At 43.7% G+C, this 144,179-nt stretch overlaps 1 protein-coding gene across 1 annotated transcript; it reads right to left on the bottom strand.

The window, feature by feature from the left end:
* Positions 1–88,337: 88,337 nt before the first annotated feature.
* On the bottom strand, positions 88,338–132,169 carry CPZ (carboxypeptidase Z). Its single transcript, XM_054999469.1, has 11 exons — positions 131,799–132,169; positions 118,092–118,121; positions 114,378–114,752; positions 109,767–109,976; positions 107,232–107,428; positions 104,860–105,021; positions 103,989–104,147; positions 95,819–95,954; positions 94,178–94,317; positions 89,254–89,353; positions 88,338–88,864 (listed from the first exon to the last, which is right to left on the bottom strand). Exons 1-11 carry the CDS (start codon positions 131,893–131,895, stop codon positions 88,518–88,520), a joined length of 1,953 nt encoding a protein of 650 aa, XP_054855444.1. The 5' UTR covers positions 131,896–132,169; the 3' UTR covers positions 88,338–88,517.
* Between the last annotated feature and the right edge of the window lie 12,010 nt (positions 132,170–144,179).

Below are 144,179 nucleotides of genomic sequence, written 5' to 3'. Positions count from 1 at the left end.
GCCCAACGCCTGCTAGCCAGATGTCTGCTGCCTCTGAATATGGAGGCTGCATTTCATGGCAACTTTTCAGTGACAGACCTGTCCGGCTCACATAGCGCAGAGGAAGGGGCACAGAGGCCATTTCCACACACATTGAATAATGCACTTTCAATGCACTTTTGCAATCCTTTTGAAGTGGATTTTTTGTTCCACACATGGAAAATCAGTTTCAAATGTTCACTAATGAGTATTGAAAGTGGATTATCCAATGTGTGTGGAAGCAGCCAAAGTTACGTATCAGGGAAGTATTATCTCCCCTCTCCAAAAGTGATGTCCTTGGTCTGTGCAGCCCATTCTTCTGGCTCCCACTGCAATGAAACCATTGGATGGGTCCCATTATAAATAAAGTGCTTTCCATGGTCATAGATCCAGAGGCGTTAGCTGTGTTAGCCTGTAGTAGCAAAGTAGAAAAGAGTCCAGTAGTACCTTTAAGACTAACCAACTTTACTGTAGCATAACTAAAGTTGGTTAGTCTTAAAGGTGCTACTGGACTCTTTTCTATTATAAATAAATACATTTATAAAATAATTTCTGCAGCTTTCCGAGTGGTCTCACATTGAGCCACGATAATCAGCTTGCGGTTGATTGAAAGAGCCACAGGGGAAATTTGATGATCTGTTGACTGCTGCGGTAGTGGGCATAGAGGCAGAGACGGGTCTGGTTCTGCAGTGTGAGTCCTGCCTCTTCTTTTCTTGGGGACATGGGTGGTGGCAGAGCTATGTTGGGCAAGAGAAGCTCAGCAAACAGGACTTGAGGTAGTCCTAGCAACTTCCCAAGACAGTGGACTGCACATGAACACATGAAATTATCTTATTCTGAAGCAGATCTTTGGTTCCTCACGGTCAGTCTTGTCTTCTCAGACAGGCGGCAGCTCTCCAGGGTCTCAGGCAGGGGTCTTGCACATCACTTACTGCCTGATCCTTTTTTAAAACCTGGAGATGCTGGGGGTTGAACTGGAACTTTTTCTGTGCCAAGCAGATGCTCTGCTATTGAGTTTCTGGAGCCTCATGAAGTCCACAAATGTTAAGCTGTTTCCGCATGTCCTTAAAGGGACAGCCCACTCACTGAATGTGGGTGGCTTTTCCACGTTTTTAGTTTTTGTGGTGCTTTTTCTGACACTGCGCTTTTCCTCAGTGCCAGAAAAGGCATCAAAAATATGGAAGCCAAATAGTCTGCAGCCGTTTTGAAAACGTAGACGTCTGGAGTGAAATGGAAAAGCCACCTGCATTCGGTGAGTGGGCCGTCCCTTTAAGGACATGTGGATATGGCCTTAGTTTGGAGCCTGAAGATTAGAAATGAGCTCACAAAGACTGCAACAAAAATGATTATTCATAACAAAACCATTTTCACCATAAATAAAAGACTTCTCATACAGCAATATAATTTTAGAGTGTTTAAAGGTTCTTCCATAATCAGTTTAAAGAGCACGGAGTGAGAACCATGTTTGAATGGGGTTCGTAGGCATCAAGGGTTAATGGAGGCATTTAGTGTAAGGAACTATGTTCAACACAGAATAATTAAATCCAATTCTGGGATAAAAATGTTGCTTATTGATTTACAACCCCTTCTGGTTAGACAGCCCTTTGGTGGAAACCTGACTCTTAATGACTGTCACGGGGACCCTTGGCTTGTCAGGAAGTGACTTCCATCGGTCTGATGAGCTCTTTCTCTGCTGGGGGCAGCATTTGGGATGTGCTGTTCAGCAGCTGGTTCATTGCAGATTACCCTTTCCATTCAACAGGGTGCTCCTGCATTGCCCAGAGGAGAAACACACACTGAACTGCCACTAACAAGCAACAAATATGCAGCTTCTATTTCTCTTGAGTTTTTTAAAAGGTATACAAAATATCCTCTATAATTACCAATATATAAATAGTTTTCTCAGAGTATTTATTTTTATGCCAAAGCAATACTGTATTTACTAAAAAGGAAGGCAACCCTAAATGTAAGACAACCCCCTTAAAAATGTTATATATGAAAAAAAACCCCAATTTTACTGGACATAAAACTGTAGTTTGTATTAAGGGTGCGCAAAATGAAACAAATGAGCTGAAAATACACGTGGGAATCAGAGTTTTGTTTCATTAAAGTGGCTTCTGGAACAGTGAACCAAATCCAGGAAACCAAGTTATAAGAGCACCCTTCCACCAAAAAGCTCATGTGTTTCGTTTAGGTTCTTATGGCACAGCTGCGGCAGTAGGCAGGCAGACACTGAGGGGGGCATCTTGTTTTGCTTATTGGCATTCTACCAATCAGATCCCAAGGGGAAAGAGCCCTTATGTAATGCCCTTATGGAGGGAAGAGGGAAGAGGCATATTAGTGTATGTTGTTTTGGGGTGGGTGGGGCTACCTGGACACTAGTCTGTCTCCCCTACCCCCATCAGGGTACTTGGACAGTTGGTCACTGTGAGGAAATCTACTTTTCTCTTCAGGTTTCCAAACTACTGCAAGCTTTCTCCCCAGTCCAGCATTCATCAAGACACTTCTATGGGAGTAAGCTCTATTGAATAACATGACCGTTATGTCTGAGTAGACCTGTTTAGGATTGCTTCCATAGTCTTTTGGGGATGTGTCTTTTTCTAATGGCAAATGTGTACCCCAATGAAACTTCAGCTCCTTCACAGTTCCTACCTACACATCAACCAACAGTTTTCTCTTCAGACTGTTCATCGTATTGCAATGCCTCCACCCATTTAGCATCTGCCAAAACATTTTTTTAAAACCCCCCCACAAATTCTCAATATCAAGCTTAAGTCAAGCCCCATGTGAGCCACTGGCCTACTCCGCTCTTTCAAAAACAATTTTACCTGCCTCCACAGCCAAAGGAAAACTTATGGAAAGAATATTGGTCTGTTTGGAGGTGCAATTCAAACAACCATTCTGCCTGCCTGCACTTGGTCAATGGAGAAGATCGGTGGCAAGTAATGTGAGAACACTCCACTTGGCAGTGGAAAGCTGAGCATCAAAAGAAGGATTTTGATCTGCCCCTTATTGTGGGAACAAAACCACAAAGCGCAAGGAAACTGCATCAACAGGCAATAGCTAAGGTAATAATTTATTGGAACTATGGAAAAAGAAGAAAGTGAACATGAAGCAGGGTTGTTTTTAATGCCTCTGCACTGGTTGGAGCGCTCATCTGCTTGGGAGCCACCCCACCGCCCCACTACTGCTTTGCCAGCCATTTTCCCACCTTTGTATATGCCCACCAACACTCTCCTTCTTCGAGGTCCATTGTTGTGCATGCTTGTGTTATTGTGCTAGAGGACAAATTTGGTGGATTCACAGGTTAGACTAGGAGCGGGACTAATGCTCTGAGCCCATTTGTGGGGAGGGCAGGGTATAAATCAAATCAAATAAATAAATAACGGTTGATGTGGTTTTTGGTTAAGAGTGAAAACAGATGGCCCAGAGACTCGTTTCCCCACCTCCCTTGAAAAGAACAGTTTGTGCTTGTGCAACTGCCCAACACTCTCCACTGCCTTCCCTAAGTAATTCTTTGGGGTCCATAAACACCAAACACTGTTGTTGTGTGTGCTCAAAAGTGGTGGGTTGATGGTGTAGAGACAGGGCTATGTTCTGTGCAATTTTGGTGTTGTTAACTGTAAAACCGGTTGCCCCAGAGAGCCTGGAAGCCATCATTGCATCGAATTAGTCCGAAATGTGTGCTAACAAACCCCTCCCAAACAGAATAGATCTGAACCCACAACACTCCATCCAGAAAAAAAACAGTAACAGTAGATAGTTGATTTGGGAAAACCTCAGATTCAAAACAGAGATTTTCTGAGTGCACACAAACAGTTTGTATGTGAATATAAAATGACTCCCCTTTTTTGATGCCATACCTGGGGGGAAAATGGTCTTGCATTAAACTAAATATTGTACTTTAGTACTCTGCTTTGGGATAACCTCCAGTCTGTTGCTAATGATGGAATGGTAATTGATGATGAAGATATTTTTCACTATTAATAAGTTTCATATTTAGCAGAAAGGAATTTCAAATGGTCACAGCAGTGGACTACACTCCAGGGTCGTTGCAAGCCGTTCCATCCAGTTTTAGTCTCCCACCCAGCTTAGCATACAACTTGAATTGGAAAAACTGTAAATAATGCAAGGATAACATTACAAGGATAAAAATTAAGCTGCTCTGCAAGCTTCATGTAAATGTTACTAGGCTAACATATGTCAATTTGCCCTAAATGTCTTAAATCGCCAAAGAGCTACACACAGTTAAATTTTGTTGCAACTTCTTCTCCAAAGCTGCTTCCACACAGATGTTTTCTTCCACCTTTGCTTGCTAACTGGAACTCTGCTTTGGGCGGTATCCCTGCAATTATGTCCTCTCACTGACCCCTTTCCAGGTTTTCCCATGACTGGTTTGCTGTTTTTCAAACCTGCTGATCTTTTGGGAAAGAACCCAATCCAAGCAAGTTAGAATGCTACCTAGCTGGGAAAGGTCACATTTTCAAAAGTCCCACCAGGTCAGCACCATTTCCCTTTGATCAGCATCTCCTACTTGCCATTTTCCCTGCTGTGTAGCCCAATGGCTTTTTGAGGGTTTAAAAATGGTAATTGAAACACTTTGGTATTATTGCAAGTACTGATTTTTAAAAAAAACATTCAAAAAGTCATCTTGTGGCATGGAAAGGAAAATGCATGGAAAATGGCACCTGGTGGAGGAAAGTCCACAGAAAACACAACCTTGAATGCTCCACAGACAAAGCAAATGTATCTGTATGTCTGTATTTATCATGACAATGAATGTGAAATGGAGAATGCTTATAGCTTCAGGAGATGCAGCACCACCATAAAAGTTCTTTTTTAAAAGATCTGACTTGCATCTGACAAAGAGAACGGTGGTTCTCGAAAGCTGACGATGCATCTGACAAAGAGAGCTGTGGTTCTCGAAAGCTTATGCTACAGTAAAGTTGGTTAGTCTTAAAGGTGCTATTGGGCTCTTTACTATTTTTAAAAGATAAAAGCATTCTAGGATCAAATCAAATGTATTATTACGGTCATAGACCAGCAAGCAAGATACAATACATAGTGGGGACTTCCGGTTTGGGATCATGGTGGTCTGACACAGCTCAGGGAGCGGAGCTGTCTGAGCCACTGTTTGTGAGGGCTAGTGGGGTGCTAGATCACCCATGGCCCCCTGTTCTCAGGTGGAGAACAGGCGTGAACGCTCAGGATCCAGAGGGTGCATTGATCTCGGCTGTGGGGGGAGATCTGCGCAACGATCGCCCACCCAGCCTTGAAGGATGGCAAAGATCTCTGCAGCGGCTTTGGCGTCATTGAATTGTGGAATTTATTGCAGAAGAACAAGCAGGTTTCCAAATAGACAAATCAAAGACAATTTGAGAACTGTTTTAAATGCGATAGAATATTATGACAAACACTGTGAAAAAGAAGTTGGTTTCTTTTTTGTGGACGCAGAGAAAGCTTTTGATAATCTAAACTGGAGTTTTATGTTTGCCACAATGGAAAAACTGCAAATGGGAAAATATTTTATTTAAGCGGTAAGAGCGATTTACAAAGACCAATGTGCAGCAATTGTAGTCAACAATGATTTAACTAAAAAACTGGAAATCAAAAGGGTACAAGGCAAGGTTGCCCTTTATCTCCATTGTTGTTTATCCTGATTTTGGAAATGCTATTGATTCAGATTTGAGAGGATGATGCTATAAGAGGCATAAAGATTAAAGACTTTACCTACAAAGTTAGAGCTTTTGTGGATGATGTGATGGTTATTGTTGAGGATCCAATACAAAATATGCCAAAGCTGCTAGATAAAATAAAGGCATTCGGAGATCTGGCTGGATTTTATGTTAACAAGAGAAAGTCAAAGATATTATGAAGAATATGATCAAACAAAAGCAACAAGAATTGGTGGAAATTACAAATTGTGAAGTAACGCATAAAGTAAAATATTTAAGAATTGAGCTTACAGCCAAGAATATTGACTTGTTCAAGAATAATTATGAAAAGCTATGGCAGCAGATTGATAGAGACTTGATTAAATGGAACAAACTAAATCTGTCATGGCTGGGAAGAATAGCGGTAGTCAAGATGAATGTGTTACCACGGATCATGTTTTTATTACAAACAATTCCAATTATCAGAGACAGTAAGCGATTTGAAAAGTGGCAGAGGAAGATTTCCGATTTTGTATGGGCAGGCAAGAAACCTCGAGTAAAAATGAAAGTATTGTGCAATGCCAAAGAGAGAGGTGGACTGCAATTGCCGAACATCAGACTATATTATGAAGCAGTTTGTTTGGTTTGGCTTAAAGATTGGATGTCACTGGAGAATTGTAAGCTTCTAACTTTGGAAGGCTATAAAAAATTGTTTGGGTGGCATGCCTACTTGTGGCACAATAAATTGAAAGCTGATTCTATGTTTCTGCATCATTATGTTAGAAGAAGTCTCTTCACAATCTGGAAAAAATATAAAAGTCATTTGGGTGAGAGTATCCCCTCGTGGGTGGTACCATTCGAAACTATAGATCCGAGAGCTATTTATAATAGAGACCAATGCCTGTCCTATAAAAAGATTCTTATCCAGGAACAAAATATGTTAAGAATTAAAACAGAAGAAGAGCTAGCTTTTTGTTATGGATGGTTTCAATATAGGCAGATAAAGGACTTATACAACTTGGATCGTTCAAAAGATGGAATTAAATGGAAAGATTCAGAATTGGAAGAAGTTATACTACAAGAAAGTAAGAAGAAAATTTCAAAAATTTATAAAATACTTTTGAAGTGGTATACAGAGGATGAAACTGTTAAAGTCCAGATGGTGAAGTGGGCTATAAATTGTCAAAGAGACATAACAATGGAGGCATGGGAGTATCTGTGGAAAAATACATAGAAGATTTCAACCTGTACCAGTATTAAGGAAAATGTTTTCAAGATGATATATAGGTGGTATTTGACGTCAAAAAAAATAGCTTATGGAAATGCTAAGATGTCTGACAAGTGTTGGAAATGTAAAAGTAATGAAGGATCATTGTATCACATGTGGTGGACTTGTGAGCTTGCTAGGCAGTACTGGGGAGATATTTTAGAAACGATAAATGAGATTTATCGTTTTTGCAGATTTCAATAATAAAGAACCCAGAACTCCTGCTACTGAACTTAAATATGGAAAATGTTCCTATGCAACACAGAACACTGTTATTTTATATGACAACAGCGGCAAGAATATTATATGCACAGAAATGGAAAGTGCAAGAAACACCATCTATTGGAGAGTGGATACAAAAGTTGCTGTACATGGCAGAAATGGACAAAATGACAAGAAGGTTGAGACCAGAATTCTGAAGAATTTTTCAATGACTGGGGGAGTTTGAAGGAATATTTGGAGAAAAAGTGGGACGTGAAGAGGAAATTATGGCAATTTGAAAGTTATTAACTGGGAGAATTATTAGAGATAGGGATCTTTACCGTTTAAAGTGAAGTTTTAATTATTGTTAAGTTTAAGTCTTGAATAGATCTGATTTTAATGGATATTATTAGTTTATTAAGGAAATATGGGATAATAACATATAGAGGGAATAGATAAGTAAGTAATAGAATAAGATATGGGTTGGAAAGCTGTTGCAAGTCCGAGAAAAAGGGGGGAGGGAAAGGGTGGGGGAAAATTGATATTTAGGTTTTTAAATAAAAACTCTATTTGTAACCTGTACTCACCTAATAAAAAATTTTTCAAAAAAAAAAAGATACAATGCATAGTAAAACTTATGGGTAAGTAAAACAGCAGGATATTAAAACAGTATAGTAAAATGACACATTAAAATTATTTTATAACCCAATACTACGTAAAACCTAATCCAGCATAAATACAAAATTAGGAGAACTCCCTTTAGTTAGTAATATAATGTATCTTGCTCTTCGTTGCCAACCATCTGAATTGAGCAACCTTGTATGTTACCTCTGATTTTTTATCAAACAGCATTTTCGAGAGAAGAAGAGCTCTTTGTCTTCCTGGGTACAGTACAAGTAAAGGCATTATACAGACTAGGATCAAAAATTCTTTGGCTTCAGAAAAGAGTTTAGGCTCTGACCTGAAAATAGTAAGTGAAGTTACTCCACTTACCTTCTGTATTATGGAAGAAGTGAACACGTATTAGAAGCAATGTGCTTGCTTACCTCTTAGCCTCTACATAAAGTCCTATTCAACAACGAATAATAGTTGCAACCAATTAAACAAATCAATTTTACTCTTTCCCTGTAAGTTTATGTATGCCTTTGAGCTAAAATCTCAGCTCACCATTTAGTTTGGTATGAGTTCTGTTGAAAGAAATGGGAGCATGGAGAAATTCCCAAAAACACCTATTTGTTTTCCTTCGGGGTTAAAATTAATTTAAATATGAGTCTACAGGAATTCTTGCCTATGAAATTCAAGATGCTAAAAGAATGATGAGCCCCTGTCCCTTCCCATTTGCCTTATGGTAGTACTTGAGCACTGGCCAGTGAGTAATTTGACTTCACTTGTTTAGTTAACCATTATTTCATTGAATAAAAGCATTCATGCAGATAATCCCGTCGTTCATACACATACCCTTCAACATTTGTCAGGAAAAAATAGTCACACTTCTCTATGCATCAGAGCTTTGAAGGGTTAACCCACACTGTGGTAATGTACTTCTGTATGGTCTAGTGAGGGGGTCATGCACTGTTAAATTTTAAAATATTTACTTTAAAATCTATATCTCTCTAGAATACTAAATTCATATTTTAATACTTGGAAATCAGTAAACTAGGATATTTTTATGGTTGGGACTTGAAGTTGTAGAGGTTGATGAAAATGTCAACTCAGCATGTGGCAACTGTGAAAAAGGCAAACTCCAAATTGGGGGTTATTAGAAAAGGAAATAATAGTAAAAATAACAACAACATTCAATTTATATAAGAGTTTATATTGTCATGAGGCTAGCACTCTCTATGGTGTCAAATCTAATTCTAAGTTTTTAGGGTTTAAGAGGAAAACGTGAGTTTTACAAACTCACAATGCCAAGACTATGGCCATACAGCCCGGAAAACCTACAACAACTAACGTTCTCTGGCTGTGAAAGCCTTTGACAACATATATTGTCATGACTTTGTAGAGATATATGGGGGTGCAGCCTCATTTGGAATACTATATATAGTTCTGGTCACCATCTCAAAAATATATTGCAGCTCTGCAAAAGGAGAGAAGAGGGCAACCAAGATGGTGAAAAGGTTGGAGCACTTTTCCTTTGAGGAAAGGCTGAAAAGTCTGGGACTTCTCAGTTTAGAAAAAAGACAGCTGGGGGACAGGTATGATAGGGGTTTATGAAATTATGCATGGGGTAGAGGAAGCGGATAGAGAACATTTTTCTACCTCTGCACCCACACTTCCTGGGGTCTTTCGGCCTCAAACGCTTCCTCTGCAGGCTGTGGGTCCTGCTCATCTATCTCTCCCCATCCCTGCTTACCATTTAAGGGGGAGTAGAGAAGATGACAAGTTTTGATAATGACAGGTTACACCTGTGAGGAATAAGGATGATGCAGGAAGCTTGTCAAAAGGGACACAAGCCTGGAGGACAGGGAGGCATTGGGCAATTGTCTGTACCATCATGAGACAGCGCGTGACTCAGCAAGAAGAAGGGAGGAGATCAGAAAGTCTCAGATATGAGTGTGTACATGGGTCTGGCCTTTGGAAAAGGTGGGCTCCATTTAAAATGACTTGACTGAATGTTTGCGGAAAGAACAGGCCAAGCCTGGAGTCCTGATAGTGCTCACATGGTCACATTGCTGATCTAACTTTTGGTTCAGGATGCAGAAGAGAGCGCTCGATAACTTAAGCTTTGCAGGTGGTTGGCTATCAGATGAGATTTAGAACTCACAACCACAGCAGACTGAAGTCTTCACAAGTTTCACATTATCTTTGAATAGGATAAAGCTTTGCATAAAGATAAGCTCTGGGATAAGATGGTTATTAAAATTAAAAGTTTTAAAACACAGACCAGATTAAAATTAGGCATATCCCTGACCCCTGACTTCACTGTAGTCCTAGCCTGGATAGGAGTGGAGCTAAAAGACCAAAGGAAAGGGTGGGTGTAGAGTGGTTAAGCTGCAATCAAGCACAAGAATAGGGGAGATGATGGAATGTGTCTGCTGCTGGTATGGCACAGAAGTCAATGCCTTGACTTACATTTCCCAAGCTTTTGGAATCACAAGTAAATTATAATATAAATGGTCTACCCTATACGGTTGAGCACTGAAATTGTTATGTAGCTATGAGCTATCCTTAAGCTATCCTTAATAATATTTCCACGTTTATCATGGTATTTACCTTTTCCTCCTATGACTGTGTAATTATACTCCTACGGAGTCTCTCAACATCCAGCTATGGGGCTGCTTCTATTCTCCATAATGATGCGGACAAAACAGGCAGAAGGAGCAGTACGCACCATTCATAAAGTCGGACAGTTGGAGTCTGACTTTGCACATGCACATAAAGCTGACACTAATATTTCATTAATCAGGTGCAATTGCGGTCTCCCTGGGCAAAAACTCAACAAGATTGACTAAACTGTAAATCCAAAAACATCAGTTTTTTTTATAAGATGTATTCTTATACATGAAAAATTAAGAAAACACACAAAATCTTTAGAACAAACCATTCAATTGATTAATCATTCTGCCACCAGCATTACCATAAGGGTGTGGAATAAGGGCCAGTGAATATTACTCACATAGGTTCATGCTACATAATTTAAAGCTGGTTGTATTGCAGATTCCAACCAGCCAATGCTGTTCCTCCAACGAATGTAGTACAAAGCCTGCTATGGCAGTCCTGGTTTCTCCATTTAAAAGTGACAGCCAAAGCTACAACACAGATCTGTCCTTCTCTGCAGTTATAGGCTAGCAGCTAGCATAGGCATAGCAGCCTATGCTAGCCTGCTGCAGAGTCCATCTGTGAAACCCACCATTGGTACAATCCAAAGGTTTGAGTTCTCAGAAAAGTATTAAAATCAAAAAGAGTCCAGTAGCACCTTTAAGACTAACCAACTTTATTGTAGCATAAGCTTTCGAGAATCACAGTTCTCTTCGTCAGATGCATTTTTTGATGCATCTGACGAAGAGAACTGTGATTCTCAAAAGCTTATGCTACAATAAAGTTGGTTAGTCTTAAAGGTGCTACTGGACTCTTTTTGATTTTGCTACTACAGACTAACACGGCTAACTCCTCTGGATAAGGAAAGTATTGTTTCACACCATTCATTAGGGCTAATGAAGGGCAACACACACACCCATACCCACGTTCAGTTCGTAACTGATCTACTAAAATTGATTAATAAGGTATCTAGCCATATGAAATCCACCAATTTTAAATGCATCCATATCCATTACAAATCAGGGTCATGAGGGCATCACAAGGATTATGCAGGGGCCTCCCAGAACATGAAGATTTTCTGACCTGGATGAGGGTCTCCTTGTCACCTGATGTTCCCCACTATTTACAGGACTGGGGCATGCTGGAAAGGTTCCCGCACAGGCTGGGAGGGCTGCTGGATGACAAAATGGCTTGGGTGTTGTTTCAACAGACCAGGTCTGCCGAGCTTGGGAAGAGACTTCCTAGCTCAAATCTCTGAATCTCGCACTGATTCCAAATGTATCCACACTAGAGGTGGGCATGAACTGAATTGCGAACGAAAGTTCATTACAAACCAGGCCAGTTTGTGGTTTGTGAACCGACAGTTCGTGGGAGCCCATTTCTCATGAACCATGTCAAATTTTAGCCTGGCTCATTTGGTTCGTATTTTGGTTTATCACTGTAGACAGCCTGGTGCTGATCAATTAGTTTCCTAGGTAATGGGGGTGGGCTCTCTGCAGACCTTCTGCTGACCTGGAATTGACTTTTCCCCGAACCGAACAAACTGGTTCTCAAACTGGGGCAAGTTCGTGAAAGTTCTGTTCACCAGAGAATTTTTGCAAGATCCAAGAAGTTCCTAGACCTTCAAAATATGAAATATCTTACAGACTTAGACATTCAGCACACACATGCACTCACACACTTATCCTCTTCTTTATTATTTGTACTACAGTGTTTGGTTCATGGTGGTGGACATTCCAAAGGTCTTTTTCCTTACCCAGGTTCATGCACTTCTTGGGCTAGCATTCCAGTCTGTGAACTGGGAAATCCCTTTCCCACACACACGACATTTGGTAAAAGGCCAGTACTTTGCTTCACATACTCTTCTTTTTTCTGAAGGGAAGCAATTGTGCCATTTAATTCCTGCACATACAGTCTTGTATATGAAGGGTCCATATAAGGATGCTCTATAAAGCAATTCCCTTTGAGAAACTGGGGGAAAGTCTGGGGGAAAGTCCTGGCATGTTGGCTTTGTGCCTGTGTGCTGACATCACTTATGGTTTAAACTGAAAGTGACAAAGGGCATTCTAGCACTCTGCAAAGACTGTGATAAAATAATAGTTTTTTTTTTTTTTTTTGCAAAATACTAGAGGATCTGTGATGACATGCTAATGTCACTTCTGGGTGCATAGAGAGCATAGTGTGTCACTGGCAATGTCATGACATCAATAACGAGGCCACCCCAAAGGTGAGTCTCCCACTGATTGCCGTGGGGGATCTGGCAACCCTAGGCCGGTATCACTTGTCCACAGCTTATGAAAAAGCATAACCTTCAAGCAGTATTCAGACCCACCCGAAAAATACAACAGATGCTACAATCAGCAAAAGACAGTAGAGACCCCCTCACCTCTGCAGGAGTATACCGTATACCCTGCAGCTGTGGACAAGTGTACATCAGGACCACAAAGCGTAGCATCCAGACAAGAATAAAAGAACATGAAAGACACTGCAGACTTGGACAACCTGAAAAATCAGCAGTGGCTGAACATAGCCTAACTCAAACAGGGCACAGTATCTTATTCCAGGACACCAAAATACTGGACAACACTTCCAACTACTTTGTCAGACTGCACAGGGAAGCCATTGAAATTCACAAGCATAAGCAAAACTTCAACAGGAAAGAAGAAACCTTAGGAATGAACAGAGCATGGTTTCCAGTTCTGAAAAACACCAGGCTAACAAAACACTCTATACCCGACAATAGCCCTGCAGAGAAGATTAGCACATCAAGCACCAATCCATATGCAAAAGAACCTCCTCAGAATACAGTGAAGCCTCCCGCCATTAGCATTCCACACCCTGGGAAACTCTTACACGATGACTCAGCTCAACCCCACCCCTCCTGAGTAGATATAAATGACCTGCCAACATCTTTTCCACACTGTGACACTGAGAGATCTCTGTCTTTTGGTGCTACACCTCTGAAGATGCCAGCCAGAGCTGCTGGCGAAACGTCAGGAACTACAATGCCAAGACCACGGCAATACAGCCCGGAAAACCCACAACAACCAAAGGACATAATTGACAAGTTACTATCCCTTATTAACAGGGGTCATTTTGTAGAAAAAGAGCTGGAGGAACTCATTAGCATAACTCATTAGCACAACTCATTAGCATGTGCCACACCCTCTGAAATCACCTATCCTGGCTGGTTTGGACCCAGTCCTGACCATTCAGGGCCGAAATTGGGGCAAAAATGGCAAAAGGGGGCTGAAAATGGCCGAAAAGGGGCCCAAAATGGTCAGGATCGGGCTGCTGCTGAGTGGGAGAGTGATTCACCACCTGTCAGAGGCCCGATCTGGGCCGTTTTGGCCCCAATCCAGGCCGAAACAGGCCCAAAATGGCCGAGAGTCAGGTGGGCGGGGCCACCTGTCATGTGACCTCTTTAGGGAACTGTCGGAACTGCATTCCTGCGTGTTCCCCCTCAAAATGAGCCCTGCTTATTAATATCTATAAATCTGCTATCTGAACAAGGCAGTCTTTAAGGAGTGCTCACAGATAGGTTCTAATATGATGCCATGATGCAATATTTTTCAAATACACAATGTTATTCTTTTAAAAATTGATACATCAGTTTTGCACACATCTTTTGAAAGCTTTGTGTGTGCAATGATTCTCACATTCTAAAATTACAAAAATTATGTATGTGTTTGTGTGCATGTGTGTATAGTAGACAGTAGAATCCAATGTAGAGAGAGAGAAACAGATTTCAAACATATGTTTTGGCAGTATTCAGTTGTGAAAGAGTTTTGCATCCAAGTTATAAGGAACAGTCAGGAAATAACAGGATTCACAATGCCAAATGACCCCAAAAATGTTCTGTTGGGACAAGTAAATGACTATTTTCCAAAAGCCATATAAGTATAGTACTTGACACTGTTACTGCTTCTAAAATATTGGTAGCGAAAAGTCGAGAAAATGCTATATATCTAAATATAAAATCTTGGATACAAAATAGCAGAAGATAGCAAAGTTATCCAAATTTGTCAGAGCCAGGGCTTTTTTTCGGGGGGAACACGGTGGAACGGAGTTCCGGAACCTCTTGAAAATGGTCACATGGCTGGTGGCCCCGCCCCCTGATCTCTAGACAGAGGGGAGTTGAGATTGCCCTCCGCGCCGCTCTGTCTGGAGATCAGGGGGCGGGGCCACCAGCCATGTGACCATTTTCTCTGAGGGCAACCCACTGAGTTCCACCACCTCTTTTCCCAGAAAAAAAGCCCTGGTCAGAGCTAATTCAGCTAAAGATGGAGGGACTTTGAAAGGCTTAGTTTTTAGATATTTGGGGATCTTTTTATGAGTTCTGGAAGAAAGCACTGCCCTTAACGGTAGAATTATTTAATTGCACATTCTTTTTATAATTTTACAATGGGAAGATCTGATATTTTTTTTAAGATCATGATTAAGTTTTGGTGAAGACAAAGGGATGATTTACATAATTTTGGTGGTATTTATTTGTTCTTTCTTCCCTGGCATGGATAGGGCAGGCAACCCTGGAGCTTTTCCACACATCCTTATCAGAACGGTACACCTTTGGAATTCTGCCATCTTATTCTCATTGATCCACACATCGCTGTTAGCCAGCTGTGTGCATCGTGTGAACAGTTTTGTCACGCTTCTTCTGAGAACACAATTGTACCAGTTTTTCTTTTGGGATGCTGTTTTTTCATGTGTTTCTTGAAATGCATGCAAACACTTGGAAGTGCTTGGGAAGAGACCTCCCACACATAATCAACCATCTCTCACGCTTTCCCCTCCTTCAGAACTGCAATCCACCCTGCATTTGGTGAGTAAGTTAACGGCTACCCAGGATTTCCCCCCTTTAAATCTACTTTTCTTGCACTATTACAATGAGAAACAGATAAGGCACCGCTGTACTCAAATCCTGACCTTGTTAATGGAGACAGCATGGCAAACCGTACTCCATAATTTCTAGATGAATTATCAGTGATTTCTATGCTCCATTTTGGTGAGCAGAATGCTATCTCCAATCATTTTTTTAAAAAATTGAGAATGGCGCCACAGCTCTATTCTATCACTTATTTTCACATACATTAATGGATACAGTCAGTTTTGAGCGGGAACATAATTGTCGAGTAGGTTTTGTTGAGCATGTGCAGCCACTCACAAACCTGACAGCATGCAAATCCCGCCTCTCCACTCACTGGCCAATCTGTGCCCCTTGCAGTCCCCATTGCCCAATGCGCTTGTGTCAATTGTGACGAAAGCACAGGAGAACCCCTTCAAAGAAAGGGGTGTTTTCTGTAGCATATGGACTTCTGGAAGCAAGATGAGAACGAACAAATCATGCTTATGGGCACTGCATGTGTATGGTATGTTCTCAAAGTGAGTTGGCAAGACACGGCTTTGAGGCGTGAGAAATGCATTAAAATAGGGCAGTGTGGAAAAGGCCTTGATCTTGTTAGATCTCAGAAGCTATGCAGGGTCGGCCTTGGTTAGTAATTGGATGGGAGACCTCCAACGAAGACCAGGGTTGCAGAGTCAGGCAATGGCAAACCACCTCTGTTAAGCCCCTTCTGCACTGGAAACATAGCTCTTCACTATCCCAGAAGTCAAGCTGAAAGGTATGGAACTGGCTTGTATGTGGCCATTTGCACCTCTCATTTTTAGTCAGATGGTGCTGGTTTCTTTTTAGTCTGCACTGTGTCAAAATGAGTTGGGACCATGAGGGTCTGGGGCTGTTATCACTGATGCCATCATTTGTGGTGTCACAGCACCTGCCCTTTCTGCACCAGCCCTTCCTTCCTTCCTTTTTGCACATGTGCTGAATTGACACTTCGCTGGAGCACTGGATCAACCCATTTCCTAGCTTTCAGTCTCTTTGTTGATCTCTGTTAGAAGTGACTTTAAGAAACAAAAATACCCTCTTAACGTTTTGCCCCACCCCTGTCCCTGTCACATAGGTACAGATTGCCCAATTCTGAACGGAGGGGGGAAGTTTAAAGCAAGATTTGTGGAGCGGGGGGGGGGGCGGGCTTAGAAAGAAACTTCCGAGCTCGACAACCCAAGTTTTCACCTTGCATTTGGGAAGCACAAATGAGCCTTTGCAAATTGGGCAAGAAAAGCCTAGGTGTGTGGCAAAGTCTCTTCCCCTCCTTTATTTATGTGTTTGATTGATCTGGTTGCATTATTTAGCAACTGGAGTTGCCATTGTATGGACTTTGGCTCTTGCAAAATTGGTGGCATTGTTAGTGCTTCTGTTCACACAGGTTTTGGGTGGAAGGGGCTTGCTTTCTCTCCACCGTGTAATATCTGCAGAAAAATAAAGAACGGGGGAAGGGAGAAGAGTCCAAGTAGCCCCCCATTTAAAACAAGCTGATTATCTCAAGGTGGGAACAACCTCCTTGGGCAATAACTTTCTGGGGGTTGTTTTTTATGCAAAAAGGAAGGAAGGAATATACAATATACAATATTCCTTCCTGTGCCAGAAGCAGAAGGGATAAAAAGGGGACAGCCGCTTACGTGCTTTCAAACCAGCGATTTATAGATCCTGCACTGGACTTAAAAAAAGAAGTTTAAAAAAAAACTAGAGAGGAAAGAGGGGAGGGGGGATGGAGAGGGAGTGGCTGGGTGGACGAGAGTAGCCAATCACAATGAAGTGAGATGGCTGGGGGTGAGAGAGAGGGCAGAAGAGGGTAGAACACTAAAAGATGTGATAAAGAGTGTGCATGGGGAAACAGCAGACTGGAACATGGATTTTTTTAAAAAATTGCACTATAAGTGCTCCCAGGAAAGCCATAGAAACCTGCATAGTAGCCAGAGTGACTACTCATGGTGGAAAATCTGTTGCACATGGTCATGAAAAACAAAACATTGCAGTATGAATCAGTGAAATTGACCACTCTAGAAGGGGTTTTAGTCTGTTGCCATGAAAACCCCACCAGGGGTCACCATAAGTTAGCTATGACCTGACGGAACTCTCCATCACTACCATACATTCTATCTACTTTCTGCTTTTAATTTTTTCTTTTCTCTCTTTTTTCTTTGTTTTTCCTCTTTAAAGTGGGATGAATGCATGAAGAAGAAAAAATGTAATCATCATAACAAGTAAGTTCGAAATGGAGTAATTTGAATGAAATTAATAAAGGTTTTTTAAGGTAGTCCCTGGCTTTTCTGAACTGTGAACTGTCTCAATGCCATTTTCTGGGAGTGGGCTATTCTAGACCTTTCAACCTTCATCATTCCTTTTCCTCTTCATTCTCTATGAAGTTGATAGTCTTGCTTAAGATGTCAATTTTTTCAGTCTAGATGGTTAACCCCTCCCCTCCCGACAATTGCTATAAAGCCACAGTATTCAAGGCATGATTTCTACCTCTAGTTCTTTTACTGGGGCCGTTTCCACACTACTTACCTTCTTCCAGAACGGGGCACGTCACAAAAAACCTGCAGAAGATAGCGTCTTTTCGCACCTGTTTTGTGCAATGTCGTGCAAAACTCACGCGAGAAGACACTATCTTCTGCGGCGGGGTTTTCGTGATGTTGCACCCCGTTCCGGAAGAAGGTGAGTAGTTTGGAAATGGCCCAGATTAATATGTTCCTCATTTTCTGAAGGTAAGTTGTACCAGAGGGTTGCCTGATGTCTGACAGATTCATTTGTCCTGAGTTCTGCTATACATCTATGAGCAGAATTTGACCTATTTTGCAAGAACATAATTGTTTTTTTTTAAAAAAAAACAAACCTATAGAATATTTAAAAACACCTATGGAGTAACATTCAAAGCTCTAACGCCCAGAAAATAAAAATACCAAGGCTTTTTAGAAAGATCAATAATTGCTATAGTACTATAACATTATGGTGGTGGAGAATCTCATCAAGTCATAGCTGACTTATGGTGACCTCTGGTGGGGTTTTCATGGCAAGAAGCTATCAGAGGTGGTTTGCTGTTGCCTATCTCTGCAACCTTGGTCTTTGTTGGAGGTCTCCCATCCAATTATTAACCAAGGCCAACCCTGCTTAGATTCTGACATCTGACGAGATCAGGCTTGACTGAGCTATCCAGGTCAGGGCACTATTACACTTTAGTGCTACAGCAATTAGCATTTTTTAAAATGTTGTCAAAAAGCTCTTTGGTAGCAAGTTAGTAGGAAAACACAAAGGAAATGGTGCTTCACTGAAGAAAGGGTGTAAAAATCTCCCATATGGATGCACCATTGCCAATCCAAAAGTCTCTGCATACTCAGCCACAATGAATGCAAAGCATAGAATCTTTGCCATGGCAGTGCAGCCATGGTTTAGTATTCTAATATTGTGCAATATTTGTGCTATATCACTAGGTGTCACTAAAGGGAAGCAACAAGGGGCATTAGCTCATACTTGAAGAACCAACAGTGCAATCTCATCTGAAGCCATTGATTTCAGTGGGCTTAGACGGGAATAATACTTCTTAGGATTGCACTGCAAGTGGCCTCCCTCAACCACGCTCTTCTTTATTGCTGGGTACGGCAAATCCTTCCAGTTCTTTAGAACAGGCAAAACCCAACTTGCTCAAACAACCACGAGGAACACAAAAATAAAAAACACAAACAAGCATTGAGTCACAAAAGCACATAAGCAAACTATTCTCAGTTGTAAGAATATTTCTCAGCCACCTGGGCTCACTACAGCATGCAAAGCTGTAGTGCCTATAATATCGCCCAGTGTTTCCCTACCTGCGGATTTTGACCTGGAAGTGGATCATGAAGCATGTGAAAGTGGGTCCCAGGCTTTTGTCATTTTATTGGTTTGTAAATGCTCTGTTATCTGTTTTTAAGTGGGCCATTAAACCAAGTAAATTTGAACTTGTGCATCCCCATTCCAAAAAGGTTAGGAACCACTGATACAGTTAACTGAACAAAGCCCATGTGAGTCATGGATTGTGTAATGCCCTCACTGCTTTGTTCCTTTGGTATGCAACTCAGTAAAAATCTTGGGACATGGGCACGAACCGAAATACAAACCAAAACTAAGCATGAACCAGGCTGGTTCATGGCTCGCGAACCAGCGGTTCGTCAGATCCCATTTCTGACGAACCACCACGAACTTTAAGCTGGTTCGTTTGGTTCATTTTTTGGTTCGTCACTGCAGACAGCCTGGTGCCAATCAATCAGTTCCCTAGGCAACAGGGGATGGACTTCCTGCTGACCTTCTGCTAACCCGGAAGTGACCTTCTGCTGACCTGGACATGATGATTTTCTGACCTGGATGTGATGTTTTCATGAACCAAACGAACATGTTCGCGAACCAGAGGCAGGTTCATGAAAGTTCATGGTTCATGGTTTGTGAAATTTGACGAACCATGAACTACATGGTTAGGTTTTTTCCTGATTCATGCCCATTTCTACTTGGGACTATGTCCCAAGTACTTAGACTGGCAATTGTGGGTCAAAACTGTTCACATTTGCACTTTCTTGCTTTTCTTCATTTCAGTTTTTAAAATTTTATGTTTTAACCCTGCAATTTAGATGTGACCATAAAATACACATTACTTTGGACGAAGAGTCAAATACAGTCCTTCTAAGGCTGCAGAAGTGCTGAGGTCGATTTCAGTGTCTTCATCAGGCGTTATGCATTAGGAGCTCTAACTGCAGCTAAAGTGAACAGTTCCAGGGCTATCCATAGTATATGAAGAAGCATTTTCTGCTCAACATAGTCTTTTGAATTCTTCCCTGGTGGAAGCAACATAAATGCTCCCCAGCTCAAACAAGTGCTGACTGGTAGAATGTGGCATATACACGAATGTCTTTTTAATATTTGTTGTCGTCCACATGTTTCAAATGCTAGAAAATAAAAACATGTTTGAGTTCTTAAGATACAGAGTCGTAGGATCATACTGTTTATTTAAAAAGGAAGGGGGGTGATTAATGCCAAAGTAGCTTTATTAGTTGGCTTGCTATTTTCTGATTCTACAACCATCACGAAGCATCCTTAAAGTGGTATTTCTCTTGCATTTTACATGACTTCAGGGCTTGCTGTTCTCGCCTGTCAGGTCTTTTCAAATCACTTTGCATTCACAGGAACAATTCTGTACTGTAGGATTTGCTGCTCATCCAGCGTGGTGTTTGGATCACAGCTGCTGCACTTTCATCGGCATCCCAGCAAGAGAAAACATTTTGCAGCGCTTCATCAAGCCAGAGCTTTATTTTCTGAATTAAAAAATCATTTTGAGAAAACAAACCAATAATGCGCTATATAACACAGAAAAAGAAGGATATAAAATACAATTTGGACATTTGTTTCAGAGTAGATTTGTCCAATAGAAATCAGTACATAAGAAAAATGTGAAGAACTTCAGGAAGTTAAAGTTGATTACTAAAACAAGGCTCAGCGGAAGTACCACCTTCTTCAAAGAAGGCTGACTCATGCAGAGTTCTAGAGCAGGAAGACTCAACATGACTAATACTGCTTTAGCTCGAATCTTCACTTGACGCATATGTGCTGGTGCAGAAGATGCTAAGAGATCGAGTGCATTGTCCCTAACCTGGGTGACAAATAGTGGTGCCACCAGGGCTGGAAGTCCAGGGCCCTGGCTCACAGGCTCAGCAGGAAAAGCTGGCTGTAGTTTGCTTCTGAAGTACACATTGCTATTTAAAGCAGGGGGGAGCAGAATGATAGAATAGGCGACTCTGCATGCCTTGGACATGGGGGGGGCACTGTATGTCTCTCTGTGCATATGTGTATCTCTCTTGATAGTAAGGTGCTTCTCTTTGACTAAGGCAGGAATGCCTCCTGACTTCTTCTCTGTCTCTGTGAGCCAAGCAACAAGTGACGAATTACACTTACCTGGCAAGTGAACAGACTCATGTGTATTCCTCCCTGTTTGCTTGCCCTCCACTTGCGCTCCGCTTGATCACTTTTCTTTTTCTTGTCTCATGGCCTTCCAAAAGGGAAGGATGTATTTCTCCGAGCTCCTGCCACGAAGGTCTCCTCCACAGACCCACTTGCAGCCTCACTGGTGGACTATCTGGCCATGGTATTTATAGGGAAAGTGACTTTAGACTAGGACTCTTTCTTTCTACTCCAAGATATTGCCATGAATGGATGGAATCTACCGCAATAAACTATAGGTTCTATCTTTTTTACAGTTTGATTGCCTGAGTATTAATTATTGCACATTGGGGGAAACACTTCTGATTGGGTAACTCTGCTATCAAATGAAATATAACTATTTCTAATAGAGAATATGACTATAAAAACACAGTTTAATACTATGTAACTCTACCAGTGACTGGTGGCCTCTCCATTTATCCCTGTTCAACCAACCAGGCTCAAGCAACACTTTCCACAGGTTTTTCCTCCTCCTCTTTTCTGTGTGATTTTTAAAAGCAGGCTGTGAGTTGGAGTAAAGAAAGAGAGGACGACCAGAAGTTCTTTAACCTTTCCCTCTCAAGTCATTTTCCACAGAGCATCATATCTTGAGTATATCAATTATGTAGAAATACAAATGCAATCAAAAGGTCTGGCCCTGCTAGCAACATTTACATTTATGAGAATATAAGTTTTTGCTGAATTACTGATCGACGTCTTTTGGTATGACAGTATTCCTCTAAGTAGATCTGATGGTTTTATTTTCAGCAGAAGCAAAAAACAGCCTTTTGTAGAATTAATAAAGCTGGATTTTTAGCCAATGGTTAAAAATGACGGCCTGTAGTTTGGATTATGTGCATTATTGCTTATTAATGAGATTAATTGCTACTTGTACTCAAATACAAAATGTGTGTTTCTTGCCAAAACTGCGGCTGCAAATGTTTAATTAGAAGAAAAATGTACCGATATTTCAGAGAGCTCCCATTTTTTTGTTGTTATTTTTGGTCATAAATAGTAAGCAGTACTAGCTTTATTGAGCCCCTGAAAAGAAAGACTGAATGGGAGCACTGGCAGCAAATTTACTCTGTGGCACAACCAATTAAACTGTCAGTCTCATATTAAAGCCTACAACAATTATTGAAAGTAAGAATATGTCAGTGTAATTACATTTAAAGCTGACAACTGATTAGCAATGCACCAATTCAGCCAGGGGGCATCTGCACATTGAAGCAGGCCCTGGCTGGACTGGGAATCGGGAACGCAAATGAATTCTGGGAAGGAGTTCAGGCACAAGCGGAGGCAAGAAGTTGCTAAAGGATGGCTGATGGTGGAGGAACTGAAAGAGTGAAAGACAAGGCTATATCAGGATATGGTAGTAAAAAGATCCAAGAGCAAGGCCTTGAAGGGCTTTGAATATAAGGATGAAGGGCTGGTGCTAGACATGACAGTGCACAAGAAACCAGTATAATGATTTCAAGAAGGGTGGTTTATGGCCTGAATTATGGTTTTGTACTAGAGGTGATTTTGGTACTAGAGTCTGAGTAAGGGACAAAAGGATTAAGGTGAGAGAACAGAAGATGAGAGAAGAAAAGGATGCAACAATCAAGGCTGAAGATGCCCAGAGCAATAGCTTGAGTTTTAGGTGAGACTATGGAAAGCAGAGCTTGGAAAGCATGAGGGAAGGCCAGTGAGTATAGTGGTTAGAGCATCAGATTAGGATATGGGAGACACGGCTTCAAATCTCTGCTCTGCTATGGAAGCTTGCCAGGTGGCTCACATGCACTCAGCCTAACCTACTTTACAGGGTTGTTGTGAGGATAAAATGGAGGAGAAGAGAATTATGTGAGCCATCTTGGGTCCCCATTAAGGAAAAAGGTGGGTTATAAAGGAAGGGAGGGAGGGAGGGAGGGAAGGAAGGAAGGAAGGAGGAAATAAAAAAAGAGTCTGATTTTTGCAATGCAATTGTATAGGAGAAGCAAAATGATATGGTAACAGAGTAATACAAGAAGCAAAGGAGAACTGATAGTAAAACTTTGGGCTGGCGTCTGCAATATGGTATTACTGACCCAATAAAATGTCTGATATTTTCTTGATTCCAATATTCTCACGCCTGATAAGATCAGAAAATATCAGAAATTGTGTTAGGAGTTCTGTGGCCTACTTGCGATTTCTATTTTGTTTGTTTTACAGGCTCCCAGGAAACAGGAGGGAGGGAAAGATAGGCAGCTCTCATAGCCAATTGGATCCCATGAAAGGATCAGGAAAACTGCCCATGGCCAGTCAGGTAATCCCCTTGGGCCATGCGGAGAGGGCAGAGAGAGGTCCATGAACAAATTCTGCCTGCCTTGACCCGTTTGCCATCCTTCTGGGAAAGGCAATCATTTTCACCCAATTTCACCCAACTTCATAAATTGCTGTGGAGAAAAGTTTTGTTTTTCATTAATATTGGATAATACACCCCATTATTTTGTACAGGGGAATAAAGTCAAGTTTCTTGAGCAGGTTTCAGTGAATTGGACAAAGGCGTCCCATTTTACAACCCCTGAAGAAGTCATCCTGGTCTCCATTGTTCAGATGATTTTTTTCCTCCCAGGGCCAAGAGCAGATCTTATAGAGGAGAAGGGAGAGAGGAAGAGCTGTGAAAATGAAGAATGAGACAGAGAAACAAGAGAACCAACAGAGTTGCAGAGGCTTAGAAGAAAGAGATGGGGAAAGTATCAGTAGTGTCATGAAGCAGGGCTCATTTTGAGGGGGAATGTGCAGGAACGCAGTTCCGGCAGTTCCCCAAAGAGGTCACATGTCAAGTGGCCCCGCCCACCTGACTCTCAGCCATTTTGGGCCCATTTCCGTCTGGATTGGGGCCGAAACGGTCCAGATCGGGCCTCTGATGGGTGGTGGATTCTCTCCCACTCAGCAGCGGCCCAATCCTGACCATTTTGGGCCCCTTTTCGGCCATTTTCATTTATTTTATTTATTTTTGATTTTTATTCCGCCTTCCCCACATTTCCAGCAGGCTCAGGGCTGATTACAAAATACATAAAGGTTAAAATATATAAAACAGTTGTTATAATTAACAATTCTAAAAAACATCCAATTTACACAGCTAAAATACAAATATATATATATCAACATAGTGGCACAGAAATCCACGGATCAAATTTAAAACAACTTCAAAGCACCTCTGCATTCAAGAGGTTTTTTTTAAAAAATTGGGGTATTGGTGGTGGGGAGGGCCCAATCCCTCATCAACAGGCCAGGGGGGCTCCACCCTTTTCCAGCCCTTTTTTTCCATTTTGGGCCTAATTTCGGCACTGAATGGCCAGGATTAGGCCTAAAACAGCCAGGATAGGTCATGTCAGGGGGTGTGGCATATGCAAATCAGTTATGCTAATGACACACTTCCAGTGATGGCAAGGGGCATGGCATAGGCTAATGAGTTATGCTAATGAGTTCCTCCAGCTCTTTTTCTATGAAATGACCCCTGTCATGAAGTACCAAACATAACAAAAATATTGAGCAGAATGACAGGATACAGTCCTAGGGGTGCAGTCAGGGACGTTCTTATGGAGTGAAGATGATAGCCAGATTTTAGGGGGTCAAGAAGAGTTGGCGTTATAAGGCATAGGAAGACCTTCTATCTGGAACTAGCAGGCCAGTGAGGCTCTTATCAGAATAAAACTGACTCTACCACTGTTATTCATGCTTTAGCAACATCCAGTTAGATCATTTTAACATGTGGGGGCTGCCTTTGAAGAGTGCAGCAGCCAGAGTATTAACTGGAGCTAGTCTTATGGAATGTATAATTCCAATTTTAAAACAACTTCATTGGCTCCCAGTGGGTTTCCTGACCCAGTTCAAAGTGCTTGTTTTAACCTTTAAAGCCTTAAATGACCAGGAGCCAAAACATTTTAAAGGGCCACTTCCTCCCACATGAACTTATGTGAAGGGCGAGAGCAACTGCAGAGTCTCTGTTTTGTGTTCTTCCTCTTTCAGAGGTACGAAGGGTGAGCACAAACGCCAGGAGCCTCTGGTTCATTGTGTACTAGTTATGGGATGCCCTCCATAAGACCCTTGGCTGCTCCCATCATGGCAGGTAATCAAGATTGAAAGGTGGGGCCTAAATATACTTTGCCACCAGGTACTTGGTGGCAAACAGTAGAGGGGAAATGAATGGGATCTGGAAGTGTTAGATGGGTCAAGGCAAAAGATTTTTTTTTAAATGGAGAAAATGTTAAACCAAATGGAGAGAGGTTTAGTGAGAGGGAGAAATCAAAGATGTGGTCATGAGAATGGTGGAGGGGAACAACAGCTAGAAGTCCACCTGGGCCATTTACACACATCCTTAAAGGGATGGCCCACTGACCGAATGCTGGTAGCTTTTCTCCTTCACTCCACATATCTCTGATTTCAAAGTGGTAGCAGGCAGTTTGGATTCCATTTTTTCGGCGCCTTTTCAAAGTCACACAAAAGTGCAGGAAATTGCATGCCCATAAAAGGCACTGAAAAAAATGGAAGACAAACTACCTGCTGTCGCTTTGATATTGGAGACATGTGAAGGAGAAAAACAGCCAGTGTTCGGTGAGTGGGCCGTCCCTTTAAGGACATGTGGAAACGGCCCTGTTCATGGGCAGACTTAGGACTGTGCATACAGTCTATCTGGGGGAATTTTCCCTCTCTTTTGGAAGGGGGGGGAGTATGGGGAAATCATATTTTTAGCATACCTGCATATTACAAGAACTGATCATGAGATTAATACACCTAGGTTCATGGACAGACACCAAACAATAGTGTCAGAAAGCAAAGAAAGACATTAAAGTTGCAAGTCTCAATTCAAAACATATTTTCTCCCTTTTATCTAATTATTGGGTGTGACAGGTATGGTTTACAAGTGGTGGTAAGGAACAGCAATGACAAGAAATTAGGCTGCAAATAGACACATCCAGACTTTTCAGATATAGGGCCAAGCTACAAGTAACGAACGACACAGGTTGGACACTTGTCAGCTTCCCTCAAGTTTTGATGGGAAATGTAGGCATCCTGGTCTTGCAGCTTGGCTTTCCAACTGCTGTCCAATGGACTTTTCAACTGTCACTTGTCCAACATTCCACCAAGCTGCCTACATTTCCCATCAAAACTTGAGGGAAGCTGACAAGTGTCCAACCTGTGTCATTCGTTACCTGTAGTTTGGCCCAGAGACTAATAACCTATTGAATGATCTGCTCAGTAATTGTGACTGCTGAGCAGGACAGGTGTCAAACTGCAGGTAACTGAACATCCCTGGTTCATAAGGATTTAGGCCCCAAGTCATGCAGGGGTGTTAAATGTAAAAACCAGCAACTTAACTGAGCCAAGAAGAGATTAGGTAGCCAATGTAACTTTTCCAAACTGCTTTTACGTTTTTAAAGCAGAATGCTCCAGTTAACAAATAGGCTGCCATATTCTTTACTAACTGAAGATTTACAAGTTAACTTTAAGGGCAGAGACAATAACACCTGGTGATGTGAAGTTAGGATGTTCTCTGTGGATAAAAGCAAGCTTGGTTGTTCTTTCAGTGAAACTGCTGGGACTGTGTAATGCTAAACTGAAGTTGCACCAGGCTAAGTGGCCACGAATGCAACCAGGACTGCAGGATCGCTCTGTTAATGTTAGAAAGCAATCCCACTTCCAGTTAAAAGTTTTCAGCTACAGTCCTAGAACCTGGCCGATCCAGCATTTTGTTAAAGAGCATTTTTATGTCTGGAGAGATTGTGTTCCAGTATATATTTGAGGCAAACAGTAATTATTTGTACCTAAACAATGGGATAAAATCTCCCTTCAGGGTGACTAATATTACCCTGATCAGAATTTTTTGCCGTGAACATTCATAATTTTTCTGCTTTCCCCTGTCTGTTTGGAGGTGTACAAATTCCAGAAAAACAAACACATCCTATCTAGAATGTTAAGAAAGTGCACTTTGATTTTTTTAAAAAAAAATTGCTTTCAGTCAGATGAAAGAGAGGGTCTGAAGTGAAGGCAGTGGCTAGGGGCCCAATGATTATCCATAAACAGAATCCAAAAAGGGTGCTGGTAACATTTAGACTATTTTATCAGTGATCAAAGCACAGGAGGTGCTGTCTAGACAGCCTAGGTGTGGACTTACAAGTGGCTTTCATTATGCTCTGGTGCCATTCCATTGTTTTGGAGCTGCTCCGGAGCTCTGCTCTTCTTCACTCCAGTCTGTGATTGATTTCAAGGGAGTTGCCCAAGTGCCTGTGGCCATGGGATAAAGCTTGCGGGACTTTGCTTGTTCTGACAGAGCAAACTAGCTGCCTATCACATTAGCTTAAAGTGACACATTCATTTACTTCCACCCTGCTTTGAAACAAATACTTTCAGCCTCAACAATTGCCCCTTTGCAGCTTACGTTCCTTACTTGAATTCTTGTGTTCCAAAGAATAAAACCATATGAAATTGTCTGCATTATCATTTGGTTAGGAAGCACATATTCTTATTTTCTTGACAGGAGTTTCAATTTATTCATTAGGTAGCATAGTGACATAATAAGGTCAATCCTATGTTATTCCCTCATTCCGCTTATGTTGATATGGTATCTAAAGAATCAAAGAACAGTTTGACATTTCACCCATAAATCTCGCCCAAAGCATTGAATGTATGCTCTGTAAAACCTAGACGGTATTCATAAACTGGTATAATAAAAGATAGCATAAGGTAATGTGCCAGTTTGTTACTCTGATAGATATGTATTTTTCATCATGCAGAAATGACTAAACCTGCAAACCTAATTCCGCCTTCCATTTCCCTCCCTACATGGCAAAGGAAGCTTGCAGACTCACCACAGGCAAGGTTGCAACTGAGGGCGAGGCTGAGGGGGAGGAGGGGTCCAGCACCAGAAGAGGAGGAGCAAGCTTAGAGACCCTCTTCCGTGGGCTGTAACGTGGTTGGCACCATTCCAACAGCACCTCGGCAGGAGCAGGATGCTTTCCTGCCCACCCACCGCTCAACTGGGCAGCCAGTGGGCCAGTCACAACTTTAGAGGTTAGGTGGTTTTGAGGCATTGGGCCAGATCCCTAGGGGGTGAGCAGGGCATATGATTCACCCCTGGGGTCAAAAAAGGAGACAAGGGCTGGCCAGCAGCTGGTGGCGGCGGAACACCACTTGCCATCCCGCGGTAACCAGCATCAGGGCTGAGGAACAGCACATCGAACAGCAATGGGCCTTTCAATGCCAAGGTATCCGCTGCCCATATGCGTTGTCATTGCTCCAAAAAGCTGTAATCAATAACGTTGTGGCCATTCCAACCAACCAGAAGTGTCTGGTGTCTCATTCCACGGAACCCAGCTGGCACATAGCACAGGGGTTGCAATACTAGGCTCTCCTCCTCTAAATTCCTTCTTGAAACTTACCTCCAGTAGCAGGGCCACTGCCCCAAGGAGTCTAACATGGGCTATTAAAGTTGCTTTTTTAGGACCTTTCCTTGGAGCCAGCTGTAGCAGGAAGACACATACTTGTGCAGGCTCTTTAGCCGAGCAAGCCTTGATGGGGTGTGTGTGTGGAAATGAGCCTATGTGGAGGACGTTAAGCCTTGGCATGGACCAGTGGCATTATTAGTGCACAACACTAATAATCATCTGATGAAGAGAACTGTGATTCTCGAAAGCTTATGCTACAGTAAAGTTGGTTAGTCTTAAAGGTGCTCCTGGACTCCTCGATTTTGCTACTACAGACTAACATGGCTAACTCCTCTGGATCTAGGACTCTAATCTGGAGAACTGGGTTTGATTCCTCACTCCTCCACTTGAAGCCAGCCGGGTGACCTTGGGTCAGTCACAGCTCTCTCAGAGCTCTCTCAGCCCCACCCACCCCACAGGGTGTTTAGTTGTGGGGATAATAATAACATACTTTGTAAACCGCTCTGAGTAGGTGTTAAGTCATCCTGAAGGACGGTATATAAATCGAATATTGTTGTTGTTATCAGATTGCTCTGTTAGTGTTGGAAAGCAATCCCACTTACATTTCAAAGTTTTCAGCTAAAGTCCTAGAACCTGGCCTATTCAGTGTTTTGTTAAAGAGTATTTTTATGTCAGGAGAGATAGTGTCCCAACATATATTTGAGGCAAATGGTAATTATTCATGCCTAAACAATGGGATAAAATCTCCCATTAGGGTAACTAATATTACCCTGATCAGAAATTTTAACCATGAACATTCACAATTTTCAGCTTCCACACTGAGCTGGCGGTTCTTGGAGGACAGGATCTTGGAGTACGGAATAATGTCCTGGGCCTTTGTGGGTGGGTGGGTGGGTGCAGGTCCTGGGGCAAGCTCCTCTCCCCTCTCTTCAGCCTTACAAGATTTCCAGGCCTCATTAGACTTCCACCACCAATCACCTGGGCAGCAGACCAGATCTTGCCATGTAGGCCAGGTGCCAAGCCGCCATCTGCCTCCTGGTCAATAGATTTGTTCAGCGTGAGTGTCTGTGATGTCTTCCACTGGAAATGCGCACAACTGAGCTTGCTTGGAACCACTTGAGCTTGCTTGGAACCCACCGGCCAGGTGATTGGTGGGCGGCTTCATAAGGGAAGTGCAGGACTTCTCAATATGCAGGCTGCACGACAGTTGGCCCAGTTGGCCCCACCCTAGGGAGGACTTTGGTGAAGTCACAAGTCAAGCAATGTGTGCAACGGAGAATATTTGCTGGAGATGCCCAGACTTCGGAGGTGTATATGACTCGTATGTCTTCCTCGATGAGTCTTGTCATGTGGGAACACAAAATAAAGAGATCCTGAAGCATCTCCCTCTCGGTGCCTCCTTTGCGCTTGTGGTGGACCAGTCCCAGTGACCCATGGGCCCTGCTCCATCATACCCTCCAAGGGGTCAGGGCACCGGCAGCTGTCCAAGCCACCACCTGAAAATGTGCTAATATGCTGTTCCCCCGGCTTTCCGCGACCCTCTTCCACTCTCTCTTTCGGTACATCATTGCCACCGCCTGGCCTTGGTAGGAATTATCTGCTGAGAGGACCAGGGCTCCCAGCTCTCCTTCCCCACTGCATTTCTGTCTCCCGCTACCCAGTGTCTGATTACCATGGGAACTGCTTACCGCACTTGTGCATCACTGAGGGATTATTAATTTGACAATAGAGCCTCCCTTCTCCTGGTGCCTGTTTTAAACAGTGTGTTCAAACGGTAGAGGTCTATGCGGTACAGAGAACAACCAGCATTAAAAATTATAAAGCATTTATTATAAAGAAAATGTCCACACATATACTTTCAGCACAGCAGAGAGACTGAGCAAGGGATTCTAAAAGAAATGTGTAAAAACACGGTTCTTCTGCCCATCACTCTCAACATGTCCTAGCTGATCTTATCCTAAGGGAGGTGTAAGCTTCTAGCAGGAGATGTGAGCTTACCAGCCAGGGAAGCCATTAGAATTTCTAAAGCATTGGTTGGGTGAGGCTGGAGAGCAATTGACCTGACTTCCCCCTCCTTGTTCTCTGCTAAGAGAGAAAAACTTTTTAAAACTAAAGGCGAAGGTTTTTGATACAGTCCAGACTTCCAAAGTAAAATGCATTTCTCCACAGTGCCATCAAAAGCACTCCGTCCTATCAGGTCAGTGTTTTGTCTGGTTAGGAATGATTTTGACATGCTTAACTTCCAAAAGAAAGATAAATTCATTTTCATGATGAATTCATCGGCATGGTGAAGTTCACATTAAGATACAAAAACAGCACAGTTTTTGGCAACTTTTGCTGCAGAAGGACAAATTCTACAGGGCACTTGCTTTCATCTGGTGAAACAAAATAATAAAATAGTCTTGTGAGAACTTGAACAGTAATTGATATATTATTTTTCATATTATTTATTTTAGAAAAAAAAATTCAAGCTGCTCCTTCGCAATAGGCTCTGGTGGTGCCAAACAATAAATATAAAACTTCAGAAATATGACAGCAGGATTTGAGTCCAGTGGCACCTTAGAGACCAACAAGAGTTTCAGGGTATAAACTTTCTAGAGTCAAAGTTCCTGTCTTCCGATATAAATATGCATAAAGCTATCTAAAATAATTTAACATACCCAAAAACTATGGGCAGTGAAACAAATTAAAATATATTTTCAGGTAGTTAGCCATGTTAGTCAATAGTGGTAGATGAAAATTCCAGTTCAGTATCACATTAAAGACTGACAGAATTTTCCAGGGTCCTCCTGAGTCAAAGCTCATTCATGAGATACAAATAGAATGAAATTCTATCAACGCTTCTATCAAGGCTAGAAAGAGGGAAGTGCGTTACAAGGAAGGACCAGTTGGAGTCAGGAATCAGGATGCAGAGATACAATGCAAAATGTAATCAGTTTGAACAGAGCTAGGAGATGTACATAGAACTGGGAAGTGCAGAAGATCAGCATACGTGGTGAGAAAAGCAGAATTTGAGTCTGTCAGAAGAAGGGAGCTCTGACTCTCGAAAGCTTACACTCTGAAAATGTTGCTGGTCTCTAGGTTGCCACGGGGCTCAAATCTTGCTGTTCTACTGCAGACCAACGTGGCTACCCACCTAAACTATCCTCATGTAGTGAGATAAGAATCCTATGTCCCTAATGGGCCCTTGGGGGTGGGGGGTGGGGTCCATTGTCTTGAACTTCTTCACGAGTTCTAGTTTGACAATCTCCTATTGTAATCTCCCTTTGAATCTTCTTTGTAGGACTGCCACTCTTAGTTTAGCAATGGTGTGACCTCTACAGAGCCAGGGAGATGGCTACTCAGAGGGTTTGTTAATTTCCTCTTGGCCTCTTAGAAGGGGAGGTGAAACTGACACAGCCTTGGGGAGGCAAAGAGAAATTAACAAACCCTCTGAGCAGGGATCTCCCTGGCTCTGTAGAGAGGGGAAATTGACAAAGCCTTCCAATCTCTTTTAAAACTCAGCTTCCCGTGCTCCTCCTCATGTAATTCGTCTCTTGTAGCTCAGCTCTTAGTAGCTACTTGTCTTTCTTTCACATGGGTTGGGTGGATAGCGGAGGGGGAGGTGATGAGAGTCAGTCACAGGGAATTAGTGTGCAAATGCGCATATGTCAAATATTTGCAACAGAGTTTGTAACAATTTGAATTGTTTGATAGAAAATAAGCATGTTTTGAGGCTTCAGGAATGCAGCTCGCAATTTGCAACCATCTGCACAAATGACTCAATATAAAACATCTATCTATCAATACGGATGCCTCCTCGAGCTCCAGCCATCTTAGAAGGGAAAGAGAAGAGAGTCTTCCACAAGCACAGAACATGTCAACAAATTTAAACGTAACATTCCATTTGCCTTTCTGTTCTTTGAATGCAGTCCTAGAAATGTAACATGTTTACAGATTACAAAGCAAATTTCTGTGCTTAAAATTTATCCTGGTCAATAGGGAACAACTGATTGCGTCACATTTTACTTGTGTTTAATTTTTTGCTTTTCTCTTATATGGAAACCCAGAGCTTGCATAACCATCAGATTGCAAGAAAATGGCATTAGGGAAGAGAAGCCACGTTTCCTAGTCTATAGCCTCGAGTAACTATTAGTTCTAATTGCTGAAAGGTTGAATGCTTTGAAGGACAAATGTGTGTCCTAAGGCAATGGCCCAGATGAATGCAAGAATTTCTTTCACTTGTCATTAGTAATTGAGGGTAAATTAATATTTACTAAGCAGAGACTCAAAAGAAAAGCTTGCACATGAAAAATTGAAGCAAAATGCCACCAGAGAAAAAATAGATTCTTCCTAGTACTTGGAAATCAGGGATAGCAATTAGAAGATGGCTAGTGGAAATCCAAGCTAGACATATCTACCAATTATCATTTACTGCACATAATTTTCTGCAGATGGTTGAACTTTTTCTGTTGCTTAGTTCCTACATGCTACACAAGTTGTAGACACATTTCCTATGTAATTTTTAAAAAAAATTAACCAAAGCTAATGGAATGGAGGCGCTTTTAGGATAAGGGGAGATTCTGGCTCACATCTGGCCCACTGTGAACTCAGGAGTTGGCCTTAGAGGAGATGCTGTTCAAGCTCAGAACACACACACCTCCCCCCCCCCCTGGCAATATGGGGATAAGAACAGGAGTTGCCATGCAGGTAGGGCTGCCGTGCAGGTAGAATTGCCAGCTCTGAGTTGGGAAATACCTGAAGATTTTGGAAATGGAGCCTAGGAATGGTAGGGTTTGAGGAGGGGGTGGAGCTCAGCAGGTTATAATATTGAATTATCCACCCTCCCAATCAGCCATTTTCTCCAGGGGAATTTACCTCTGTTTTCTGGAGATCCGTTGTAATCCCCAGAGATCTCCAGGCTACACCTGGGGGTTAGCAACCTTACATGGAGGACTGTTCTACAAATCCCTGGAAGGGTGGACATGAGGAATATGCTTTGAACACTTTAAAAGGCAACATAATTGCTAACTATAGTTATTCTTGTAACCATGCCCATTCCAGGAAACGATATCCAAAAGTGAACAAATAATGGGTAAAGTACAAAATAAAACAGGGGAATGGGTTCTGCAAGTAGGTTTTGCAATGCAAATGTTTAAAATTCACATTTTTCAAAATCTGGGATTAGATGCTGATGGAGGAACGGATACTGCTTTTTGATTCAGGCCCCACTGGCATGTGTTTTTCTCTGAGTTGGTTCCCGCTTGCACATTTTGCCTTGGTTAATGCAGCATCCAGTTGGGACGATGAGGTGTGGATGAGCTTCTACAGATTCCCGTGTTCAGCTGCCTGTCATGAAGTGCTGATGCATCACCACCAAGTTCTGAGAAGGCCAGTGTGGTGCAGTAGTTAAAGGGTTGGACTAGGGCCTGTGAGACCCAGGTGTGAATCTCTATTCTGTCTTCTAAGCTTGCTACGTGACCTTGGGACAGTTTCTCTCTCTCTCTCTCTCTCAGCCTAATCTACCTCATGGGCTTGTTATGAGCATAAAATGGGGAAAGTGTCATAAACTGCTTTGGGTCTCCATGGGAGAGAAAAGTGGGGTATAAACCAAATAAGCAAATTATATCCCTACATGTCTGAACTGCCTCCTGCCCCTCTTGGTGTCCGTAGCACTCTGCCTTGGGCTTTTATTTTTTTTCTGTTGTGCATTGAATTTCCTTGTTTACTCTTATTTCAAATGGAGAACAATGTCTGCTGTCCTGAGCTCCCTGAAGAATGGGCAGGATGTAAAAAATGCCCTAAATGTCAGCCTTTTTGTTTCACTTTTGGATGTCTCAGATCTCATAGAGAAGATATCCCCCTTTAGATCTCATCAAACCAACACTAATCCTGTACAAACTGCTTTCCATAAATGCTTTCAGTAACTAGCTATCTTCACAGGACCTTCTGCTAGGGATGTACAATCCTGAATTGTTTAATGTTGCAGATGTTCTCTCCATACTGTTGAATCATCTACTCAAAATGGCTTTTGTGTTTTGGAGACAGCACTAAGGCGTCTTAACCTTTAGGAGCTTACTTTCTTAGTAAAAATTTAACCCCTCAGCGCCAAAAGCCACAGGTGCCTTGGCATTCTTCCGCTCATCTTCTTGTTCCAGTCAGAGCTAGGGATGTGCATGCAGATGACCAGGGCTTTTTTTCTGAGAAAAGAGGTGGTAGAACTCAGTGGGTTGCCCTTGGAGAAAATAGTCACATGGCCATGGCGCGGAGGGCAATCTAAACTCCCCTCTGTCTGGAAATCAGGGGGCGGGGCCACCAGCCATGTGACCATTTTCAAGAGGTTCTGGAACGCCATTCCACCTCATTCCAGCTGAAAAAAAGCCCTGCAGATAACTAATCAAAGCCCCAACTGAAAACTCATATGCACTGAGAAATTATTGCCAGTCATTAATATTCAGAAATCTTTGGATCTCGCTGTTATTCTAATTCCTGGGTGTCTGGCATAGAATTTACAGAATTCAGAGAGAGACAGACTCAGCAGATCAGCAAATAACAGAGACACTTAGCAGCCTGCAAAGTTACGCAAACAATTCTTGTCCATTTCACCCAAGAGGATGGCACTGATAAATCTGATTTTCCAAAATGCCAGTCTCATGTTAGGCTCACTATTTTCCTTGCTCCTAGGAAACATGCATTTTGTTTAAATCAGTGGCCTTCAACTCATGGACAGCAACTCTCAGGTAGGCCAACCTGCTGATTCGTGAATTCCTGTAGAGTTGTAGTTCTTGGTGCTGCATTTTGAAAGAACCTGGTGCTACTGTGCATGTACAGAGAGCAGCTGTATGCCTCCTGCCTCTTTTTGAACTCATGCTGAAAGAAAAAGCAGGAAGGTGAGTCCACTCAGTGGTGGAAAAGATTTCTCTTTAGCTCCGGCAGGTTCAAAGGTGCTCCCCATCTTCACCTTTGCCCTCTTCCATGCACCTGGCAAGGCCTTGTCCACCCTCCCCTGCCAATAAAGTAAATGGATTCAGAACTGGAGAGCCAGCATGGGATGATTGACAAGGATCTGGGCAACCCAAGTTCAATTCCCCCCTCCGCCATGGAAGCTTGCAGGATGACTGTGGGGGGGCCAATCACAGTTTCTCAGCCTAACCTACCTCACAGGGTTGTTGTGCATAAAAAATGGAGGAGAGAAGAATGATGTAAGCCTCTTTGGGTCTCCATTGGAGAGAAAGGAGGGACATAAACAAAGTAAAAAAGAACTCAGTTCAGGGTTGCAGTGGAAAGGAGGAGATCCAATCACTTCCAGAGGGAATTTCTTCCATGGGCAACTTGCTGCTCAATTAAATTAATAAGTAAATAAATCAATGACTTCTCTCTTCGCAGTCACACAATCACAAAATCTATTTCCTGTTTCAAGAGGAAAAGATTACTGTTAATGGCAAACACTCATTCGCAGGCATATTTGGTAATTACAATATCTCAACAGATGCTTCTGTTTAATTTTGCCAACCTTCAAACATCTGAGAGAGATCATTAGGGCAAGGACTTGGACTAAGTTGCCTCTCCACCTATGCCAATATTTACAGCTGCTGATAGTCTTTTGAAAACGTTCTGCTTCCTTAATCCTGCAGGGAAATGCAATTGTTGAAAAACACATTATTTTAGTACAAGTTAAATACTTGAGTTGGCTGTGAGAATCTGTATCCCAGGCCTGGAGGCTGTTTGATTGGTGCCTGTACATGAAAGCATATTTGTTCACAGAAAACGTATACATGACACACCATTGTCTTTACTCCATCAATCATAAATGATTACAAATTCTCCACCTTGAATCAATTTTTTCTCACCGGTTCAAAAGGAAATAGATATGCCCAAGGTGCTAGAAACAGTCCTTGTGCATGTGGATATTATTACAACTTTATTGAGTTCTCTCAGTGATATTGATTATTTTCTTTCTGAAGATTATTTTTTGCACACAACATTCAAACGCTGAAAGCAGCAGGTGGCATTGCTGTGTAATTTTTTTTTTTAGCCAAGTATGTATCTCATCGGAATTAAAAACGTAAACAAAATTTTGTCACAGTGATGGAAAACATCTACTGGGAACATCCAAATTACCTAGGCTGGCTCCAGAGCTTTCATGAGTAGAGCAAGTTCATGGAAGGAAACATTATCAGCTTTTCCTTCCACCAGCCATCCCTCAGGCCCACGAAAAATGACTGCTTAGCGGTAGGGGACCTTGCTACATGCAGGCAGAAGAGAGTCACACAATGGAAACCACCTTCCTCACTTTTCCATGAGTGAAAAGCTCAATCCTCTTTCTCAAGTGTGTGTGTGTGGGGGGGGATTTCTGCATAACAATAACAACTTCATTTGATTTATACACCACCCTTCAGGACAACTTAACACCCACTAAGACGGCTTACAAAATATGTTATTATTATCCCTACAACAATCTCCCTGTGAGGTGGGTGGAGCTGAGAGAGCTCTGGAAGAGCTGTGACTGACTCAAGGTCACCCAGCTGGCTTCAAGCAGAGGAGCGGGGAATCAAACCCGTCTCTCCAGATTAGAGTCCTGCTGCTCTTAACCACTTCACCAAATTGGCTCTCTTGTTCTCTTTTCCATTGCTGCCCCCCTGTGCTGTCTGGCAGACGGTGTGAGAGGGATCTCCCACCGCCGACAGTGGTTTTTTAAGGCAGGCACTGGTGAAGCAGAAGCCAATAAATGTTTATGAATGTTCTCCATTCACAGACACATCCATCCCAGACTATTCCAGTTGTTCTTCCTACCTTATTGCCTTTCTATTAGTGACCCTAACACAAATCATCCTTCTCTTTATTATCATCCTCATAGTTGATCTATTGATTAAAGATTTGTGTTAGGCAGGCTGAAGAGGAAGCCCTCAAGATGAGACAGAAGGAAAGAAAGACAAACAGAAACCTTGGGTCTTGGTTGCCAGTCAGCACAATATTTGAGTTTGTGGGAATTGCTTCCAGTTTACATAGCAGAGACGTTAAAGCAGGTCTTGCAAATTTCAGGTTTTTGGTGCAGGCAATGAATGTATGAGAACCTCCAACCAACTATGGTTTTTTAATCATAAGAGGTACAGAGGTCTCCCTCTCTATACTGTCAGCCTCTGGCTTGGCAGCACTCCAGGAATACTGACCTGGCATTTCCTGCAAACCTATACAGTGTTGCCTGGTAGGAATGCCAACTCTGGCTTGGGAAATTCCTGGAGAATTGGTTTTTGGTGACAAGCAGCTATAATCCTTTAAAGGAATCTTCTAGGGTTACCAAGTCCCCATGATGGAGTAGTTGAGGTGGGGGAATGAGAACTTAATTTGTCTTAGCAATGCACACATGTGCGAGTGTGCACACATGCTCATTTCTCCCGCTGATGACATCACTTCCAGTGCAACCCAGAAACAACATCGTCACTCCAGGACTGACTCTTTAACACTTGGCTAAAACATAGCAAAAGCACAATGTTTTATATATTTATTTGTGTTATTTATTTTGGGCCAGGTGTTAAAGAATTGACTGGCCCTAGTACAACACTGTCATTTCTGGGTTGCACCAGAAGTGATGTCATTGGCCAGGGACACAAGCTCATGCATGTCTGTTTCCCAGCCTGCCTCCTTCCATGCATATTCATCTCCCTGCTTCCTCCTGCTGATCAGCTCACGATCGGCGCGCAGATGCATATATTGCCAGGAGTTTGACCAACACAAGCGGGCACCTGGTAAGGCTAGAATCATTTCACCACCTGCTGCTGCCATCTAAAATCTTGAAGGCCACACATGGCTGAGATCCCTCTCCAACAAAGTGGCTTAGAATCTTAGAAAGAGATAAGCGATAAAAAAAACAAACACAGGAACAGGAATGTTCAAATAAGGAGATACTCAGACTTCTTATTCTTTTTTAACATTTTTTTAATTAAGAATAAAAATTGTGACTGAAGTACAAACACATAAATGTGTAGATTACAATTATTATCATGACAGAGTGATTTTAACAACTTGTGGTGTACGTTTGGAAACATTATATTATCTGCAGTAACTATAATAACATTATTTACTTACTGTTCAATAATATAACAATAAATTTGTTTTAGATATTGCAACTCTTCATTATTGATATATTCAAGAAAGGACCACCATTTTTCATAAAACATAGTTGACCTTGAAGCTATAGTGTCTTTGTGTAGGCTGTCTGTGATTTTTTCTATAATGAGTTGGTCCCATACTTTTGTTAACCATTGTTCTATTGTGGGTTTTTTGGGATTTTTCCATTGTGAAGCAGTAAGTGTCTTTGCTACTACTAGTAGACTTCTTATTCTAACAACAACATTCAGATCAGGTGTGAATGTGGACTGTGCATAGATTGTCTGTACTTCCTTTGTATGGAAATAGATTTCCTGCTGGACTGAGCACATGTTCAAAATCTCCTGCATTTCTCAATTAGCACGTAGGGCAATTGCCAGCACTCATGGGTCATCTGTGTGCACACCACAATATATAAATAGAACACATAAAGGACCGAATCCTGAGGGACAACTATGGACAGAGGAAACTAAGATGAGAAAGAACAGCTAGAGAAATGAATAAGAGGAGAGAGCATGACCGGGTAAAAAAATATGAACTGGAGTGATGTGGCAATACCAGATAATAGAACAGAAATCAAGTGAACAAATTAGAAAAGGCAGATGAGACTGGAGATGCAGGAGGAAAGTAACCTTCAAAAGGAAGAACTGGGTGGTGGCAGATACTCAAGACTTAACGGATCAAACCACCATTTTGAGTAGGGAGAGACAAGAGTGCATAAAGCCTTTCCATCCATTTGAGACCATGACATTTACATGAACATGCTCAGTTTTGGAAAACAGGCAGGCAACATGGGCAAGAGAGACAAACCAGACCATACCCTGTTGCCAGGGACCCCCCTCCTCCTGTTATGAGGCCTGTCATGGACTATGTCAGTTTCCTGCGTTGTTACTTTAAGATCTACCAAAGACTCTGTTTCAGGGCAGCATTGCCCATGCCTATTTCCTGTTCTCACTGCTGCAATGGACTGTACAATCTATGTCTGTATCCTGCCTCCATGGGCACCTATCTCACCTGGGCTCAGCTGCTAGCAGCACAGTGCCAGCCAGAGGGAACCTCCACAAGCCTTGCCAGGCACCCCCTGGCTAGTTCCCACAGAGGGCCCCTCGCAGGATGGTCACTGAGCCTGTCCTCACCATCGGGCAGCCTGCTAGCAAGCCCAAACCGTGCCAAGGAAGAAGCCATGTTCCCAAGCAGTAAAGAGCCAGCCTGGACAGTTACTTCAAGGCTGCCATTTTGTGAAAGTAAGCCGGTCAGATCTGCAGAGGCCAGCCTCGCCCTGCTACGCATATCTTGGAAGCCACCCCAGAATGGAAGCTAAGTGCCGACTGTCCAGAACAGCTAATGGACGCATCTCAATACAGCCACTGCATTCCAGGACTGATGACATCAAGACAACACCAGCTTCCTGGCCAATCCAATCAACCCGCCCAGCACTCCCCTCCCCTCCTCTGTCCCCACTTCCCAAGGTGTCACAACCTTACAATCAGATACTAAGCCTTTGTTCCCCTTTGAGAACCACAGGGAAAGGCACCTGCCCAGGGTACGTTTTGGGGGTATTTAAGACGGCCTCCCCTGCCATGAGGTTGCTCGTGCCATTCCTCTCCTGATCCCAGCCCGGCACGTGCCATCCTATCCCAAACCTCTGCTGCCTCTCTCTGGATTTAGTGCAGGCACTAGATACCATCACGCTTCGCTGCTGCATCTTTCTTCCACGCCATGACCAGGTGAGTATACCCAGTTCCGTCGCTCTCAAGTGGACTCTCCTGCTAAAGCAACCAGCTCTATTTTCCAGCTCTTTATTTCTTATCTTCTTGTGTGTATCTTGTATGTGTGTGCTAACTTAGGCATACGCAACATTATTAGTAAAAACACGTTTATCTTTACTAGTCTCACCTCTTTATTGCACGGGTGTTCTAAAAGAAAGACTCTGGTATAGCTGGCTAAAGATCCACACTATTAAAATCCAGACTGCAAGCTAATTTCCCCATTAAAATAGCAGTTCTGGTAACAACCCACCACCCCAGAGGCTTGTGACATCCATGCACCTTCCCCATCTGAGCAGAACCGAGACAACCAAAGGAAACACAGATCTTGTAAATAGATATTTTCCCCACAAGGTTCTGTACTTGCTTCGTTTCTGTTTAATATCTTTTTAGCAACCTGAGTCCCGTTCTTTAAAAAGCTGTTTCCCATCCTCCAAAATCTGCTGACATTAATGGATGGTGATAATGCAGTCATTTTTTTAAAAAACCAGATTGGGTCGCTCATGCGCACGTAAGGAATTTGCAAAGTCTTGCAGAAATCAGCCTTGTAAATTAACGATGACAAAACTAAAGGTGCAGGGGTGATGGAGACTGCATCCATGTGCTGCTGTTTTGTGATTGCTATAAAGAAGATGGGGATGATGTAACTGATCCACTTTTGGCTAGAGCCCTCAGCCGTTCAGCAGAACAGATAGTTACCCGTTTTCTTACTGGGATTGAAGTAAAATTGCTATGTTTTGTTAAAATGATTGCATTACTGAAAAGTCTTTTGGCCTTATTGTAAACTTTGCTGGTGTTGTTGCTGGATATATTTTTCATGCCGGGTGGGTCTATTTAATAGATGAGGACTGGAAGAGCAGTAGGAAAGCACTGGCGGGACGCGAATATCCAAAACATTTCCAGCACTATTCAGAACAATTTCAAACATTCAAACAAAAGATACCCCTCCCGCCCCGTGGTCAATTGCTGAACTTATCTGCCATCAAACTGTAACTCAAGCAGATGAGATTTTTGAAACATCTTTGTTGTAATAAGACATAAGGGATATTTACTAACCAGTGAAGGGGAGTATTGCCTATTAACCCTCAGTTATTGACATAACTGACAGCGTATTTTGGGCAAACACAGAAATGGTCAGCGACAGAAGGCCCCTGTACCTAGAGGCAGGTTTATAAGCTGCTGTAAAGCATTGCTCATACACCTGCTCAGAGGCTGCTACACAAGTGACAGCTTGACTATGTGGGGTGATTGTCCACCAAATGAACATCGGCATTCTTTGTCTTAAGTACGACTGATACACAAAGAGGAACCCTCCCTCTTTTCCTAATGTTTAGTGACACTCATTTGCCTTTACCAGCACAGAATTCAATTAAGAAATTAGATTTATCTTTTCCCTCCCATTATAAAGCCTTAAGACAATCTGCAAGACAGAATATAAAAATACATATTTTAAAATAAAAAGACAATAAAATCAAAAAACACATATGAGACTAGCAACCACAGAAAGGTCTTGGTACTATAGACCACTGTCAAACGCTATACCTACTGGCTTCCTGTGGAATAAATGGGCCAACAAAGGCACTTTATGTCACATTTGTTGACTTGGCTGCTGCATTCAATTCAATCAACTCGCTTATGGTCCAAGCTTGCCAACCTTAACATCGATAAGCGACTGCAGTTTCTGCTCCGTGAGCTGCTCAGAGATACTTTTGCTCAAATCAGGGTGGGACCCTCTGGATCATTAACTAACAGAATCCCTATTAGTAGAGGCATGAAACAGGGTTGTGTGCTGGCCTCTCTACTATTTAACCTGTACATCAATGATATCAATGAGACTGTCAGTTCCCCAATTTATGCCGCCTTCTCTAGGACAACAGAAGATTTCAGTTCCCCTTTACGCAGATGACATGGTCCTAACCTCCCTGACCAAGATCGGCTTGAGGGGACTCTTAGACCAGTTAGGCCATTATTGTAACGAAGAAGCTCTCAATGTCAACTACACAAAGACAAAAGTAATGGTTTTCAGGAGAAGGCCAAAAATCTCCCGCTGGAGCATCCTTGGCAACCCAATCCAACAATGCAGCTCCTTTAAATATCTTGGGGTAACCTTTAAAGAGACTCTGAATTGGAAGATCTTGCTTCAGTTAAAGCCTCAGCATCAAAGATTGTAGGGACAATCATACATTTCTTTTATACAAAGGGGGGTCGACTGATAGATCCAGCACTGAAATTATTTAAGAGTAAGGTAGTCCCTCACCTCCTATATGGAGCAGAAGTGTGGGATTGGAAAGAAGACATTCTAACCAGCCTAGAGATAATCCAAAACTAGTTCTTGAGACAGATTTTGGCTTTACCCAAAGGTGCTCCTGCTGCCCTGATGAGGGCCGAAACAGGAGTTAAAAAAAACCCTGCATAAAAGATTAAAATTGTTTTTAAATGCTATTAAAAGCATAAAAGAACAGGTTGCTATTTTCCTGACATCTAACTGTTAACCAAGATGCCTAAATGAAGTCTGTGGGAACACTCCCATGGATGAGGGTCTTGAGCAACCCACCTCATCAAGGGAAGGTGATCCTTTAGAGACTCAGAGCCAAGCTACAAGTGATGAATGACACTTGCCTTGATCAAGTGGAGTGCAAGTGAACGGCAAGTGAACAGGGAGGAATACACCTGAGTCTGTTCACTTGCCAGGCAAGCATCATTCGTCACTTGTAGCTTGGCCCTCAGACCCAGGCTGTAGAAAGCTTTAAAGTTTAACAACAGAACTCTGCACTGCACATGATGCAAAATGGAAGATTTACCACTTAACTGTAAAAAGTGAAGGAATATTACTCCATCTCTTGTCTTGGGTTTCAGAGGGGGTCTATGAGAGAGTCAGAGAGATAGAGAGGTCAAGGCTCTGTCTATCCTTCCTTTCTTCTTTCCTGGACTTATCCTTTTGAAGTGCAGATTGTTTTCTCAGGGATTTCCTTCCTTCTTGCACCACGCCTTCCTCTCTTTGTCTTGTTCTCCATCTTGCTACCACAGGTGCAGGACATGCTATCTCTTGGAGTCTCTCTACACGTTACTAAATACCTAGGGACGCTCTAGTGAACCTCATTTCACGTGTCCCCCCTCCAACTTTCCATGCACTTGATTGCACAGTCACACTTCAATTTGCTCTGCATCTCATGTTTGATATCAGTTCCTCCTCAACTGCTAAAAGAATCCCAGTTTCCCCCACATGAAATGCAGATCTTGATACTTTTTCACACCTTAAAGGAATGCAAATTGGCAAGTCCAAGGAGCCTGCAGTACTTGTTCTCACAGCAAAAACACAGTGGAACTGGCGCTTTGCCCTCCAGAATCACTTGCAGATGCAGTCACACAAAGGGCGCTCCTGTGAAATCAGCATTCACATGCACTGAGCAAAAAAAAGCCTGCATGTGAATTGAGGACATGCAATCCTGCACTTGAGCATCCCTAGGTACTTAGTAACATGTAGAGAGACTCTTGGCATCCTGGGCTTGATAGATAGAACAGGATGCTATCTCTACTCTTTCCTATCCTCAATGGCGTTCTTGCAATAAAAAACTCATATATCTTCTCTAAAGCTTAGAGGATCCATGCGTGAGTTTGTTCCTCTGCATACACTCTGCACCTCATATGTTCTTTGGCTGCACATATGATGCTGCTCTGCTAACTAAGAATGGTATGTTCACAGCAGTCAATACTGTGAAGAAATAGGGGAAATATTCCTGTCATATCACACTGTCATATTCATGGAGTGAAAGACAATTTAAGGGATTTGCTCGTTACTGCAGGGAGACGGGTGTAAAATGAAATTAGGAAATCTCCTAAGACTCAGTTGGGGTCTTGGTGGAAATAGGATAGCTAAATCCATAGAGTTCTGATTGGGTAAACAAAGACCCTCCTAAGCTGGAACCAAAGGGTTAAAACTGACTTGGCAATATGCACCGAAGGGTAAGTGCTAAGGACTCATGCTTAAAGCACATTTGGAGGAATGCTGAGGTAAACTAATAGTTAGTTCAGAGTTAGCAAGATATTCTCTGTTTGGTTTCTTTTTTATAATCTGATATATCTCTAGCTGTGCTCTGGCTAATTACTATTTATCTGTTTGGTTTAAACAGAATCCATGTTTAGTTAGGGAAAAAGGTAAAGTTAGTCCCCCCCTGGGTAATCACCAAGACATTGTTGACCCATGGGGGGACGTCACATCACGACGTTTTCTTGGCAGACTTTTGTTACAGGGTGGTTTCGCATTGTCTTCCCCAGTCATCTACACTTTACCCCCAGGAAACTGGGTTCTCATTTTACTGACCTTGGAAGGATGGAAGGCTGAGTCAGCCTTGAGCCGGCTACTTGAACTCGGCTTCCGCCAGGATCGAACTCAGGTTGTGAGCAGAACTTGGGCTGCACTGCTGCAGCTTACCACTCTGTGCCACGGGGCTTCTCCGTGTTTAGTTATTAAAGCTTTTTAACTTTAAAGAAGTTAAGTGTGTGCTTATGGCTCTTAACACGTACCTACGTGCCCAGATAGGCATAGCTTGGGGAGGGCCAGGAGGCAGCCACCCTGGGTGCAAAATTTTGAGGGGGTGCCACATCCATGGCCCCTCCCTGGGAGCGCTCCCAGCCCACCTCCCCGCCCCTTCACTGGAGCCGCCTGCGCTGCCATTGCCAACTCAGTGCCTAGCAAGCCGGGCGCCCTGGTGGCGCGGCAGGTGGCCCTCCTCCCCGCCCCTCCTAGAGCACTCCCGTGGTTTGGGCCGCTTGCCTCCCCCACCCCTTACCTCTTCACCACAGCCACCCACGCCTCCGCCATCAGCTCACCGCCATCAGCTCGGAGTGGGCAGCTGCGGTGAAGAGGTAAGGGGTGGTGAGGCGATAGGCCCGAACCATGGAAGCACTCTGGAGGGCGGGGGCACACCCTGTGGTCTGCCTTCCTGCTCCTTCACCAGAGCAGCCCGCACTGCTGCTGCCAGCTCAGCGCCCAGTGAGTTGGGTGTCCCAGCGGCACACAGGCAGCGCAGCAGGCGGCCTGCCTCCCTGCTTGTCTCCCCACCCCTCCCTGCTCCTGTGCTTTTGGCCCGATTGCCTCCCCAGCCCCGCCTGTTTGCCACAGCCGTCCGCACTGCCATTATCAGCTCAGTGCCCAGCGGTGGCGCAGGCAGCTGTGGCGAAGAGGTAAGGGGCAGTGAGGTGAGCGGCCCGAACCCCAGGAGCGCTCGTGGGTGGTGACGTGCCCCTGCACAATGGCATCACGGAAGTGATGTCATCACGCAGGGGCTAGAGCGCACGCGCACAAAGCCACCTCCTGCCCCAGGTGCCCCTAACCCACTCTATGCCACTGCATATCATACATACCACAGTGATCTGTCTTCTGCATTCCTAGACCCCAGATTGTGTGGCCAGATTGTGAGTATAAGATACCTATTATTAATCACTGAGCACCAATTTGTAAAAAAAAAATGCTTAAAAAATAGTAGTCAAGAACTAAATAAAATTATGCCAAATAATATGCAACAGTTATTTCATATGCAGATTCCTTGTCGCTCAATGTATTGTCATGTTCTCACAAATGGCATTTACTCCAGAAACTTCACAGTGATTTTTCTTTTAAAAGTGCATTAAAGCCTAGTGTGTCGCTGCTTTAGTAATTTCAGCTAATATAACCCATTAGCCACCAGCTTGCAAATACCAAAACATCCACAGACCTTCTCGCTGAAACCAAATCATTTGCTAAGAAGTGGTCTCCATATATGACTGTTCCATGGTCCATTGCCTGATTTACATAAAAGAAGTGGTCATCCAAATGAAGCCGTAGAGAGACACTTGCCACACCTTCTGCACCAATCCCCACTCAGCATCTCCCAAGGGAATGATCAGGAGGCACATTTCACGCATGCTTGCACTTTGTTGCCTCCGAGCTGAGTGCTGGGATGTGCTCTGCGCCAATTTTGTATCCCGTTATCTAAGTGTGACAGGGCGAGATCTTCTGTTTGGCGGCTGTAATGCTCAGCTCCTCACTATCAGCTCCTCACAAGGAGGGTATTGTTTCCCAGCTTTGTTGTGTTTAGGGATCAAATGGTAAAGCTCAGCTACAAACAAATTGGTCGGAAGGTTTGTGTGAAGATCTTTTGAAGTTCAGAGCCTGGCTGGAATGGTACCCTTCAGTAACAAGAAATCAGGGTCTACCTGATGAAAGGACAGGTGTGTCCCATACTAGAAGAACTATCTTGGGTTATACAGAATCAAAAGCAGGCTGAGAAGGCATATGAGACTCTGGAAAGCTTAGCACCACTGAGTGTTTTCCATCTGATGGTTAAGACTCGCTTTGCTGTCAGATTGCTTAGGACCAGGGCTCATTTTGAGGGGCAACGTGCTGGAATGCAGTTCCAGCAGTTCCCCAAAGAGGTCACATGTCAGGTGGCCCCGCCCACCTGACATTCTGTCATTTAGGCCCATTTTGGCCTGGATTGGGGCCGAAACGGCCTGGATCAGGCCTCTGACAGGTGGTGGATCATTGTCCCGCTCAGCAGCGGCCAGATCCTGACCATTTGGGGCTGCTTTTTGGGCATTTTCAGCCTGAATGGCCAGGATTGGGTCCAAAACAGCCAGGACAGGTGATGTCAGGGTGTGTGGCATATGCTAATGAGTTATGCTAATGAGCTCCTCCAGCTTTTTTTCTACAAAATGACCCCTGCTTAGGACCAACAGTTGTACAAACACGCCATTGTTGAGGGTTTGCCTTTATCTGATGTCACTCATTCAGGTGTTTATGCTGCGTTTGGATTCTGTTTGTTGACCATTCTCTTCTTAACTCTCTCTTTACACTTGATGGCTGGTATTCTGTTCTTCAAGGGCTGGATCCAGACTAAATCCTCCGTTAGTGGAAGAGAATTTCCTGCCTCCTCTTTCCCACTGCCTCCCACTGGTGTCTACAAAATGCAACTCATCAGAGATAGGGGCCCCTGAAGAATATGCAGTGGGAAGGGGGAATTGGTAGCAACGCCCCCTTTCAGTTGGTGGAAAATTTAGAATGAAAGAGCCCTTGGTTTGGATCCATTCTTCTTTCTGTGGTGGTCATTTTTGTGATTCTGTTTCTTCTCTTCCATGGGTCTAGTCACCTGGGACACCAAAGATAAAACTCAAGTGCCTTATTAAGCCCCTCAGAGATTCCCAGTATGGTGCCTGGATCCTTATACACTCCATGTACACTTCAGCTTGAGAAGCTGATGTCTGCTATGACTTGCCATGGCTTTTTCTCTTCACTTCTTCTAAATAAGCAGGGCAAGATGGCAAGTGGTGGGAGGAGAGTTCAAGATCAGCTGAGTCTGACAGGAGAGAGAACTTCTGCACTTGATGTAGCTGAAAAAAGAGGCCATAGTAACCTGCTTCTCCAGTAACAGGCTTGGTTCTAAAAGAATCATCGGACTTTTCACAGAATCTGCCAAAGAAGTTGCATCATACTCCAAAATGCGAAACACAATCCCCTTTGGAACATCATCTTCCCTCCTGACCATTTTGGGCCGCTTTTCGGGCATTTTCAGCCTGAATGGCCAGGATTGGGTCCAAAACAGCCAGGATAGGTGATGTCTTTTCACAGAATCTGCCAAAGAAGTTGCATCATACTCCAAAATGCGAAACACAATCCCCTTTAGAACATCATCTTCCCTCAGTGGCGTTCCATTTTCTTAACAAAGTTTGTTTTTGCCTTTGGGAGCTAGCTTAGGAGCAAGTGAGAGCCAAGCTACAAGTGACGCCTTACACAGGTTGGACACTTGTCAGCTTCCCTCAAGTTTTGATGGGAAATGTAGGCGTCCTGGTTTTAAAGCTTGGCTCTCTATTACAGATGCAAGACCAGGATGCCTACATTTCCCATCAATATTTGAGGGAAGCTGACAAGTGTCCAACCTGTGTCAGGCGTCACTTGTAGCTTGGCTCACAGTTACTTTAGGAGGCTTGTACAAAGAAAGGTAGAGCTGAGAGACATCTGCTAAACCAGTCCAAAAACTTCAGGCAATGTCATTCATTGTTGATACATATGTATTCATACATATGTATTAAAAAGCACAGATGACAATATCAACTTCCAAAGGGACAAATCCCACAAGACATTGCATTGTTAATAACCACTTTCTGAGTAAGGTTAGACAAAGAAGACTGAAAGTTCAGCATTTTTAAGACCTACTTTGGCCTTCAACCATCTCAAAGAGATAGCATCAAAGAAAACCTGATAAGAACAAAAGGGATGCATTCTCTCTGAACATCTGGAAACATCTGTTTACAGGTAGTCCCAGTTGAAAATCTAGAGCAACCCAAGCTTTCTTGGCCCCTCTTGTCGCTACCAGTAAGCTTGGCTCCCTCTGGCTGCTGAGTGCTTTTGGGGGGGCAAGGGGAGCTGGCAGCGGCAAGAGGGAGCCGAGTAGACGAGATACCTAGAGAAAGAACCTCTGACAGGAAGAAGAGGGGGAGTCTCCCTCTTCTCCCTGGCAGAGATTCTTTCTCACTACATTTCCCATGGAACCTTGCAGGGGGGAAGGGTGTCCTCAGGGGCGGCGCAAGGGTTTTTGGTGCTCATGGCTGGCCAGCCGGGCGCCCCCCCCACGCGCTCGCACCAGCCTACGTGATGACATCACACGTGACATCATCACGGGTGCACGCGCACCGCCACCAGCCCGATCTCTGCTGTGGGCAGCTGTGACAGTGCGCGGGTGGCCTCCGAGCTTTTCCGTTCGGTTGCCTGCGCTGCTGCAGATGCCTGCCTGCGGCAGCTGCGCCCAACCGGGGCCATGTGCTGGTGGCGGCGTGGGGTGGGAGGGATACAAGGCTGCAGCTCTGTGGCATGCGCTCCCACCCCCCGTGCCTCCTCCGCAGGGCCAGATCTAGGGGGGGCAGGGGGGTAGTCTGCCCCCGGCGCCGCCAGGGAGGGGGCGCCGGAAGCAGCTCCCAGAGCGTGCAGGCGGCAGCATGGGCAGCCACGCTGCCTTTTGCTTGCCCCACGGGACAGGGGGGCGGCTGGCTTGCCGCGCACCCCCTGTCCTGCAGGGCAGGAAAAGGGCAGCGCGGCCGCCCACGCCATTCACTTGCCCTGCAGGAGAGGGGGCAGCCGGCCGCCCCCTGTCCCGCGGGACAGGTGCATGGCGTAGGCAGCCTCACAGGCTCCCACGCTGCCTTTTGCTTGCCCTGCGGGACAGGGGGCGGCTGGCTTGCAGCACACCCCCTGTCCTGCAGGGCAGGCAAAGGGCAGCACAGCCGCCCATGCCACTCGCTTGCCCCGCAGGAGAGGGGGCAGCCAGCTGCCCCCTGTCCCGCGGGGCAGGCGCATGGCGCAGGCAGCCTCGCAGCCCCCTGCACTGCCTTTTGCTTGCTCTGCAGGACAGAGGGCACGCGGCAAGCCGGTCGCCCCGTCCCACGGGGCAGGCGAAAGACAGCGTGGGGGGCTGAGAAGCCGATCGCGCCATTCGCTTCTGAAGCGAATGACGCGGGCAGCTTTTCAGCCCCCCGCACTGCCTCCAGCACGCAGCGTGATGATGTCATCAAAATGACATCATCACGCCGTGTCAGGACCGTGCGCGCGCTGTGCGTGCGCGCGACAGCTGGCAAGCACTGCCCCCGGCGCTGGTAGCGCTAGATCCAGCCCTGCTCCTCCGACGCTCCCTCCGGCACCCCGCGCCTGAGGCCACCGCCTACCTGGCCTCAATGGGCGCGCCAGCCCTGGGTGTCCTCTACACATCAGGCATCTTGTGTGTTTTGCCTCTATGTTTAGTGCTTTGAGAAGGCTCTAATCTGTCTAGACAGTGTAGTATATAAGCATGCTGCCGCTGCTGCCGCTGCCACTGTCGCCGCCGACACCACTACCGCCACTGGAGCAGCAGCAGCAGCAGCAGCAAGTCAGCCTGAGGTCTACAGCCTCTGACACTGAGGGACGTCTCCTCCATGAATCTGCTTAATCCTCTTTTCAAGCTAGTTGGCATTATCATATCCTGTGGCAGTGAGTTCCACTAGTTAATGTAATGCTGGGCAAAGTACTTCCTTTTGTCTGTTTTGAACTTACTGCTCATCAGTTTTATTGAGTGCACTTGATTTCTAGCATTTAGGGGAAGGTAGAAAATATTTTCTCTCTTCCCACTTGCGTGAAAATAAAAACTTAATTGTAGTTATAAATATGATTTCTCACCAAATGCAAACTGCTCAAGTGCCTATATTGTTAAGAGGTGGCAGGGAGTAAGGGCATGGAGTAGGGGATCCCCCATCCGCACTGGGGGACTGCTGGTAACCCTAAAAGCGCTTCATATTCTAGAATTTACGCATCTTCAAAACAGCCTCTCCCAGCATGCTCTTGGGCAATATCTGCATTGAGAGGCTTCATGCAGACAGATTAGATCAGCTCCTGCCTTCTCCAGAGCTTTCTCAGTGATGTTGTGGAATAGCCTTCCCATGGAGTTCAGGAAGGGCTCCACACAATTAGTTCTTCCAAAGCAGAGCAAGACTGAATTATTTAGATGGGCCTCCAGTAGATAACAGTTTTCTATTCATTTGAAGCTGTTTTGATGTGTGTTAAGTACAGCTTTTATTCTGGTGTGTTTGTAAGCTGTCTGAAACATGCTGAGGAGAAAGACAGGCTAAATGAAGAGCACTGGGCTCCCAGTACAGGTCCTTGAAGAATCCCAACATTTACTTTCCTCTGTTTGAAAAAAGTCCACGTATTCTTATTGAACTTACAGTTCCCATTTTCAGTTCCCTTTTTCTTTTGAGTTGAGTATCCCCAGGGCTTTTTTTCTGGGAAAAGAGGTGGTAGAACTCAGTGGTAGAATTCAAGACCACACAATGACATCACTTTGGGTCAGCTGGAACAAAGGGGGAGTTGTATTGTCGAAGGCTTTCACGGCCGGAGAACGATGGTTGTTGTGGGTTTTCCGGGCAGGAAAACCCACATCAACCAAAGGGGGAGTTTTTTAAAGTTTAAATTGCCCTTGGTGAAAATGGTCACATGGCTGGTGGCCCCACCCCCTGATCTCCAGACAGAGGGGAGTTTAGATTGCCCTCTGCACCGCTCTGCAATTTAAACTCCCCTCTGTCTGGAGATCAGGGGGCAGGGCCACTGGCCACGTGACCATTTTTAAGAGGTGCCGGAACTCCGTTCCACTGCGTTCCCGCTGAAAAAAAGCCCTGAGTATCCCATACACTCAAGCAGATGATTTGTTCACAACTAAGGAATATTTCCTCTGCATTTGAGGCATTCCTTATCACATAAAAAGCAAGTAATGATCTTTTGGGGTTATAGTCAGTGGAACAAATGGGAACTCTGGTATGTAAGATCAATCAAACATGGATGGATGAGATGTAAGTGACAGCGCCTGCCTGTGTGTTCCGTGGAAGCTTCCGGGGAACCTGAGTGGGAGCTGGTATATGAGCAGGGAGAGTGAATTTGCAATGGAGGGGGGCTACCATTCTACAAGTGTGGCCTGGTTCTTGCCATGAATGCTGAGGACACCGACATGAATACAGCTACCTAGATCTATCTTCTCGCTGGCATGTCAGTTGAGCCCCCTCTCTGGATCCCCTCGGTCTTGTAGCTTGATGTCCAGGTTGAAAGCTGTGCTGAGCACCTTCACTCCCACCCAGCGGCTGTTTATGCTATGGGGGCATACTTCTACGCAGCATTCGTGGTGCTGCTCACAGTCGCTGTCCCACTGTGAGGAAAAGGCATGTTTCCCTCAAGGTCAAGGCCAGGTCATTAGGGTGCTTCCAAAGGGAGATTTTTCTCTACTTTAACATCCAAACTGGAGGACTTCTGGGGGGAACATCCACACAACATCATGCTATAAGCATGCTCCAGTTGTCCTTTCCTCATCCTCAGCACTGCTTTGGTGCAATCTTTTTGGGAAGCATGCAGTCCAAGTATTCTAGTAAACTGCCTGGACAGGAATGTGCATATTTTTAAATATCCAACCTGTAGGCTCTGGTATATCTTAGGAATGATCTTGAGTCTGATTAAGGAGTGAATGAAGAGAGTTTATTCAGGAACTACAACTTTGACAGAAAGGAGAGAAACAGAATAGATGCTAACTACTTCAGTAAAAAGGGAGGAGGGACTTCCAGGAAGAAGCAGGAAGCAGGAAGTAGCCTAAGAGCCAAGCTACAAGTGAGGAATTACACTTGAATGGCGAGTGAACAGACTCACGTGTATTCCTCCCTCTTTCCTTGCCATTCATTTGCTCTCCACTTGACCGCATAGTGTTCAAGTGGAGCACAAGTGAATGGCAAGGGAACAGGGAGGAATACACGTGAGTCTGTTCACTTGCCATTCAAGTGTCATTCGCCACTTGTAGCTTGGCTCTAAGAATACCAATCTGGAGACGTGCAAGAAGGACAGAAGAGAGGAGGAAAGAAGGATCCCCCTCTGCCATCTATCTAACTGTCAGACCCGCTGCCCCTTGCAGGTATTCTGTGTCTTCTGCCTTCTCTGTACACAAGACATTGTATTTCCAACCCACATGGCACCATTTCCTTCTATCCATCCCTCATGGGTCCCATTTCCTCCACTGAGCCACTAGATTTTTTTTGGAGGGCTTTTAAAAAATGGTAAATTCTATGGTACTATTCACAGTTTGCTTCCAAAAGCCTTCTGGTGGCATGGTAGAAAAAAGGTGCTGGGGAAGTGAAGGGGATGTGAAGAAAATTCCTGCATGGATCTCTGCTGTCAATACACATGTTTCTGGCTTCACAGTAGCAATTAATGCAACACTGAGAGAGCTAAAGGGGGTGACTTGCTGAGCCCAGAATCACTCACACTTTACCCCCCCTTCCCACCTGCAGGGAGGGCTTTGTCACTTAAATGATCAGTACTGGATACATGACTTGCTGTTGGCACATTTTTTTCTGCAGTCAGAAACGTTTGAATTTAGACATGACTGTTACAGTTTCCATAGCTGAGCCTCCAAAATGGATGGTTGCACATCCCTAACATACTGGCACATGTTAAATCTGCTTCTGAAAGCTTTTCAAGTGTCAGGAAGCAGACAGGCAAGAAGAACAGGCGAACTGTAACATGGGCCCTCAGTAAGCACTACAAAGTTTAAACAGCTCCTGTCTGGTTTGTTTCACACCTTTCTGCATCCAAGCAGAGAAAGAAATCAGTAATAAGCATTCTGGGGTGAAGACTGTAGAATCAGAAGGGATATGACCAGGGGTCATTTCGTAGAAAAAGAGCTGGAGGAACTCATTAGCATAACTCATTAACATATGCCACGCCCCTTGACATCACCAGGAAATGTGTCATTAGCATGGCTGATTGGCATATGCCACACCCCCTGACATGACCTATCCTGGCTGTTTTGGACCCAATCCTGGCCATTCAGGGCCGAAATTGGGCCCAAAATGGCAAAAAGGGGCTGAAAATGGCTGAAAAGGGGCCCAAAATGATCAGGATCAGGCCACTGCTGAACAGGAGAGTGATCCACCACCCGTCAGAGGCCCAATCCGGGCTGTTTCAGCCCCAATCCAGGATGAAACAGGCCCCAAATGGCTGAGAGTCAGGTGGGCGGGGCCACCTGACATGTGACCTCTTTGGGGAACTGCCAGAACTGCGTTCCTGCGCATTCCCCCTCGAAATGAGCCCTGGATATGATGTACTGAGGAGGCCATTCTGAAGCTCAGAATGAACACACGAGGTAGGGGGTGGTACAGATCGGAAGGGTGAGAACAGGTTGGAATAAATGTGAGAACACGCAGAGAAGATTTCAGAGATCCAAGTGAGCATTGTGACAAAGGGATCTCTGTCAAAAGCTCATACCTTGGAAATCTAGTAGGTCCTTAAGCTGCTATTGCACCCAGATCTTGTTCGTCTACAGACATACACAGCTACCTACCCGAAATTATTTGTCCCTAGTTACTGAACTGGCTTCTTGTCTGCAAAGCAGATGACTTTCAGATTGCACAGTAGCTGCAATAGTTATGCTGATTTTTCCATTAACATAAATTTTTCATCTCATCTCTTGAAAACCACATTTAGTAGACAGAGGCAAAATGAGAGGCAGGGGGGCAGGGGGGGAGAGAGAGAGAGAGAGAGAGTGAGCAGGCTCCTCTAGAAAGCTGACCTAGTCTCACTCACCAGACTTGATTGTGTTCCTTTGTTAATTAGCTTTTGTCCTGCTTGGTCATTTTCATGAGTCTGGATTTTCTTAAATTAACCAAACAGAACAAAAGCAAGAGGCGCATCGGCAGCTCATGAGGTCACTTCTTGCAGGGCTGGATTATGGCACCCAAAGCAGCCTGAAAAGCATGTATTGATCTGTTCTGACAGTTGCTGCCACATTAAGCCACGCCACAGCTGTGATATAAAGGTGCTTTGAGCTATTATCATAAATACCATCCACTATCTTTAAAGATCATCAAAATGGCTTCACATTCTATAAGAGTGATTGTCATGTATTTTGTCCAATACATTTTAACAGCATAAATTGGTTTAACATTTTAATACTTGCTTAAAGGTCAAATGCAGATAATTTAAACTAGCATTTATCCTATGAAAGTTATCACATGAGCTCAGTTACAGAGCGTAAGGAAGGAAAAACAGATGGAGCATTTTAAAATATGCTGTATATTTACTTAAGTAGAAGTGTTTGAAAATGATCAGGTAATACATACTTACATGACAGAACATCTGTATGATTTATGAATGATTAAAATGTTCCCTTATCTTTGTAGATCACTACAGCAGCTAATAGTGCACTGCTATAGACTGTCTCAGAAAATAAATTTTTGTCATATAACTGTGAAGCTTAAAATATTTATTATGCCTACAAAGCTATAGGCAAGTAGAACCTAGAAATAGTTGCAGAAGTCTATGAAGTTCTAGTGCAGATAATCAACTTCTGATCTCTTTAATAACTTTGAACGCAATGCATTGTGTTATGATTAGAGATGGGCACAAACAGCAATACGAACTAAAAAAAGCCATGAACAGCCCAAACAAGCTGCTTGTGAGGCCCCATTCTAAACGAACAGGGGGGCGTTGCAAACCTAGTTTGTTGCTGTTCGTCAAGCTAGACAGTCTGGCACCTGTAATCAATTTCCTTGGCAACTGGAGGCAGAGACTGCTTGAACTATGTTTGAACTCCTGCTGTTGCCCTGGAAACCCCAATCTAAGCCCAATTTAGCTTGATAGGCAGGTCTTCCTTTCAAGTGTGGAGCTCCAAATTTGTTACAAGGAAGCAAAGAGCAGGGGGGAGTGGAGCTCCCTGCTCTGGTTTTGCAGACAGTGAGGGGGAGAGAGTTGCTGTTGGCATTTTGAGAGAGAGAGACAGGGAGAGTCCATTGGAGCTTGAATTTTCTTTGTGTGTGGCAGGGTAGGGATCTACCTCTTCAAGTTCCAGGGCTGCTGCCAGACTCTGGGCCAAGCTATTATTTATTACTGGTACCTTTCCTGCTGCCTGCTCAGGTAAGGTTTCTGGGAGTGGTGTGGTAGGGATCTTGATTGCTGGAGGAGAGCCTGCTGGCCCCCATGAAGAACAAACAACGAATATGTTCGTGAACAGGTCATGTTCATCAATGTTCGTTGTTCGTTATTCGTGGATGGCAATGAACAACGAACACCATGTTCGGGTTTTTCCTGTTCATGCCCATGTCTAGTTATGATTCAACCCAGAGTGTCCAGAAAAGCACATCTGCTCTTCCAATATAACACATTCCAAATTGTATTCTGTAAAAGTGGGAAGTATTCTATGCTTTTCTTTAAACACTCATAGAATTTTCAGCTATTAGGAAACTGCAAGAAATAAACTAATTCTATTTTAAAAGTTGGCCTCTGCTCAAGAGAGATGAAAACTTTCTGGGTGAAGACCTTGGAGACTGGCCAAGTAGCCAAGCAAGAAGATGGAGGAACAAAATGTCCCTGGTATGCACATACTCTCTCTCTCTTTTTTTTCTAAAAGCTAGGAACGATTCCTAATGTTGCTGCTTATTCCCTGCTGGCTTTAAAAGCCAGGGAAGGGTTAAATGGCTGCTTTCCTGTTCCTCCCTTGGGGTATGCACACACTCTTTTTTTTCAAAGGCAAGAATGGATTGTAATATTGTAACGTTGTTACTGTTTATTCCCTGCTGGCTTTAAAAGCCAGGAAAAAATTAAATGGTTGCTTTCCCTCCCTCCCAGGCATGTTCCAGACTTTGCCAAACAGGGAAAAAACCCCAAGCATTTTGCACAGCCCTTTGGAAACAAAGCGGCGGGGAAGCTGCCTGGAGAGGATGAAGCAGTGGCATTTTAACCCTTTCCTGGCATGGCTGTGAAAAAAAATGAGAATGGAACAAGCATGAAATGTACATGTTTTCCCACAGAACTCCGCCACCAATTGCCTCTCCAGTGGGCACGAGAGAGCCTAATCAGCAAATACGGGGAAATGTGTTCCAACATTGCAATGTTACTATGCCTGCGCAAAGCTTTTTTTTAAAAAGTGTGATGTGAATTGCAAAGCCCCCAAAGCCCAAAACTGTACTGAGGCTTCAAAGCCCGTCTAAAATGAAAAACAAGATGCCAAATCAAAACTGCCTCAGACAGTGTGGAACATGGGGGTGCCTTGCTGAAGCCATTGTGATCACAGCGCATGCTCATAAATGGCAGTTTAAATCATAAGTGCAAATGGGGCTGAGAAAGGCCAGATCTATTCGGAAGAGTAAGTTCAAATGAAACACAATAGGTTGGCCAACAGAAAAAAGACGCCTTCAAGTTTGGTGTAGTGGTTAAGAGTGTGGCACTCTAATCTGGAGAACAGGGTTTGATTTTCCACACAGGACCCAAGCATCATTTCTTCTGGGCCAGTACAAAGTGGCATCACAGGTCCCCCTGCTCCTACACACAAGTCACCCTATATATATATAATGTCATGTAGACTGGCGAAGAGACTTGGAAGAGCAGCTGTGAGGGAGCTAGAAAAGATCCTTAAATATAAAGATGTCTCTCTGGGAACCAAGGTCAAGATAATCCAAACTATGGTATTCCCCATTAGTATGTATGGATGTGAAACTTGGACGGTGAAAAAAGCTGACAGAAAGAAAATTGATTCATTTGAAATGTGGTGCTGGAGGAGTGTTTTATGGATACCATGGACAGCCAAAAAGACAAGTGGGTTGTAGATCAAATCAAGCCTGAATTCTCCCTAGAAGCTAATATGACAAAACTGAGGCTATCATGCTTTGGTCACATCATGAGAAGACAAGATTCTCTGGAAAAATCAATAATGCTAGGAAAAGTGGAAGGCAGTCGGAAAAGAGGAAGACCCAAAATGAGATGGCTTGACTCATTAAAAGAAGCCACTTCTTCCAGTTTGCAGGATCTGAGCAAGTCTGTTAATGGCTGCTTCCACACACGTTGGATAATCCACTTTCAATACTCTTTATGAACATTAGAAACTGATTTTCCATGTGTGGAACAAAAAATCCACTTCAAAAGGATTGCGAAAGTGCATTGAAAGTGCATTATTCAACGTGTGTGGAAATGGCCATGGTCAGGATGTTTTGCAGGTCTTTCCTTCATAGGGTCACCATAGGTCAGAAACAACTTGACGGCAAATAACACACACACATACTGAGGAAGAAGGTTTTCTCTCCTAGAGTGCTCTTTGATAGCCAGATCAAAAGCAGGGCTGGTTTAATGCTAAATTACCCACCTCTGCAGCCCAACTACAGGCCCACACAAGTAGAGGTCACTGGGCTCCACCAGGCTCCATGACAGGTTACAGAGCATCTCTGCAGTCAACTTTACTTATTTAAAACATTTTAATGCTGTCTTTCCACCCAAATAGGATCCTCAAGGTGGCAAACAACAGTTACTGAAACATTTAATTTTTTAAAAAAATTACATTTAAAATGCATGAACAAACACATACACATACAACCAGGGAGGCTGGTCAATAAGAGTCTACTGTGTGTACGCCAAATGAAGCAAAGAAGTCTTCACCTGCTGGCAAAAGGCAATGACAGAGGGAGACAGGCAAATCTCCCTGGGGAGGGAGTTCCCAAAGTTTCAGTACCACAACTGAGAAGGCCCTTTCTTGGGTTGCAGTCATCTAGCTTTATATGGAGAAGGCACCTGAGCCAAGGCCTCTGAAGATGACTAGAGTTGAGAGGTAGGTTCATATGGCAGAAGGCAGTCCTTAAGGTATGCTGGTCTCAAGCCATCTAGGGCTTTAAATGTCAATACCAACACCTTGAATTGGGCCCTGAAGCAAATTGGAAGCTAGAGTAGATGGAGCAAGACTGGAGTGATATGGTCGCTGTGACCTGCTCCAGTTAACACTCTCTGGCCTCATCGTACTGTTCCAATTGCAGCTACCAGACAGTCTTCAAAGGCAGCCCCATGCAGAGCACATTGAAGTAATCTAATCTAGATGTTTACCCAGGCATGCACCAGAGAGTCTCTCTACACAAGACATATGACACATGTTCTTCACATGTCAGGTGACACAATGCTAGCTAGGAGGCATAGTTTTGAAAGATAGAGTTGGTAAAGATCGCTCTGGAGGGGATCTCACAGCCCGCTGCCACCTCTGGCGTCTCCCCTTCTGGAGTCTGGCTCAGTTAATTCAAAGTTTTAAGCAGTGAGGGCAAAACAGTAAAAGCTCTCGAAGAGGAGACAGTCCAGCACACCAGAGGCGGTAGAGGGCTATGAGAGACTCCATCCCCTCTGGAGCTATCTTCACCGGTTCTGTCTTTCAAAACAACACTTCCCAGCTAACATTGCATCTCCCGACACTTGAGGAACACGTGCCCAGGCATCTCGTGTAGCAAGATCTTTCCCACTGTGGGAGGGCTACAACTGCCTCACTAGTTGAAGCTGGTGAAAGGTACCCCTGGCCACTATTGCTCCCTGTTTATCTAACCTGTTTATCCAGCAGCATCACTGTTGTTCACATGGGATGCATAGGAAGAGATGTAAATTTCCCCACTCCTACCACAGTTAAACTCTATGGTGGGCTGCAGATCACCTCTGAGGCCCACCATGGACCTGTTTGGTCTCCCTTGGAATATTAATTCCAGGAATCACTGTTCCTCCAGTAATTCATACAGGAGAGGATTTGGCTATACAAAGGAATTGCCATCGGCTATTTGCAGCAATTTTGGGACAAGTGTATGTTTATATATATGTAATTGTATGAATTGTATTATTGAATGAATTTTGCATACTTTTTGTATTCACATGGTGAGAATGATATTATTAACTAAATACTGTTTGATATAATTATTGTAGAATTATTGGGTTTCTGGGTGGTTTACCCATCAGTGCTTTGGTGCTCCCTTGGAGGAGATACAGGTGCCCCCACTGCTGCTCCCCCTGGGCTCTGTGGTATGGATACTGTAGGTCTGTATTGGAGGAGAGTGCTTGGGCTGATTCCGCACACGTTGGATAATGCACTTTCAATGCACTTTAGCAATCATTTGGAAGTGGATTTTTTGTTTCACACACGAAAAACTCATTTCCAAATGATCTCAAAGAGGATTGGAAGTGCATTATCCAATGTGTGCAGAATCAGCCTATGTTGAGTAGCGGGTGATCCAATGGCCTCTCCCATGTGTGGAGCAGCAGCAGCTCATCAGGAGCTACCCTAGCAAATTAAATGGTCAGTTGGTCCTTTCAGCACCCTAGCCCACCTGCCTCTCACTGGCTAAGAAAACAAAGCCAGATAGTTCAAGCTGAGTGGGGTCAGAAGTCTTCCATCTCTTTCTGAATATCGTCCTCTCTAATACTTCCAAATACAGTAAGTTTGGTCAGATTTCCATTCATGAATTTCTGACTGCACATCCCTGCGCACATCCCACATGTGTGTTCAACGCCCCACCCCTTCCTAGCACTTATTGTCCTCTCTGGATCTCAAAGATCAGTGCCCTACTGCATAGAAAGGGGAACGTATATTGGATAGAATTTGACTTCAAGGAAAAATGTATCATTAAAATTTGAAGTGGAATCCATAAGTTTAAAAAAAATCCCTCCAGGCTTTGGATCTACCAGCTTCAGCTCCCCTACTTGATTCCTGATCAGCTGTCCCTAAGCTCCAAAGCGCCTTGCCCGCTTCTTTCCTGACAATAAGGTATATCCTTTCTGCCTTTAAATATGTCAATAATATTTTGTGTAGAAATTATTTCATCATTTGATTAACTTTGCTGCCTATGCTGGTAAAGATACTGCTGTGGATAATCTTTTTTTTCAAATTCTGTTTATTGTTTTCAAAATCTCAACAATACAAATAACTTTTTACAAGAATAAGTAACTATAAGCGAATGTTACATTCGGTGTAAGTTTTCCAAATCATTGTACATGCATACTTTCAAAAACAACATATATTCACTTAAAGCAGTGATTAGATCCTACTGTATTTGGGTATCTATCTTATTATGCATTGTGATACATGAGCGTGTGAATAATTGTGAATAATAGGTGAATAATAACGTGAAAGAAAAGCTGCTGTGAATCATTTTATGCAAACTATTTTCCTTTAATTTTATTATCAAGGGGAGATAAAAGCTGTTTCCATGAAATGAACTGAAACATTAGTTGAGCTGTTTCCACACGTCCTTATAGGGACGGCCCACTCATGGAACACGTGTGGTTTCCCCCCACATCTCCAGTTGCAAAATGCTTTCGGGATGCTTGGTTTCCATTCTTTCGGTGCCTTTTCTGGGACCTGGTCTTTTCTTTTGCTGCAGGCTGATGGAGCACTTCTTATGCGTTCTTGGGCATGTGAATAGTTCTGAGGAATCATCCAATCACTGCCCAGCTCCTCCCCAAAGCTTTCAACATACAATCGCACATGTGCAGAGCAAAAAAAAAAAATTGAAAGGGACGTGGTGGGCAACGATGACAAAAGTGCCCGACCTTCCCTACCAAACCGCAAGGTAAGCGCTTTGGGGGGAGTGTGTGTGGAGGCTGCATTTTTAGAGCGACTCAGCAAAACACACACAAAAAGCAGGCAAAGGGCGGGAACGGCCAGGTCTGTGGAAGTGGCCTTGATCAGATATATTGTAGGTAAAGCCTTGATCAGACTTTACTCTCTCAAAAACAAAGGCAAAAACTGGGCCCTTAATTTTGCACCAACAATGTGAAATCAGCAGTTGTTGCTTTTTCCGGTTTTTCAAGCAATACAGAATGAATCAATGCCAAGATTAAAGGGAAGCAGTGTGAACAACTTCAGCTCCCTCCAAGTGAGATTAATATCCTGGTTTTCATATGTGATCACTTGACTAGGTAACCTAAACCTTTAAAGAAAGAAAAAAATTAGTCAGATTAAAGAGCCTTTTTACTTTTGACAAAATAGCCAACTTTTGCAACTTGACAGGTACAGTAAAGAGCGTGGATGTTCCCGCCGATGCTGTTCTTAGCTATAAGCCCTCAGGCTTTGTTCTACATGCTTAGTTAAACTGTTTTTATCTTACATAAAATTCTGGTAAGCTACTTTAAGAGCTATCAGATGACTTCTGTTGCGATTTAAGTGTTTTTTTCCTGCTCTAACTGCTTCTTGTTAAATAGTTTGACATTTATGCGTCTAGACTTGGATTGTTTTGATATTGATTTTGTACAGAATGATAATGGAACATGGGGGCAACATCACTTTGGCTGTCGTCTATAGTAATAATATATCTCCTTGAGTTTTGTTTCTTAACGCTGAAAACAAAATCTGGTAGTGGATCAGTCTACGCATAACGGTCTACCACACAAAGGTTTCTAGCTCTCATTTTTTTTTATCATAATGTTCTTCTTTTCATGTATAGCTTCTGCTGAAGCTTGGAACATTCCGAATGTTCTTTCTAGATGTTTTCGGGCATACTGCAATTAGTTTGGCTCAAAGTGGCAGCTTTGTCTAATTGCAATCCTAAAAAGAGTTACACCCTTCTAAGCGGATGGGCGCAAAGGGGCACGGTTGGTATCTGTGGAGAAACATTGGTAAGCAGAGCGCTGTTCCACCTTTCTGACTGTCCTTCACTCTTCCTGAACATCAACAAGGAGTTCAACCCTATTACTCATGCCTGGTTTGCCAGGTGATCCAGAAATAAACTCTTGGGCCATACAGCACGTGAACTCCGCTTCTGTTTTCATCTGCCACAGTTCCATCAATGTGTAAGTCACAGCCAGCTTCCTAGGCCATTATTTGAAAGGGTTGGGTGGGAAGAAGTTAATTGATTGAGTAAGGCTGATTCCGCACACGTTGGATAATACACTTTCAATGCACATTATCAATCGTTTGAGGTGGATTTTTTGTTCCGCACACAAAAAAATCCGTTCCAAATGATCTATAAAGAGGATTGGAAGTGCATTATCCAACGTGTGCGGAATCACTAAGATAACAAAGGTCATTGGGATGTTCTGAAGGTGGGAAGGGCTGACATTCACCACGTTCTACCTTCTATAAACTCTTCAGAATCTCGCGGTGGCTTCCATAGAATTGCCGCATGCCCTGGAACTATCACGTTGAAACAAAAGGGAGTCTTTTGGCTTCCAAACATGAATAGATTTATAGAAGCATAAACTTCCATGGATGAGAGTCTACTTCATCAAATGCATGAAGTCTATATATACATGTGGGTGGGGGGAACTGTATAGTTTGTGACATCTCTGCAAACTCCAGAATTTCACAAGATAAATACACGGAGCATTCACAGTGCTTAACAACACACTTGAATTAATACCTTATTTATATTTGTAGATATTTATACAGCATCTCTGCTCAACTGGGACCCAAAGTAGTTTACAATATGTTCCACTTCTCCATTTTATCCCCACAGCGGCAACCCTTTGAGGTAAAAATCAAGTCCAGTAGCACCTTAAAGACTGACAAGATTTCCAGGATGTAAGCTTTTGAGAGTCCGAGCTCCCTTCATTAGCTAAAAGTAGGATGGAGATCCCTGCACTCTTATATCTTAGTTAGAAAGTGGGAAGGGTGTTGCAAAGAAGGGATGCCAAGATACAATGATTAGAGCAGAAATTAGCTTGATTAGAGCAGAAATTAGCATCTGTAGTGGAATAAGAACCCTGTGTCCCTATTCATCTCCCCCACCCCGGCAGATGTCTATTGTTCTGAATTTGTGAATGAACTCAGTTTAAGCAATCTTGTGTTATTATAATCTCCACTTCAAGTTTCTCTTTTGGGGACTGGCACTCTTAAGTAAGCAATGGAATGTCCCCGGGCCCTTTAATAATATGTTTAATTGCTTAATAAAGAAGTATTCCAAACCAAATAGAGCTGTTCACCCTTGGATGTTCTGGGAGAGCCAGTTTGGTGTCATGGTTAAGAGCTGCAGGACTCTAATCTGGAGATCCAGGTTTGATTCCACACTCCTCCACTTGAAGCCAGTTGGGTGACCTTGGGTCAGTCACAGCTTCAAGGAGCTCTCTTAGCCCCACCCACCTCACAGGGTAATTGTTGTGGGGCAAATAACAACATACTTTGTAAATCACTCTGAGTAGGCGTTAAGTTGTCCTGAAGGGCGGTCTATAAATCAAATGTTGTTGTTGTGTTGTAAGTTTTTTTCATTTTGCTGCTATTGCTAATTTAGCAATGGTAGGCAAGCTCAAAACCAGTTCTGTATCTGAATGAGCAACAGACCCTTTTGACTAACCCATCCAAATAACTTTTACAACCCAACATTTCATTAACAAACTGAAATCAAAGATCCAAAAATGTTGAACTTTGAACATGACTGAAGTATATGTAAGAATATCTGTCATAGAGGAGCCACATTATCAACCCTAATCCTTCATGTGACTAACTAAAGCAGAATACGAAAATACTGAAATAAACTTTTAAAGACATTTCTTTTCAACTCATAGAGACAAGTTTAGATACCACACAATTCCAAATTTATTTAAATCAATATTGATCTGTAAGTTCCTATCCCATTTTCTAACGTAACTTAAAGAAACACTTTCTAGATTTACTCACTAGGAATAATTTTTCACAAATAACCCATCAGGTTGTTGATCAGGGCTAATTAAAAGCTCAAAGGCTGTTTTTGCTCTTAAATCTCTATAATCCCTCAACAGCAGGTTTGCCAAATGTCTGATTGGAAAGAAACTGGAATAATGGTGGACTGACCCAAGAGTAGGGTTGCATCCTCCAGGTAGTGGCTGGAGATCTCCCAGAATTACAACTGGTCTCCAGGCCACATAGATCAGTTCACCTGGAGAAAATGGCTACTTTTGGGGTGGACTCTCTGGAATTATGCCATGCCAAGGTCTTTTCCCTCCCCAAACCCCACTTTCTCCAGGTTTCACCCCCCAGATCTCAAGGAATTTCCCAACTTGGAGCTGGCAACCCTACCCAAGAGGGAGGAGGAATGCCCAGTGCTATCCAAAATCTGGAACTGGTCATGCCCCAAACCTTTGATCATGTGCGTGAACATATACTTGCCTCCATCTCCCGTAACAGCCATTTTGTGCTTGGTTATGCCACCTGTTTGTAGTGGCGCCTGCCATCCTGTTTCAAAATGCCAAACGTGCCTGCAGGCTCAAAAATGGCTGGGGAGTGCTGGTATAGCCAGACACCTCTACAATGATTGTGCCAACACCTAGGACAATGGGTCATCCAGGAGTGCGAAGCTTGTGTATCTTGGGTAGTGCACAGAAGGTGCCTGACCGAGATTCCTGGTGTATGTTCATATGGATTTGCTCTTGCCTGTGTGTGTGGGCAATGTGTGGTGAATGCTGGGTATCAAGGGCTATTTTCTAATATCCCAGTTGGTTATTACCGATAATAAAAGTCATTTGACTTACTCAGCATGGGATAAAATCAGCTATATCCAAGGCAGTCAAAAGCTTCCCAGAATGACTCCCAAATCTTTTAACATCGTAAATTAATTGTCAGGAATTAACAGAGCCTGCCCACTCCCCTCCCCCCTTTTCTTAATGTTTCTCCCAATTCCCTGGGGAAACTGCATTTCTCCCAGTCAAAAAAATCAGGAGAGTTGCCTTGGCCAATCACAGTCTTTCTTGATGAGGAGGAAAAATTTAAACTGGCCATTTAGTACCCCACCTGTGCTGCTCCTTACATTTTTGAAGATATGTTTTTTCTTGGATTATGCTAGACTCTGCTGATCAGATAGTCCTGGACGGAGCTTCTCAACAGATTGAGCTGATTAATTTATTATTCCTACTATCCAGACTTTCCTCCATTCTTTTCCCCTGGGAGAGGGTTAGTAAGGGGGAGAGTTCTGCAAACATACTATTTTTTTGTTGTTATTTTGTGTTTCTGTGCAGTTTAATATTTAGCTTGTTTGGATCTTTGGCCTTTTCCTTTTTGTGCTGCTGAGGAGTTTGTTGCTTGTTTTTCATTGTGGATTCTTTTTTGGCCTGGTTTGTTGGCTTTTCTGATTGCTTTCGTTTAGTGAGTTGCTTTCAGGCTAATTATTTTGGGTAATGCTGCATTTTTCATTGTAAATGTTTGGATAGATGGGCTACATTTCCTTCACAACATGATTGGCAGAGCAGGTGAGTGCCTCACTAGACAGACACGTTGGAAGAACTATTTTTAATTACAGTTACTTAGGCCTTTTTTGCATGGACAATTTTTGCCACTTTTATTTATTTATTTATTTAATTCAGTTTATACCCTGCCCTCCCCACAGATGGGCTCAGGGTGGCTTTTGGCCCGATACATCTTTGGGTTTTCTTCTGAATTCCGGATGCTTAACTCCCCCTTCTGGTATTTTTTTTTTAAAAGCTGCTCTAGAAAACCATGCCTTTTCCCACTGTACAGACAGAATGGCTGAGGGGACCTTATTCAAGGGGCTGTAAAATTGGAGGCCTTTCTCCAACATAGTAAGCAGCGGCCAGACATCCAATCTGATCTTAATGAAAATGGAAATGGAACCTGAGGAGTCCTAATATGACAACAGCATTTCCGAGAATTCTTAAAACTGATACACCTTCCCTTTCTTAAATTGCAATATGGAGTTGAAATGATACATTTTCCACTGCACACCTCTACCCACTTCCAAGAGCCTGATGCTACAAAGTCAGGGTAAGAGCTGCTGTTTAGGACCCTGAGGAAAAAGACATCTGAAATACATAAAAAATTACCACATCACTTTGGTCAAGGATACTGCTGAGGGGAAAAGATGACATAAATCTGGTAACTGGGAAATAGCAGATGTTGCCCCTTAAGGGCATACGTTGGACCATTATTATAGAGAGAAACAATATAATATTGAGCAGAGGAGCTTTAAGTGTTCCAGCTAGGTGAACACAGATAAACAGAACGAGCATAATTTTTCCTTAACATCAAGTAGTGGTAAAGAAAGACTCAAAGACAGCCCGAGGCATGTACACAAAAGACTAAGGGAAAGTGGAAAAAACATCATTAGGAGAAAATATCATTAGGAAGATACGTTGCCCCACAGCGTCTCAGTTCTGTAGCATGTTAACTATGGCCTGGTCCTATGAACCAAATAACCTGCTAAGAGATGGTCCACAGCTCAGTGACACAGCACATGCATTGCATGTAGAAGGTCCCAATTTCAATCTGTGGACTCTTCAGTTGAAAGGACCTGTAGACCTTTTCCATGACCTTGTAAGCTGAAGGAGCTGTAAGCTGAAGGAGCTGAGAGCTGGCTCCTTGCAGGCGATGGCCATTGGCCATGTGGAGGTTGGGGGCCTGAACCAGGACTGCAAAGGTATGGGAGCTCCTTCATAACCTGGAGCTTTCTAAGACAGAGACCTTGCCCTAACAGAAAATATAAGTTAGGCATGTAGGGAAAGAGGAATTGCATTGTTATACATTTTGTTATGAAAAAAGTAAGAAAATTAAACATAGTTTTTTATATATTTGAAGAAGATATTGAATATAAACAACTTTGTATGGTTTTGAAGTTATAAGTTAGCCAAGATCCAGTTTGGTGTAGCAGTTAAGAGCAGTGGGACTCTAATCTAGAAAACCGGGTTTGATTCCCCAGTCTTCTGCTTGAAGCCAGCTGGGTGACCTTGGGTCAGCCACAGCTTCCCTCAGCCCCATCCACCTCACAGGGTGATTGTTGTGGGGATAATAATAACATACATTGGCCGTCGTCACACGGGCTTTTATTTAGCGCTAAAATAGCGCTATTTCCCGGCAAACACCCACCTTATTCCAACACTGTAGCGATTTTCTCTCTTCTGCTTTGTGATTGATAGTCGCGCTATTTTGTGCCTCAGTGTGAATGCCTCACATCGATGTATTTCGCCTCGCAACGTCCTATGCCCTCCCTTCAATCCCAGAATCCATTTCTTCCTGCGACTCCCCTTTTTTTAATTTTATTATGTCCTTATAACGCCATAACGCCATAACACAATGCAAACTTTCTGCTGAAGTAAAAATGACTCAATCGCCATGGCAGAGTCTTCAACGATGGGGATCACGTCAGACAGGGAGTTTTCTGCGGGCAAAGGGCTATTTATATAATTTCAAAGTTGGAAAAACAAAAGGGTCGTAATGTTTTGCTCTAACGGAATGTTTATATGCTGTTATTCCGTTATAGCGGAATTAAATGCCAGAATAATTAAAAAAAGGGGGGGGGGAGCTGCTTCTGCGCAGTTAGAGAGAACAGAACAGAGTGCTTCGGTGTGGACAGCTGGTGGCGCGAAGAGCCGTTAGGTGACCCAAAGAAACGTTACTGTGCCGATAACAGGTAGGACGCTATATGCTGTAAATTTAACAGAAGAGATGCCCGTGTGATGATGGCCCTTGTAAACCACTCTGAGTGGGCATTAAGTTGTTCTGAAGGGCGGTATATAAATCAAACATTGTTATCGTTATCGTCATTGGTATCGGTATTGTTATTAAGAATGTGAGTCCTATCATATCGAACAGCTAGCTATTGTTGGAAGATGATTTTGAAAAATTATAAATATGGGAAACTGAATTGATCTGGAGTGTCTTCTTTGAAGATGCTCCTTGCCTGTAATTGTTTACTTTTGATAAGAAATAATTTATGGACTCAAAATTATGGCTCTCCTTAAATAGTCTATGTAATATCAATGGTTGCTATTATCATTATCATTTAACAATTATTCTCTGTTAAAAATGTAAATGACTGTTTTAATAAGAAATGTAAATGATTGTTTTAATAAAAAGATAAAATGGAGGTAAGATTCTGCAATAATATTTTTACTTGGGTATTATATCCAAATGAACCAAATCCTTTGAGGTATCTCGCTTGCCAGGAGATTACTGATCTGATATAGGAAAGCCAGCTAGATGCCTCGGGCTATTTAAATGCAGGCTTGCCCAGAGTAACCTGGAATGCTAGCTTAGCAGGAATACATTGGAAAGGATCTTGGAACTGCAGTAAATCACAGGTGGAATATGAGATGACAGCGTGATGCAGCTGTGATGAAAGCTAACATGACTTTAGGCTACATGAGTAGAAGCATCCTATCCAAGCAAGGTTGCCAAATCTAAGCTGGGAAATTCCTGGAGTAGAATTCCAGGGGTGGAGCCTGGGAAGAGTGGAGCTTGAGGAGAGAAGGGAGCTTACAGAGTGTAGCACCATTAAGTCCACACTCCACAGCAGCCATTTTCTCCAAGAGAATTGATCTCTGTAGTCTGAAGATCAGTTGTAATTAAACATGGGCATGAACAGAACCCCCCCCCCAAACATGGAGTCCATTGTTCATTGCCATCCACGAACAACAAACAACAAACATTGATGAACATGACCTGTTCATGAACATGTTCATTGTCCGTTGTTTGTGGGGGCCAGCAGGCTCCAGCCATCAAGATCCCTACCACACCACTCTTAGAAACCCTACCTGACCAGGCAGCAGGAAATGTACCAATAATAAATAATAGCTTGGCCCCAGAGCCTGGCAGCAGCCCTGGAACCTGAAGGGTTAGATCTCTACCACACCACTCCCAGAAACCTTACCTGAGCAGGCAGCAGGAAAAGTACCAGTAATAAATAATAGCTTGGCCCAGAGCCTGGCAGCAGCCCTGGAACTTGAAGAGGTAGATCCCTACCCCACCACACACAAAGAAAATTCAAGCTCCAATGGACTCTCCCTGTCTCTCTCTCAAAATGCCAACAACAACTGTCTCTCCCTCTCCACTATCTGCAAAACCAGAGCTGGGAGCCCCCCTCCCCCCTGCTCTTTGCTTCTTTGTAACAAATTTGGAGCTCCACACTTGAAAGGAAAACCTGCCTATCAAGCTAAATTGGACTTAGATTGGGATTTCCAGGCAACAGCAGAAGTTCAGACAGAGTTCAGGCAGTCCCTGCCTAAGTTGCCAAGGGAATTGATTGCAGGTGCCAGACTGTCTGGCTTGACAAACAGCAACGAATGAGGCTTGCAACGACCACCTGTACGTTTAGAGTTCATTTAGAATGGGGCCTCATGAACAGCTTGTTCGTGAACAGCTGATTGGGCTGTTCGTGGCTTTTTAAAATTCGTATTGCTGTTCGTGCCCATCTCTAGTTGTAATTCCGGGAGATCTCCAGGCCCCACGTGGATTTTGGCAACCCTATATCGAAGCGTACTTTCTGAAAGATGGAGACAAACAGAAGTGGGGAAAAGAGCAACAGAGATGGTTGGGGGTCTGGAAAACAAGTCTTGAGAAGAAAAGTTGGGGAAACTAGAGAAGAGACAGTTGAAGGGAATCATAATTGCACTCTTCAAATCCATGGACTATCCCAGGGAAGAGGGCAAAACCTTGCTCTCTGCTGCTCCCAGGGCTATTTTATCCATTACGCACTGTAGGCACAGTGCCTAGGGCCTACAAGCTTTTCAAGGGCCCACAAAAATGTTTGAGACTGGGAAAAAAACTACAGGATCCAAAATATTAAGATTGAAATTAATAAACGTTTAATGTCTACAAAACATAACTTTATATCAACCAGTCAACAGCAACTCGATTCTTACACAGTTATATATAAATATAATAATGTTTAAATAATAATTTGTGGGAACGATTTTCTCACTTTGCTCATTCCACATGTGCTATCTTTTGGAATCTGGCATACAAATTAAAAGAAGGCTTCCAATTTTCTCTGTGGCAAATATTATTTTCAAAGTTTCTCTTACTCTTAAAAATAAAAGCTTTTTTCGAATGTCCAAATTCCTTAATCCATAAATCCGTAAGTCATCAAATCATTATTATATATTTCATGTCAAAAGTCAATAAGAGGTTTCTATTCAACAACAAACAAATGTATTGCCTCCTCTCTGATCAGTGAAATAAGTTTTGCTATCATTGATAATTCCGACACCTTTATCAGTCATTACTCCATTCCAGGCAGTGTTGAACTCTTCCAATTTTTGTGTATATATTATTCTTGCTGCCGTGATTATATAAAATAGCAACATTCCATGGCAATTACATGTTGATCATTTAGATCTTAGATTGCTCGAAGTCATAGTTTAAACCTTGTCAAAATTTGCATATAAGAAAACCGTTGACAAATATTTCCCTCCATTGATAAATCTTCTCTTGATTTTATTTTCACCTTGTGAAAATTCCAACAAATCTTGATATATTAACTATTTAAATGTACTTCTACTTGTCATTTTCTGTCTAAAGTGGGCTTCTTGCTGCAATAGCCACAGGGGTATTTGAGGGTAAATCTTCAGTTTATTCCATGCCTAACAATGGTTATTAAATTCTGCATTAATCTTAACTTTCTCATACCACAAATATCCATGCCATCCAAATCTTAGTTCATATCCTTCTGAGTCAAATAAACTTCTGTTTATAAGTAAGATCCATTCTTTCATCCATACAAAACAGCTGAGCGCAAAATATAATTTCAAATCTGGTAAGCCCAGTCCTCCTTTTCCCTTTGCATCCTGCAATACCTTTAACCCTTGGTTTTTCCTCTTACCATATAAATCTAAACATATCTTTCTGCCATTGATTAAACCATGCCTCCATTGTCAAAACTGGAATTGTCTGGAATAAAAATAACATTCTGGGTAAAACATTCATTTTAATCATAGCTATTCTTGAATTCTCCCTAGAAGCTGAAATGACAAAAGTGAGGCTATTGTACTTTGGTCACATCACGAGAAGACAAGATTCTCTGGAAAAGTCAATAATGCTAGGAAAAGTGGAAGGCAACAGGAAAAGAGGAAGACCTGAGACAAGATGGCTTGACTCAATAAAAGAAGCCACCGTCCTCCATGTCTGTTAATGATAGGATGTTTTGGAGGTCTTTCCTTCATAGGGTCGCCATAGGCCAGAGGCAACGTGATGGCACATAACACACACTTTCTTCCCAAAAGGGATAATTGAATTTTATCCCATTATACCAAGTCACTTTTAATTTCATTAAAAGAGGAATACAGTGCTATATCGACTCATATGTGAAACCACTATTTGAATTATTGTTGTTGTTGTTGTTGTTGTTGTTGTTGTTGTTAATTACATTTCTAACCCGCCCTTCCCACAAGTGGGCTCAGGGCGAGGTACAACAGTTATAAAAATACAATAAAATATTAAACAACAATTCATAAAACAACAGTTCATATTATAAAATCAACAAACATAATAACTGTCCCAAGATGGGGTCAATTCCAGATTCCTGCCCATCAACATACAGGGGGAGGGAAGCAGACAGATAACATACTGCAACTCATATGTGGGTCAGCTAATGAATGGGCACTTCGTAGCCCCGTGCTGTACCTGTATGTCAGGCAGCCAGCCAGTGAACACTGTATAACCCCACACTTAGTGGGAGACCGGTGGGAGGCTCAGTAAGGATCTCATGCTGGCCTCAACCATATGCCTGGCGGTACATCTCCATCTTACAGGCCCGCTGAAATGACAGAAGATCCTCACGGGCCCAGGTGTCCTCAGACAGAGAGTTCCACCAGGTTGGGGCCAGGACTGAAAAGGCCCTGGCCCTGGTCGAGGCCAACCGAGCCCCCCTGGGACCAGGGACCACCAGCTGATGTTTTCCAGCTGATCGGAGCGTTTTCCGGGGCACATACGGGGAGAGGCGGTCCCTCAGGTACGCTGGTCCCAGTCCATTTAGGGCTTTATAGGTCAAAACCGGCACCTTGAACTGAATCCGGAATTCCAGGGGGAGCCAGTGGAGCTGCTGCAGAATTGATGTAATATGTGAGTTTTTTGCTTCCAGGAATTTTGCTTCCAGGTGACTGGAGAAAAGCAAGACTGCACAAGCAGAAGAGGTCTAGGGTGGAAGCAACCTTTTGTCCTTCAGAATAGCAAACATAGCCATATATCAATGTGTAGGAGTGGAGAATCCCTTAAAATGGGGAACATATTTTTAAAGAATTTATTTCTATCTCAGAGTTGTTTACATTTCCCTCAGCTTACTCATCCCATGCCTCTCCACATGGAATTGACAAGTTGGGGTGGGGGTGGGGTGGGGGGGAATGTCTAGCTACAAGAAAGACAAATGTAATAAAAAATAGCTTTGGGGAGAAAAAAATATCACTGCCATTCTGTCAGCTGTCAGTCATTCACTTTATTTATCTCTGTCTGGCCTCTGGGGTTTGACCTCCATGAAATATATTCTGGAACATTTTTCTCCTGTTGTTTTCTTCCTTTCAAGCCAAATTGTGTAGAATTCAATGGTCAGGCAAGAGTAATAGTCAAGTGTAATACAGAACGCACTCCTGGAGACAAACGCTCCACCACATGGACAATCGCCCTGTCCTCTCATCTGCCTGCTCACCTCCCCACACCAACATTCCCTTTCAGGCTGGCTTATAATAAACTGCCAGAAACGTTTTTATGGCCTTCTGATTGATTTAATAACCATGTCTTACAACACGGACAACTGCTCAATTAACTTTGACTAACTGCTGAACATTCTTTGAGGCACTTTTGGAGGCAAGCCTGGGCAGCGCTTTCTTCACACTTTCAGTTTTCATTACCTGGGAGTAAGTCCTGTTGAAATTAGTGGGACATTTTTGAGTAAACATGTTTAGAATTGACTTGCAATGCATGTCCTCCCTTGCCTCATCTAGAAAGCAAGCTGGGGGCCTACAAGGAATCCCACCCCTCCCACAACATCTCTACTTTAGGATTCTCTAAGTTCTCAGGCGCTGGAGCAGGCCAACTTCTTCTCCCTTTCCTTTAACTGATTTTCAGCTACTGTCCACATTACTTAACTTCTGGAGGCTTTTCAGACTGTATTAGGCCATTTTTAAAATCTCCCCTCAGTTAATTTACAAAGGCATGCTACTAATTACTGTGAATGGTTTCCATATTTTCTTGATTATTTTTGCATTTTACATAATTATGTGTAGTCCCTGCATGCTGTTTAACACTTCTTTTCCTTTATAACATTGTGTGTGTGTTCCCAGTGAGGACCCAGTACACATAGCTTGCTCTGTCCACGAAAGTTTAGCTTTAAACTTTTTAATGCCACAGGTTTCCTGCCTGTTTCTACTTCAACAGACAAACAAGGCTTCCTTTTTGGAACCATATTTTTCTGCATAACTGGGGAGATCCCCCTTCCATTTTCTGTGAGTGGCCCAGGACTTTTGCTTTCAATATCTACAGAGGAGCCAGTCACCTTTCTATTAGTGAAGCCAGGGAAAAAAATCTTGCAATTATATACAGCCATTAAAAAAAAAATCGCAGTTGTGAATGAATAAGTAGGGGTGTGTGATTCAGTATCCCCAATAGAGATGGGCACGAACAACAATACAAACAAAAAAAAAAGGCAGGAACAGCCCAATCCGCTGTTCGCAAGCAAGCTGTTCGTGAGGCCCCATTTCCCGGCTAACGTGTGTTCGTTCCAAGCCCTCTTCGTGGCGTTCATCAGCCGTTCATAAAGCCAGACGGTCTGGTGCCTTTCAATCAATTCCCCTGGCAACATAGGCATGGACCATCTGAACAGTAGACGGTCCTGTTTTTGCCACTGTGAAAAGAACATGACAGGAAAGGGGGAGACCCATGGATCATGGCTTTCCCAGGGTCCAATCTCTCTGAAACTTGGGGGGTCTTCAGAGGACAGTGAGGAGGACTATTCTGGTTCCCATGAAGCTCCAACTACCAACATGTTCGTGAACATGTCATGTCCATCGATGTTCGTGAATCCCTGTTCGTGTTCATTTTTTCCCTGTTCGTGCCCATCTCTAATCCCCAAACAGAAAATATACGTGAATAATACCAGTATTATTCAGATATATTTGGCATAGCCAGATAAATCCGGATTTATTTGGGTATACCAAATACTGGATTCCCAAATATACCCAAATTACTCAGGTTTATCCAGGAATCACTGTGCTGGCCATTTTAAAGCTGGTTGACTTCTCCTTTCTGTTCCTTTCCAGGTTTTTTTCCCCAGGCAGCAGAGGGGAGGACAGAGTGAGTGATGACCAATTGGTGGAGGAACTCTAGTTGTCTGGCCAATCACTGGGATTCCTTGATGGAAGAACCTTTTTCAAATTCAAATTCAAAGAACATAAAAACAGGCCTGGCTCAGAGTACATTCAGAGTGAGATTTCTAGAGAGTGTACTGTAAGAGCTATTAGCCTTTGGCTGTTCTGGGAGTATTGGCAAAGAATAGAAAAAGTTTATTAGAGCAAAACCCCAAATAAGCTGATGCACCATAGATCTCTCTGACAGTGCATGCCGTTCAGGGCATATCCACTAACCCTCTCACAAACAACAGAATAGGAATATCAAGTTACTTCTACAGGAATGCAAACACATCCATTCAGATATAATGAAAAGATTGACAGGCAACTAAAATCTGCTAAGTGTGACAACTGACACTCTCGTGGCACCTCTTGTTATCTTTCTGCATACCATCAGGGGTACATCCAAGAGGCAATGAGAGGAGCACTAGAAATCAAAAGCACAATACTTGGGCATTACTGAGGCCATTGCCTATTGTAAATCATAACACTTTGGAACATCCCCATCTCCCACTATCTCTGGCTGAACTGAGAATTCTGCAAGGCCATTTCATGTAGGTGAAATGAGTTTCAAAGGGAGGGAGGCAACCAAGACTCATCCCAGCATGCCGCTTGAATGAACCAAAGAGAACAAAGATTTCACTGTACATATGACATATCATGTTCTACTTAATATAAGTTGAAAACAAAAATCCCTTAACAGATATATTACTTATGTCAATCAAAAGAGTGAACTTTATGTGAACGTTTAAAAATCTAGCCAGAGCTGATCTCCTTTCAGGTATAAAAGTATTTAGAATTGAAGCTGCAAACCAGTTCAGACTCAGCACGATACCATTTTGTCTCATGAACAAAAAATACCTTCCTTGCTGAGCGCTAAAGAATTAAAGTAACACCTACCAGAATTTTGCATAAAAAGAAAGACTATGCTTTTCTACCTGAGACAGGAAAAGATTCCCTTCAGATGGGATGCCCCGGAAGGTGTGATGTTCACGTTCAGAAACCAAAGTTTCCAGCTGAATTCAGTCCATAAGGCCAGAGATTTTATAGAAAGACTAGCTTGATACCTGTGCTTCGCTACAGTATTCAATTACTTTAATTCCAGTTATAATACTTATGGTTATGTAACATTTTTTGGTTTGTGGGGTTGTTGTTTTTTTGAGTTGGCAACCCTAGTGAACTTTTAGGGGAAGACTGGGAGGTACACTTTACCTTGGGACACATTCAATTGCTCCCAATAGCAACTGCATATTGTTTAGAATGTGGGGGGTGAGGCCCAATCAGGCCGCATATGCAAATGACTTCTGGGGGATAAGGTGTGGAATGTTGTAAGCTCCAATCAGCCCACATATGCAAATGATCTTGAAAGGCTGGCCCAATCAGGGAAGAGTGGCTGAGCTGGCAGTGGGCGGGGGTGCAAGCAGGCAGCAGCCTGCCAGCCACACAGGGAAGCTGTATCCCTATGGGAAAACACATTTCACCCCTTTTTACCCCCTTAGGGGGCGAATTTCTTAAAATACCTTTTAAGTGGGTGTTTACATCATGAAAGGAATGTTCTCTCCAAATTTCATTTTTATAGGTCCAGGAGTTTGAGCTGGGCGTTGATGAGTCAATCAGGACACTTGTCTTTATATACAGATATAGATATAGGGATTGGGATGAGGTGCCACCAGAAAGTTCAACAAATCAGACAGAGCAACAACAAGATATGGATAGAGAGCAACTTGAAGCAGGAGCTTCAGGGTTCAATTAATAAAGAGAAGGTTCTTCTTTTCCTATTTTTGTATTTTTGTTTAGTCTTTATTTTTTAATTTTTATAATTTGATCTCAATATGGTTTACAAATGTATAAACATGGAATATAAATGGGGCAAACTCCCCTCAAAAGAGAAAAAAATTATTTCATTATCTAAAAAACTGAAAACAAGACATTTTTTTTTGCAAGGAATGCATATTAGAAAAAACGATTTAAAATATTTGGTCTATAAAACATTGAGACAGGAACTTCAGCCAATAATAAAAAGAATGGAGTGGTGACAAAGATGCTGGAATTGACAATGGTGGCAATGTTTTCTTCACTGATTAGAAAAAGGTCAATAAGTACATTTGTTGATGAATGGAAACCCTTCACAGATTATTTAAATGAAATAGATATTGATGATTTGATGATTTATGGACTAAAGGGATTTTGATGTTAGAAAAAAGAGAGCTGTTAATCATTATCTAGAAAAAATGTAAATTTGACATGATACAAATATTTGTTTCGAAGAAAATCGGAAACTTTTTTAGTTTAGACATTTTGTTTTTCCTTTATTGTTGTTGTTTTCTGTATTATGTATGCTTTGTTATTGTTGTTTGTTGATTTGTTTTGGTGTGTTTTATTAGTATGTGTGTAATGGTAGTGTTTTTTTAATGATATAAAACGCTTAATAAAAAAGAATTAAATTAACCCCTTCAATGTCATAGAATCACAGAAATCATTATAATGAAATTCTCTAATAAAGCTTACCATATGTTACAACAACCTGACATAGTGGAGTGATATACAAATGTCTCATGGCTGTGAATGAGCAAATAGAAGCCATCGACGGGCAAAAGCTGTACCGTTTTGCCTACCTGCCAGTGGCTCCATGCTAATTTGGCATGACAGCTGTGAACAACTGCTTAGAAGTTTCTTAGCCTCTCCAACTAATTGGTACCCTTTGACCCTCCTGCCATTTTAGTGGCTGGAGGAGGGGTACCCGTACTGGCAAGTCAGCAAGTCAGACCAAAGTCCAATTGTCTAAAGCTTCCAGCCTGGGACCCTCTTCCTCCAATTTTCTTCCTCACACCCAAAGATCAGGCCAATAGAGTTGCACTTTGATCAGGGCTCAGGATGATTTGTTTACCTAATATATTAGCCCAGTCACAAGTACTTGAACTGTGCGTTATCATTTCCCTCCATCCAGACCTTTATGTTTGCATAAAGAAATTTTAAAAAGTCTCTGAGTTATTTAACTCTGTTCTTTTGTTTATACAAAGCTGTTGGACTTTTTGCAAGTGTCCTACGCTCAGTCATGATAGAGTTAAATTGTTGTTCTGTTTGTTTATTCAGATAGCTAGTTAGCATAGGACCACTTAGGCTTCGAGAGAAGTTCCCACCAGAGAAAGTGGGAGTCTTTAGTCTTAATGAGAGAATCCTGGATTGTCTATTGGATGAGCCAGTTTATTGGGGGGCAATTAGCTAGCAACATATACTAAGGTTTTATTGCTCTTTGTTCAGCCTTCTGCTACTACAGTCCACTTCTACTACTTCACTAGACCATGCAGTCTAAGCTTCTCTCTCTCTAGTACCTAGTTGAAACTATCAAGATGTAGTCAGAAACTGTTGTTTTGCCTACCAAATGTACCCTTTTCACCCTATTATGTAGTAAAGTATTTTTATAGAGCTAGAATCACAGAAGTCTGTCTACTTATTTCCATTGCGCTATTATCAAACTCTGCAACTCTGCAAATTTATATCTAATTGCTGTGCAACTGCCAACGAAAGCAACAGCAATTACTAATATAAGGAAGCTATAATGTCCAAGCAGATGTTATTCAGCAGTCCACCCTGCTTTTTCTCTATCCAAGTTAAGGTTGCCAACTTTGGGTTGGGAAATTCCTGGAAATTTGATGGTGGACGTTGGGGAGGCCAGAGTTTGGAGAGGAGTGGGACCTCAGTTGGATATAATACCATAAGGTACAGCTTCCAAATTATTGATTTTCTTCAGGGGAACTGATTTCTGTAGTCTGGAGAGCAGTTGAATTCCAGGAGATCTCCAGGCCACACCTGGAGGCTAATAACCCTGCATGGACAGTTTTACAAACAACATCATGCATTGCAGTTTCTGTGCAGTTGTTCTAAGACCTTGTTTTCCCATGTATTGCAACTCTGGAAAACAAGCAGATCTCCCTGACAGCTAAGGAAATGCCATTTTATGCAAGTGGTTGTTGTGAAAACATGTTACAAACTACTACAAATACAGAAAGATGTCTTTGAAGTAGAGCCAGTTTATTTATTTTGGATACAAATATGGCAAAATAAGGAAATAAAACCAAGTTGGTAGATCTTAGAGGTGGTGATAGAGAGTGCCCTCAAGTCAGAATTGACTTATGGTGACCAGTGGTGGGGTATTCATGGCAAGGGACTAACAGAGGTGGTTTGTCATTGCCTGCCTCTGCAGCCTGGATCTTCCTTGGAGGTCTCCCATTCAATTTCTAACCAAGGCCGACCCTGCTTAGCTTCTGAGATATGATGAGATGGCTTACCTGGGCTATCCAGGTCAGGGCAGACCTTAGGGGAAGGGCAAGAAAATTGTATACCCACCAGGAGACAATTAGAGGCAGCAGCTCCTTATGCAGAGCCCCTCAGAGGACTAACTTAAGGGTTAATGCCATCTTTAATTTCAGGATTGCACTGTGGAATGTAAAGGTTGTGTTGCACTGATGTTGTATCTCAACAAAAGGATTCCAGGTTCATTCTATGACTGGAGTTCTGATGGAAGCCAGTGTGCCATCTCTGGAGCTTGTGCAGTTGTTCAGCAGAAATCCCGAGAGGGATAATGTCCTGGGTGCAGGCAGGGTTGGCAAGTACCACAGGTGGTTGCTGATTGGACAACAGCTGTCCACTTTAACCTTTGTACCTTGGCTGCTCTGCACACTGGGTCTTCTGTCTCTTTAAGTTGGAGGCAGGGAAAGGAGAATTTAGCTACTACAGACTGAGTTATATTGAAGGAGAATTCTTGGAAAGCAGGATTGGGGGGAGTATATATTTACTGCATTGTACAATCTCAAAGAGAGAAGGCTGCATGGTATAGCCCGATCTCGTCAGATCTTGGCAGCAAAGCAGGGTCACGCAGGACTTTTTTTCCGGAACCTCTTGAAAATGGTCACATGGCTGGTGGCCCCGCCCCCTGATCTCCAGACAGAGGGGAGTTTAGATTGCCCTCTGCATCATGAGGCACGGAGGGCAATCTAAACTCCCCTCTGTCTGGAGATCAGGGGGTGGGGCCACCAGCCATATGAGCATTTTCTCCGAGGGCAACCCACTGAGTTCCACCACCTCTTTTCCCAGAAAAAGCCCTGCTTAGATGGGTGACCACCAAAGAAGTCTCTGCAGAGGAAGGCACTGGCAAACCCCACCTCAGCTTCTCGCTTGCCTTTACAGCCCCTTGTTGGGGTCACTATAAGTCTATTGCGATTTGATGGCACACACACACACAAACACACACAATCTCATTAGATCTTGGAAGCTAAAGAAGGTTGGCCCTCGCCAGTACTTGGATGAGAGACCACCAAGAAAGTCCTGGATCACTACACTGAAGCAGGCAATGGCAAACCACCTCTGAACATCTCTTGCCTTGAAAACTTTACAGGGTTTGCCATAAGTCAGCCAAGACTAGAGGGCAAAAAAGAAAAAAAACCCTAACATTTACACTAAAAGTACATCTATCAAACTATAGCTCTAGAGTAGGTGTTTCCTTGTCTGAGAAAGAACTGAGAAAGCCCTTTCTGGTGTGCTCCCCACTCTTTGATATAGATTTGGCTTTAGACTGCCAAATTTCACTTGTACCTCAATGGCCTGCATTTGCCTGAATCCTACAGCTTTTTATAGAAAGAGCAGAATTTGTGCTTTTTGCATAAATGCACATTCCCAGGTCCTTGCTGCAAGTAGCCATGTACTCTTTCAGTTTTGGCAATCGTCTGTGTAGCAGTTCCCATCAATTATGTTGCACAAATCAATTTGTCTCCACTGATGGGAGATAATTGCAAACCAAACAAATTATCTGTGCTCCATTGAAGTCCATTCATTATGGGGAGTCTGAGCTTACAGCTTTAGAAGATTTTCCTTTGCATCTTGAAAATGATGATGGATGGTAAAAAAAACTGCAAAGTTTTCTCCAAGTCAGAGCTTTACCCTGTACATTTATGCTGTGATAAAGGCAAGCTTATTTTCAAATGCAACATACATGCTGGAATTCAGGATCCTACATTTTGCAAGCAGTAAAGCAAGGAAATCATAATCTGAAACATGAAGAGGCACCACCCACAGCCCAAGTCTGAATACGTGTGAGATTTCTGTGAAGCAGCTGTCTGGTTAAGTGTATACAGGATCTCTGCCTTTATACTAACTTTTCGCATGAATTTTCATGGAGAAACCCATTCTGGAGAAACTTCAGCATGTGACATCTATTCTTTTAGTATTAGCACTCTTGGTGTGCTGTGATTTTCTCCTGCTACTCTATCCATGTTTGCCTCTATGAAAAATCTCCTCCTAATCTTTTCAAGATGGGAAGCTTGCTTTGCCTGAGAGAGCTGGAGGCAAATACAGTGACCCCCTGCTTCTCATGGCCTTTGGCTTTCCTGGGGTGCCTCCTCCTGGCACCTTTCAGCCACATCTTGGGGCCACATGGACTTACTTCCGTCCTTGCCGTTGACTTGTCTGCTTTCAGGTCTGAGAAAAAACCCTCCATATGTGTTAGTTTCAGCAAACTGAAATCTGACGAGCCTCTCATGGTTTGTGCAAGTTTCCTTACTTAAAGAGTTCCAGAGTGACGGTGTAATATTTTACACAAGCCAGCATAACTCACTGTTTCCTAAGGCCGTTGGTTGGGGTCCAGATGTCTTTCCTCATAAGCATTTCTGCTTCAGAAAATTTGTATTTCACCAATACTCAAAATGCAATGTTTGTACCCCCCACCCGCTTTGTGGTAATTGTGGTTCTTCTGATGCTTGGAACGCAGCTGTGCAAGCAGCGACAGCAGGGCTCAGGACATTGCTGGGGAGGAGCACCACATTGGCCATGCGTTGCCTAACCAATTCCAGGAACATTTTATACTTTGTTGAATTCTTTAAAGGCCGAGCTCTGCTTTTTTGTGCCACTCAAACCAAGATCAACAAGTTTCACCCCTGCCCCATCCTTTCCCTCTTCCTACATAGCGCTTGTATTTTGAACCTGGCACATTTTTCTTTCCCAGTACTGTGGCACACGTTGCCCCAAATTCCTTTTCAAAAAGCCAAGAGTCATCCCTTCATTCGTTGAGGATGGGAGATAGGCGGGGTTTTCTTCATCACAGCCAACACTCAGGAATCCCTTCAAGTCAGAAAGCGAGGTTTCAATCCAGATAACCATTTTCAAATATTTAGCACTTTTTAAAGAAATAAAAACGAGCAGGATCCATTTCAGTGTTTGATTTAGAAGATCGAAGAGGCAAAAGTCTCCCCTGGGTGTGGGGGAGGCTGCCAGCCAATCCGGTCTCTTTACTCTGAACCTTCTGCGCGGCACATTCCTTCTCCCGGAATGCCATGTGCTCACACTCCCATCTTCATGATAAGCGGCAGTCATTCATTCCATTTGGGCTAAAAGTTTGGACCTGTGCTCTAGCAGCCAAACTATAATTCCCAGAGGACAATGCCCTAAGGTCCATGCCCGAGGAACCATCAGCACACCTTAGGAGAAAGCAGCAGTTTCTCTGAATGGGTTCCTAGAGAGCTTTGAAGTACCAAGCCACCTAGCAATTGAGATGAAGTAACCTCATTCACCTTTAACCAGGTCCCCAAATACAATTCCTTTCCATGCTGCACAAACTAGCTATACTTGCCAACCTCTTGGAGGGGCCCAGAATTACAACTGATCTCCAGACCACAGAGAACAGCTCCCCTATAAAAATGACTGCTTTGGAGGGTGGAATCTATAGGATTATATCCCACTGATGTCCCTCCCTCCCCAGGCTCCACCCCTCCAAAGCTCCTGGAGTTGGCAACACTATGACTGGCTGAGGTGGGTATAATAGACACTGTGCTCCAGTGGTTTTAATAGTATCTAGACAACCAGTATTAGACGGTGGTACTGGGGGACAAGGACACTTGCGCTGAGGGGTCCCTCAAGATCCCTTTGCTGTTTAATAGCTAAATGAGACTGCTGGGGAAGGGGATCTGGAGTGAGCTGTCATCAACATGCATGAAACAGTCAGCTCCGTTACTCTTCTTCAGCAGAGGCAAGCGAGCCTGTGGATGGTCTGACCTGGTGCTTGGAAGCAACAATCAACTGTATGAAGACCATGGGGATGGAAGTGTATTCCAGATACGACAGAAATAATAATAATAACATTCGATTTATATACCGCCCTTCAGGACAACTTAATGCCCACTCAGAGTGGTTTACAAAGTATGTCATTATTATCCCCACAACAGCAATCACCCTGGGAGGTGGGTGGGGCTGAGAGAGCTCCAGAGAACTGTGACTAGCCCAAGGTCACCCAGCTGGCTTCAAGTGGAGGAGTGGGGAATCAAACCCAGCTCTCCAGATTAGAGTCCCGCGCTCTTAACCACTACACCAAACTGGCTCTCAGCCAGGGATTAAGGAGTCAGCTTGTTTCTAACTCCCACTGAAAGAGCAGCCTCACATCTTGGGGGTGACATTAGACTTGTATTTACAGGTTGTCTTTTCGGTGGCCTGAGGTGTCTTTACCCAGTTTTAAGTAGTATGGCGCCCTGATCTGGATAGGCTGGGTGAGCCTGATCTTGACAGATCTCAGAAGCTAAGCAGTGTCTGCCTTGGTTAGTAATTGGATGGCAGACTACCAAAGAAGACCAGGGCCATTTTCACATGCGCCCCGGGAGATCGCACAAACTCACAGCATGAAGCGTCTTCCTAGCACAATCTCCCGGCATGATCCCCTTTAATGGCCTGATGACATCAGAAAAAGTGCTGAGAAATTGTGCTAGGAAGACGCTTTTATAGTGTGAGATTCACGCGATCTTCCCAGTGTCTGGCCGTGTGAAAACAGCCCAGAATTGTCATGCAGGGGTAGGCAATGGTAAATCACCTCTTGTTAGTCTCTTGCCATGAAAACCTTACCAAGGGTCACCATAAGCCAACTATGACTTGAGAGCAGGATTTCATTTTCAAGCAGTATGGCAGCTGTAGCTTTTCCTAGAACAAACAAGAGTTGGTCACAGTTACTCACACCCGGGACAACTGCAATATGCACCACATAGGGAGATGATCAATAGATCCACTCAGAAGGGACAGGGCCAAGGCAGATAACCTATGTGGAGGTTGAATAGTGGATCTTTGAGCCACTATGTTGGAGATCTTGTACCCCCTACATATGTGATGGGAATGCCATCTTGTTCAGGACTTTTGGAGAGTGGTTCATAAAGAGATATCCTACATGGTGGGTCTTTCATTGCCATATTCCCCGGAATTTTTGTTATTGGATTTTTGGGCTGAATCTTCACTGGACAGAAATACTAAATCTCTTGTTTCAATATTGTTTACCTCTGCTTGCTTCATTATTGCTAGAAACTGGAAATCCCTCATGAGATTATTGCTCAAAAAAATGGTACCAGAAAATCTGGGAGCAATATTTGATGCACAGGACTATGCATAATCCATTTTGGGGAGATTTACGTACAGCAGTTCCTTTATTTGAGTATGATAAAATATGGAAGCCAGTTCTGGATTTTCTATGTGCCAAAGGTGTAATCCCACCAATGCAATGGAATTTAGACTTTTGTTTATTGTGATTCTTGGGTTTGTAATAGATTGTTGAGTTGTTTCGATTCTGCTTTTTATGGTTCAGATTTATGATTCTTTCCTGCCTATATCTGATGGTTTTAAGAGCCCTGTGGTGCAGAGTGGTAAGATGCAGACTGCAGCCCAAGCTCTGCTCATGACCTGAGTTCGATCCTGGTGGAAGCTGGGTTCAGGTAGCCGGCTCAAGGTTGACTCAGCCTTCCATCCTTCCAAGGTCAGTAAAATGAGTACCCAGTTTCCTGGGGGGAAAGTGTAGATGACTGGGGAAGGCAATGGCAAACCACCCCGTAACAAAAAGCCTGCCAAGAAAACGTCATGATCTGACGTCTCCCCATGAGTCAGTAATGACTCAGCGATTGCACAGTACTTGCACCTTTTCCTTTACCTATCTTATGGTTTTACGTTTCTTCTAGCTTGTATTATTGTTTATATGAGTTAAATAAAGGTTTAAAAAACTCAGAGGCTGAATACTTCACTACTATGAAACTAAGACAAACACTTGCTTATCCTGAGATGCTTATCCATCAACCAAGCCAGCGCTGGAGCAAGGCAAGCACCACCCCTACCGAGTTTTCAAATGTTGGTCTCATTCCTTCTCAACCTTACCCTGGCTAGGAAACATATTTAATTGTAGACCAGCAAACCTCCATTAATATTATGAACAATCAATATAGCCAGGCTATGGCCCAGCACCCCCAGGAAATTTTAATTGGTGGGGACAGGTGCCAGCCAACATCACACCAGCATGCCATATCACTTCCTGGCAAAAAGTGGAAATAAGATTATGATATCAGGAATGCCTTATAATTTGCCCAAAACTCTGTGGTTTAACCATAGAGTTGAACAACTGAGATTTTACAAATGCTACAGCAGCCCCTCGATGTCATGACATCACTTCCAGTTTTCGTTAGAAGTGACATCAGCATGTGCGCATCACTTCCTTCTGTGTTTCTCCCACTGGCTTTTAAGGTGCTGCTGGGCAAGGGGTATATTGCTAGGAGGTTTCCCAATTACTCATTCTATTTAGTGAAAGGGTGATTTCCCCCCCTCCCCTATAACGGTATGGTAATCTGTATTTGTGGCTATAAATGTAAAATAGTGAATGCCTTTTTGGATTAAATAACTCAAACAATACCATAATTTAAGTCTGTCACTACAATTTGGTTTTGCAATTTTTTATCTTGCTTTAGACTTAACTAAAGCATATATGACATCTGAGAATAATAATTAGAACTACTCCCCACCCCCCAATAATTAGAAATTTAATTATATTTTAAACATGGTTCAAGCAATTGTTTATTATTATCGCATTTGTGGAACATCTGACACTTGGCCTCTTGTAAAAACAACTTTGCTACTGCAAGCATTATGCTTCATGTTATATGACAAATGACTTAACCTTTAAAAAAATATGTCAGTAAAATCAGTCCCAGTGCTTCTGATTCAGCACCACTATATAAACAACACCCTATTTTGCCCCTGGTTTTTGTGCTGGATAAAGGAACAAGGGTGAACTGTGATAGATTTCTCACTGATTTATGTACGAAAAATTGTGACATGAAGTTTTTGTGAACTAAAGCCCATTTCATCAGCATATCTTATATTAGTAGACATGTGTGTGTGTAAATATAAAATTACAAAATTGGACACATGGCTATAGAGAGAAATATTGAGAGGCAAGGGTTGTGCAAACGGAGTAGCTGATATATGAGGAACCATCAGGGGCTGAAACAAAAACAAAAAAACAAAAAGATTTCCAGAATCTTTACTGGATAGGAGAGCATTTTGGGGAAAATCAGCTTGGCTGGAAAAAAGCCAGGAAAGCTGTCCCTGCCTCTTTTACACAATTATGAAGGCTTCTGTAGATAGATAAGCTATATAAATATAGAGGCTTATTTACTAATGAATGATGGAAAGAAAATTAAGAGTGAGAATTTTTTTCTGTGCCTCATTGCTACAGTTCCCTCAACTTTTCACTTTTGCAGATCCCAGCCATCTCACGTCAAAGGAAAACAAAATAAAAAGTTGCTTATTTATTTCCAGTTTCAGATTGAAAGGCATATGTTCTCCAGCCAATGTTCACCGATTGGTTTAGTTAAAAACTTTATTTAAAATAAATCTAATAGTTTTCTTGAATTTATTAGATAAGCAATTGTCACCAGTATACAGATTAAACTAGTTTAGGTCATAGCAAAAACAAATGAGCATACATGACTTTCCTACTCTACCTAAACTGAATTCAGTAATGAATAGAAATTTCTAAGATTTTTTACCCAGAACTTGTAGGAGGTTGTCTTGGGAGTTTTCTGCACAAGCTTTCCCCAACAGTTCTGGCCTCATACTGCTTTGATTTACCCCCTGATCTCTGCATACATTTTTTTCCCTTTAGTTTTCACTTCAGGACTTTTGGTTTCCCCCCGTCTTCCAGTTCTTTTGAGACTGCTTTTACTCCAATTTTTTTCTGGAAACCGATTTTGAGTTTTTTCCTTGTCAGTAATGTTTCGTTCAGTTTTGTTTGTCCTGCCCATTTCCACCTGCCTCCAAACCTCTTTTTGATGATTAGACATTCATCATAATCGAACTACTATTCCCACCCTTCCTGGTTTTGTTTTCTATCTTTTTAAAATAAGTTTTCATTTTTTTAAAAAAAGTCTCTAACCCTTTCCATTGTGGTGATATGCCTTTTCCCTTATATCTCTGCAAGTGAAAGGGTTACTTTAAAAAAAGAAAGCAAGCTGGGAATTCAGAGAACTTGCTGCATGTATTGTTACAACGGTAGGTCAATGTAACATCATGAAAATGACAATTTTTTTTTTTTAAAGTGCAAAAGCCATGAAGGCTGAGAGGCCAAGAGGAAGGGGTAGTGATCATTTCTGGCACCAGAAAAAGCAGCATGAGAGGTTTGAAAAGCATGTCGCTGCTGCTTTGACACCTTCCCAACAGAAGTTGGTTTGCCCCACTGATGCTGGCGTTTGCCTTCTAACTCTGGGTCAGCACAGGCCATGCTCTCTAGCTTGATCTGTGAAGGGGGGACTTGGGTATGAGTGGCAGAGCTGCTCCCTGTTTAGGTTTTCCCATGTAAAGACTTCCCCATTTTTGATCTTCTTAATTTAAAAAAAAATCTGCCGTTATATTCATATAACATTATAAGTATGCACAAAAATATAAGGGGGTGCTGTGAAGTCACTAATTATGCCTCTGATGATGACAGCACCCGCACTTGAAAATCCTGATTATTTAAGGCATGCACAGAACAAAATAAACTGGCCCTACAACTGTAAAAATGCAAAGGGGAGGCAGATGAGTGGATGCACCGCCCCCAAACTGATTCCAATGTTTTGAGATTGACTGCTTAGAAAATCCAGAATAAGCCAAGTGTGCAGAAAAGCCCAAGTCTTTCTTGGCTGCATGGTTTATCCCTCTGGCGTACTGTACAAGCCTTGTGCATAACACCCTGCTATTTTCCTAGTGAAGACTGCCAGCTTGCCAAGTATAGGTAATAAATTGATATGGAAGTCACTGCATGTCATCCTGCCTTACCTACCAAGGACAAGTTTTGTATAAATATATTGACTTCTGAAATTTATGTAATTTTATAGTGACTTGTTTGCTGTTTTAGATCTTTGTATGCCATTAAAGGTACTTGATTGATTGATTGATTGAAGAAATCATTTTAGATGAAAAAATTAATGAAACAAGTTATGCAGAAGTAATGGGTCTAGAGGAGGGGCAGGGAGTCTTTCCCAGTTTTTCCTAAAGGGTGTTTCAGCTTCCAGTAATGAATGTGTTAAGACATTTATGAAAACACATTAAAGGATCAGAAAGATTTCTCCTCAGATACTTAAATCCTTAATAAAAGCTGATGACAAACTGCACTGGCAGGAGGAAAACACAAAACAAAGAAACAGTCTCAGTCTCACATGCAGCTTTAAGAACAAGCTAATTTTAATAGGCATCATTTACATGTGCGGATAAGTACAGAAAATGAGAAAAACTGTGAGACGACATACTCACAGATGAATTAGGTTCAGATGCTTCCATTAACAACCAAGGTAGTATTGACTGCTAGGTTTTGGGAGATAAAGGGTGCATCTTAAAAGAGTTTAGTGATATTTAAGCAGCCACAGAGGTTTGTGGTTATGCATTGAACTGAAGTACGACCACCACCAGGGCCTCTCTCCATCTTTTCTTCGCTCCGGCTGTGTATGCTGCTGCGTGTGAGGATCAAAGTGCTCCAATGGATCATACGGCTCTTGTGCTCTTCTCATGAGCTCATGGGCAATTTGGGGGGGTTTACCATTCAAGGGGCGCAAGACAAAGTCTACTCGTCCAGCCCTGGTCATCCTGGCGGGCAAATTTACCCTCTTGAGGACTTTGCTATAGCCACGAGCCTGCGCACTGACCACATACGTTCCTGGAGGCAGGAGTCGCCAGTAGTCCCCATCAGCAGCTGAAAGAAACAGATTCTTATTTTCCAAGTCATAGAAGAAAAGGTGCTCCCACACACTCATATCCACAGCTATCTACTAGCGGGGAGCTTAATAATCCCAAAATGCAGCCCCCACCCTCCATTTCCAAAAATGTACATTTCAGTCAGTAGGTACTAATCGCTGACACTTTTCCTTAACTATGCTGGTAACGTTCATGTTTTCTGCTGTACTTTTAACTGTTCAACTTTAGATTTCATGTTTGAACTTTGCATGGGTTTCGAATGAGGTAAAGTATATATATAAAATAAACAAATAATATTCCATCTGCAATCAGAGGAAAAGTCATGTGACATTGCAATAGGAAAGTTTTGATGGTTCAGTTCTTACTCTGCTTTTTCAACCCAGTTACCTGTAAGAATGTCATGGCGGATTCCTTTGACTGCAATACGTGCGTTCTTGATTGGGTTTCCAAATTTGTCAGATACCCTTCCTTTTATTCCACTATGAATCTAGCAAGAAAGAAAGCAATTTTAACAACTGGAAATACTTTGAAACTAAAGCTCGCTCCCTAGAACCAGCCACTCTTTCTATCCCCCACCCCTCTTGCCCTGAAATATGAGTCCTCCTTCAATGGGCAAAGGGGAATTTGTCAATTCTCCCAGCCTTCCGACTAGTTCCTTGCCTCCAGCTTCCCTTCGTCTTTGCTGCTGCTCCTTCATCCTCCCTGTGTCACATTCCTACACTTTCATTTCCTACAAGGCATTTTTTAAAATTTCTGACAATTGTCCTCCAATATCCAGAACCTGGTAAGATTATGTACACCAGGTATCACAAAAGAGATGCAAAGGGGCCTATTACTTTATAACAGGTGCCTTGGGAAGTTATTTTTTTTAAGCTACTGATTATCTAAATTTCTTTTGGACTACTTGGACTAGCTGTTGCTTAATATACTTGTAGTTATGCAAATGAAGATAGGAAAAAAATCAATGGGTGATTCTGACCTAGGCTTAGAAAGCTTTTTTGCCAGTTTGATTAGTGGTTCCAAAGTTCCAAAGAGTTTATTGTCTATAGCTGTAGGCCGTCCCAATTTACCAAACATCGACTAATAAACAGTTAAATCCATTATCAGTTTGTAAAGGTTAATTAAAATTAATTAAAACAGTACAGTATGCCAAACTATCCCAGGAACCACGAAAAAGCCTCGTTCAGTACCACCTTAGATCTTATCTTTTTGGCTGCGAGTGCAAACTGAGAGACTCTATAGGACACATGATTATCAGTGTCAGATAACAAAAACACGATCTTCTCGATTTCAAAATATGTGTTTGTCACTGATAGGATTCTGGCCAAGAGTTTAGCTCTGGGTACACTATATAATGGACAATAAAGTAGGTAGGGGGGAAGGTTCTCCACTGTAAGTAATCCACAAATGCAGGTGCGATGTTCCTTAGGGATGTGAGAATAACGCCCTGCCAAAAGAGCTGTTTGCATCATCTGAAAGCGCAGAGCAGTGAAAGACACTTTGAGGTTATAATGAGAAATACTGGCTAGGTAGGGAGATCTTAAATGGTCAAATCTGATTAGTTTATACCACGGAGCTGCCTTAGATTTTAATATTGATAGCCGATCCATCACTGCATCTGACTTGTAGATCCACTCCTTAAGTGGGAGGTTGTTGGCTGAGACCCCTAACAGGTCATCCGGGATGGTATACCTTTGGCAACTGTGAGGGGTGGGGGGCAGATTTATTCTGGATTAGTGGTCATGATCCTTTAGAAACTGGAAGAGAAACCAAACAGATCTCTTTAGAGTAGCTTTAAAAGTTTATATGGATTATCCTTAATTTTCCCATTACCGCACACATAAATTTAAAGAGGATTTTATAGTATCTCCCTTCTAAAACTGACTAGGTCATTCCTTGGAATCTAAGCAGTGTGAACGCATTTCTTAATATAAATGTGTCTAAATCTGCAAAATAGTTTCCAAAGCATGCTGGTATTTAAATAACATATATCTAACCAGGGCTCTTTTTCTGGGAAAAGAGGTGGTGGAACTCAGTGGGTTGCCCTCGGAGAAAATGGTCACATGGCTGGTGGCCCCGCCCCCTGATCTCCAGACAGAGGGGAGTTGATTGCCTCTGCACTATGGCACAAAGGGCAATCTAAACCCCTCTTTGTCTGGAGATCAGGGGGCAGGGCCACCAGCCATGTGACCATTTTCAAGAGGTTCCGGAACTCCGTTCCACCGCGTTCCAGCTGAAAAAAAGCCCTGTATCTAACATTACACAAAAGAGGCAGATCATGCTAAATGTATACATTTCACAGTCCACTTTCAACAACCAGGTTTGTAGCAGCAGCCTGGGCTTCTGATATTCTATGAGGCTATGTTTGCCATACTGTAGCACTAACAGGGTATGGTCTCAGCTGAGTACATTTAACCTTGATCGGATGGGTATTATCTAGATTTCTGATTCATAGAATACTTACGTATACTGCTCAGTTCTGTGCAACAAAAATGGCCAAAAATAATATTACATCTGCAAAATGAACTCAATTATAATAGCCTGCAGTTGTGACAAGATTAAGAAAGGTTCTTATTTCGCTCATGGTACTGACTTGTTAAAACATCAAGTAATCTGGTCCTTGTCAGCAGCGGGGAAATATCTGAATCAGTTCTGACAGGCTCAATCCTTATCAGGAGTGCTGTCATTAGAGGGCTTCTTGACTCGCATCTCTTTCTCCCCCCAAGCTTCAAGTGTAATGTACCTGGATTTCATCCAGTCCCATTCAGTTTCACTAAAAACAGATCAGCTCTAAAACAAAATTAATTTATGGGTCTGGATTGTATTTTGTATTGAAGGACAATATTACCAATAGCAAGAAGTTGTACAGTAAAGCCCATGCAGAGAAACTAGTGTACACCTAACCACGTTAACCCACTGTTACAAATGGGCTCCTCGGAACAAGGCATAGACTTTTACTGTTGCCTGGGCAAGGCATCTTTTGCTCCTAGCCAGTGATGTTGTGGCCACATAAGAAAAGCCATGTTGGATCAGGCCAATGGCCCATCCATTCCAACACTCTGTGTCACACAGTGGCCAAAAAAACAGGTGTCCTCAGGAGGTCTGCCAGTGGGGAAGGGACACTAGAAGCCCTCCCACTGATTAACTCCCCCAAACACCAAGAATACAGAGCATCACTGCCCTGGACAGAGAGTTCCATCTATACCTTGTGGCTAATAGCCACTGATGGACCTCTGCTCCATATGTTTATAAGTCATAAGAACGCAGAGGGTGCTTTGGTAGGGCTTTAGAGGGTCAATATAAAGTGATGCCCCACAGAAAAAAGGACTTCCGAAGCACAATTTGGTGGTCTCTAACACTAAGACCTGGATTGCTTATTAGAAACATCCTGCTAGAGAAGAACATGGGAGCAAAACAGCGCGGGAAGAAGATCCAATGTAACTCCCCAGTGAATTTTGTTTAGTTTGTAACAGTTCACTGTATGTTCAAAATGTGAGCACCAAAAAGGAAAGGTACATGGTACAATCCTGTGCCACATTATTTCCATATAGGATCCAGCAATAATGCTGCTATGGGATACAGGAACATTGATTGGTTGGCGGTGCATGGATGGGCACCACTCCCACACACCCAGCACTACAAACTCCTCAAGTGTCCCAGGCAATAGTACTCGGAGCTGGAAGCCCTGGGAAAGGAGAATGAAAGGGGGTCTTGATCTTAGCAGAGGCAAACACAGCCAGGAACCAAGAAGTCCTAAGTCCAGCTTCACTGCCTTTGCGAAAGCCCCTCTTCTGATGCCTCTGTCTTCCTCCCCACGCACAATCATATTTTGATTGCAAGAACTGCCGAGATAAGGCATGCGAGACTCCACGGTGCTATGCAAATGGGAAGGATGACAGACCCTCATTTAAGGGGCCACTGTTGTATGTTTTGTCATGTAAATGTTGTTGTGTGTTTTAGTTCAACGAATGAATGTGAGGCTTTGAATTTATGCCTGCTAGGGTTTAAAATGCAGGCCTCTAAAGAAGAAGGGGGCCGGATGGACGAGTGAAGTGTCCTGACTGGATGAGCTGCTGTAGCATAATGGTTAAGTGGTTGGGCTGTGAATCAGCACTCTGATGGTTTGAATCCTTCTACTGCCATGAGTTCAGCAGGTGGGCCACTCCTCTCAGCCTGAGCTCCCTAGATGTATTGTGGGGTTAATAAGAACACTGACATTGTTCACTGCTCTGAGTGGGCACTAATCTGTCTGGAAGAGCATTATATAAACATTATATAAGTTATTATTGTTGTTATTAACAATATAATAATAATAACAGCAACAGCAGCAACAACAGCAACAATAATATACGTTGTTGTTGTTATGGTAGCTGTGGGGGACTGAGTGAACTGCAAGTTTTACAGCATGAGTCTGAAGAAGAGGTGTGAAGAGAGGGTGAAACATCCTTACAGGCAATTAATTCTGCCCCTACAGCCTATACTCATAGCAAGTGGGTGGGTGCGTGTTCATTTCCCCCACCTCCAATCCCATCATTGTCATTTCACTTTAATTTTCACTCATTTTAATTATATTCATTTCATTACATTCATTTCAGTTCACTTGTTTTCATCTTTTGCTGTTTCTTTTTATTCCCCTTTGATTTCAGTGGCAGGTCCAGCCAGCCTCCTCTGGCTGGTGATTTTGGTGTTTTGCATCCAAATAGCACAGTATTTGTAGGCAACACATCAGACTTGCCAAACTGCACGTGAATATTTATGATACAATATTCCTCAGCCACAAAACCCCAACCTCTGCCAGTGGTACCAGTCATCATCTATGCCTAGGGAATACTCTGTGAAGCTACAGAGAGACATCATGCTTCATTGGGGATGAAAAGTAACACAAGCAACCGGTCTGACAGCAGGAATTTGGGCCTTGCTTTCCCAAATGCTCCACTATCAACTCAAATTCAGGAGGATGCCACGTCAGGAGGCTAAACGAGAGGAGACGCTGGGAGATTAAAGAATGCCACTTTCCAGCACAGCCATACTTGGTTCAGGGGAGGAATGGTTGTAGGCTTTTCCTACAGTTTGCCAATTGAAATGCACACTTCTGGGGAAGGGGAGGTTAACTGTTCTGGAAGGGGGGCAAAAGGCTGTCAAGGAGAGGAAGAAGGATCTTGCAGCATCTTGCAGCCCAGAAACATCTGTGAACTGCCATTTGAGAGAAAAGCAAGTTGTTTCCTTTGTGTAAAAGCTGTCCAGAACCAGCTCCAGTGGACCACTCTGTGAAGGAAAGAAGGAAGAAACGAGCTTGGGAAAGGTACACTACCATTTCCATGAACTTCACTAGGGCTTCTTTGTTCTGGTGCCAGAGCAAATAGAGTTCATCTTCCATAGGAAACTTCTCACACCCAAGCTCTATGGTAATTTCAAAACAGTTTGTGTGAAGGTAGTTAAAATCTGCCATTCCTAGAAAGAAGAATTGTAGGAAATTCATTAGCGAACTAATAAAATGTTGACTCTGACAATACTGATTAAGAACACTTTGACATAACCTTAAGCATGAGTTTGAATTAGTTTGTTGGCCTATGTGACCGTGGGACTGAAACCAACAGACAGGCAATTATAAATAGAATGGCATTCTAATCAATATCACTCCCACATTCACCTTTCAGCTGTGTGGAAGGCAAAAGATGGGCTCAGTAGGGACATCTGGAGCTATTTCGATATTTGGTGGAGAGTTGAGCGAATCCATTTTGCTCTGCCAAAACTGAACTGGACTGAGGTATCTGAAGTCAATTCTACAATCCATTCCAGGCATGTGTAGGTTCTAAGGCCTCCACTGTACCACATGAGTGGAAATATCATTGTTCCTTTTGTGTATGTGATATGGGCCTCGTAGCTAAAAGGGGACGGAGTTAGCAACGCCTTCCCAGTAGGCCTCCTTCCATCTGCTACAGGGCTTCTAATGCCATGTTGCTGCCTCCTCAGCACACCAGAGACTTCCAGATATGCTTCCACACCTATCAGATGCCAGGGTTTAAATCCATATTTTGTTGGGCGTAGGGTTGCCAATTCTGGGTTGGGAAATTCCTAGAGATCTGCAGGTTGGGCCTGAGGAGGGCCGAATTTGGGGCGGGGAGGGATCTCAGCAGGGTATAATGCCAGAGAGTCCACCCTCCGAAGCAGACATTTTCTCCAAGGGAATTGATTTCTGTAGTCTGGAGATCAGTTGTAATTCTGACAGACCTCCAGGCCCCATCTGGATGTTGCAGGAGTTTGGGGTTGGGGACATGGGGGGGGGGGGGTGGTCATTGGTGTTGCGTATGGCATGACATCACTTCCAGAAAGAAACCAGAAATGATGTCATGTTGCTCTAGAAATCACCAGAAACTATGGTAAAACTATACAGTAAAACCAATGGTAAATTTTAAATGGTGAAATCATGCCACGTCACAAATTAAAAGCCTGTTTTTGTTTGTTTTTTAAACTGGGCACAACTGTGCTCAAGGTGGGGTTATGCACTCGCTGTTCTCATCCTGGCCGCAACTTGTCCTGGCACCTTCCTCCAAAGCACCTTTCCCTACTTGCTTAGGCTGTGTGGTCCACCCACTTTTAAAAGGCTAACTAGTAAGGTTGCCAAGTCCAGCTTGGGAAATTCTTTAAAATTTGGAGGTGGGGTTTGGGGAGGGAAGAAACCTCAGCAGAGTATAACGCCGTACAGTCCGCCCTCCACAGTAGCTAATTCTCCAGAGGAACTACTCTCTGCTGTCTGGAGAGCAGCTGCAATTTCAGGAGATCTCCAGGACCCACCTGGAGTCTGGCAACCCTAGTTACTCCTATCATTCATTCTTGAGAAAAACGAGCAAGCCTGCAATGGCTTCTGTATCTTCAGAATTTCTTTGCCTCTGATGCCTTAGATCACACACTGCAACCCACTTACAACATTCACAATTCCTAAAAAGATTACCTCCCGGAAAGCTGTACCACTCTGCGCCATTAATGATGCCTCCTCGTTTCACAAAATTCCCACCACAACGCATTTCTGATTTGTCAGAGATTAAAGGGTGTGCGTCTGCATAGGTTTTGGACAGCCGCTTGAACATCTAAGAAAGAACAAGTTGAATGGCTTTTTGTTGTATAAAGCAAAGGTGCATGAACAGCTTTGTGTGTGTGAGTTCTTGGTAGCCCCTTATAAGGGGCTCACCACTTCCTTGGTCCACCAGCAAGCTCATGCCTTGGCCTCCCATATTCCAAGGCACCATTTGTATGAACCTCAGAAGCCTCCATGGATTCTCAACCAAAGCAGGCTCAGAATCATGGGAAGGGTAACTGAAATCCAGCCCACAGGTGCTGCGGCTGCTTCAACTGGCTATGAGCTGGACAGCAGGCCACCAGCCTTAACCCCTAGATAACTGTGGTGGGCAAAGATTCGATAACTGCTGGTCAGGATACTTGAGGCCCTCGTGTATGCATCTGGGATGCCAACATGAGTCAGAGCATTTGATTCTGGCTAAGGTTTGGTTTTTAGACATCCAGCAGATATGTAGAACTTTTGTTTGATGCTCCTGCGTGGATTATTTATCAAAGTGTTTATTCTTTCAGTCCCCTCCTGGAGTACTCTTCACTGATAGGAACTGCTTGGTACAGTTAGCGGTCAGAAGGCCTCAGGGCTGAAGCTTCCTATCTCCTTTCGACAGTCAGAAATAGAGATGGGCACAAAATGGAAAACAAAATGAGTATTTCGTGCTTCATAGCATTCCATGAATCATGAATAACGAACTTTCACGAAATTGTCCTGTTTCGCAAAATGATTCGTTAGTTTTGTGATTCCTCAGACCCCAGGGCACTTCAATGGCCCCCTTCATACCCAGAGATGCCAAACTCGCAGGGAGACTTCAAGCAGGCTCTCCTCCACCCACCTTCACCCAACAAGCCAGTAAGAACAAATTGTCACGGGCTGGGCCAGCCCAAGCAGGGTGGTTCAAGTCCAAACCTTAAGGCCAAAGTCAAAGAGAAGTTCCAAAAGCAAAAGCCAAGTCAAACCGGTGGTCAGAGCACGAGATAAAACCAGGAGTAAGTCCAGAGTCCAAAAGCAAGGTCAGGCACAGTCCAAGGTCAGTCCCCGATAATGTCAGGTCCAAAAGCAGGCACGGGCAAGGTTCACAAAACACAGAGTGGTTGCAGGCAGTAGACACGCTGCTTCCACGCCCAGCAGTTCCTCCAGACTGGCTCTTATAGCCAGGCGTGGTTTTCAGCCAGCTGCTGGGGCTCTATCCTGCCACTACTCATCATCACTCTCCAGCAGCTGGCGTTGGCTTAAGAGGCGAGCACTGCGCCGTCTCTCCTGCAGTTCCAGTCTCTGGTGCTGCCTGTGGCGTTCCTTGGGCGTGGGTGAACCTGGGGGGGGGTGGAGGCTCTTGGCTGTGCTGCACCTGTAGAAGTTCCTGGCTGAGCTTCCTCTGTAGTATTGGAGCTGGAGGGTGCTGGTGCCTCAGCTGCTGGCTGTAAGCTCTGATCAGCCAGCAGCTGTTGCTCCTGATTGCTGGCTTCTGCTGAATCAGGGCTAGGGCTGGCTACACAGGGCTCCTCTTCTCCTGAGGAGTCCTGGCTGGCTACACGAGGCTCCTCTCCTCCAGAGGAGACCTCAGTCTCAGACTGGGCCATGACACAAATGCTCTAAATAATATAAGCAAAGAAAATTAAAGAAAAAAAAAGGCCTCAGTCAAGCTAGGCCCCGGAGCCAGGCAATGCCCTGAGACAGGGATTGGGTGGGGTGGAGGAAAGAAGGCACCCTTACCCAATGACCTTCCCAGCAAAGCCAAGAGCTGAAAATAAGAAAGAGGCTTTTCAGTCTCTTTTAAAGCAGCAGCAAATCCTGCCAAAAGCTCCCAATTCCACTCTCTCACTCCAACTCCCAGCAACAGGTCCTCCCTCTCCCTCTGTCTACTGGAACTGAAAAGCACAAGGCAGAGAGCTGTGCCTTATATAAGAAATGCTCACATACAGCAGAACAGGAGGTCTCTGGTTGGCAGACAGACCTGCCTAACAGGGTTTGGGGGGATGAGATTGGTGTTCCCATGACTACAGAAGGCCCATCTCCTCAGTTGCCTAGGGGATTAACCCCCCTGCTCCTTGTTGTATAGGGCAGAATGGAAGCTCTCCAGTTGGCAGGGAGAGCTGCCTATCAAGGTTATGTGGGCTAAGATTAGGGTTTCCAATAGCAACAAAAGGTCTGCAGATATTCAAGGCATATGTTGCGTAGGGAATCAATGGATCAGCGCCAGCCTGTCTGGTGTCACCAATCATTCACAAATCGAATGAAAGCCCCAAAAATCGTGAATTTTGTGAAAACCACGGCACCATGAAACGTGTTTCGTGAAACACAAATCGACCCGATTCGTCATGAAATTTGATTCGTATTTCGATTCATGCTCATGTCTAGTCAGAAATCCAGATTTTGTACTACTAACTGTTAGCGTCTAGCTGTATTCATTCTAACAGAGTAAAATGGCCTACATCCTAATGGAACAGTATAATTTACGAAATCTGTATTCTTTCTCTTCTCTCTTCTGTACAAGACTCATGCACGCATGCGCACACCCACAGCCTTACCTGCTACTCTCATCTATATTCAGACAGTCCCTCCTCAATCCAAGTTAAATCTCCAGAGAAATTGCCAGGATTATTATTCATTTTATTTATTAACTGCTCTTTTTACTTTAAAGGGTTCAGAGTTGTAGTAATGACACGAGACAAGATCTGGATGCAAAGTCTGTCCCTCCAAAAATGGAGGCAAGAGTTTTATTAGCTTGTATTCAAGAAGTCCCGGATGCCCAAATATGTTTATAGCAACAGTTACAAGTTGCTATAACTTGTAACTGAGCATAGAAGAATATTACTTAGAGTGTATGGGAATATTGTGCTCTGTGAAGGGTGAGAGAACTAGATAAAACATAACTACTCCCTGATTCCTGTTGTGGTGTGCCAACTGACCAGGAAATCAGGAATGTAGAAATGTAAAGAGCAATTAATGGAGGCTGTGTGGCATGCCTACTCCGGCCTACACAGAGTAACACAAAGCACAACTCAGCTATCTGGTTCTAGCTGATACTCCTGCGTCAGCTCGGGATCATCTGAGAACAAATTCCTGAGGGCAGGGTTTTCTGTAAATGTGTAGCCAGACACAAGAGGTGCAGTTCCCAAGGAACATAAGCGCAGCTCCCTCTCCCAAAATTTGTCTACTTCAAAAATTCAAGTCATGCAAAAGTTGTGTTCTGTTCACTGATGCAAAAAACGACTGAGAATATGAAAAATGAAGTGAGACATCCAGGTTCCTTTCAAATTCATATCTTGATCTAGTGACCCCATTTCTCCTTCTCTCCGCCAAAGACACTTCCTGCAGAATCCCCAGGCATGTCCTAGCAACTTACACTATGTTCGTCTTTTACAGTCCCATGCCACTATGCAGGCCCACATTTTCCAGCTACAGAAGAGTAGTTAATTGGGTTCTTAATTAATGTATACATATTTTTTTTAAAAAATTAAAATTATTCTGTGCTGGGTAACCCTGGGTGTTGAATTACATCTCAAATAGGGAAGTCTCAGGGTCAAAACAAGCACAGCAAAAGTCACAAACCTCAGTTTATCTTTAAAAGTTAAGTTACTGGCATGCTTGGCTCCAATGCAGATAAAGGCCACACAGGGAGGGGAAGAAAGGGTCTAACCCTTCAGCCTCCACATGGTTTCACTTATCAAAATTTATCACTTATACACACACACACACAAATAATAAAAAGAGTAAGACTGGACCTTTAACATCTTGCTTTTTCTTCATGGAAGTGCTAATAGCAGCACACCAAGCCTAGGGGGTGATTAAACCATGTGAGGGTTGACTAGAAAAACTGCTTCTCACCTCCCCATGTGGGCCATTTCCACACATCTTACCTGCCTGCGGAACATTGCGTGAAAGACCCGGAAGACAGCATCTTCTCGCGTGAAATCGCGCAAAACTCCCAGATAATAGCGTCTTCCTGGTGCGATTTCGCACGAGAAGACGCTGTCTTCCGGGTCTTCCACACGATGTTCCGCAGGCAGGTAAGACGTGTGGAAACGGCCCTGGTTTAACTGGGGCCATACAGGCCTGCAATTCACCTTCTAATGAATGGAGCAGCATGATGGTTGCCATAGCTGTTTTGGCCCACGCAGCTGTACAGGAAGAAAGCATTCAGATTCAGACTTGGGCTGTTCCCCTGCACAATTTCTTTCTGAACTTGGTTCATGGACTTGGACTTCTTGGCTCAAGAAGGTTCATCTTATAAGCTGAGATGGAACAAAAGAGAAATGGTGCCATTTAAGATATTTAAGGCACTGTCAAAGCCAGCATCATGAATAGTTGCTGGGAGACAGTAAGAAGCCCCTGCAGAAGATGCTGAACCACTAATGTGATATGCTTTGGGTGATCTCCTCCTGTGAGGAGAGGGTTGCCAAGTTCAGCATCAACTGAAGCTCCCAGATAGCTGTCAAGAGTAGAGATGGGCACGAACCGAAATACGAACCAAAACTCGTGAAGAACCAGAATCATGGTTCATAAACCAGCGGTTCGTCAGATCCCATTTCTGACAAACTACCACAAACTTTAGGCTGGTTCGTTTGGTTTGGTTTTCAGTTCATCACTGCAGACAGCCTGGCGCCGATCAATCAGTTTCCTAGGCAACAGAAGATGGACTTCCTGCAGACCTTCTGCTGACCCAGAAGTGACTTTCTGCTGACCCGGAAGTGGTGATTTGCTGGCCCGGAAGCGGCATTTTCACAAACCAAAATGAACCAATATTGAACTGATATTGCTACAAGGGGCACTTCACATGCCACTGCAGATCTGGAAATAACCCAGGACCATAAATCACTGATGCTGGACAAGTGATTAAGTCAGATCGCCAGAACCTCATGATCAACAGCGCTCAGGGCCACCGGAAGCATTTTCAGGATCGGAAGGCTGCAGTTCCTCCCTCTGCTTTGTGGGAAACACAAGAACCACCATTGCCTGGTTAAAAACTAGACGGATAGGTTAAAATCCAGAAATGTCAGGCAGAGAGAGGAAGAGAGAGAGAGATGGTGTTTCAAGGGATTGGAAATGGCAAAGGGGGGGTGGAGGAAGAGAGCATCTCTTCACCTATTTCCCACCTCCCCTTTCCAAGAAAGACTGTGGAGTGTGTGGCTCCCCGGCCACTCCAAGCTCCTCTGTCTGTCCTGGCAGTTAGTCTGCACTTCTGCCACATACACACCCTGATCAAGGAAGCTGCTGGCTGGCCAAGCTGTCTGCTGCCACTGTCCTTGCCCCTCTCAGTCCTCGCCTGGCTGGTGGTCTGGTTACGTAAGTGTGCATAGTGAGCATGCTTAAACTACCAGATTGGTATCACTCACCATTCCCATCGATGTTCCAGCTACCCCAGAGAGTCATATTGTTAGCGGAACCACATATTCCAATTGCCAAAGCTTCTGGCTTGTGACCTCTCTTGCTCCAGCTCTTCCTAGCTCGCAGTTTGCCAGTCAAAATAAGGAATGCTCATTCCAGGGTACATTTTGTCTCCAGGCACAAACTAAAATATCTTCCAGCAGCCTTTCTTTAATGTCAGTAGCACTAGACAATAGATGTTCTACTAACTTCATTTGAAAAACCATGCGTGTGCCTAGCTACGACATTCTGGTGGCAAAGTGTCTGCTCGAGAGAAACCAGCAAAGGCCACAGAGCCGTGAAAAAGCACATGTGCCACAGAGATTATGAGGTGCGGACAGGCAGGCCCTGAGCACTTGTGACTGGGCAGTCAAAAGGAGTCTGTGGCAGGGGCAGACGGGCTGCAACCACAAGATGAGGCAGCCCTGCAGCCCACAGCACCTCGTAGGGACAGCAGTGATCAGGATGGTAGCCAACGCAGGCTGAGCACAAGGCCTTAACTTACTTAACTGTTATTGCTTTAATGGCCAATTGGCCACAAGCAGCACAGAGCCTTTGTTGACATGACTGCAATTTCCCCGAGTTTTATACTCTGAGGTTGCCTTGCACCTTATGCAGAATTTGCAGTGGAGAGTGTGCACAAGGGCCCAGCTGTTCTCCCACCACACTCTGAGGTCATGTGTAAAGGCTGGGAGAACTTCTGGCAATGCTTGTGCTAGAACCTCAAAACAAACAACACAAGGGCTCCTCCGGAACTGTAACCACTATAAATGCAATGAAAACCCCTATCCGGAGGAAACACAAATATAGATTCTCTAATGGTATTATACTTTTTCTTTGTCTTAACAATAAACACAATACAAATTTAAGAGTATGCTATTTCTATTTGGCACAAGGTCCAGAGATCCAATTGGTGAAAAATATCCTTAAAGATAATAACTGAAGTAAATGATATTACCTCAGGACATTTTTCACCAATTGGCTCTTCGGACCTTGTGTATTTATTGTTATGACAGGAAGGCTTATATATTGTATAAATATTTATTGTAGTATTTATTCATATATATCACTATAGCACTGTGCACTTTAAGAAAAAGTAAAATACAAAAAAAAAATTATAATACTAGTAGAGAATCTATATTTGTATTTCCTCCGGATAGGGGTTTTCCTTGCATTTATTGTGCTAGAACCTCATCAAATGCTGCTGGAAGTAGATGAGGTGAGTGAATCATGCTTTCTCTGTTGCTGCTTCTGGGCTGAGGGTATTTGAAGATAAAATTCACCTCAGACCAAAATATGAGCAATCAATTCTGGTTCCCTATTGTTGCATGGACAGGTTCTTTCATCATAGCACTTTGTTATTAATGAGATTTTTTTTGTGTGGAAAAAAAACCCAGCATCTTTCCCTTACTGTCACATTAAGTGTCCTTCTCTCTTTTTCTGTTAGCCTTCCTTCCTATTTAAATCTCGTCTTCCCTGCTTCCAATTCCTTAGTGCTACTTTTTCTTACAAAAAGCCCCCTAACTTAGCAAGAAAGGAAATGAGCTTGCCCTTTTTCGACCTATGAGGAGAACAACAGGGAGAACTTCCAGGACCAGGGAAACCTTCCCCCACCGAGGCTGGGGCTTGAGGGCCACCACTTCTGGGACCTGCCTCTCAGTCTGTCCCACTCCTCCTCCTCTTCTCACAGGACTAAACAGGAAACAGAGTTGCTTCAAATACAGCTGGAGCAGGGGGAGCCCTCCTCTTTCCTCCAAAGAATCTCCCGACTATTAAGCCATTTATTTTGAATAAGTGGCCCCTTTTTATGTTTTAAGGTTCAGCTTCAGAACAGGTTCAAAGTCACCAAGAGACTTTCAATTTGCTGTTGGGACTGGGTCACTAAAAAAAATGAACCCTCCGCTGATTTCTGGATGTGGTTTCAGTCCAACTCCCCATTTTTAAATACTTCACAACTATTCTGATGCCTTATAATATATAAATGTCAGGATTTAAATGGCCACCCCAAATCCTAATATCAAATTATACTTTAAACGTAGTATCTGCTTTAATGCAGATGCTTGAAAACTCATGGGCTCCATCCTGTTGGCAGCATCTTGCCCATTTGCTGTCCTAATTCCTGAAACAGAAAAGTTCACGTTCAGGTTTTTTGGGGGAGAGGGGAAAGTCCTTAAAGAAGGAAAAGAATATTCTAAGAAGATGAAAATGTATTTTAAAAATCTCTTCTAATTCATGATTTAAGACAATAAAATGCACAAGAGGAAGGAAACAAACTCTGTCATGCACTCCATGACGTCTTTATAGGAGGGAAATCACTCATATGCTTATTCTAGACATCTTTACTGGGTATGAACTTCCATTGATTTCCAAAGTAAAGCTGCAGCCCCAAAAATCAGCGACTGCAAGTGCGGCTTCCGACAGATGTAATGTTTTACTGCCCCCTTCTGGCGTCTTTTCATTTTACTCAGATCTACTCTTGTTTTTTGCCCCTGCTGTTGACAAGGATTTCAGTTCACTGGGACAAGGTCAAATACCAAACAGGGCTTGACCACCGTCACCTCAAGCACAAAGGGCCTCATTCTAAACTGCAGAAGAGTGCATAGGACAAGTATAATGGGACTTGGTTCCCTGATATTTAGGAAAACGTTCAGGTTTACTTTCACGTAACTCTGCCATTTGGCATTACCTTCTCATCAGGGGTAGGAGAGAACATTTTCTCTTCCAGGGGATGCCTTGAAAAATCATAAGGGTAAGATACCACCAAATCACCCCCATGGAGACTCGCAGACAGGACGAATGGGATGGTCTTCAACCACTTCATCACAGCTTTGGTCTCAGGTGCTACCTAAAGGATGTTTTAAAAAGCAAGAAACATTAATTTATTTATTTTATTTATTTATTAGATTAGATTTTTAGTCCGCCCTCCCCAGCGAGCGGGCTCAGGGTGGAACACATTTTAATTTACATAAAAACGCATAAAAGCAGATAAAACATTACAATAAAATTTAAAACACTACATACAATTAAAAACTTCTCTTCAGATGGCGATGGAAGAGACACTTCATTTTAGACATGGCCCATATATCCGTATCTATAGATATATATAGGGTGGTGGACAGATCTTTTTAAGTCAAGTATGGCCAGTGCGGGCACAGCCTAGCCTCCGCCATATGCCTGGCAGAACATCTCTGTCTTACAGGCCTGGCAGAAGGATAATAAATCCTGCCAGGCCCTGGTTTCATCAGACAGAGAGTTCCACCAGGCCGGTGCCAGGACAGATTAAGATACATTTAAGATGCTCTCATTAAGATACGAGAGTATCACACAGAGTGTGAAGCAGGAGGCAATGAAGAAGTGTCTTCATAAAACGGTATGATAAGCATTAACACAATAACTGGAGGGATTGTTATATGCCCTAATAAAACACTTGGCTACTAAGTGTACCACTGAAAACAGCACTGCTTTACGCTAGGCCTTTTAAATGTGGTCAAATACTGTCTCAAATTTTGGCCCTCCAACGTTATCACTAGTGTCTAATGCTGCTGATGCATCCGTACCTTACCCCACCAGTAAGACTCTGGAATGGGGAGGTGGTCCGTCCGTGCCCCTCTGATCCTGGCCAGTCTGTAAGCTTCAGCTGTCAAGTCTGGGAAGTTTCTGTTCAGGTCAAGGTTCTGAGATGTTTGTCTCCCATTTATCCAGCCATTGTAGCCAGCTCCCTAGCGTGCATTGAAGAAAAAGACAAGTTCCACTCTTTGGGCAGATCCACACACTTACTCGTATTGACAAGACTAAATAGCAAATGCAACTATTTCCCGTATAACTGAGGCACAGGTTTCTTAAAGCCAACTACACAGCATATAAAATAGTTAGTGGCAGGAGCATTCAGAATAGTCACAAACATATAGCGTAAGAATGTAAGAAGAGCCCTGATAAATTAAACCAGCTGTCCACCTAGTCCAGCGTTCTGTCTGTGACCAACCAGTTATTATGGATTGCCAACAACAGGGCACAGAGGCTTGACTCCTAGCTCTGGCATTCAGAGGCTTCCGCAGTGAAGACAGATGCACAGAATTCATTTAATGGCTGATTCCGCACACGTTGGATAATGCACTTTCAATGCACTTTATCAGTTGTTTAAGGTGGATTTTTTGTTCCACACACAAAAAAATCCGTTCCAAATGATCTATAAAGAGGATTGGAAGTGCATTATCCAACGTGTGCGGAATCGCTCTATGTCTCTGCCCATTTTCCATTAGCAATCCTTTTATTCCTTTACCCCTGAGAACTCTTCCTGCTCTTTCCCTTTCTGCCCCTCGCTCTCCTCCCTCCCTTGGCAATCAGTGGCAGCAGCTTTTCCCAGGAAGCCCCCGCTGCCCTGACTACAGAGGCAAGAAGGGATGGAGGGAAGGGTGGCTTTGGCTTTTGCGACTTAATGATGTAAATATTTATTCACTTTGTTCATAGCCCTTTTTTTCATCTCCATGGGGACCCAAAGTGGCTAACAACATTCTCCCCTAATCCAATTTATCCTCACAATAAACCTGTGAGGTAGGTTAAAATCAGTAAGTTGGGTAGGAATAAAGGTGTGGTGTGGTGTGAAGTGCACACCGCAGTGGTGGCACTTCATGGTCTGCCTCTATCTCTGCCTTCCCAAGCCATGCAATTAACAAATGCTTATCAAGTGTGTCCGGTATTGCTGAACCCTAAGCTTGACAGGGCAGTGGGGGCTGGGGGCAATTCAGCATCTCACCAGTGCTCAATGTCATTTTTGGCTATGGCTGCCAACCTCCAGGTAACCCTTTTAGATCTCCCAGAATTACAACTCATCTCCAGACAATAGAGATTGGCTCCTGTGAAAGAAATGGCTGCTTTGGAGGGTGCAGTCTACCCTGATGAGATCCCTCCCCTCCCCAAATCCCACCATCCCAGGATCTACCCCCGAATCTCTAGGGGTTTCCCAACCCAGAGGTGGCAACTCTATTTCTGGCATGAAACAGGAAGAAGTATCATCATATTGGTACAACACTGTAAGGTTCATCCCAAACTCTAGGTTTAAACAACAGAATTTGGAGTGAATGTTACAACAATGACAAATACTCTATCTATGCCCCCCACATTTTCCTACTGGAGTGCCAGTTAAGGCTGGAAATTCTATTTATATCCCTTATTAACTATCCAAAAATGGATCCATATGGGTGGCTTACAACAATAATTTAAAGCATTAGTTGAAAATCAAGCAATGTAAGCAGCAAATCACCCTGCAAACAAAAGATAATAATAACATTCGATTTGTATACTGCCCTTCAGGACAACTTAATTCTCACTCAGAATGGTTTACAAAGTGTGTTATTATTATCCTCACAACAATCACCCTGTGAGGTGGGTGGGACTGAGAGAGCTCTGAGAGAGCTCTGACTGAACCAAGGTCACCCAGCTGGCTTCAAGTGGAGGAGTGAGGAATCAAATCCAGTTCTCCAGATTAGAGTCCTGCCGCTCTTAACCACTACAACAAACTGGGTCTCAACAGTAACATCTACCCTCCAGAAAATCTCTGAAAGAATCCAGCCATCGTCTTCAAAGCTTCCAGAAAGATGGCAGCACTTTGCTGCCTGCAAAGTGAATTTCTCCTACCAAAGATGTTTAGCACTGCAAAGATGTTTAGCACTGCAATTGAAAAGCCTTCTGAAAATGATCTGGGTAGACTCATGATCTGGGTAGACTCATGGGAGAAGGACAGTCTTGAGGCACTTTAATCCCAGAGCTCACATTCAGCTTGCCCCCACCACTGGACTTCAGAAGGTTCTTCTATGAAAAGCAGAATCTCTCCTCCACCAAGGCCAACTCACAAAATGCTCCCACTAGAATACATTTACTCTTGTTCTGCACATAATATTTTACTTTAGTCTCGAACCTGCTGGGTATTTACCTCTTCTGCTGCAAGTTCATACCCATCTGGATTCATGGACGGGAGGAAGTGAATTCGTGTGTTGTTGATCAAAGTCTGGATCCTTGGGTTTCCAAGAAGATATTCAGTGCACAGGTACTGAGCAAGGTAGATTAATAATTCTTTCCCTACAACTTCATTCCCGTGCATGTTTCCAATGTATTTAAACTCTGGTTTAACTGTGAAGAAATAAAGCAGGACGTATTTTTATTTGGATGCTTTCCAAATTGGAGAAGTCAGCTGCTAAGGTACATTGATCACTGTGCCTTATACAGGTATACAGTCAGAAATTTACTAATCAAGCCCATTCGTAAATACCTCACTCACCTAAACAGAAGGTGGTTTTTAAAAAAAACCCTTCTTTGCATTAGATAAGTGTGGGCTGTCTGTCATTCGGGGTGAGTGGGGCGGTCATTCTCATCTCTCTGTCTGCACACTTTCTGGCAGCCAGAAGAGCACAGAGAGGGGTGTGCACCCACCAGCTGTTTGCAGAGCCCCTGAGTCAGCTGATGAGCACCACTTTCTGCAGGGGCTGTCTTAGAGCCAAGCTACAAGTGACGCCCGACACAGGTTGGACACTTGTCAGCTCCCCTCAAGTTTTGATGGGAAATGTAGGCATCCTGGCCTTGCAGCTGTAATGGAGAGCCAAGCTGCAAGACCAGGACGCCTACATTTCCCATCAAAACTTGAGGGAAGCTTAGTTGCAGCGAAATCAGCGATAGCTTCAGTCTGGAATCTGAAGAAAGTGCCAACTAAAGAGATGTGGCTCTCTAAGATATGGGACCATTTCATCCTGGATAAAATTAATGATAATATTCTCAATGCTGAACGCTTTCCTGCCAGTTCCAATTTCTATGAGAAATGGTTCCCTTTTCTTGAATTTACAGACATGCACGATTTACATCCCAAAATAAGAATTGCTCAGACGTTGACTCAGTTTTCTGATATTTGGTAATATTACGTATGCTTTGTTTAAAAGTTATTGTAATGTTCATATTCTTCAAAACTTGTAAACTATTATTGATTAGTTGTTGTGTTACAGTTGATGTTCATTGTTGATTTCTATTTGTTGTATGTTATAAAGCCTAATTAAAAAGTAAATTAATTAAAAAAAAAAACTTGAGGGAAGCTGACAAGTGTCCAACCTGCGTAAGGTGTCACTTGTAGCTTGGCTCTCAGAGCCAAAACAGACGTCTGACACGTGGAGGACACTCGTTAGTTTCCTGCAAGTTTCGACGGGAAATGTAGTGCGAAAGAACCTGTCAGGGAGAAGAGGGAGACTCCCTCCTCTCCCTGGCAGAGGTTCTTTCTCTAGGCATCTCATCTAGTCTGCTCGGCTTCCTCTCGCTGCTGCCAGCGTACTCCCTTTACTCCCCTAAATGCACTCGGGAGCCAAGCGCGCTGGCAGTGGCGAGAGGGAGCTGAACAGACTAGATGAGATGCCCAGAGAAAGAACCTCTGCCAGAGAGAGGGGAGATCCTCCCTCTTCTCCCTGACAGAGGTTCTTTCTCACTACATTTCCCATAGAAACTTACAGGAAACTGACGAATGTCCTCCACGCATCAGGTGTCTTGTCTGTTTTGGCTCCTAATGATTCTGGGGCCTCAAGTAAAAACAAAGGAGGCAGAGAGAGAACAGTTGGGGATCAACTTACATTCAGGTTCATCTTCCTTTTGAGTAAATATGGTATAGTAAATGCTCTGAATTTGAAGAGAGTCCCCCCCAGGGTTTTCAAGAGTTGGAGTCACTTGCTGATTACAAGGATGGTGTGAGGTGAGGAGTGAGCCTTAACAGACCCAGCTGTAGAGGTGCCACCCCACTCTTGGGCTGTACCAGGATCCAGCCATTGCCACAAGTCCCAAGCCATTACAGCATCAGCAGGACCACTCGCTTGTGGGAAGCCACCAGCCTCTCATTTGCACCAACCTGGAGACTAGCTCTACGCTCCCGAGGAGCCAGATGACTCAGACCATGCCTGTCTGGTGAAGAGATAAGCCAGGCACATTTCAGTGATCTGCTAAGAGCTGAAGTGGGACCAGAACCTCTCAGGCCCCCACCCTCAAAGCAGCAGCTTCCTCTGTGGCTAGAAGGAAGTCTAAGTTGAGTCTTCTCGATCAGCTGCTTCCACCAACTCTCCATTCTCCTGGGCAACCCAGACCTGACTCCATCCCTTAGGAATCATTGGTAAAATGTGTTGTATGTTACATGGTAGACCTGTGCCCTGCGGGAGGGAACAGGATTTGGATGACTGCGGATATTTGAAGCTGCCTGATGCAAACTCAGGCCACTGGTGTGTCATGAGCCCTCCAAGGAAAGTCTTGGGTACAGCAAGGACATGCCCACTCACTGTGACCTCTGCCAGCCCTGCCTTTTTCTCTCCTGAGGCTAACAACAGACTCAGGGGACCACTGTTAATTGTAGAAACGGAGCAGGGTGTGCATTTAGAAAATCCAGCAATGACCCAGAAACTCCAAATGATCTTTGTGTTGTTCGAATGTCCATACACTTATTACTCACGCAACTCATGGTGTCCAGGGCTGGTAGAAAACTCAATTACAAAGAGGTCTTTTCCTTCAAAGCTGCGGCCAATGCTGTACAACCTGGAAATGTGGGAACATCTGGACGCAGTCTTCTTCAACTCTCTCACCATTTGGGAGTAGGAGTGGTGGGTGAACTGAATGGACATCGGTACCTCAGGGAGGGCGTCTTCCAAAAATTCTGTCTCCCCTGTAAGGTAAACATATACTGTTAACTAAGTTGATTTTTACTGCAGATTATTGCAGAATCTGAAAACATCACTTTGTCAAGAGTTGATTCAAATAAGAAGAGATGTCTAAATCAAACATGACTCCAAATTGTTAATTTTGTATATTTGTATATTTGATATATTGTCAAAGGCTTTCACGGCTGGAGAACGTTAGTTGTATACAACTAACTTTGTATATTTGAATCACATTTACTGTGACATGTCAGAAACATCTATTTGGAAATTAATGAAAGCCAAGCCAGTCAGTTAACACTGGAAGGGTAACTAATCCGTGTTTTCTCTGACTTTGGGGTCCAAACTGAGTAGGCTCTGACTACTGGCAGTGCAATGCCTGTAGCGGCACTCTGCCTTCCATTCCCATTTCCATGCACCGTCTTCACCTTTCCATTTCCCTGGGGGCAGTGATGGAGATGGGAAGTGCAGTGAGCGGAGAAGAGGGTTGCCAACCCCCAGGGTGGGAGCAGGCTGCAGATCTCCCAGAATTATAACTGATCTTTGGACTACAGAGATCAGTGCTCCTGGAAAAAATGGCTGCTTTGGAGGGTGGATTCTAGGGCACTAAAACCTGCAAAAGTCCCTCCTCTCCCCAAACCTTGCCCTCTCCAGGCTCCACCTCCAAATCTTCAGGAATTTCCTATCCCAAAGCTGGTAACCCTAGGGGACAGAGTGGCTCAGCTGAACTAGAACACTTCAAGTGAAACCTGCTTTTTTAAGTACTGTAGGGGTCTGATTTGGCTCAGAACCAGGTTTGCCAAGCCCTTGCTGATGGAGGGGGGGGATCAGTGGGCACTTCCTGCCACTGATCAGCTGGCCGGGGGGGGGGAGGAATGGTGGAAAATGGGAGAATGTCAGCAGCATCCTAAAGCACTGACATCACCCCTCATGCACCCAGAAGTGATGTCAGTGTATCACCAGGGGGCGCACAGGTATTTGACCAAAACTCTATAGTTAAACCACAGAGTTTTGCCCAGATGCCAGAACATCCCTGGAAATGCACTGATTTCACTTCTGGCCACAAGAGGAGTGATGTCAGCATGTTGCTTGAAACGTAATGATATTGCCAGCAAACACACACACACATCTCCCCCCACCCCAAAGTATGAGCCTTTTGGCATAAGTCCAAGAGCAAGAACCAGAGGCCCCTCAGCTCTTAGCTTGTAGATGATCCAGTTGAATCCAAAAAAACAATTGCTAAGGAAAACAAGAAAGAGGAGAAAAAACAACAACTCTGCAGAAGAAGGGCAATCAAAGAGGTTGGGACAAAAGAAAAAATTAACTATAACTAAAATGTAATAGAATTAATATATATAATTTAATTCTTCAATTAAAAGTACAGTTTGCTTAAAAACATCCACAGCGTGGTTCAACATAAGTACCAAAACTGTGTATATTTGCACAATAAAATCGTCCATATACAAGTATATTAGTATATTTAATCTCCATATGTACCATCCACCCCATTAGGGTGCATATTTTGGAACATCTGACTCAAATTCGTAACAAAGTTGTTGAAACCTTCTTGGTTTCTCATTTTCTAGAATGTCATCAAGATATAAACGATTTCAGTTTTTCCATTCTCCATGTTGCCAAGCCTGATTATGGATATGACACTCAGAAAGAGCTCTTGAGACAGGAAATATATTGGATTTTTGAGTTAGGGACACTTACCCCACAAAGATTGAATCTGAGTTTAGATTTTGCTTGTTTTCTTTAATTTAGCATGGCAGGAACAGTAAGCCCTAAGTTTTAGCAGCATAAATAGCATTGATAAGCATATCTAGAGTGGTTAGAGTTCCCAGGGCCCCTCAACCTCCCGGGGGAGGGAATGGGGCCTGGTACTTACCTGCGGGGGTGGGGGAGTAGGCACGCGCAAAGCGCATGCGTGCTCCCACAAGCACAACGACGTCACTTCCAGGAAGTGATGTCATCATGCGGCCCCTGGGAGCGTACCCACGCTCCACAAGGGCCCGGATTGGAGACACTGCAGAGCGCGGAAGTGCTCCTGCCCCCCACAGTGGCCCAAAATGCACTAGTTTTGGCCCAGATCAGGCTCGTTTCAGGCCTGTTTTGGAGTGGATTGGGCCTGTTTTGAGCCACTATGGCGTGCGGTGGTGCTCCTGCACTCTGCAGTGGCCCAAAACGGGCCCAATCCAGGCAAAAATGGGCCCAAAACAAGCCCGATATGGGCTGAAATGGGCACATTTCGGGCCGCTGTGGAGGAAAGGAGTGCTCCTGTGCTCTGCAGCAACCCCAATCTGGGCCTGATCCAGGCCAAAATGGGCCCAATCCAGGCAGCTGCAGCGCACAGGAGCATGCAGCACTGCAAGGGAGTGCATATGGAAGGTGCGCTCTCCCCCACTGGCTAGATAAGCCAGGGCAGGGGTGAGGGATCCCCCGCCCCTGGCAGGGGTCTGGCATCTCTAAGTATGGTACCCTTTAACAGAATCATACATGTTAGAATAGATCCAATATAATTTTGGTGGGCCGGGCAATTGGTATTATGAAGATTGTGGTATGTAGTTTGCCTTGAAATTGTTGTAAAGGATGTTCGTAAGTATGGTTTTGTGTTATTTTTGGTTGTATCTTGGATTACATTATTGAAGGAGACTGCATGAAGATTTCTTGTTTATAAATGTTTACAGCTTTGAAGACGTGGTATCTGCAATACGGCTACTGCATTAGATAAAGATTTTGTTGGAAACGGGGTATTTCCAAGCCGGTTCCCCATCATGAACAGCTGTTGGAATTCAAGACAGCTATCTGCAGCCCTCTGCAGTCCATGACCTCTCGGCACTGATTACCAAGGTGGTGCCTAAAAATCACTTTAAGGATTTGTAGACGGACTTTGGGAATTTTGTACAGTCTTCTACAATCTACAGTTGCCTGTGTGTGGCTTAGGATATCTTGGCAGTAACTTTAGTGCTTGTGTTTACAATAACTCAAGGTTTTGTGGTTTGGGATTCATTGTAAAAATGTGTTTTGGAGCCTTTTCAGCCTTCATTTGGATGAGTGTTTTTTCCCACTTGTACTCATGCTTTGGAAATAGCTATAAAGTATTGCATTATGAATGTATTTGGGAATATTTATATGTAATGAATGTGTACAATGGGGAGAATTATGTAAGACGCAATAAAGGCATGAAGAGAACTTGATTCTCGAAAGCTTATGCTATAATAAAATTGGTTAGTCTTAAAGGTGCTACTGGACTCTTTTTGATTTTGCTACTACAGACTAACACGGCTAACTCCTCTGCATCCAGATAAGAGTTGTTCTTTTGCCCATAAATCTCCTTAAGCTAAGTTAGAAGACATCCCCATCTGGTGTTTAATTCTGTGGATGTTTTTAACAAACTATGTACTTTTAATTGAAGAATTAAATTACACATCAGTGTTTTTAATTAATTCTATTAAAATTAAAAATTAAAATTCAGAACTCAGTCACTTAAGCTTTTCACAAGGTGGTATATTGCCCCTCAAAAACTTAGTTACATGAATAAGTCTCTCTCTCCAAAGTGTTGGAAACTATGCAGGAAAACAGGTTCCTTTTTTCACTGTTGGTGGGCTTGTAAAACTGTAAAGAGATTCTGGTCAGATGTATTTAAATGAATCAAGCAAATTACAGGATGTGAAATTCCATTTAAACCCGAGCTGATCTTGCTTAATCTTTGGTCAGACCAAGACATACCTGGAGGACCAAGAGGCCTAATAGCTGCCGTGTTGGTCGCAGCCAAGGCCACCTTAGCTTCCATGTGGAACAGTCCTAAACCTCCTTCTATCACAATTTGGCACAATAAAATTTGGGAGTATTTTTTAATGGAAAAAATAACCTATCAGTTAAAGCAAGCTGAATTGACCAATTTTCAATCCAGCTTCTGGGAAGATTGGCTACCCATCTTGGACTGGTACATGATCAATCACAAGATAAAACCACGTAAACCATACTAAACTGATCTCTTCTATATTTAAGAAACTAGTCCAATGCTCCCCTCTGTATATATATAGCTGATTGTTTGTCATATCTAACCTGTTTCATTTCTGCATAACATATTGTTAATTGTGTTCAATTTTGACATAAAAACAAAAATTTCAAAAATAAAGAGTTAAAAAAATTCTATTACATATTTAGTATATTCTTTTTTTTTTGTCCCAACTTTTTTGGTTACCCCAGTTGGATCTAACCCTGGAGTTGTTTTATTGTTGTTTAATTATTTTTGTAAGCCCGTTGGGGGTCCCAGTAGAGAGTAAAGTGGGATAAAACCTTTAAATAAATGTATGTATGTATGTCCAGGCACATTGGTTAGATCAGAAACTCATGGGACCTTTATATCTGCAATACACAGATACAGCTTTCTTTGTTCTTACCTCGGAGCTTGGCTAGTGGATCAAAGCATCCTTCTACGTCACTCACAAAGAAGCGATCACAGTCTAAGAAGTAAGGCCAAGCCATGTCGATGGCATCAAAGGCAGGGAGGCAATTTTTCCTTAGGGCTTCACAGACATGGCGACAAGGCTTAACAATTCTGCCCTCTTCGCACTTTGGAGCCACGATCGAGCAGCCCAGAAGCCTCAAGTCAGGATTGCATTCTCCCTGAAGCAAGTTATGGACCACTCCCATCAGGATGTATTCAGGGCTATATTCAATCACTTCTCGAGACTTCTGATCCAGCAGGTTAGGGAAAATTGTTTGTGAATAAGACACGTCATTGCAGGAGCCCAAGCTGATGTCCACACATTCAGCTGTGAGAAATGGGGAGAAAATTACATGAACGTTTCTCGCTCAGGAATCACACTGAATCAAAATAAAAGATTCTGACAATAAACAATACATAACATAGTGCCTTTATTTAATTTAATCCTAATTTATTCTGGAAATTTATCACAATCTACAAAGTGGCAGGGCTGCTGGCTAAACTGCTTATAGGGCTTCTTGGGTGGTACTCTTGTCCTTGCCCCGTCTCAAACTCTTGTGGGGCTCATCTCCTCCATAAGAGCTTACTTGGATTACTGAGCCAGTGTGGCTTCTGTGTAGGGAGAAAAAAAGTAAAATTGCTGTCCTGCACACCATGACATCACTTGTAGGGAACACCCAGTTTTACCATAGAGTTTCTGCCTATTCTTAGAGCTACCCTATGTCACTTCTGGGTTTTCACAAGTGCTGTAGCAGTGCACAGAACATCGTGGCATGGAAAAGGAGGCCCAAGGAAAAGCCAAGGAGGATGAGCGAAAGTTCCCTCCAGCAAGCTGTGATCACAACCAGGAGGAGAGAAAGAAAGCCTGGGGTGACTTTTAACCCCCTCCTCTCTAAGGCCAGTGGGCCCTTCAACAGAGGACTCTGGAGAGTTCACTGTCCCAGGAGCCTAACCTGATAGGCCCAGAGGCCTACACAATATGTCTGCATTTATTCCATATCTATAACCACATAAATACACACTTTGCAATATAATAAAATTCTGGAGCTTCTTTAAAATCTCAAATATAAAATTGTGGGACTTCAAATAAAAATATGCACAATCATTAAAATCCTTAACTGGGGGGCTGATAGCCCATGTAACATCCATTATTAAAAAAGGATTCAGGAGGGTGCATTTTACCTTCTGGTAGAAAACATTATTAAAGCTAGAACTGTTATATATGTAGAAGACTAAAAGCCTTCCTATGGAAGAATCAGCCAAGGGAAATCCTGTCTTTGTATTTCTGGGGAGGGAGAACAATTCTGTTGCTTGGGGTAACCCAGGGCACATAATATTCCTTACCTTTCAAAGAGCTTTGGATAAGGTTAAGAAGTTTCTCACCAAAGACTCCTTAGTCAACTTAGCAGACAAGGAGAAGTTAAGAATTTTAAGAGGCAGCAAAGGGCAGGAATAAATGGCCAATTTCTCACAGAAGGGAGGGAAGCAATGAGTCTTCCAAGGATCTATACTAGGGCCAGTACTATTTAATTTACTCAAAAATTATTTGGAACCAGAGGTAAGCCAGTATTTGTAGGGGACACCAAATTATTCAGGAGAGGGAAATCAACAGCGTTCCCTGAAAAGGAGGATGTAGAAATTTTCTGTCTTTGGGGTCCTTTGACCTGCAGGTCTCCATAAGGCATCTTTAAATGAAGCATTCTATCCAGATAAGAAAACAGTCTGTTGACAGAAGGCAAGAGCTGATTGGGGCCAGCCTGCCATTTTTAGCCTTCTGACAACCATCTGTTGTCCTGTGCTTGTTTGTTGAGACAAGGAAGGCCTAGTCAATGGTCAGAGGTTGCCCCCTCCCGTCCAGTAACAATGCTTGCCCGGAGGTCAGCCAGGAGGTCGATGCCTGCTGCTGAGAGCTTGTTTCCTTCTCCTTTCAAAAAAGAAAAGAAAATTCAGCCCTGTAAAGGGATGTAAAAAGCCAAAAAGATCATGAACAGTTGCTACCAACTCAGATAAGAATCTTCTACGCACAATGCAGGATCAAGAGTTATAAAATCAATCAAAGGCACAGGAAGCCATGATTAGTTGAAGTGTTTAGGAATATTTTTGCCATACAAAGTCTATTGTTTATTAGAGGAGACTTTCCTTGGCGAAATTAGGGCAGAGGGTTGGGGGAGGCTGTTTGGTTAGGAGCAAGGGTGGGAAAGAAGACAGATGGAGAATGAAGACGTTGAAAACAGACATTCAACATACAAGTGTTAACATTAGAACTCTTGAGACCCTTTGTCTCCCATTTCTCAAACCTAGTAAAAACCAATGGGCAGTATCTGAAGTATTTAACTCCCTATTTCTGCCCTTTAAATGCTGCCTTTCCTCTAAGCAATATACTCAAGGCAGCTCACAAATGGAATTTAAGTATCAACAGAATAATAATATTTAGAGTGAGTTTAAAGTAGTGAAAATTATTCAGGTGATGCAAGGTGTGAGAGAGCAGAGACTGAAGTTCACCCATTAGAAGAAGAAGCCAACAAACGGAAGCAGAGGCCAACAAAGAATTTACCGGAATCTGCTTCAGCAATACCATTGCCTTTGAAAGTTGTGCATCAGGTATACATTCAAGGGATACAGACTTCCTTTGAGGCTGTCTGTACCTGTGGGATTTCTGCCAACCACAAAGCCTTCAAAAGAGCAGGAGCCCTGCTTCTGATAGAAGTATTTTTATTCTATGCAGCTTGTTTGCTATATTTTTGCATAGATGACAAGGGGTCTTCAAAGCACTTTCATATCTAATCCCACTTGCTTTATTCTTGAGTTTTACTTCCATTCACATGGAAGATTCTGCAATTGGAAGTCCCTCTAGAACCACAAAGAATGTAATGCTTTGTTGTCTTTTGGCTAAGGGGGGGGGGGGAGAGGGAGGATAGAAAGGTCTTCTGTGGAGCTCCCCCACCACCACTTCTTTCCCATCAGGAATATCAGCAAGGGAAAGTCCTTTTTCATTTGTTTTTATTTTTCTCAATATTCTAATTTCTGCAATTAGGATAGTTTATTTTCCCCTCCAAAGACATGGCTCAGTGTGTCTAAAGGTCACTCATTCCCTTACTGAAGGCAAAGAGGCAGCTTCTTTCAATAGACGTTACTTTCAACCTTGCTCTTTTTTGATATTTTCATCTAAACCAAGCTCACAATATGCTAGTGAGCATGGCTTCACATTTCTTCCATCTTCTCATGTGCCCAAATTTTTATGACAGGCTTTCCTGAATAAACCTTTTTATTTGGAAGGATGTTCCTGAATTTTGTCATAATGGCCCAGAACCACAGGGCAAGACTCACAGACGCTTCCAGTGGTGAAACCTAGGGGTGCACCTGTTCGCCTCCAAAGATCTTTACCAGAGATCCCTAATATACATCTGTGTGGGAGTGGTTATTCTGACTGCAGTTGGAAAGCCAATTTGCCTTCTCCCTGGATTTGATGGCAAAAGGGAAAACCTGACCTGCTGGGATTTAGCTACTACAAGCAGAGCTGGAGGAGTGTGCATGTGTGGCCGGAGGACAAGGGGAGGCCCCCATTCATGGACATCTTTCTAGCCCAGCCAATAGGCAAGGAAACCCAGAGGGACTTCCAAGGAGTCTGCTGCTCAGTTGTAGAGAAAGAAAAGGAAAAGGGCATTACCTTTGCTTCCTGTTGGCGGCTGGCATTGGCCTGGAAACAAAAGGAAACAAAACCCCATCATCAAGGAAATCACCAAGCAAGTTTCTGCTCCAAAAAAATGTAAGATAACACCCAAAGCAATCTGCTTAACTCTTTCCCAACAATAGCCAGTCTCAATTACCCGAATTCCCTTCCCTCTCTTGTGCTGGTATTACTTCATACAGCAAACCTGTCTTCACAACAAGGAAAGAAAATCACTCAGTTTTTTTAAAATTAAATTTTTATTGAGCATTGAACAACATAAAACAACGATATAAATGCATAACAAAGAAGGTGGAATTCTTACTATTACAATAATCAAATGCTTTAACCACTCGTTGAACAAGAATTTTAATTGTCATCAGGGCTTTTTTTCTGGGAAAAGAGGTGGTGGAACTCAGTGGTGGAACTCAGGACCGCACAATGACATCACTTTGGGTCAGCTGGAACGGGGGGGGGGGGTTAAAGTTTAAATTGCCCTCGGCAAAAATGGTCACATGGCTGGTGGCCCCGTCCCCTGATCTCCAGACAGAGGGGAGTTTAGATTGCCCTCCAGTGGCATGGGGAGATCAGGGGGCGCAGCCACCAGCCATGTGACCATTTTTAAGAGGTGCCGGAACTCCGTTCCACCACGTTCCCGCTGAAAAAACCCCCTGATTGTCATTAATAAGAGGGTCTATTCCTCGTTTCAATACAGTTTTCTGTTTACAATAAGGAAGGGGGGTTAGAAATAGAGTTATTAAACTTGACAATCATCGATAAAACCTACCTATCATTCTATTATTTATGCATTAAGAATTGCCTGATAGGTAGTATCTGTAGGATATAAATTTTGTGCCATGATGTATTCAATAAATGGTTACCATTTTTCATAGATTCCTATTGTTTTTTCTTTTCCAAGAGAGCAATGTGTATCTTCTGTGTGTTTTTTTTTCCATGATAATTTGGTCCCATATTTTGTCATACCACTGGCTTATAGTTGTTGTTTTTGGCCTTTCACTTTGAAGTGATTGTAGTTTTTGCAGCTATAAGGAGACTCCTAATAGGATCTCTTCTAATTGTAGGAATGCTATTATCTAGCCATAGGTCTAGAAAAATTATTAGTGGCTGCAGGGCTCATTTTGAGGGGGAACACAAAGGAACACAGTTCCGGTAGTTCTCCAAAGAGGTCACATGTCAAGTGGCTCCACCCACCTGATTTTTAGCCATTTTGGGCCTGGATTGGGCCCAAAATGGCCAGAATTGGGCCTAAAACAGCCAGGATTAGTCCCCAAACGGCCAGGATTGGGCCTCTGATGGGTGGTATATCACTCTCCCGCTCAGCAGCGGCCCAGTTCTGACCATTTTGGACCCCTTTTCAGCCATTTCCAGCCCCCTTTTGCCATTTTGGGCCCAATTTCAGCCCTGAATGGCCAGGATTGGGTCCAAAACAGCCAGGATAGGTGAGGTCAGGGGGTGTGGCATATGCCAATCAGTTATGCTAATGACACACTTCTGGTTATGTCAAGGGGCACGGCATATGCTAATTAGTTATGATAATGAGTTCCTGCAGCACTTTTTCTACGAAATGACCACTGAGTGGCTGTATCTGCAAAGTGTAGTTAGTAATTTTATAAATGGTTTCTGCTACTATTTTCCAAAAGTTCGATATCTTTTTACATGACCACCAGCAATGAATATATATGCCTGTTTCTCCACATTCCCTCCAACATAGTGGGGAGTATTTAGCTGTTATTTTTGCCAGTTTTTTAGGAGTATGATACCAGTGAGTTATGATTTTACAAGTTTGTAGTTCTGAAGTTATTACTGAGGAGTTGAATAGTTGTGACTTCCAGATTTCTTTCCATTGGTCTGGAGTGATTATTAGGCCCCAATCTTGTTCCCATTTTGTGTGATGTGTGTTTTATTGCGACACCTGACGTCAGTAGAATAGAATAGACCTTTGAAACCAGACCTTTCTTGATCTAGAATTTTTTCCAAACCTGTCTTTGGTTTTTTGAGAATGTCTGTAAGATGTATTTCTGATGCCATGTAATTGATTTGAAAATAAGTAAACCAAGGGATATGTTGAACAGTCTTTTTTTCAAGTTCTATTTTTGTTGAGATTCTCTCTTTTGATGTTATATCAATTAATCTTGTTATTTGACTTGCTTCCAAAATCTATTTATTTGTTGTGTTTTCCCTGGTGGAAACCAATCTTGCATTTTGAATGCAGAGTACTGAGAGATTTCAGGGAGGAGTTGTTTCCTTTGCATATCCCATACCTTTAGTATATCTAAAAAAAATCTATTTTTATTCTTGGAAGGCAACTCCTATTATTATTCCATATGATTTCTTGAATAGTATATGGTTGGTATAGGTGACTTAGTATCTGGACCTAGTCATGGTTTTCTGTAGTTTGTAGCAGCTGTAGTGCATTCACTAGTCTAGCTGCAATTGCATAAGTTTTCAAATCTGGGTAGTTAAAGCCACCTCGATGGGGTTTTACTCTCAATGTATTATATGAGATTCTAGATCTTTTATTGCTCCATAAGAATGTATTGATCATATTTTGCCATTGTTTTATAATTGTAAATGGCGGAGTTAAGGGAATCGTTCCATATAGAAATAAAATTTGGGGAAGAATAAAGGGTTTTATCAAGTGGAATCTGTCCGACCAAGAATATTGTTGTTTTTCTGCTCTAGATCTTGTTTGATTTCTTTTATCTTTTGGAAATGATTGAATTTCAATAGCAAGTCTAGGTCTGCTGTGATATTAATACCCAAGTACGGTAGCGTGTTGTCCATCCAGCGGTATTTAAATTTAGTGAGTAAGTTTTGTCATTGGCAGAATATGTAAAGGTAGTATACTTGATTCTGATGGATTTATTTTTAAACTGGTCACCTGGGCAAACCGGTGTAGTATTTCCTGTAACTGTAGTAAAGAGTTTCCTGGATTTGTAATAAAAAGCAACATATCATTAGCAAAGAGGTTGAGTTTGTAAACTTGAGACGCAATCTCAATTCCTTGTATTTGCTTATTCTGACGGATTGAGGCTGCTAATGGTTCTATAGCAAGTGTGAAGAGTGTTGGTGACAGGGGACAACCCAGTCTTATTCTTCTAGACAATGTAAATGTCTCAGATGACAAGCCATTTACTGAAATCTGTGCCGATGCTTGTGTATATATTGCTTTTATTGAATTTATAAATTTGGTGCCAAACCCCATAACTTTTAGCAATTCAATTCAATACGTTATTTCCACTTAATCAAATACTTTCTCTATATCCAGTGATAGCAATAAGGCTTCTGATTTTTGGTTGTTACAAGCTGATATTATATTTAGTGTTTTATAGATATTTTCTGTTAAGTCTCTTCCTGGGATAAACCCTGTCTGATCCTGATGGACATATTCTTTAATTAAGGAATTAATTCTTTTGGCCATTATTGCTGTATAAATTTTGTAATCTTGGTTTTGAAGTGATATTGGGCGGTACGAGGCTGGTTCCTTTGGGTTCCTTCCCTGTTTGTGTATCACTGTGATTGAGGCTGCTTTCCATGAAGGAGGTTGTTGACCTGTATTTTAGAATGTGTTGTATGTGTCTGTTAGTAAGTATATGATGTTATTGGAGAATTTCTTGTAAAATTCTGGAGGGTAACCATCTGGTCCCGCAGCTTTATTGTTTTTTTAATTTCTGTATGATTTCACTGATTTCCTGTGTTGTGATTGGATTTTCTAATAGTTGCCTATGTGTATATGAGAGTTTCTTAATTTGCTTATGTCGGTGTAAATACTGGCGAATTAGATCTACGGTTGGGTTTGTTGATGTGTACAATTTTTTGTAAAATTCCTTAAAGGTGTCAGTTATATCTTTTGGATTGTATACTAATTGTCCTTTGCTGTTTTGTAAAGCTATTATTTGCTTGGATGCTTGTTTACCCTTTACTTTCCAGGAGAGGATTTTCAAATTCTTGGGAGAATTATACCAATGTTTTTGCTTCAAAAAAAGAAGATTCCTTTTTATTTGCTTAGTTTCTAGTATTTCTAATAGTTTCGTTCATCTAACAAGGCTCTATAGATTTTTTTACTACTCATTTTTTTGTGTTGTGACTGAAGTTGTCCTATTCTGTATAGTATCATTTCTTTTTGTTTCTTTTTCTGTTTATTTAAGTATACTGTTAACAAAATGTTTTGACCTCTTAAGGTTGCTTTTAGTGTGTCCCAATTCGTATTGTCTGGACTGTCTTTATTACTATTATCATTTATGTATTGGGTAATATGTTGTTCTATGAGTTTGCTAGTGTAGCCATTTTTAAGAGATAATTGTCAAATGCCCAATGCTTTGTGGGAGTAAATTCACTTCCAATTGAAAAACTACAGCTTGTCCAAGCATGATCAGACGAAATTATTTTCCCTCTTTCAGGAATGGATGCAGTTTTAAACAAACCCTCAGAAATTAGTATAAAGCCTATCCTAGTGTGCATGTCGTGTCTAGGAGAATAATAGGTGTAGTCCCTCTCCTGGTCATGAAACTGTCTCCAAACATTTAAAAGCTGTAATCTGTTCAGAAGTTTTTCCAAACATGATTTGTTTTTAGGATTTTTAATTTGTTTAATATTGGGGTATGATCTATCTAGATTATGATTAATTATGCAATTGAAGTCCCCTCCCCCAATTATCAATTCTCCCTCCTGAAAGGTGCTTAGCTTAATTAGGGTTTCTTCTAAAAGGTTAATCTGATTTGAATTGGGAGCATACAGTGAGACTATAGTGTACAATTTTCCTTCTAAATGACCTTTAATAAAGAGGTATCTCCCAAGCTGATCTTGACAGGTTGCCTTTACTGTAAATTTTGTGGGTTTGGATATAAGGATTGAAACACCCCTTGCCTTTGATGTGCCTGGTGCATGCATTTGCTGATGAATCCAGTTTGCCTTGAACTCTTGTTTATCTGCATGTTTAAAATGTCTCTCTTGGAAAAGAATTATATTTGGTTTCGATTTGGTTAAGTTGGACATAATATGTTTTTTCTTGATTGGGTTAAGTCCTCATGCATTATAAGATATCACTTTTATCATTTGTCTCATTTTTATTATCAGCTTCTAACCTTAGGTAAAAGTAGAAATTCTTAAATAGCAAAAACTTAATACAGAACTATCTCTATGTTGCAGAAAAATTATAATCTTAATGTAGTATTTATATTGCCCCATTCTATTGTTTTTCTTCTGCCTTATAGGTAAGCCTTTATGATACCCTCCCAGTCTTCCCTTTTTCCAATTTCTCCACCCCCCCATCCCTGTTATTCCCCAAACTTCCAAACCCAGTGTACCCTGTATTCACCCCTCACCCCTTTTTCTTACCCATCCCTTCTCCCCTCTTCACTTCTACAAGTTCTGTTTTGGTTTTTTTCTTCCCTTCTCTTCTCTCCCCCCCTTTTTATTTGTTGTATAACCTCCCCTCTACTCCCTCCCTGCTGACCCTAACTGAATGTCACAGAAAAAAAGGAAAACAATCCTGGTCTCTCTAACTTGCAAGAACACCTCTTACAAGTTATTGGTATAGTACCAACTCTGAGATCAGGTAAATACAATGGGGATTAATGCTATGCCTCTCATACCTCCCCACCCCCAATTCCCTTTGTACTTCTTTTAAGTGCATGTCATCCCACACACAACAAGCTTTCTAAATCCTGATCCTTAAACCTAACTATTTAGTTCCCTCGAACCGGCATTTTAGTGTTCTTATGAGGAGTCAGGTCATTTTGCATTCTTCTTTTTTGTGGATTCCTTTCCACTTCCATTGTTGTTTCTATTTCCAGTTCACTTCAGGAAAGCCATTCCTGATTCTTGATCCGTTGTTTTATAGATTTTGCCCTTCTATTTAATCTGAAGAGTAGCGAGATTGATCCAGTTGTAGTCTATTTGAGCATTTCTTAGTGTTGCAGTCACTTCTTTCAGTTCCCTTCTTTTGTACAAGACTTCTGGGGGTAGATGTGAGAACTAATATTGGAGCTCCATTGTAGTCAAGAAGATTCCCCCTTGCTTTTGCAGTTTCAAAGATCTCCTTTCTAATTGTGCTATTAGGTATTGTCACTATGTCCCTGGGGAATTTCCTTTTGGTTTGGCTTGAGGGACCCACTCTATAGGCATTTTCTATTTTTATGGTTTCTTCTTTACCTAGCTGCAATTGTTTTGCTAGCCAGGAACTGAGGAATGTGGACACATTTCCATTTGTATTAATGTGTTCCTCAAAGCCACGTAGCCTGACATTTCTCTGCCTTGCCGCCATCTCCAATTTCAGTATTTTGTCTTGTAAGTCCAAGTTTATTCTTTTAAGATCTTTAACCTCCGTTTGAGTCTTATTGCTGCGTGCAATAGCCTCATTCGGGTTTGTAGCTGCCTTATTTCTATTTTCAGTTCTGCAAACTGATCAGTAAATTGCTGTGACATCATTTTCATGTTTTCTAGCAAGTTCTGTTCTATTTGCTTTATCAAGACAGTGATGTCGTTGTCAGAATGGGGGGGGAGGCTTATTCCTGCAGTTTTAGTTGCACCCGCCATTTTGTTTTCCTCCCCCTGCTTTCTCTCAAATTTAGAGCTTCCTTCCTGGCTTGGAAAGAATTCCTGTAAGTTTTTAACAGCTTTTACCTGTTGCTTCTTTTTGTCAGGCATCTGCTTTTTTATAATTTAGAGCTGTTCCTCTCGTTGTGCAGCTTTTAGCTGGAAAATTGGGTCAGGGAGGGCTGGAGCTCTAGCAGCTGCCACTTTAACTGCAAGGGGTTACTTTAGGGGTGCCTATGTAAGATCCGCTAGAAAGATCATGAAGGCTGCCCTTTTCAACCTAACAAGTGGTTTTCTGGGGAGGAGCTATGAGAATCTACTACAGTAATCCCTCCATTTCCTTGCTCAGTATTTTATTTATGTTTTAACCACAAACAACAAAATGAGAATTTTAAAAAATGCACACCTGAGCGGCCCAAAGGTGCCCCCCCTATACATTTATCTATATCGATAGCATACTGCTCTCAAGAGGGAACACATAGTATAAAGTCAACAAGACAGCGGAGTTCAGCAATAAACATCTCACAACAAAACCAGCAGTAAGCAGAAGACATCCTCAACCAGCAGCAGCAGAAGTTTTTTTTAAAAAATCCACCACTCCCCAATGCCTCCTGAAATACAAAGATCAGTGCAGGACAGATCCCTGAGAGCGGGAGCAGAAGTGACGCCTGACACAGGTTGTGACCCTTGCCAGCTTCCCTCAAGTTTTGGCGGGAAATGTAGGCAGCTTGGCGGAATGTTGGACAAGTGACAGTTGAAAAGTCCATTGGACAGCAGTCGGAGAGCCAAGCTGCGAGACCAGGATGCCTACGTTTCCCATCAAAACTTGAGGGAAGCTTAGTGTCCAACCTGTGTCAGGCGTCACTTGTGGTCCCGCTCTGAGACACCGAACATGTTCTGTCAACCAGTTATGAATCCACCTAACAGTAGCAGAATCCAAACTACATTTTACCAACTCGTCAACAAGAATATCATGTGGGACCTTATCAAAAGTCTTTCTGAAACCAAGATAAACTATGTCCACAGCATTCCCCTGATCTACCAAAGCAGTAACTCTGTCAACAAAGGGGTCAATCCCCTGCTGGGCTGTGTTCCTCCATTCCCCCCATGCGGAACCTATAGAGGGCAAAACACCCCCCTCCCCCATACATCAGCTACCCTGCTGCATCAGCTGCTGGCTTTCCGAAGGCAGGTGGTCAGATATCCTTCTTTCCTGCCACAGCTTTAGTAAGTATTCTGTGAGGACTGAATGTTTATAGTCAAGTACAGAGTATGCTCATAAGTAGGGCTGCCATCTCCAAGTTGGGAAATTCCTAGAGATTTGAGGGTGGAGCTTGGGGAGGATAGGGTTTGGGGACAGAAAGGAGCTCAGCAGGGATGTGATGTCACAGAATATGCCCTCTGACAGTACCATCTTCTCCAGGAGAACTAATCTCTGTAGTCTGGAGATCAGATGTAATTCAGGGAGTTCTCCAGGTCCCTCCTGGAGACTGGCAACCCTATTCACAAGGCACAGATAACACACTTCTGAGTTGGGGACAAGCCCAATAACATTAACCACTTGCTGGGCAAAATGTTCCATAGAAGTCTCCTCAGCAGCTCCCTCCCCAAAATACTTTGGGGGGAGGGAGCTGGCCAAGTCCCTCACCATACTCTTCTCCTGTCCATTATAGAGTGATTCCGCACACGTTGGAGAATGCACTTCCAATCCTCTTTATAGATCATTTGGAATGGATTTTTTGTGTGCAGACCAAAAAATCCACCTCAAACGATTGATAAAGTGCATTGAAAGTGCATTATCCAATGTGTGCGGAATCAGCCATTGAGGCCTCTTAGACCTCACAGCCCAGCCTGGATTGCACACACAAGGCAGTTGGGCACAACAGTTTTAGTCACTCTCTGGGCTAGGAGTGATCACTGGTTGATCCAGGCCCAAACTCTCATCTCCTGCGTGGGACTTGTGAACATGAGAAGGAGAGGGGCTACATGGTGGGACCAGGGCCACCTCTTCCTCCACCCTGGCTAGTGTTGAGCAAGCCAAGGTAGTGGAGGGCACCTTAGATGCCTTCTGGTGCCGCACTGGAACCAACAAAAGCTTGTTCAGATCCAAAGAAGGAACTTTATATTTCTGCTTCAACTTTGTCTTCTTAGAAGGTTGTTCCAAAGATACTGACAGAGCTGACAATCAGGACCAGTGGCAAGGCAGTTCAGGAATCGGTACCAAGGAGATGGAACCAGGACATTTAGTTTGCTGCTGTGCTACAGATAACTTCACTGCCGCAGCATCGGAGCCAGACAAAGCCCTTTCCCAGAGGGCTGCTTTGAGTCTCAATGGTTGATCGCTGCGGGCCTTAGGAGTGAAGAGCTGACACTGTTGGCAAGTGGTGACATTATGAAACTCACCAAGGCAAAGGAGACAAAGCTCATGCTGATTGGTTTGAGTCATTTTGGTGGAACAACAGACATATTTCTTAAACAAAGTCTTTTGAGCCATGAATAATTTTTCCATCAATAGGAAAAATCAGACCAAAAGAGAAGAAAAACAAGCTGAGGTAAATTGAAAAACTAGGAGCCAAACACTAGAGGTGCTCTCCTGATGGCAGTGAAAGGAGAACTGAGGGAAGCAAGCGCCTCTCCCTCATGGCAGGTGAACATTTTGGCAGGAAATCACATCTCTCCATGCCGGGGGGGGGCACCTTAAGAGCCTTCTAAAAGGTAGAAAGATCTCTCCACAGCTGGCCTGCACCTGCACAGTCCCAATGTTGGACTGCACAAAAGATGGATGATGAACGCAGAATATCTGATATTTTTCTATAACCTTCAGTACAGAGTTAAAGGTATATGGGTTAGAAAACAGGGAGAATTAATTCTGCCCTTCCGCCATTAGATGGCACCACAGAAAACAGCAGAGAGCAAAGCCCTTCAAAACAGGTAGGCTGTGGCTGACGGGAAGCCCCCCTGCCTCGGTACAAAGGCTTAGGAAAATACCTGTGTGTATGTATATAACACACTCTGAACTATGTCCCTGAAGTGATGAGAGGTGGAGGCCCCCAAACAGTAACACAGAGAGCAAGCCAGAAAAGTTGTGAGCCATCAATGCTGAGAAAAGTTGAATCATCTTGATAAACAAAAGAGATTTGCTGAGTCAGGATCTGGACTCCCTCAACGGCCACAACTGCATGTAGTTCTTACCAGTTGCACCGTTTTCCACACAACCCCGCCATGCAAAGCTTCTAGCAGTGGAGATGGGGTGGGGTGGATGGGTGTGATAGGCAACCCCTCCCATGCAACAAGGGAGCAGGTGGGTTTTTAAACAAAGTCAGAATTCTACCTATTGCTTGTCTGACTTTGGTGCCTGGTGCATATTTTCTTCCAGGGCGTTTTTTCTGGGGAAAGAGGTGGTGGAACTCAGTGGGTTGCCAGCACAGGGGGCAACTCTTGGCGGGAGGTAGTGCCCCTTGTACCACATGCGCTTGCGCAAAGTGTGCGCACGCTCCCAGGACCACACAATGACATCACTTTGGGTCAGCTGGAACAAGAGGGTCGTTTTTTAACGTTTGAATCACCCTCGGTGAAAATGGTCACATGGCTGGTGGCCCTGCCCTCTGATCTCTGGACAGAGGGGAGTTTAGATTGTCCTCCATGCCGCTGGAGCAGCATGAACGCAATCTAAACTCCCCTCTGTCTGAAGATCAGGGGGCGGGGCCACCAGCCATGTGACCATTTTCAAGAGGTTCCAGAACTCTGTTCCATCGCGTTCCAGCTGAAAAAAAGCCCTGATTTCTTCCATCCAGACTGTGATCTGAAAAGTCAGTTGAGCTTGGGGGAAAACAGAGCAGGGCAAGATACCGCCCGTGCAAGGAGCTAGTCCCTCTTGCTTGCCTAGACCCCCTTCCTGTTATTTGAGGGAACCTGGAAAGGAGAGGGGAACTCAGCCCCTCCATTTTGATTGCCCAACTGAAACTGCCCCCTTCCCCGGCTGGCTTTAACAGCTAGTAGGGGGGAAAAAAAACAGGCACAACAGAGGCATTTGTCTCCCCCTTCCCAGAACTGAGAGAGAAACAAAGAGAGAGACACACTCCCTGAGATACACTAAGCCAAGATCAGTGAGGTGACTGCTAGCCCTGTGAGTTGGGTCTGGAGGCTTACTGACCACTAAGGCAGGCCATGAAACAGCGAGACACTTTAGCAGTGGGCTCTCCTGGGCACTGTGGTGCCTGCCAGTGGGGTTCCTGGTGCCCATTTGCTTCTTTCCCAAAGCAAAGAGTAAGTGTGGCATGACAGCCAGTGTGATGTAATGGTTAGAATATTAGGATTTGGTAGACCCAGGTTCAAATCTCCACTTTGCCATGGAAGCTTGCTAGGTGACTTCGGGCCAGTCACACACTTTCAGCTTTTGTGAGGATAAAATGGACGAGAATGATGTAAGCCATTTTGTGTTCCCATTGGAGAGAAGGGTGGGGTTGAAGTGAACCAAATAATAAAGAGCCAATCCTGCTTTCCTCCACTTCGCTGGAGAAGGGAACCTCCAAAACTGATGAATTCACACTCGAACAATGCTTGGCTTGTGACCCCCCCCGATTGGCCCTGGCCCTCCAGAGCAGCCATCTTGTGGTGGCCTCCTCTCAACATTCTAAAAGTGCCTCCAGGCTCAATGAGACCGGGGTCCCTGCAGTAACAGTAGCGCCCTCAACTGGAAGGTTCATGATTCTGCACTAGCTGTAACTTTCAAACACATTTCAATGGCAGCTCAATCCTGGGACTGCCCGAAGTATGGAGAACCGTCACAGAATACCTGTTCTCCAAAAGGGGCTGCAGATGTTGAATGAGAGGGTGTTCATGGCATATGCCCCTGGCCACTGTTGCCACTTGGGAATCTAAACACTGACTCGGGCTACAGACGTGGTTGCCCTCCGGCAGACTCACAGCACTGTTGACCACAAGGCCTTGGGTCAGCGGGGAAGGCACAGACAGGAAGTGGACCATTATACGTTGGTGTCACCAACATATTGATGTCACATCGCTTCAAACCTTGAGGTACCTTCACAGCATCTTCATGCAGATATTGAATAAAAGCCATGCCAGACTTTGCTGGATCTCTCCCATCACAACTTTCAGGACCATCTGCAAGAAGGTGCAGAGGCGGGAATTTGCCCAGGGCTCCCACAGAAGGTCCAACAGAACATAGCAATCTGGTAGCTAACATTGCCACTAGAAGCTGGTAGTATGTCCCTGGACAACCCCGAGGCACAGACTATTTGTCAAGGCTGCTAAGATAGTCTCAGTCCCAGAAGCAGGCCTAAAAGTAGGCTGGGAAAGTATTACTTCCTCCAAGCAGAACCGAATCTGTGATGGGCTTGCTCGTTCCCTCTGTCACCTTGACTCAGAAGTAGCAAGTGAGGGAACGGGCAACAGTAGAAGGCTCCTCCCTTTTTAAAGAGGGGGTGCACACCTTTTCCTGCTTTGGGATTTAACCCCCCCCCCCCCATACACCCAACAGAGCCAGCCCAGCTGCCAAAGGAGCATGTGGGCATCTGCGAATGTTCCTTTAAAACTCCACAACTCACATTTGTATTTGGTCCAAAAGACAACAGGGGAACATAAATTGTGCTGGTTTTTTGCAATGTAATTTTGAATATATTCAAGGGAATCTTTCGCCCCTTGCTATGAATCTCAAGCCTCTGAAACCTCTTCTCCAAACCTGTCATCAGGCACAGCTTGTTCCAGATACCCTTTTCTAACCAAGCCAGTTAGAGGTCCAGAGTCCATGCGTCCTCCAGCATTCCTCACCAACTATCTTGTCAACAACTTCAGAGGAAACAGATACGACATACCTAGGAAGCCAAAAGAGCAAAGTCTTGGAGCATCTTTGAGTGCAGTCACACCTTAGAGACCAAGAAGGTACTACTGGACTCAAATTTTGTTCTGCTACTACAGACTAACAGGGCTACCCACCTGAAACTACCTTGTGATGAATGGACTTCTGTGAGCCACACCCCATCCACTGTCAGGTAGGGGGGCAGGCCGTCTCCTCCCAAAACGCATGCCACTCTATATTCATTTGTCTTTAGTGTGCCACAAAACTCTGCTCTTTTGACTGCAGCAATTTCTCCTTTGAAAATGGTCCAGGAAGAGAGAGGGGGGGGGGGATATGGACAGCCCAAGGGGTGCTTTTCCCAGAAGCCAGCTTCTCTGTCCAGGGCTGGCTGGCTGGCTTTGTGTCAGGGTCAGGGCTACTTTCTTCTTCTGGGGTATTAATATCATCAGCTCACAGCTGGAAAAGAAACCACTGCAAAGAACAGCGCTGCATATTTTTCCTCCTGGGGAAAAGGAGGTCGAGTGCCTGATTCCCCCTTCCTTGCAGAACGCAGCCCCTTGCAATAGCTTTTCTTGCTGGGCAAATGCGTTTTGCTCCCAACTGCACCGAGAAGGCGTTCTTAATACATGAATTGTGCCTGCAGAGCCAAAGGCAGGGAAAGGGGTCTCCTCCCCTGCCTGCCTCTTTCAGTCTCTCCCCGGCTGGCTCCTTTGCCGCCGGATATACCCCGGACTGGAGGCTGGACGGTAATTGCCGGGCTCTGCATTGGGCTCCGCCGGCTCCACTTCGCCGCCGCTCGATGGCAGAGCCGATCCCGGGAGCTTTGAAGAAGATCAAAGGCGGGCTGGTGCCGTCTCCAGGCGCCCGGCTCCGCCGCTCGCAGGCAAGCCCGCCTCCTCCTTCCGTGCCGCGCGCTGCCCGAGGGGGCCAGGGCAGGGGTGCCGCCGCAGCCGGGGTGCCGCCAAGGCCGGCCGGCCAGCAGAGACCCGGCCACCTGCCCAGCCGGTGCGCCAGACGGAGGCCGTTCCTGCGCAAGACCCCAGGAGCGCCAGGCAAGAGGGCGCTGGAAGCGAGCAAAGTACGGCGCGGCTTTTGGGGGCCCCCCGCAGCGACGCACCTCCACCCCTCGTCTCTTGCCAGGCAACCAGAGCCGGGAAGGAGGCCGCCCCTCCGCCGCCTCCGCTCAGCGCAGCGGACGCGCCACGAGGCCGTCGGGGCTGCGCGTCCCTGCCGCTCCCAGAGGCGCCGCGGCAGACCGCGTGGCGGAGAGGGAGACCCGCGCCGGGGCGTCGGGGGAGGGCGGCAGCGGCCTCAACCCACCCCCTTCTTACCTGGCGCGTCGAGGCCCGCCGCGCAGAGGGCGCCGGCCAGGTCCAGGCTGCTGATCAGCGCCGCCACCAGCACGGGCAGCTGCCGCGGGCGCTCCATGCTGCGGGCCGGGCGCCGTGATGTGGCAGGCACCGGCCGCCGGCGGGCGGGCGTCTGCGGAGGGCAAGTGCGCGCCCGCCTACTCGGGGATATACGGCCCAGAGCGGCTCTGGCTGCGGCTGGCCCGCCCGAGCGGCGCGCGGGGAGCTGGAGGGGGAGGGGGCGCCGGCCGGAGGCTGCAGCGCGGGGGCGGCCCAGGGCTCCGCACGCGGCCCCCGCTCTCGGGCACAGGCGACGGCAGCGCGGACGCGCCGGGGCTTTATATAGCGCCTAGACGGGAACCCGTCAAAGAGCCGCCACGTCTCTGGCGGCGGCCCCTGCCGGGAGGCCAGCTCACGGGTGACCCTTCAGCAGAGCTCCTCGCTCCCTCTCCGCCAGCTTTGGCTCCGGCCCCCGCCCAAACTGCCCGGATCCCCACTCCACGTTCTTCCCATTCACTTTCCTCCAGCTCGTCTTTCTTTCCGGGGCGGGGAGGGGGAGGAAAGGACAAGAAAAAAAAAAGAAAAGACTTCGCTCTCCTTTGGATTTCCCCTCCTTCTGATCTCCCTTTCCAGTTTTGCAGGAGTGATGTACAAGTCCAAAGGAGTCGGCCTTCTGAAACACACCGCGGTGGGCCCTGGAGTCCCCCCAAACATCTCAAAACAGACCCAGTGCTCACAATATTATGGGCAATGTTTTGCCAAGGGGGTGGCTTGTCCCCCCTCCCCGTGCCCAGGATGTGGGTTTGGGGGGAGAAGGGGGATGAATTGGAAAGTGCCCAGTGCCCTAAGTAGAGCATGAGCTGGTTTACCTTCTTTATTTTTACTTGTATTTAATAAGTTAGTGAGTTATGATTTTATGATATGATTTTAATTGTATTTATAATTATGTATTTTATGAATGTTGTACCCCGTCCTGAGCCCGCTTGCAGGGAGGGGGGGGCTAAAAACCAAATAAAGTAAAGTAAAAAGAATGTAAAAATATCCTCTCCATCCCACTAGCAAGAGATACTTGAACTGAAATGTTTGGGGAGGGGGGTAGTGTGATTTATATGTTCTATTAAAACAAACTCAAAGATTTTATTTATTTTATTTATATGGTTGTTTACGTTATCTCTAGTCACCTTTCTTGCTGAGAATCAAAGTGGATTACATAGTGTCAATGCTATCAACAGCAGGGAAATTCAATGAATAAAAAACAATCAGGTATGTAGTATTTCTATTGTTTTTTGCTGTTGCATAGTAGTTAAGCGGCAGGACTGCGATCAGCACTCTGCTAGTTCAAATCCCACTACTGCCATGAGCTCAGTAGGTGGCCTTGGGTAAGCCACTCCTCTCAGCTCCCCAGCTGTATTGTGGGGCTAATAATAACACTAACTTGTTCACTGTTCTGGGTGTTCACTGTCCAGAAGGGCAGTATATAAGCACACTGTTATTGTTATTATTATCAGGGCTTTTTTCCAGATGAAACGTGGTGGAACGGAGTTCTGGCACCTCTTGAAAATGGTCACATGGCTGGTGGCCCCTCCCCCTGATCTCCAGACAGAGGGGAATTTAGCTTGCCCTCCATGCTGCTGGAGTGGCACGGAGAGCAATCTAAACTCTCCTCTGTCTGGAGATCGGGGGGCGGGGCCACCAGCCATGTGACCATTTTTACCAAGGGCGATTTAAATTTTTTAAAAATCCCCCCTTGTTCCAGCCGACGCAAAGTGACATCATTATGCAGTCCTGGGAGCATGCGCACACTTTGTGCACGCACATGTGGTACCAGGGGCACCACCTCCTGCCAGGAGTTGCCCCCTGTGCTGGCAACCCACTGAGTTCCAACGCCTCTTTTCCCAGAAAAAAAGCCCTGATTATTATTATAATGAATTTGGATATTGAGTTGCTTTGAATTTTGTGTGGCATGCTATGGGAGGAGGTGTCCTGAGGTGCAAGGAGCAGGAAGCACTGGGGCAACAGCTCGAAATTACGTGGACGTTGTTTTCATTGGCGTAATACTGGTTATGTAAAGACAAGGTAGAATATACTTCTTTTACATTGCTTAAATGTAAAGAAAAACCCAAAGGCGCTGAAAACCGCAGACACGCTCATTTTAGCCTCCCCAAAGAACTGGGCTAGATATGCCTTCCCCCCCAGTCTTTCCGCAGAATCTCTCTCCTTCACTGGGGCACCTCATCCTTTGCATTTCTTGTTCCATATCAGATGTCTGACTCCTGCTGGTCCCCCTGTTGGGTGCTCGGGGAGGGCTCCTCCAGGCCTCAGAATGGGAGGGAGAGGGTGTTGTGCCACGTGGTTCCTCCTTTCACTCCTGGACAGCGACCGTTTGTGCCACCTAGCCACTCCCAACTTCCCGGGTGTCCTGTTGGGGAATCCCCCTTTTATGGCACCGTCTTCCCTCGGCTCTCCCCACACAGGGAGGGAGAATATCCACTGGCTGGCAGCCTGCCCCTCCTCCTCATTCCTGACCTCCTCTCAGCTCTGCTTACGCTGGACTGGAGGAAAGGGCTGGTTCGCCCTTCCTCCTCCCTTCCAGGCTTGCTTCCCCCCAGGCGCCTCCCAGCCTGTTCTCCTGGCAGGGTGGGCTTTGCCGTGTGCAGTCAGGTGAGGCTGTGATGCTGGAGGGAAGCCCGGGCTTGCTGCTGCAGCCCCATGGCTCTGACTGATAACGTGGCCAGATGGGTGCTTGGGACTGCTCTGTCTGAGCTTCTCGGATTGTTGTGTGTTCTCTGCAGGTGGCTACGGCAGTGGACTCCTCATTCCTGGCTCTGGTGAGTGGGTCTCTTGGTGGGGGCAATTCCCCTGCACTCTCCTGCATGGCTGGCATCGGATAGACCCCCAACATCTCACTTGGGTGGGCACAGCAGTGGCTTCAAGTCTGGGATGGCTGTCATCCTGGACACCCACACACATCCTGGGGAGAGTCGGCAGGGTATCCTCATGGATCTGCAACAAGTAGTCTGCATTCACCTGGCCCAGCCAGTGCTCGAGGATAAAGCTAGAAGGTAGCAGCGAGAGGTAGCCTAAGATACAAGCATTGTGTTCTTTTATCCAGGCCATCCAGAGAAGGGGGGGGGGATCGGTGACCAGGGTGAAGTGGCTGTTTGCCTGGAAGAACTGTAGGCCCCCCACTGCCCATTTACTGGTCAACTTCTCTTCGTCCGCTATGGTGTACTTTGTCTCTTCTGGTTGCAGCCAGGTGATAGACAGCCTAGAATACCCAGTGTTATTCAGCCTGAAGCTGAGGCACCTGAGATGACGGGATGGAATTGCCAGCCCCAGATAACATCCACCAACTGTAAGGCTGGTTGGGGAAAGCCTGGGAAGAGGCTCACCGACATCTAAGGACCGCTCAGTCGGCCCAGAAGGCTCAGTGTGACCGAGTAACCTAAACTGAGACTACTGGTCAGTGATAAGGTTTTAGTGAGCCACTAAAGGCACCAGGCATGGGGACCCTTGGCAGGGGCCCTACCCAATCCCAAGGGCCCTGGGACCCCTCTCTTACGAGGTCTACTATGGCCCTCAATGGGGACACTGAAAAGGTTTGCATGTTAACAATGTCACGCAGAGGCAGGAACAGGTGACTCCCCCGTGCTGGCTAGCCGAGGATCCCCAGGAGCTATCAGCAGACAACCTCCCATGGAGCCCTTCCACTGGGCCGGCCCAAGACCCCCTGCTGGATAACAAATTAACGGGAGCCCAAGGGCCCGGGTGCAGAACGTGCTATGGCTGTCATATATGCCTGTCTGCATATCTGCCCTGAGTGAATTCTGTGTTCGATACTGGCCCTCTGAGGGCATGAGAAGTTTCTTATTGATGGTAAGACAGTAGGTTATCTCATAAGTATTTAATAATAATAATAATAATAACAACAACATTCGATTTATATACCGCCCTTCAGGACAACTTAATGCCCACTCAGAGCGGTTTACAAAGTGTTGTTATTACCCCACAACAATCACCCTGTGAGGTGGGTGGGGCTGAGAGAGCTCCAGAGAGCTGTGACTCGCCCAAGGTCACCCAGCTGGCTTCAAGTGGAGGAGTGGGGAATCAAACCCAGCTCTCCAGATTAGAGTCCCATGCTCTTAACCACTACACCAAACTGGCTCTCTTTCCTTTACTTTCTCTTTCCCCACTGCCTCCAGAAGTGTCCTTGAGGGCTGGCTGCAGCCAACTCGAAATGTATCCTTCTTGGAAACAGATGATTTCATTCTTTGTTCTGTCTAGCCTAAACCTAGCTTCTCCCTTTCACCCCCACTGGTTCTTTCGCACCCAAAACTTTAACTGTCCTTATCCTGATGGCGGGAACGTTCCCTATAACTAACAACACCAACCCCATTTACGTCACCTCTGCCAGTTGCACTTGCCTGAGCACCTTGAACTTGATGGATCTCTAATAAAGTTACTTCAACCAATACGCCTGCGTGTTTGCTGCGGAGAACTTGAGGATTCTACCTGCCAAGGACTGACATTGGCGGCTGCTGGGGGTCTTTTCATGGCAGCCTGGGCACACCTCAGAAGTAACACACGTCATCCAGACCCCTCCAGGCCATGATGACCCCTTCCCCAGAAACAGCAGGGAAGCTGTGGCAAGGAAGATTCTCTGGATGGAATCGAACCCTCCCATAGATCCTGGAGAAGCCCCATTGTGCTGGTGCCCAAGCCTGATGGGAGCATCCGATTGTGCATTGATAATTGGGAAATTAATAAAATGGTCCAATATGACATGTATCTCAAGCCGCAGATTGGCATCCTTATTGACCAGCTTGTCATAGCATAGTGCCTGTCAGCCTTGGACCTCACAAAGGGATACTGGCAGGTACAATGGAGCCAGCTGACAAAGACTGCCTTCAGTTCAAGGCTTTTTGTGGTCCAGCTTGTGAAGCATCGTTTTCATCTTTTGATTAAACTACTCGATAAAGTCATCGATCTGGGGGTGGTACATGCTGGTAAAGATCTAGCAGATCCCAAAGGTCTGGCACAGCAGCTTTGCCAGGGTGGCCATAACAGTAATCCCACAATCTGTCATGATCTCCTTCAGGAGTCTGACGTGAGAAAAAGCGAAGCAGGGCCGATGCCACCCTGTCCTCTTGCATTTTGTATAAATCAATAAACATCCATGGACTCTCTCAGACAATTCCTTGGGGGAATAATCACCTGAAAAACAATGGGTTGGATCCAGACAATAAATTTACATCTATGAATTAAACTTTCCTGCCTCCCCCCATCCACTGCAGCCTCCATCAAATGTTGGTCCCAGGGAATTATGGACTCTGAGAAATGACATTTTATTTATTTGTTTCCTTCATTTGTAGCCTACCTGTCTTGGTACCCTTCAGGTATATCTTTTAGAGGATAGTCAGAGAACTGTATCTTATGCAGTTGCAAAATTCTGTGTGACAGTTCTCAGGAAACGGAATCACTTAACGAAGGAAAGGTCAATTGCTGGGAAGTGAATGAAGTGAGTTTTATAGTTAGATGTATATATATATATATATTAAGATCTTTTATGTATTTGTCCATTGTAAGTATTTAAAAAGCATACTTTTTTATCTGTACTTAACTTGGCTGGTCATGCGACCATAAAAAATTATTGATTGATTGGTAATGGTGGAGAGTGCCCTTAAGTCATAGCTGACTTATGGTGACCCCTGGTGGGGTTTTCATGGCAAGAGACTAACGGAGGTGGTTTGCCGTTGCCTGTCTCTGCAACACTCGTCTTTGTTGGAGGTCTCCCATCCAACTACTATCCAAAGCCAACCCTGCTTAGCTTCTGTGATCTGATGAGTTCAGCCTTACCTGCGCTATCTGGTTCAGGGCAGCCTACCTATATTACTGAGAATATAAAAACAATGCAATCATGCAGCATAAAATATCCAATAGGCCTAGGATCAGAGAAGTAGAAATCAAAAGAAATTGACTTTCTGGGTCTAGTTCCTGATTTTGCATTGGAAAAGGCCAGAAAACAAAGCTTTAAGTTTATTGGCCTAATTTTTGCAACCACATGGTTCCATTAGATTTGTTTTAAAAATATTGACAGGATAGTCTCTTTTTGTGACCCAAACTTACCAAATAGTCAGCAAACTTATAGGACTCTCAGGCTTATAGGACTCTCAGGCTTATTAAACAAAAGTTGCAAAAACAGGCATGTTTCAGAAATGTAGAATATATAACAGTAATTTCATAACTAAAACATTTTTCATGGTTCATGAGATTGTACGTATGGGATGAGCGACTGGGGAGTTGGTGAGGGGGCGTATTTTACAACTTTGAACTAGTCCCAAAAAAGTAATGCGTGGGCCCTGAAAGCGAGACAGACCCCAAACCAGAGCGTGAATCGCAAGCAATGCTGCGTAACCAAGATTACCCCTATAATAACCATCGCAGTGGATTGAAATCCTATTCCGTTATAAAGGCCCCCTCCTGTACTGCTGCTACAGTTCTAATCCCTTTATAAGAATACTTATGTTGTGCATTCTGCAACATGATAGAAGTGTGTGGGCGCATCCTGGCCTCCTCAGGCAGGCTATTCCACAAGGTGGAAGCTACCACTGAGAATGTGTGTGAACGGACAGTTGCCGATCTTACCCCTTTGCAGTGTGGCACCCTCAGAAGGCTTTACTCAATGATCAAAGCTGTTGTAGCACAGCACGGCTAGAGAAGTGGCCCTGAGGCCATTAAGGCTTTTGTGATAGCTAGTACCATGAATTGAACCTGGTAACTGATCTGTAGCCAATAGACCAACTGCAGAATGGGTGCATGCTCTGAGATAACTGGAGCTTCTGAATTGACTTGACCCATGCAAAGTACGTAATAGTTTAGCCTTGAGGTTACAGTGGCATGAATTCGCATGACCAGATTGACCCAGTCGAGGTAAGGGGCCATCTTCTGGATTAAACGAAGATGGAAAGAAGCATTTTTGCAGCTGTGTAATTCTGGATCCCTTATAACTTCAAAGCTCTTAACTGAGTCAGTGTCATTTGGACCCCATCAATTGTGGGAAGCATAATGCCCTACAAGACCTCCACATGAGCGGGGCCTGGAGCAGGAAAGGGGAAGCTGATGAAAATTGCCAGTTTACTCCAAATTCAGCTTATTAAGTACAACTTTGAAACTGCGCTGCTTTCCTAATACTGTATTGGCAAAGGCATCCACTTGTTGTTATTAATTTTATGAAACAAAGGATCTTTGGAAATGAACATTTTCTGTGGAAAAATAAAGCACTGGAAATTTTTCCATCCCACATTTCTGCACATGACTGAAAGTCACAAGCGCAAAGGAGCCCTGGAGACGGCTGATCTTTCTTGCCTCGTCCCTAGAAGCTCTCATAATGTAGCTCTCCTAATACGTTCAGGCTGATCTCATTCTGGTTGCTCAGAGCTCTTCACGGACTCCGTTTAGGCAACCTTACAGCAATACTGTTCAGTTGATTAGATCTGTATTTGGCGGTGGGGGGGGTGCGGTATAGCAACTAACTAGCTTTCCCCAGAGAGTTTTCTGGCCCATCTTGCAATTTATTCTGCGTCCAACCTATCCAAGCATCACATGCTCGTCAGGCGCCCAGGGGCAAAACCTTGCATTCTAAGATCAAGAATTCTTTGTTTTAAGATGAAAGAGTAAACGCATCTTATAAATTAATCCACAGACCAAAAGGCATGGAATTTGAAAGGGGAGGCACTCCCTCCTCCCAAATCACACCATGGCCCTTTTCACACTACTTACTTGGTTCCGGAACATCACGAAATGTAGCTCAAAAAATGTGGAAGATAGTATCTTCTCATGAGAGTTTTGCGTGATGTCACGCGAATTTTGCGCGATGTCGTGCAAAACTCTCACGAGATTACGCTATCTTCCGCGGTTTTTGAGCAACATTTCGTGATGTTCCGGAAGCAAGTAAGTAGTGTGAAAAGGGCCCATGTTGATAGTACCAAAATTATATGGGCCCAGGAGAGTCGCAGGGTGGCAACATTCCAGAGCACAACTCTGGAACTTTGTTGAGTCCTAGAACGATGACCTCATCAGTCAGCACTCCTTGGAGAGAGAAATTGTTGGTGAAAAGGAACATGGCTGTCTCCCTTTAAGGAAAAACAGAAATTATAAGTGTCTGCTGCTGAAGCGGAATTAAGATCTGCCTTCCCTCCAATACCCACTAAGTGAAGAAAACGTGGAACTGGTCTGGTGATCACTTTCCATGTTTTTAAAACGCTCAAAACTCTTAGAAGAACCCTTTGGATCCTCCTTGATCACCACGAATTCAAAGAGACCCATTTCTTTCTTCACGAGAAAGATGTGTGAAGAAAGAAATGGACCCCTTTGAAATTTTTGAAATTTCTTCTCTCTGAATACTACTTACCCCCCACCCCTGCAAAGCAGCCCTGAGGTTTTCAAAATATGAAGAGAAAATACCTTTCATTTTCTTCTTTCTTAAAAATATTGGCCTGGGGTGCAGGAGGCAAGCTTTCGGGTGAAGCAGTGATCCAGATGGACACACACAAGAGTACTGCATAAATGTGTCTTATTAGTAATCATGGTGTTTATATCTTAGATTACTTTCAAAGGTAAATTCGAAGACAGGAAGATCCATTTAAAGGCAAAGTCATAGATGGGTCAACCTATCACCGTCAGCCATGTTAGCAAAATAGAACTTCCATGTTCAGACGCAGCTTACCTGTTGGTGGGAGGGAGCAGCACAGGAGGGCTGTTGCCTTAAGAGCATCAGAAGAACCTTGCTGGATCAATCCAGTGAGAGGTCATCTAGTCCAGCATCCCACCTCACACAGTGGCCAACCTGGAGAGCCAACAACAGTGGCCTTGTGAAACTGGATGCGAGACTACCTGGGCTACCAGCAGGGCCCTTCACAGACCATATCTTGCTTCAGTCCTTAAAGCAGCCCTGTAAGGTTGGTCAGTATTATGCTTAGGTCATCTAGGCAATTGCTGAATTATTTGACTGGAGGACTTTGGGGTCAGTCTGTTTGCCGTGGTGTTGAAGCAGGACTTGGACTGCCTCGGCTTCTTGAACCGGACACGTGTGAATGGCCTTTGGGTTTCCCATTCCCAAGTGAAGTCTGGAGCTTCTCTGGAGCACCTGGCCAGCGGTTCCACCAGGGACATACTCTAATGCCCCATTCATTCCAAGGAGCTCTCTTTGGATGTGTGTATTTTTCTGGTGCAGCGTGAGTTCATGAGGTAGGGGGGAAAGGGGAAAAGAGCCAGAAGACAGGCAAGCTACCTTGAGCATTTTTGAAAGGAACGGGAGCAGACGTAAATGTCATGCATTGATAATAAAATAATGATAAGAAACGCAGCGGCTCTGCAACTAGCGTTGCTGCACCCCTGTGCCCGGGATAGGGAACCTGGGCTTGGGTCTGCCTTTGCAATGTTTGCGGAGGGCTTTGAGTTGACCAGAGCGGAGGCTCTCTCCTGTGGGCTTGAGGGAGGCTGTTCTCTGGTGGTGCCCCTACTTGATGCCCTGCTGCAGTTGGGGAGGATGGGGGGTGGCACATGCTGGGTTGATGTCCCTTCCAATCCCCCCCCCCGCAACAAACAGGTGATGCTGCAGGCTGGTTGAAACAGAGCGAGGCAGTTTTTCTGCTGGCCAAATGCCTCCCTCTCCGCATCCTGCCTACCATTTGGCAGAGATGCTCCACTGCATGAGAAGGGCAGAATATCTGAGGGATTTCATCCAATTCGTATGGTGCACTTGTGTCTCTGTGTAAAATAACTGCCAGAAATGTGCTTTGCCTTTAAACGCCAGCAAAACAAAGACTCTCGTATCTGTCTGAAATTTGGCAGACAGGATCCCTTGAGCAATAATGCCTGAGAATTCCAGCCCAATTAGATGAACAAAAAAGTTACAGCCAAAAATGTGTTTTCCATTGAAATCAATGGAAATGAATAATGAAAATAAACATGCATCATAACAAAAATAACAAAAGCAAAGACAGACTTCCAAAATGAAAATAAACCAGAAGTAAGATATACAAAATCTGACAACAAACATTACATGGTGCGAAATAATAGTGGATTGTTTCTCTTTGCCTGCTTTCCCCCCTTCCAGGGCTAATAACAGCATGTGTGTGTTGTGTGTATTATGTGCCATCAAGTCGCCTCTGACCTATGGCGAATCAATGAATGAAAGACCACCAAAACATCCTATCATTAAAAAACTTGCTCAGATCTTGCAAACTGGAGGATGTGGCTTCTTTTACTGTGTTAAGCCATCTCATTTTAGATCTTCCTCTTTTCCTACTGCCTTCCAATTTTTCCTAGTATTATTGCCTTTTCCAGAGAATCTTGTCTTCTCATGATGTGACCAAAGTACAATAGCCTCAGTTTTGTCATTTTAGCTTCTAGGGAGAATTCAGGCTTGAACCGATTTGTTTGTCTTTTTGCACATCCATGGTATCCACAAAACTCTCCTCCAGCACCACATTTCAAATGAATCAATTTTTTTCCTGTCAGCTTTCTTCACTCTCCAACTTTCACAGCCATACATAATAACGAGGAGTACCACAATTTGGATTATCTTGCTCTTGGTTCCCAGAGATACATCTTTAAGGATCTTTTCTAGTTCCCTCACAGCTGCTTTTCTAAGTCTCAATCTTCTTCTAATCTTTTGGTTGATGATTGAGCCAAGGAATAAAAAATCTTGAACAACTTCAGTTTCTTCATTGTTTACTTTAAAATTGTGTAATTCCTCAGTGGTCATTACTTTTTGTCTTCTTGATGTTCAGCTTTGATTCTGCTTTGGCGATTTCTCTTTTAACCTTCATCAGTAGTAGTTTCATGTCTTCACTATTTTCTGCCAGTAACATGGTGTCATCTGCATGTCTCAAATTGTTAAAGTTCCTTCCTCCAATTTTCACTCCACCTTCTTCTAGATCTAATTCAGCTTTTCTTATGATATGTTTGCCTGGGAAATTAATGCAATAATCCAATAGTTGCTACACTCATTGACATCCCCTTTTTTGAATTAAATGTAGACTGAGTATGTCCTGACTATGGGCCATTGTTTTGTTTTCCATGCTTGTTGACAGATTCTTTTAAAGATTTTGATGGACTCAATTTCTGTAGCTTGAAATCGCTTTATTGGTATTCCATCTACTCCAGGTACATTTTTTCTCCCTTTGCTTTGAGTGCAGCTTTTACTTCACTTTCTAAGATTTCTGGTTCTTTGTCAAAAGATTCTTCTTCCATCTTTTCTGTTTAGTTCTTCAGTGTATTGTTTTTGTCTTTATTTTATCCTGATCAGATACTGTTTTTCCATGATCTTTCAGCATCTCGATCTGTGGCTTGAATTTCCCTTTGATTTCCCAGATCTTGTGGAACAGATCTCTTGTTCTTTCTTTTGTATTGTTCTCTTCTATTTCTGTGCACTGGTTATTAAAATAGATTGTCTCTGTGTGCAAATCACTGAAAAGCTGTGTTTAGAATTCTGACTCTATTTCTGTTACCTTTTGCTTCTCATCTGTTTTAGCAATTTTAAGAGTTTCCTCAGTCATCCATTTAGGCTTCTCCTTTCTTTTGGCTACAGGAATAGTCTTTGTACATTCTTCCTTGATAATATCTCTGGTTTTAGCCCTTAGTTCTTCTGGTTCACAATCAATTAAACTTAGCGTTGCAAACCTGTTCTTTACAAGGTCTTTAAATTTTTCAGGAATATTATTTATATATTATATTTTGGTACTATGATTCTTTTAGTGTTTCTCTTTAGCTTTATTCTAATATTTGATATTAGCAGCTCATGATCTGTATCACAATCAGCTCCTGGTCTTGTTTTGGCAGAGAGAATAAAGCTTCTCCATCTTCTGCTTCCAATTATGTATTCTATTTGGTTCTGTATTGGTCACCTGGTGATCCCCACATATACAATTGTCTTTTTGGTTGCCTGAAGCATGTGCTAGCAGTGAACGGGTTGTTGGCTTCGCAAAATTCTGTGATTCATTCTCCTGCTTCCTTTCATGTTCCTAGTCCAAATTTTCTAACAATGTTTGATTCTGCTTTGTCTCCTACTTTTGTGTTCCAATCACCTATGATTATCAGCATATCTTGTTTAGGTATATGTTTAAGTGTATGATCAGTTTCTTCTTGGACACTTGTGTAAAAGTTTTTGATTTCCTCCACCTCAACATCTGTAGTTGAGGCATAAACTTGAATGATGGTTACGTTGAGAGGCCTTCCATGAAGTCTGATTGATATTACTCAGTCAGACTTTGCATTGCAGCTCTGGACTGCTTGTGTTATGTCTTGTCTCCCTATCAGACCAACACCATTTCTTTTGAGTTTGTCATTTCTACAGTAAAA

This window comes from Eublepharis macularius, chromosome 15, assembly GCF_028583425.1.
Source record: "Eublepharis macularius isolate TG4126 chromosome 15, MPM_Emac_v1.0, whole genome shotgun sequence".
In the NCBI taxonomy this organism is placed as follows: domain Eukaryota; kingdom Metazoa; phylum Chordata; class Lepidosauria; order Squamata; family Eublepharidae; genus Eublepharis; species Eublepharis macularius.
This window is presented reverse-complemented; position numbering and strand designations above follow the sequence as displayed.

What these genes read in the sequence shown, in the direction of transcription:
- CPZ (XM_054999469.1), bottom strand. Translation starts at nt 131,895, where the DNA reads ATGGAGCGCCCGCGGCAGCTGCCCGTGCTGGTGGCGGCGCTGATCAGC. An exon ending in CCCTGGACACCATGAGTTGC is followed by an intron (nt 107,429 to 109,766) that starts GTGAGTAATAAG and finishes ATTTCTTCACAG; the next exon opens with TTAAACCAGAGTTTAAATAC. An exon ending in ATGAACTTGCAGCAGAAGAG is followed by an intron (nt 105,022 to 107,231) that starts GTAAATACCCAG and finishes AATGCACGCTAG; the next exon opens with GGAGCTGGCTACAATGGCTG.